The 127,317-nt window shown below is 47.6% G+C and overlaps 3 protein-coding genes across 4 annotated transcripts; 2 read left to right on the plus strand and 1 right to left on the minus strand.

Annotated features, from left to right (window-relative positions):
- The first annotated feature begins 2,558 nt into the window (after window positions 1-2,558).
- RASIP1 (Ras interacting protein 1) lies at window positions 2,559-29,088 on the plus strand. Of its 2 annotated transcripts, none has more exons than XM_084808473.1 (12): window positions 2,559-2,716; window positions 8,138-8,289; window positions 11,056-11,639; window positions 13,865-14,235; window positions 16,702-17,349; window positions 18,745-18,782; window positions 20,853-21,004; window positions 21,758-21,873; window positions 21,970-22,213; window positions 25,409-25,581; window positions 26,838-26,985; window positions 28,488-29,088. In XM_084808473.1, the coding sequence occupies exons 2-12, from the start codon at window positions 8,156-8,158 to the stop codon at window positions 28,685-28,687; spliced, it is 2,808 nt and encodes a 935-aa protein (XP_084664599.1). In that variant the 5' UTR covers window positions 2,559-2,716; window positions 8,138-8,155; the 3' UTR covers window positions 28,688-29,088. The 2 variants fall into 2 exon arrangements, with proteins under 2 accessions (XP_084664599.1, XP_084664600.1); XM_084808474.1 differs by having other exon boundaries at window positions 21,973-22,213.
- Window positions 29,089-33,995: 4,907 nt separating this feature from the next.
- On the plus strand, window positions 33,996-63,955 carry MAMSTR (MEF2 activating motif and SAP domain containing transcriptional regulator). The gene is made up of 14 exons (XM_084805663.1): window positions 33,996-34,420; window positions 35,364-35,449; window positions 42,574-42,639; window positions 44,754-44,812; window positions 46,455-46,530; window positions 47,272-47,421; window positions 48,176-48,312; window positions 52,240-52,362; window positions 53,378-53,649; window positions 55,068-55,212; window positions 55,791-56,189; window positions 58,895-59,032; window positions 60,286-60,340; window positions 60,711-63,955. Exons 2-14 carry the CDS (start codon window positions 35,395-35,397, stop codon window positions 61,154-61,156), a joined length of 2,121 nt encoding a protein of 706 aa, XP_084661789.1. The 5' UTR covers window positions 33,996-34,420; window positions 35,364-35,394; the 3' UTR covers window positions 61,157-63,955.
- Window positions 63,956-64,822: 867 nt separating this feature from the next.
- Window positions 64,823-83,712, minus strand: IZUMO1 (izumo sperm-oocyte fusion 1). Its single transcript, XM_084805665.1, has 9 exons — window positions 83,331-83,712; window positions 77,882-77,956; window positions 76,333-76,416; window positions 72,844-72,864; window positions 71,014-71,094; window positions 70,660-70,760; window positions 68,987-69,137; window positions 67,504-67,672; window positions 64,823-65,113 (listed from the first exon to the last, which is right to left on the minus strand). The coding sequence occupies exons 2-9, from the start codon at window positions 77,898-77,900 to the stop codon at window positions 65,014-65,016; spliced, it is 726 nt and encodes a 241-aa protein (XP_084661791.1). The 5' UTR covers window positions 77,901-77,956; window positions 83,331-83,712; the 3' UTR covers window positions 64,823-65,013.
- Window positions 83,713-127,317: the final 43,605 nt, after the last annotated feature.

The following is a 127,317-nucleotide window of genomic DNA, read 5'->3' on the forward strand; positions in this document are numbered from 1 at the left end:
TGGCCCCTGCAGTGCACCACTGTGCAGACTGCCACATATACCCACCCACCCAAATGCCAGCTCTGTACAAAGTGTACTGCTGAGCGAATGTATGCTGGGTTCTTTCCCTAGAGCAGCCTTCCCCAACCTGGTGCCCTCCAGGCGTGTTGCACTACAACTCCCAGCATGTCCCAGCCAGCATGTAAGCCAACACATCTGGGGGGCACCGGGTTGGTGAAGGCTGTCCTAGAGCTAGTGTGGCGTAGTGCTTAGGAGGCTGAGCTGTAAACAAGGAGGTCCCTGCTACAAATATAGCCTCTGCTGCAAACTCACTAGCCTCAGGCTAGTTACCTCTCTCAGCCCCCAACCCTAACCTACACTTTGTCTACAGTATGGGAATAACAATATAGGCCTACTTACAAGATTGTTGTGTAAGGGTTAGTAAGATCATGCAAAGTGCTTTGGTCATCCTAAGAGAGATCTGTGATGGGATGTCCCACTGTTTTTAAGAAATGTAATAGCTAGGGTCAGTGGGTGGGAACTGATTGGAACCACAGTGCTGGGGGAGGGGGTTTATTTCTCCCCTATGCTGTTTTCCTGATGAAAATCACACACACACACACACACCCAGCTGCTTTTTGTAGCACAGAATACACAGAGATGCTCTCCCCTATTGTTACAGTCCTTATGGGATTCAACACCAACTATCTTTTCTTTCTTTTCAAGTGCACATCTTAAACTTTTTTAAAACAGAGGGCACCTTAATTTTTTTTTACAACAGTGGGTAATCTAACCACAGATCTCTCAGTGACACCTCTCGTTACCCCCTCAAACTCTCTGTGCTAAACGAAAGTGTTATTATTCCATTTGGGATGGGTGGCAAGGGGGCCATGTTATTTCTTTGCTATCTGCCCTGCAGTGGGCTTCCCAGAAGTATCTGGCGGGCTGCTGAGGGAAACAGGATACTGGACTAGAAAGATCTTTGGTCTGATCAGCAAGGCTCTTCTAATGTTCTTATACTAAGGAGGTGCTTCCAGATGAGGCTTTTATGGTGCAATCATCCAGATCTTCCATTTGTAACCCTCCTGTATTTTCCCATTGCTTCTTCTGTCTTTTTCCTTACCAGAAAAAAATAATTATGGCGGGAAGGATGGAATAGCCATGCACCATGACCTGGTTCACATGTAACAACCCACTGATTTAAAAACCAAAGGGTTGTCATGCACAAGCCAGAGAGAGCAGGTATGCTGCTTGCAGAATGCCTGCCTCTTCTGCTTTTACTCATCAACCCACAATAGGCTCCTTCTGAATGTGATGTCCAAACCCAGACTGCTGGGTTGTTTAGAGGCTAAACAACTGAGTGGTTAACCCATGGTTTGCTGTTGGGTTAACTGCTGGGTTGTTTCACCCCTATATAGCCCAGTGGTCAAGGTTCGGATGTCACATTCAGGAGGAGCCAATCATGGGCTGCTGAGTAAAAGCAGAAGAGGTAGCCAGTATGTCCCACTCATCCTGGTTTTTGAACGGATGGATTGTCATTACATGTGAACAGCACCAATGCCTTTTGATTAGTAGTGCTAAGTGTCCTCTGTGGAAACATCCCTAGTTCTGATTTTTGATTTATTTCTTTTATTTTTACTTTGTGGCTATACCTTTCCAATGCTACTGTCCAACTCACTTGGTCTAGCCTGCTCTTGTGCCCTTAGCAGCAGTTTGCTGTGTGCTGAAATTAGTAGGTGAAGCTTTCAGCATGATCATATTGCCACATCCTAGCTGCTGCTGAAGGCACAGCTACAGTAGGATGGCCAGGTGTCCTACTTTACAGAGACAGTCCTCTATTTGAAGGCATCCTCTATCTGAAGCACTGTCCAGTCTAAGCCAGGCTCAAAGAACCATGAGAAACTATAAGAAGGGAGAGGAGGGACCTTGAAGTTGCGCATCAGCCGCCAGCACCTGGTCAGTGGACTGAGCAGGCCCACAGGTTGCCTGGTAAGCCTTTCTCCACTATGGTGAGATGTATTGCATTTCTATTTAAATTACAGTCATTATTTCTACATTTGCCTCTTTACGTTTAAAATTAGCATATGCAATTTTTGTGCAACCATGTGTCCCCTTTTGCCCTCTTTTTTTGCAACATGAACTGGCCACCCTAAGCTTCACTGGCTAGTAAAAATGTTGGCAACCTCTGTGACATGTCCAAAAGCTGAATCTTACGCCTGGCAGCCGTGTGATACAAGAAGCTATGGAGCCAATCCAGGGAGGCTTTCCCCATAGCTCCCCCAAGGCCGAATAGTCATGCCTGTAGGCTTCACTGTTTGGTGACTGCAGAGTTGAGTGTCAAAACCCCAAACTCTTGATTGTCTAAATTTGCCCCTCCCCACCTCCGTTTTACTGCCAGGGGTTTCCTGGCCTTGCTAGTTCAGATGTCTTTGCTTGCCTGTCCCACTCCCTGCTTCCCTGCCCTCCCCAGTAGTTCTTGGGAGAGGCCCTGCTTCCCAGCCAGTTTCCTGCCCCCCCATCTCCCTTTCCTGCCCCACCTCCTGTATGTGAATGACCAGAGGCACGGGAAATCCGTGCGCAGTCATCGCTGGACTTAAGTCACAGCACACACAGGAACACCGTCGCAGAGGGTTGGACACCATCTCTCAAAGCAGAAGATGGAGTCTGGCCTGGAGGATGCATGAGTGTGGGTGACGAACGGAGATCGCAGCACCCCCTGGGACACCCTCTGGAGCAGGTAATCATGCTAACCCTGTGGCTGTGTGTATGTGGCAAAGAAACCATCGATAATCTGTGGAATTCAAAACCATGGAAGGACAGTGAACAGGTGGCAAAATGGCGGCAGCTGGGGATGGGGGAGGTGTGTGAACACTTTTTTCTGCTCTGTCCCGCCAGATCCCATACAAAGAGACCCCAAGGGGGGCACACCTTCCTCTCTCCTCATCTTCTTCTCAGAAAATCCAGGAGTTGTGGCTTCTGGCTTCCCCTTGCACTGAACTATTTGTTAGATTCCATTCCAAATAATCCAGTGTTCATGCCTTTCTGCCTTCTCCCCCTTCACCATTTCTTGCTGTCTCCCCAAAGAACCATCTTCTAGAAACAGCCTGGAAGCCAAGAATGTGGAAAGAACAGGTGCTTAAAACACTTCAGTTCTCCAGGAAAAGTGTAGGTTTACTATCAGCTCTGTCCTACCGTTAGACAGAGTGAGCCATGCTTTGAACGGCAGATTTCGGGGGCACCATTACAAAGCAGTATGTTGTTGATTATTTGCTTTATTCTTACCACCAGATGGTTGGGGCTGTGGTTGAGCACCATTTGGATGTTCTGCCTCAGGTACCAACATATTTTGGGGCAATTTAAGTTACAGTAGGGGTGCTGGGAGCCAGAACTCCTGGGTTCTCTGCCAAAGGACTGCTGTGTTTTATGGAGGGATGCCAGGCATCTGAAATCTGGTGGGTTAAAGAAAGGGGGTTCAGTATTTTGAAAAGAGACCTAGTGGTTATGACAGAAGTGGAGCAAGGGAGTAGAGAGGGCCTTTGGGGTTTGAATTCCTATGTTTATTTCATATCATCTCCCCCATTGTGCCTGTCTCCTCAAAACCAAGCTGCTGAGGAGGTATCCTTGTGAGGTGAGGCTCCAGCTATCCTGACACTCGAGCTCCTTATCTTGTGTTTTCCTGTTGACGTAATGGTTTGACTCAGAGCCTCTGACTCACCCCTCAGGGTCAGAAAGTGGAAGCACAGGGCTTGGGGTCGCTGCCTCTCTGGTCTAGGTTTGAATTCCACCAGGCAGCTACATTCTTTAGGGCCCATGAAGGACAATGAGCAAAGATGTCTGGATTGTCTGGAGAAATTAATTGGCATCTGGAAGTTTAGGGAAGGAGAGAACCTGGGGTAAAATAGGAGTGTAAGGACAAACTACCAGGAGCTGAGAGCAAAGACTTTCAGAGTTTGGTCTGTGCATATAATTGATTGACTGATTGATTGGTTACATTGATATCCTGCCTCTCCTCCAAGGAGCCCAAGATGGCATACATCAGGGGTTGGCAATGTGGGGGCACCAATGCATCACAGACACCTGTCTTGGAGCCTACTGTGGTGCCTTACCCTCTAACTTTAAAAAAACACCACACACACAATTTTTCTTACCAGCAGCTTGGATTGCTGTGAAATAGGTTTCTGTTGGTGCTGAAAACTGGGTTCAAAGGAGTTGTTTAGTGTGCTGGGGCTCAGGTCCCACCTCAGTGTTTTGGGCAGGTTATTTATCCTTTGGCAGCCATTTTGTGGTGGTGCCCAGAACAGTTTCTCAAATTGCCAAAGATGCCCACGGACCCAAAAAGTTGCCTACCCTTGGTGTACATGAACTTCTTCCCCTGCCTTTATTCTCACAACAGTCCTGTGAAGTAGGTTAGGCTGAGAGTCAGTGACTGGCCCAAAGTCCCCCTATGAGCCACTACACCACACTGGTTTTTTCTTTCTCTCTCTCTGTCTCTCCCCTACCCACCCCACACACACACTGATTTTATTTATTTCACTGTATTTGTATCCCATGTTGTATTCAACATGGTGTACAGCACCATTAAAACAATGAAAAACAACATAAACATTAAAATAAAACAGAATCACAGAAAAACCGGGGATGTGTGAATCTTTCAGTTTTGCTTCCTACCACATTCAATTTTTAAAAAAATCTCAAGTCCGTTCTCTCCCGAATATGAACTTGGTGAATTTTGGTAAATTCTTATCAGAAAACGAACTGAAATGAAATTCCCATCCATCTGCACTGGCCAAATTCAGTAGGCACAGCTATTTCCTGCACATAGAGATCCATGATGTACCTGCCTACCATATAGCTGTTAAAGATAAGGAGCCTGTCAGAAAAAGGTGGTGGTAATCCTAATTAAGCACTAACATAGTTGAATACACAGAGATTCAAACGCAGACTTTTAAAAGCAAAGCACTCAAAGTCCTGGGCCTGGATGGACAAATCTGTCAGTTTCGGTTTCTCCCACATTTGACTACTTCAAATCTGAAGTTCTTTTTCTCCCAAATACAGTGAACTTTGTGAATTTTGGTAAATTCTTATAAAAACTGATCTGAACTGAAATTCTCACCCCTCTCTAAGTAAAACCATTGTGAACACAGTGCACAGACAGTGACACCAAATTAATGCAGCAGCCCTCAAGCTAAAAGTCGGCTGGAACAAAGAAATCCTTAACGGTCCATTTGTCAAAGCCCAAGCAGAAGAGGTGGGAGGATTTCTCCCAAGGGTGGTAGGGTATTTCTGCAATCTAGGCACCTCAACAGACCACAGATAAAGCCCTGCCTCTACACCCTGTTCTGCATGAAGACAAACATTCACTAACAGTACAGTCCTATCCATGCCTACTCAAAATTAAGCCCAGTTGGGCTTCTTGGGACTTACTCCCATGTAAACATGCGTAGGTTTCCGTGCTCAGAATCCTGGGCAGCATTAGCTGCCAAAGAGTAATGTCTAAGGTTACTGATAGTTAGTAAACACAACAGATAAGGCAATAGAAGCTATTTAAAAAAGAAAAATTGTTGTGTGTGTGTGGGAGGGGGATATGGCCGAGGAGGGGAGGCTGTGGGACAGATGGGGAGTTCCCATGGGCTGGATATGGCCAATGGGGTGCCAATTCCCTACCCCACGGTGTATAAGAGCCTTCCCCAATCTGGTGCACTCCAGATGCGTTGGACTACAACTCCCATAATCCCCACCCACAGTTGTCATAAGGCCATGGTGGCTGGCGATGATGGGAATTATAGGACTGCAGTTTAAATTATATCAATAAAGCGTATTCCGAGATATCTGCAAAGCTTTACGTAACACATTCTGCTTCTGCGGTTCAGACTTTCTAATCGTTTGGATTTGTTTTATCGTTGCCAAGGGTTGTGAGATACAGGAGGGAGTGGAAGAGCACGGGAGGATGTTGAAGCCTTTTCTGCTCAACCACAGGTCAGATCCTGGCTGCTCAGAAATCAGCAGGAGCGAGGTCAGGTGTGGAGCTGTAAGGGCCTGACCCACTCAGAGATATTACAGGCCCTTCCCACCCCTTTCAGCTTTCATTGAAAAAGCCAAACAGTTCTTCTCTGTTCCTTTCATTTGTGGCTGTTGTCTACCCAATTGCTCGCTCGGAAGTAAACTGTTCCCTCATTCCAGTGTTCTGTCCAGGGAGTGCACGGGCTCTGGGATAACTGACAAGCACCAGGCCAGCCTCCCCCAACTTGGTGCCATACAGATGTGTTGTACCACAACTCCCATAATCCCCTGGCAGAATTGTAGTCTAACACATCTGGGGGGCACCAGACTGGGGAAGGCTGCACTATGCGAGAGCCAGTGTAGTGTAGTGGTGAGAGTGCTGGACTGGGAGCCGGGAGATCCGGGTTCTAGTCCCCACTCGGCCATGGAAGCTCACTGGGTGACTTTGGGCCCGTCACAGACTCTCAGCCCAACCTACCTCACAGGGTTGTTGTTGTGAGGACACAACAGAGAGGAGGAGGATAATGTAAGCCGCCTTGGGTTCCTTGCAAGAGGAAAAAAGGCGGGATATAAATGCAATAATAATAATAATATGCCCATATTTTAAAATTTTTGTAGCATTACATTGTATTGTGTTTATATTTAATACAATCATCTAACTTTACATATATTAGGCTACCTGTATTTAGTTTCTGCCTGTTGTGCAATGTTCCTCTGCCCCTTTCAACTCCCACTCCACAGCATTTCTGGTTCCAGGCTGCCTGAGTGAGGTCCAAGGAGCAGGATGGCCACTTAAGTAGCACCCAAAAAGAGGAAATGCATCACCAAAAAGAGGACACTTATTTGCATATGCTAATGCATATGTACAGACGCACATTTAGAAATAAGTAATATAATTTTATAATAGAGGGGCCGCGGTGGCTTAGTGGTTAAGACGCTGAACTTCAGACTGGAAGGTCGGCAGTTCGAGACCCGAGTGCTGTGTGACGGAGTGAGCTCCCGTCTTCAGTCCCAGCTTCTGCCAACCTAGCAGTTCGAAAGCAAGAAATTGCAAGTAGATAAATAGGTACCGCCTCGGCGGGAAAGGTAACAGCGTTCCGTGCACCTCGGTGTTCAGTCATGCCGGCCACGTGACCACGGAAGCGTCTTCGGACAGCGCTGGCTCTTCGGCTTAGAAACGGGGATGAGCACCGCACCCTAGAGTCGGACACGACTGGTTGGGGACACCTTTACCTTTACCTTTAATATAATTTAAATAGAAATATAATAGATCTTACTGTAATGGGGGAAGGCTGTGACCAGGTGAACTTTGGGTCTGCTCAGTCTGCTCTCTGGAAGCCAACTGTGAATGGGAAACTCCAAAGCCCCCCAGCCTCTCCCACCTTCTTCTGGGTCTTTGTCTTTAAACCAGACTTGGACTGGACAACTCTTCAAATAGAGGACACCTTCATAGAGGACTGTCCCTTGTAAAGGAGGACACATGACCACCCTACCAGGAAGCAGGTCAAAGCAAGGCTGGGTGTGGCCAGATAGAAGGAAAGATGAGTCTGTGGTACAGGACAACAACACCAATTTAGAGCACAAGCCTATGCCTAATTAGGCAAAAAAAAATCCTACAACTCCCAGCATGCCCCAGCCAGCATGGCTTGCTGGGGCATGCTGGGAGTTGTAGGACTTTTTTTACTGTCTAAACAGGCATAGGATTGTCCCCTTATTGCTCAGACCAAACAGCCAACCTGACCTGGAAGCTTTTATAGGTGTTGCACCTTATCACAAGACCCACTCTAACCAACTGGAATTCATGATGGCATTTTGGGTTGGTTTGTTTTTAAATAAATAAGACAAATTAATGCTGAAATGCTCAGGAGGATGCTTGGTTGAAAACCAAGGTTTTAAGACCAAGGAGGTCGTGATCTAAACTCGGTGCCCTCCAAATGTCTTGGATGACAACTCCCATCAATGCGCATGCTGGCTGGGGATGATGGGACTTATAGTCTAGCACATTTGGAGGGTACCAGGTTGGCAAATACTGGCCTAAATGCTATGGAAGTCACCTTAGACAAGTCCGTAGAGGGACTGAGGGTGACAGTGCCTATGGAGAATTAGCCTTTCATGTTGTGCCTCTCTCCTTCCCCTCTCTGTATTTGTCTTTCAAAAGCTCTAGGTCCTTGTGACCATGTTCTCAGATGAGCGGAAAGACGGGAGTCCCCGGTTTGGGAAACTTCACTTTCCTGTTGGCCTTTGGATCAACTCCCCAAAGAAACATTTTGCCAAGCTGGGACGCAGGTGGCCAAGCGTGGGGTCTGTCAAGTAAGTGATTGTGTTACAACAACCCACCTGAGCCACTATCAGGCATTCTCCCTTGATTCAGCTTAATGGGCCCATCAACCCCAACATCACCTGTGGATTGCAGCTGACGGAGATCAGATTCATCTGTTATGGAATATCAGTTTCTTCCAGTTAGGCTGTTTTCTTTCCCAGATCGGTCCTTCCCTGTGATCTGAATTTGGTCAATAAGCCACTTTATGAATAGCCCCCACCAAAGGCCACCGAGTTGCATAAAATTTGCATATGCTAATTTATATGTTTAGATGCACATTTAGAAACAATGATCATAACTGAAATGGAAGTACAACACATCTCACCATAGTGTGGAAGACTGGGACCAGGTGAGCTCTCTGAAACAAAACATAGGAAGCTGCCTTATACGGAGTCAGACCCTTGGTCCATCTAGTCCAGTACTGTCGACACTGAGCGGCAGCAGCTCTCCAGGGTTTCAGGTAAGAGTGTTTCCAGCCCTACCTGGAGACACCGGGGATCAAACCTGGGACCTTCTGCATGCAAAGGAGGTGCTCCACCACTGAGCCACAGCCTCAGTCTACCATGCAGGTGCTGACTGTGGATGGTCCCCTCCGAGGCCCAGCTCTTCCTTCTGATGGTTCTTTATCTTTACACTGGACCTGGACTGGACAGCCCTTCAAACAGAGGACACCTTCAAAATAGAGGACTGTCCTCTGTAACAGAGGACACATGGCTACCCTACAATAAACCAATCAATTTAATATGCCCTTCCTATAGAACAAGTATAACCTGAAACAAAATGTTGCAGCATGGAGTGGTCTTGTTTAGAATTCTGACCAGCCAGCCATCCCTTCTTCTACAATACTTAATTTCATACACCATCCCTTGGTTTTCTGTCCCCACCCCAACAGTCACTCAGCATCCCATACCCACTGAGCGTGTTCACTCTTCAATGGGCTATTTTTTCACCACAATTAGGTTTATAAATAAATAAATAAATAAATAAATAAAGATTTTGTTGTACTTCTGCAAATCTTGGGATTCCCCCAAGCCTTCTGATATCTCCTTCTTGTGCCTGAATGGTGTTGTTTTAAGGACGGACACCCAGACAATGAGTTTGCTGTTAGTATATAGAATGTACTACGCTTGACTGTCTTCATCAGTCCAGGCAAAAGAAGTATTTTTGGGAAAGATTAACAGCCTTGGATTGGTCCAATATTCAGAAATCACCTCAGGAAAAACAGAGGGAGGAAAAATCCTACAGCAAGGTGGTCTGTCTTTGTAGGCTTCAGTGCCTTTGTGATGTCACACCAACTCAATCCTTCTTGTCACGCCTCTTTCCATAATTACAATTCCTAGCACTGATTGACAAGCAGCTGCTATGCATCCTCTGCTGTCAGTGTTTAACATCTCATTGGCCCTCATCTCAGACTATGCTACGCACAAGCTGCAGCCTTTGTCTGGTTCTACAGCACCTGGGGAACCATCATAAGCTCTGAACCACTGATATGGGGTTCCACAACATTACTAAAAAATAGTTAAGACAAAATCAATCTGCCCAGAAAACATAAAGGACATTTAGTAGGCAAAGCACCAGTGGAAGCTGGTGGCTCTGGTGTCAGTGGGGTGGTGATTCTGTGCCAGGTTTCAGTCGGAACCAGTCAATACTCTAAAGGAGCTATCCAAGTTACTTAGCTCCTTTAGAGTTTTGACTGCTTCTGACTGAAACCCAGAGCAGATCACTGACATCGGAGCCACCAGCCTCCACTGCCAAGCACAAAAGTGATACCCATACTATCTAAATTGGGATCGCAACATAATAAACGGAATTTGGTGCCACATCCTCCTGAGGCCCACTCCATGGTTGTTTGGTGCAGGGCATTTAAGTTGGTGGTACCCACTATGTGGAATAATCTTCCCCCTGAGATTTGACATGCTCCAACAATTCTTATTTTTAGGCCCATGTTGAAAACAACATCTGTTTTTGCAAGCCTTCCCAGTGTAGTTTAGCCCACCATCTCTGTTATTCTTATGGATATGTAGATAACATTATACTCTATGTACTGGTTTTATATTTTTGTGATGTTATGATTTGTGTACACCGCTTAGAAATCTGTGGATGTAAGCAGTTTATAAATTCTCCTAAATGAATAAATGACACATTCTCCATAGGTTTGGCTAAACAAGTAAAAGACAGACAAAAATGGTCTGACACCCATCTCTAGGTCATCTTTGAAGTAGGAGCTTCAGGGTGGGAAAAATGTTTCACAAAACTCCCCCCCTCATCTTTCTTTGCCACCAGCTGGTCCTGGAGGCAGCAGTGATCACAGCTGAGAGTCCCAGATCCTGATGGGTGCCATTTTTTTTGCACTGGGAGTGCAACTGGCAAATTTGCCCTATGCTTCGTCCCTGTGTGCACCCTGAAATGGCTAAAATGCCCCCGCCCAACTTTGAGCATACAAACAGGGTGGTGAAGTTGAGGGGCAGTGGCATTTTGGCTCAGTATTATTTATAGTGCTACTTGGGCAAGTTGCGATATAGTTTGCCTCCTTCTCTCCTTGCAACAGCTTCCCGGCCTCTTTGGCTCCCATTTCTGGGAATGGGAGAGAATTAGGTTAAGCTGAGAGGTGATGACTTGCCCAAACCCGCCCAATAAGCTTAGTGGCAGAGCAAGACTTTGACCATCTATCTCCCCTGTCCAAACCCAACTGTTGCTCTGCACCGCTTCTGATATCAGCCCTGCTGCCCCTTCCAGCCAGTTTCTGCTCTTTGCAGGTCTACATCCTCGGATACAGCCAGCCGTGGCAGTGAGCCGGTGGAGATGCGCCTGGCCACCAAAAACAAGGCCAGCCGACACAAGCGGCTTTCAATGCTCTTCCAGCGAAGTGGCGTGGGCGGGCCACCTAGCGGTGGTGGAGGCCGCTGGGCCAGTGAGAAGAAACTGGCTGATCTCATCGATCCCCTGCCCGAAGACCGGGTGGAGCCCCCATCGCAGGGGGAAGTGCCAGGGGTCCTGAAAATCTATGGTGGGGACATCTCGACAGGCGCCAATTACAAGAGCGTGCTGGCCACGGTGCGCTCCACTGCCCGGCAGCTGGTGCGTGAGGCACTTGAGCGCTACGGCATAGCGCAGCCCAATGCTGAGGAGGCCTACGTGCTGTGCGACGTTGTTGGCAGCGTCCACCATGGCACGGCCGGCTCCTGGCAGGCCCAGTACCTCCGGGCGGTGGGCGACTCCGAACGGCCCCTCGTGCTGCAGGACGTCTGGAAGCCCAAGACCGGTTGCACTCGCCGTTTTGAGATCCGCCGGCGATGTGATGTGGAGAGGATGGCGGAAGGCGAGGATGACGATGGGGCTGGTGAGTGAGACAATGGGTGTGAAGCAGTGGGTGGAGCTCTTCCTGGCGCCCTACAGTGCTGGGCCGAGCTTTCTGCCATAGCAGGGGTGTTGAACCTCTTTCAGCCCAAGGGCTGAATTCAGCTCTCGGGGGCCATGTTCTGGTGGTGGGCAGGACCAAGGAGTCAGCCAAAACGGTGAGTTCAGAGCTCTTCCTGGTGGTAATTAAGCCTTCGGAGAGGCATAGCAACCTTTTAGAATGGCGGTGGGGTGAGGGGACACTGCAAAAACCAGGAAACCACCAAACAATGAGGGAAATGGGGTGGGCCAGGGGAAGGAGACGTGGCCATCTGAGGAACCTCAGATGGCTGGATTGGGACTCCAGGAGGGCCAGATTTGGCCCCCAGGCCTGAGATCCAACACCCCTGCACCATGATGGGTCATGTGCTTTTCAAATACTTTGGAAGTATGGATTCCCTTTTTTTAAATGAGCCTTATGTTTGTGAGGAAGAGATGCTAAGATGTTAATGCCTGTCAAATGGAAGTACTTAATTGCCTGGTGCATAATTAACTTGTGGGATTCATGGCCACAAGACGTGGTGTGATGGCCTTTAGTATAAATGGCTTTCAAAAAGAATTAGTTCTAGGCATGGGAAGAGAGGCCAATCCATGATGATTTGCCCAAGAGAGCTGAAAATGGAACCTCTGTGTTCAGAGGCAGTATGGGGGGTGGGGGCAAAGATTAGGGGATAGCTCTGTCTAGCATGCCCTGCTTGTGGGCTTCCTAGGGAATCTGGCTTGCTACAGTTGAAGATAAAAAGACTGATCTTCAGGGCTGTCCAGAGAAATTTTGTTGCCTGAATCGAAGCACAAGAAGGTCCCCCCTCCCCTTTTCACCTACAGAAACGGACTGGACTGGCAAGTGAATCTTACTTTGACACTGCTGATGGGACAACATTCTCCTCGGCACAAGAGGGCAGCAGACCAGCTTGGGGATGCAGGGCAGGCTGCCTGGAACACACAGCTCTGTCCTACCGCAGAGACGAATGGCCAGTGGGCTGCTGCTGCTACCCCCACCACATCACCCAGCATGCCACCTGAGGCGATTGCCTTCCTCTGCCTCATGATAGGGCCGGCCCTGCAGATCTGTGGTCTAATATCTATGGTCAGATTTAGTGAGAGGAATCATACAAAAGTGTTCTGGAGCTGTTAAATAATAAGAAAGTATGCAGTTATACACCACAACTCCATAGGATGTAATGTTTTCCAGAATACTGGCTCTGCAGTCGTCTTTATTTTTGGAAATGTTAACATGGTAGCTGCTCCCAGTTATAAATGAATCTGCAGCCAGGTCAGCTCAGTCCAATATGCTATACAGCAGCGGTGGACAACCTGCAGCCCTCCACATTTTGGCCTACAACTCCCATCAGCCCTAGCCAATATAGCTATTGGTGAGCCATGATGGGAGCTGTAGGTCAAAAATTCAGAGGGCCACAAGTTGCCCTCTCCTGCTGTCTGGTGGGGCGACCAAATTCCAGGGACTCCAGGCTAATGTAGCCCCCTCTTTCCTTTCCTTTGCTCCATTCACTTGTATGGAAAAGATGGAGGAAAAGATTTACAATAAGGAAACTCCATGAACGGCAAACAAAATGCCCCTATATACAATAAGTTATGGAAGAGGAAGTGAGGTGAAATGAATATTTGCCTAAAGCAGCAAAACAGTTTGGATCAGCCTTCTTCAACCTGCTGCCTGCCAGATATTCTGGACTACAACTCTCATTAGCCCCACCTAGGATGCCCAATGCTCAGGGATGATGTATCCCAAAACATCTGGAGGGCACCAGGGTGGAGAAGGCTGGCTTCGGTACTTCCCATTATTCCTTCTCTTCCATGGCCTTTGCCATACCAAAATACTCTTCCTTAGTGGAAAACATTGTTATATAAATTAGTAGAGAGGTAGCTGTGTTAATCTGTTGCAGCGACGATTTATTCTGGCATAAGCTTTCGCAGACACTATCCACTTCATCAGATGCATCTAATGAAGTGGGCTACAGTCCACAAAAGCTCATGCCAGAATACATTGGTTAGTCTTTAAGGTGCCACAAGACTCTTGGTTATATAAATGAGGTAAGTCTATATGGTTTACCTTTGTTTTGCAAGGCATGGGATTTTTAGCACAAAACTTCCACACTTCCTTCCCTGGTTCGCTTTGTTTTTCAACTCTTCCTGTCTTTCTGTCATTGGCAGGGATCAACTCCCAGGCCCGTCGGCAGCAATCCCGCCGCTCCCGGGCTGCCTCAGGAGGCCACACAGCTCCCAAGGAGAGGGCGGACAACCTCTCGCTTCGTCGCAGCATCAGTGAGATGAATCTCAGCACAAAACGGCGCAGGGACCGCAAAGGTGTGCTCAGCATGGCAGCTGGAGAGCCGGCGGAAGGGGGTTCAGCTGAGGAGACACGACTCAAGGCAGGAGAGGGTGTGGAGGGTACATCGGCTCCTTCGGCCTCTGAAGAGGCAGCTGTGGACGTGGCCAATCTAGAGCAGCTCACGCAGTGCCTCATACAACCACCAACGGAGCACCCCTATTTCCTACAGTTGTTGGGCTACAATGAAAAGCAGGTGGGTCCACCTTTCCATTGGGAAGGTCTGGGTGGTTCACCAGTAGGGGGTGCAGTGTCATTTGGCTTTCACGTGACAACAAAACCATGGAGTTGGAATGGACTAGAACAGCCTTCTTCAACCAGGCGCCCTCCAGATGTGTCAGACTACAACTCCCATCTGGAGGGCACCCGGTTGGAGAAGGCTGGACTGCAAACTCCTGCTGAAGGAGGGCTGCTGCTCTGGCAGCCACTTTTGTCTTCCCTGTTAACCCACATCATCTGGCCGACACACAAAAAAGAGAGCAGAATTAAATCCAGAATGGGAAAGAGACACAAGCATGGGACCTGGGACCCATTCCATGGGGAAAGGCAAATGTGCACACATATACTTTGCCAGACAACTTTCCACCTGGTCTCCACCAGGCTAAAAAATGAGGTGGTAGAGATCTGAGATGGCAGGAACGAAAGAGCCACTAAGTTCAGACTGCTGCAAGGGTTTCAATTTTTTTAAAGATTTCCCTTATCTAAAATGCTGCCTGCAAATAGCAACTTATCTAGCACATCAAGGAGGCAGTTTTCATTATGCCTGTTTTCTCGATGTGCTATTTTTTTACTTGAATGTTTTTGTTCTTAATGTCAGGAAACATTCTTAAATGCTGTCCCTCCCCACTACCTCGAATCTGAAAGTCCTACAGTTCAGAATTCTATCACTTCAGATTACCACCTCATTCTGCTACAGGTGTTATGTAGGCCAGCCCCGAGTGAAGCAAAGATTATTGGTTGAGTTTCCTCAGTTCAGTCCATGCAACTGAGAGGGAGGGAAACACTCCCCCCACCTCCACCCCACGCATGCACGTGAATTTAGTTGAAGGTGAGGGACGCCTTCTTCATGCCAGTGGGCAGAGCGAGGCAGCCACTTCAAGAAGCTAAATTTGGGTGTCATGAAATGGTAGCAAATTGTTAGTTATATCTAATTTATTATTATTGTATTTCTACTCCCAGGGAGAGGCGCTTATGGGATTTTCTGCCTCAGAGGCCAAAATAACTTGGCCAGCCCTGGGTACTTTGCACCTTGACTTAGTGAGGAGGGAGCCATTTGTTATTCTGCCTCAGGCAGCAAAATGTCTTGGGCCTGTCCTGCATCACTATAAAACTGTTATAATGCCGTGAAGTTTTTGTTGTATCCGTCACACTCCAGCTGTAGCAGTTGGAGCATCTTCAATGAATGTCCATAGAATCTCTTATCTGCCCATCCCCGTCCAAAGCCACTTCCCATTTGACTCTCACGTCTTCTATCTCCATCACAGTCAGCATCCCTCCTCTTAACTTAGGGTGGTCTTGGTTTCCAGGATTTATGCTGCTTATGTGGTGGAGATAATGGGTGCTTCCAGACAAGGCTTTTATGGTACCATCACCCTGCTTCATTTATATATTTATTTGTTACATTTATTTCCCACCTTTCCTCCAAGGACCTCAAGGCAGTGTACACGATCCTCCTCCTCTCTCTTCTGTTCTCACAACAACCCTGTGAGGTAGGTTAGATTGAGAATCAGTGACAGGCCCAAAGTCACCCAGTGAGCTTCATGGCTGAACAGAAATGAACCCAGGCCTCCCAAGTTCCGGTCCAACACTCTAACCACTACACCACACTGGGAACTTTTCTACACGACACATTAATTGTGCGCTCATGTTTCTTTAATCATGGTTGTTTATGGGTTCTTTATACGTTGTGATCCTCCAGTTTCGCTTCTGTTTTTTTCAGAGCACTTTCCCGTTTTTTTTAGAATGGAGAAAATGGGGTATTATTTCAGAAAACACTGTTTCTCCTTATGTGTTTGCACTATTCGCTATAGCACAGCTCCACCTAGAGGTTATGTAGTGGAAAAGCAAGAAAGGAAAAGCTGTTCATGTAGATCTCAACTTTGCAACGAAATCAAAAGTAGATACAGCAATTAACAGCCTTGTGTAGAGAAGCTCTGGGTCATTCATGAATGTTTACAGAGGTCCAGACATCATCATCATCATCTTCTACTCACGACTCTCCCATGTTTTCTTACTTCTTCTTCCATTTCCTTAATTTGGAAAATCCATTAAGGAGAAAAAAGATGGGACAGTTGCATGATGCCTTTAAATTGCTAGGGCGAGGAGCCCTCTGCTTGGAAGCACCCATGGTCGCCATTGGCAATATGTGAAATGGGAGGGGGCACCATCTTATCTTTGGCTCCAGGCAGCAAAATGTCTTGGGCTGGCCTTGTCGGTTTGCTACCCTTCCTACTACATTGGCCAGCTGGCTGCTTACTGTTTTCCTCCCAGGACTTGGTAACATGGGCAGGTCTCAGGGTGCAGCAGAGACACGGTGTTATCACAGTCTGTGGCTGATGACACTGGAGCCAAGTGCCCGTGCGCACTCTGGGCCGCCCTTTGCTGGCACCTGGAGCACTTACCCTTTCTCTCTGCATTGCTCCACTCCCCGCGCCCTCCACAGGAGTTTGTGATTCACGTCATGACCCGTCGCCGGCACATTTTCGGCCGCCCCGAACGCCGCCCAGCTACAGACCAATCCAGCTATGTGGACACGTTCCTGAGCGCCCCAGACATCCTGCCACGCCACTGCTGCGTCGTGTCTTCGGTGCCCCCGGCAGATCCCAGCCAGCCCCGGGGCTCAGCCATGGTGCGGCCTTTCCGAGGAGCATCCATAACCCACAATGGCGCCCCACTCCATCGCCAGGTGGAGCTGGCCCCCGGAGACTTGCTGGGGATGGGGCAGCACTTCCTTTTCATGTACAAGGACCCACGGTCAGCAGCCGCCCCGCCGGCCTGGCTGCCCAAGGCGTGGGTGTCTCCGGGCTTGGTGGGGGCCTTGTCGTGCCAGGCATGCGGCCGGTCCCTGCAGGAGAGGCAAGAAGCCTTCCGGGCTTACCTCAAGAGCCGAGAACCTCAGCTGCGCTACCGGCCCCAGGACCAGGAGGCGCTCTTGGCAGAAATTGTGAGGCTGCAGGAAACGCCAGGTTGCCGGCTGGGCCCGGCCTTCCTCTTTGGGCTCTGTCTGGAGCACGCGGCCCGAGAGCTGGAGCCAGGACAACTGCCCAGGTTGATAGCCAGGATTGCTCAGCTGGTGAAGGAGGCTGTTTGGGTAAATGGCTCTCGTACGGTTTGGCTTGTGTGCTTTGACCCCAAATTGGAGCCCTTCCCTCGTCTTTGGACAGGGGTGTCGAAGCTCTTCCAGCTCAAGGGACAGCTTCAGTTTCAGAGAAGCTCTCAGGGGCTGCAGTCCAGTGGTGGGCAGGGCCCAAGGCCAAAGGGGGTGGGACCAAATTTACCAAAAAATACCAGCATATTATAGCTTAAAGCTCTTACTGCCAGGAACTAAGGCTTAGGGGAGACAATTCAACCTTTTAGAATGGGGAAAAAACCACGCAAAAGCCGGGAAACTACCAAACAATTGGCAGTCAGGGGAAAGGGGGTGGGGCCAGGGGCCATGGCCATCTGGGCAACCCTGGAGGGAGGGACTGGGACCCCAGGCAAGCCAGACTTGGCCTGCAGGAATGAGGTTTGACACCCCTGTCTTAGGAAAACTCTCCACTGTCTACATTCCCTTCTGATGCCCCTTATTCAGATCTGTGTGTATGTCTATAATATTGATTTGATATTCAACATGGAATGGAATTCAGCATTTTCGCTTTCATTAAAAAAGAAGACACAGCAGCAGTAGCAAGATGCTAGTCCTTATGGTTGTGGATAAAACATGGAAACTTCTCCATGCTGTTCTGCTTCCTCACTTGCTCTCTCTTACCTACTTCCTTAAAAAAAAATCAACAGAAGCATATTTTGCATATGGAGGAAAATATGCTTAATTTGTACCCCTTATTCTGATAAGACAATTTGGGCTTCCATTATACAAATTTTGAAACTGTATGTATGTGTATGGGAGGAATATATACAGCCCTGCCCTTAAATTCAACTTGTTCCAATCCATGTCTCGTTCATTTTATATTGATTTTTAAAATTATTTTCTGGTGTGCTGCCATGATAATTTTACTGCAGGTCAGCCTAAAATATAATTAAAATAAATAAGTATTTTTTAAAAGAAGCAAGAATCTAGTCCTTACGCCCTATCTGATGGCAACTGAACAAGCTCCACTTCCACAGCTAAGCAGAATTAAACCTGCCCAGTACCTGCGTGAGAGTACACATAGGATGCTTCCTATGTGTATCTGAGCTATTTAGAGAACGCTATAAACATGATGAAAGAAAATAAGATTTCCCCCTATCAGTTCCTCCAGTATGAATGGGCTTCTTCCCCTGTGGCAGCATTCCCCAACATCTGGTGCTCACCAGATGTGTTGGACTATGACTCCCATAATGATGGCTGGGGATTATGAAGAGTTGTAGTCCAACACTTTTGGAAGGCACCAGGTTAAGGAAGGCTTCCCTATGGCATCCAGGCATGGAAAGAGTTCAAGGCTACTTGGTGTTGGGTTCCAGTCCTCCCTAATTAATTTAATTTTCTTCATATCCTTCTTCCCAGGAGAAGATAAAAGAAATCAGAGATCGGCAGCCAGAAAAGTAAGTAAGAGCTGAAATTTGTCTTATATTTGTCCTCTGGAAGGCGCTGTTCTGCATAGCACAGGATCACTGGGAAGTGGCATACAGAGCCAGCTTGAGACGTTTTACTGCTTGAGGTGAAGGACAAGATTGCATCCCCTCCCATTCCATCTACAATGGGCGACTGCTTCACTATGCCTAATGGTAGGGCCGGCCCTGCTACCACATTATTAGAATCTGAGCTATATGGTACCTCCAGGATCTGTGGCAGCATGCTTCTGGATAGTAGTTGCTGGGGAACAACAGCAGGAGAGGACTATTGCCCTCATGCCTGGCTTGTGAGCTTCCCAGGGCCATCTAGCTGGCTAGTGTGGAAAATAGGAATTTGGTCTGATCCAGCAGGGTTCTTCTTACATTCTGAATAGACTTGTGTAATGGCTGGAGGGTGTGAGACAGCAATCCTTGGCATAAAACTGTCTTCCCCAACCTTGGGCCCTCCAGATGTGTTGGACTGTAACTCCCATAATGCCCAGCCAGCATGCATCTGGAAGGCACCAGTTTGGGGAAGGCTGGTATAAGAGAAGATGTGTTATGCAGTGTGTCCCTAGTAGGGCTGTTGGTTGCCAGGAAATCCGGCCCTTGGGGGCTCACTAGATTTCCACAGCACCCCTGGCTTGGCTTGCACTTCCAAGCCAAGCCACACATTTCTTCCCGAAATCTGGGAACTTTTTTTATTTTTAAGCATTGGCACAAATAGCAATTTGCACAAAGCCCAGCTGCAATTTGCATAATTTGCACAAATTAAGGCCAAAATGTATGCAAGTTATGTGCAATTTGCACAAATTTCTATTTACTTGAATTTTTAACCCCAACCCCCTCCCCCCATCACGAACTGGCCTGACTCAACGCAGACCAAGTCGGCCAGCTTGCAGGAAAAGGAGCCAAAGTCCAGGGGGCCGAACTGATGAAAGCTCAGCGAGCTCCACCCCCAGGATGGATACCTCCGACATCCCTAGTCCCTACTTCCACCAGTGAAGTAAGGGTGGCGATTACTGTCTTTAGTCAAAAGTATGTCGCCTTGCCCTTTTCTAGGGAACTACTTTGTAGAGTGCATAGTTAAACTATGGAATTTGCTGCTGCAAGATGTGATGACCGCTAGCAGAAATGGCGTTAGGAGGGAGTTATATACCAATTCATGTCAGACTATGAATGGCTACCAGTCATGATAGATGGCTATGTGCTACCTCCAGGATGTGAGGCAGCATGCCTCTAAATTACCAGTTGCTGTTTCAAAATCAGTAGCATGATATATCCAGGGCACACATCACGGATGCAGGAAGGAGGCAGACTTTTGTGGGAGAATAGCAGTATGTTGTACTTAAAACAAAACAGGGGACATCAGCCTCCCCACACCTGGTACCCTCCAGATGTGTTGGACTGTAACTCCCAATGGCCATGCTGGCTGGGAATGATGGGAGTTTCAGTCCAACACATCTGAAAGGTCCCAGGTTGGGGAAGTTTGGGGTATATGTATGCTCCTGGAGAGGGGGAAAACCACAGCAATTGGGAAAGAATAGACTTGTCTGTGGTTCAAAATATAGTTCAAGGGTGCTGTGAAAATGCAACCTCCCCACCACAGAAGTTCAGTTTTGTGGGACAGTCATTTGGGCTGGTTGCAGAGATGGGTAACGCAACAACTGCACATTGGCCGCGTTGAAAATCAGTTGTCCAGAAAGGCCCATCAAAATATTCCGAGGCAAACCATAGCTTGCCAAATCATGCGTTAGAACATCCTTAATACTCAGTACTAGCAATATTGCCCATGCGGAAAGCAAATTGCAAATGCAGAAGTAACAAAGCAGAGGAAGCCATTCGCCTATGTCCTTTGGAAGCAAAGTTCACAACCGTCAAGAAAAACGCTGAACTCGGTGTGAACTCTGAAAAAACGTGGAATGGCTTGAATTCAAACTATCCAGCCCAGCTGTTGTTTTAACGCCCCAGCCAAGAGTCAGCTGCCTCTTGGTGGCAGGTGAGAGCACCCCTCTGTCACTCAGCACTAATCTCCCTCACTCTGCCTGGCAATCCTTGCAGCCAGCAAGACAAAGGCGAATCAGGAAATCTCAGTGTGGAGGAAGTGGCAGCTGACTTGCGCCCCCTCATGCTCTGGATGGCCAACTCAATGGAGCTGCTCAACCTGGTGCAGAAGAGAGTCCTGGACATCGAGAAAGACCTGGACTTGGAGGGTGAGCCAAGAATCCTGTGGTCTCTAGGGGTCAGAGGAGGGTGGAAGAGCAGTGGCGGGCCTTCCAGGACCTCTGGGTTCCCTAAGAAGTGCACCAGAAGAGAAAGCCCAGAAGACAGGACTCTTTGGTTTTCTGAGACAGATCATGGCGGCTCACAAATGTTGTGGAGCTGGAAAGTGAGGATCCAGGACTCCTGGGTTCTTCATAAAGGGCAAGGGGTAAACAGCAAAGGGGTGTATGGCTTCTGCATAACAGAAGTATCATGGGACTTAAAGGACACTCGAGACCAGACTTCCCCAACTGGGTGCTCTCCAGATGTGTTGGAGTGCAACTCCCACCATTCCCAGCCTGCAGGGCCATTGGGAGTTGCGATCCAACACATCTGGAGGGTATCAGGTTGGGGGAAGGCTGCTCTAAGCCAGGGGTGGACAGAAGGTAGGTCTCCAGATGTTTGGGACTTCAACTCCCAGAAGCCCCTGTCAGCATGGCCAGTGATCAGGAATGCTGGGAGTTGAAGCCCCAAACATCTAGAGATCTACTTTCTGGGTCACCCACTGCTCTATACCATTACCAAGCTTTCCCCAAAGAAGCCTGGGAATTGTAGTTCGAGAGGGATTCTAAGAATGCTTCAAAAGAGGTGCTCTACAGAACTACAGTTCCCAGGGTTCCTATGAGAAACTGAACACTTGTGAAAGTTGTTGGTCTGCCCGTAGTGAGGTTATGCCTTCAGACTCTCTCTTCCATCCCCTGCAGGAGTTTCCCATAGTGCATTGCTCTCCAGCGACCTGGAGACATGTGATGAGGCCATGGCTGTCTTGGATGAAGTCATCATGTCCACGTTCCAGCAGTCCGTATACTACCTCACCAAGGTGAGTGAGCACCTTGAAAACAAAGCCTGGCCCCCCCTACCCCTCCTTCCCACCCACTTCCCTTCTCTTTGCGTTTCTAATCCTTTCCTTGACCAGCAGACTCTCTACTCGGCCCTTCCTGCCTTGCTCGACAGTAACCCGTTCACAGCCACGGCTGACCTGTCCCACGTGCCGGAGCTCAGCAGCATGCCTGAGGGAATCCGTGGGACCCTTGCCATCTACCAGGCGACGCTCGAGCTGACCCGCGACTGTGACTTGCATCCTGACCTTGTCTCACAGACCTTTGGATACCTCTTCTTCTTCTCCAATGCCTCGCTCTTTAACACCCTCATGGAGAGAGGTGGGCCTAGAATAGTCTCTGGACTTCCTAGGGTGGGAGAAAATTGGGGCGAGGGGACAAGGTTCTGTGCCCTGCAGCCTGCCCTGTAACCTCCTAAGCTAGCCTGCTGTCCTCAGGTAAGCGGTAGACACTGTCTTACCATCAAGTGTTTAAGTCAGATTGAACGGCTGGGGTGGTCAGCTCCTCTACATGGAATGGGAGGAGGGAAGCCATTTTGTCCTTTCCCGCAGGCAGCAAATTGCCTTGGACCAGAGAAACAGCAAAGGAAGTGTAGGGTGGCCACTTACGAATCACCAAAAAAAGAGGGCAAAAGAGGACACAGATCGGCATCAGTTTTGAATATGCCATTTTATATGTTTAGTTGCACATTTAGAAATAATTATTATAATTTAAATAGAAATGCAGTACTTTTCACAATAGTGTAGAAGACTGTGACCCGGTGACTGGTGCACCTGCCCATTCAGTCTGTTGTTCAGGCGCTGTGGATGGGCAACCGTTCTTATCGTTCTTTATCTTCAAACTGGAATTGAACAGGACAGCTCTTCAAATAGAGGACGTTCCTCTATAAAAGGGGACACATGCCCACCCCAAGGGATATAGAGGGAAGGGTAGACAGGGGAAGGACCTCTATTTATTCAGTTGCATAAGATTGTGCCCATAGTCTAAAATGTAAGTTTAGGCAGAAAAAAGGCCAACAACTCCCAGCCTTCCCTAGCCAGCATGGCTGGCTGGCAGATACTGGGAGTTGTAGGCCTTTTTTTCTGCATAAAACTGCATAGGATTGCACTCTTAGTTACAGTTGGGTGTGGGGATTAAGGAGTGGTGCCAAAGGCTTCACGCAAAAAGTGGATTTTGAAAGAGAAGTGGCATCACCCAGGTGTTTGGGGAGCAGGGTCAGCCCAGAACATTTTGCTGCCTCAGGCGAAGGACAAGATGGCGCCCCCTCCCCAGCCCACATACAGAAGCTGACTGGATTGGCAGTGAAGCTCACCTCAGCACTAACAATGGGGTAGATAGCATCCTCCACCACAACTGAGGCAGAAGGCTGGTTTAGGGGGCCCAAGACAGGTTGAGTTGCCTACACAGCTCTGTCCTTCAACAGATTGGAACAGCTGGACAGTTCATGAGGAACAGCCGGGAGACTGCCAGCATTGCCCCCAAGCACCTGCCACCCTGGGCAGCTGCCTCACTCTGCCTAATGGTTGGGCCAGGCTGGACCTGTCTGGGAGACAGTTTCACTTTCAGACCTAAGGGGCAGCAAAGTTGGAGTCACTTGAGGGGGCAGGAGACCCTTGGTTGGCTGAGAATGGTGGTGCTGGAGGAGTGAAGAAGTTACGGAAACCAGGATGCCTCTGGCATAGCTCTGGAGGGATTGATCAGGGGGCTTGGGGGAGCTAGTCTCCTGGGTTTTGTTGGAGGGGAAAGGAGACTAGTGATAGTGGGACAGAGCAGGGAGTTGTGAGGATCAGGACTCCTGGATTCTCTGGGGATTTCTACACCAGCCTAAAATCCTGCATTTAAAACGGGGCTTTCCACTTCTGTTTTAAATGCAGGATCACAGCTGATTCCCTTTACATATGCGTCCTTCTGTGTAGATGGCCATTCCCATAGTGTTATGTCTCTGTGAAGAGGCATTACACATGCTCCAGGTTCAGCGATACTTGCTCCTGGGTTCCTACCCCTTTCCCTCCCCTTGCACATTAGTGATGGGTGGGGACTGACACATGGACAGCCCCCCCCATCTCCGCAGGCCCCACCTCCCTCTTCCATGCTTTTGGCCAGTCCCTGCTGCTCAGCCCCTCTGCTGCTACTCCACTCTGCCCCCCCCCCCCCCCCGCGCTGCCGCTCTGCCACTCTGTTTTGAACAGGCAGGCTGAAAATGGTGAGGAGCCAAAATGGCGCAGGAGCGAGAAGGCTGAACGCCCATCAGACCTTCGTCACCACCTTCGACATCATGACCACACCCCCAACAACCACACTCGGCACTTCATTCACGCTAGGGGAGAAATACACAGGGAGGACGTGGTGCTCCATTTGCGCATATCTTGAAAAATACCCAACTTTTTCTGTTTGAGGAAAATACGGGATAGGTGGGAGGAAACAGTGGAATAATGACTGTACAACAACAATGTCATGTAATGGACCCACACAATTCAGTGAGTGAGCAACCATGGATGCACAATAAACTTGAGGTGTAGAGATCCCCTCTGAGAGGGGAGTGGATTATAATATGTACTCGAGCCCCCCTGGTCAGGCAAAACTGGAGAACATCCAAAATAACCTGGTAGAAAAAAGAGACAAAGTCTATATACAGTTTTATTATTTGAAATAGCCCAAGGCAGTTTGGCCCCATACCATTTATCTGGGCCTTCTTCAGGGGCCAAGATTTCTGAAAATTGCCTGCAGAGATTTCTCCAAGATGAATCCTGCGACTTTGTCTCTTGTTTCTACTGGGCTAGAGCCCCGTGGTCCAAATCCATCCCCCCACGCTTCCCCAGATAGCCACTCCCCCTTCACTTCGCCCCAAGCTGTTTCCTCCAACAGCAGAGCATTTTGTGGTTTCTCGGCTTTTTCACATCCCCCCCCCCCCCGCTTCTAAAACATTGAAATGCCTCTCCTAAGGCTTAGTTACTGGGACTAAGAGGTTTAAGCTAAACTGAGCTTCTCTGAAATGGAATCCAGCCCTCTGGCTGAAAGAGGTCCTGCATCCCTGTGCGTAGCTTTTGAGATACATTTTGATTGTTAGTGCAGAATAAAAAGCAGGAGGGAGGGGAGTTCATATACAGACAATACAGGCGTTCTCACATTCTCAATACAAACCAAGTGAAGCAAGAACCTCTTTTGGTTGGGCACACAAAAAGGGCCCAGGGGAAGAACTAGAACTCTCTCAGGTTCTGTTCTTCGCTCCTGAGCAGTGCAAAGAACAAACCCTGTCTCAACCCTCCCCTCCCCCACTCCGTTTCCTCCTATTTTCTCTCCTGGTCTGTGGGGGAAGCCAGCTGTTTCCTGCCTGCCCCAGAGTTCCAGAGTTCAGGGCTGCCCCAAGCAGGACAGGAAATAAGCCTGCTGGCCTGGGGCGGCTGCCTCCTTCAGCATTTGCAGAGTGGGTGGGGGACGCCAGGACCGAGCAATTGCCAGGGAGGGCTGGGCTGGAGGGGCATCACTGTTCTCAAATTTGTTTTCCCCTTTTCCCAGGAGGTTCCCAGTCCCTGTTCCAGTGGGCCAAGGTGGTGCAGATCCGAACCAACCTGGACCTGGTGCTGGACTGGCTGCAGGGCGTGGGCCTCGGGGACATCGCCACCGAATTCTTCTGCAAGCTCAGCACCACGGCCAACCTGCTGTGTGTGCCCAAAACCAGCTTGCTTCAGGTGAACCAGCAGGCCATTTTCCCCCCTCGTGGGGCCTGAGGAGGGTGGCAGCAACTCAGCTTTCAGGCTTCAGGAAACATTTTCCACATAGGAGATGTCAGCTTTGATCTGGGGACAGCTGGCTGGAGGGACTGAGGAGGGAGGCATCCTTCACTTCCCCTTTCCTCTCAAAGCACACAGCTCACGGCTGCCTTTCTGCCATCTGTTTCCTTTAGAGGAGAGTATGCTGGAGAATATTACATTAATACATTTTTTACCCCTCTTTATGTTTCGCTGTACAGGCCCCTGCTTTAATGGACACAGCTGTGTGTTTCTGTAATTCCACACAAGCACAGATTTTGCTGCTGGGCCCAGAATACAGCATCCTGAGAGAATCTCAGCTTTCCTTTAACCCCCCGCCCCTCAAGTTTCTAGCCCTTATGGCAATGGAGACAGACTCAAAAGGATGTGCACATAAAATCTCAGAAAAAGGGCACTTGTATGTATGTACATTTGTGTGTGTGTATTCATTGCCAGCGTATCTCCTTGTCCTTCCCCATCTCTAGCAGAAGTCGAATAAATTAAGCAAAATAAATTCATGCAAACCTACTAACTTGCATAAATGATATGGATGACAGGATTCCACTTCTCTTGGTGCAGAATAGTGTTTGTTTCTATGATCCATCTAAATTTATTTACTCTGGCAGCACCTTCCTCCACTGCATCTGCTTGTGGCATATTATGGTCTGGGACTGAGTAGGTTGATCAAGGTGTGGGTAGGCCTAGTTAGTGGGTGGTTGTGCCCCACAGCCAGGAGTGGTGTGGGTTAGGTGGCCTTTCTGTCCCTTTCCACTAAAATTGCAGTGTTTTGTGGATTATTCAGTTAGATCAATCAGTTAAAAAATCCCTCTTGATCAACAAAGAAAGTCTTACTGATGAATCAGGCAACACATTTCTTCTTTTTTAAATTGCTGCCTGCTATCATCAATACACAAAGGAAGTATACTCTTTTCCTTCAAAACTATTGTACTCATAACGATTTTAAAAATTTAGTTAATAAAATAAAATCATAGGATTTATCAATAGTGTTTTTTTAATTGGGTGACCACCCAATTTTCCAGCTCTACAAAAGCAGGTGCTGTGTTTGGAAGAGCAGTTAGTTATTGCCATGATGCTGAGAAGGAATGGGATGGGGGAGGCATTCTCTCCCAGGGGCTATTGCTAACCACTCTTGTGCTCTGCTCTGCTCTGCTCTGCTCTGCTCTCCCCACACACAGACATCCTGGTCCCGCCTGAGAGATGACTATCCGGCACTGTCACCAGTCCAGCTGCAGCATGTGCTCAGGAATTACCAGCTGGGACCAGGCCGTGTCCCCCCCGAGTGCTGGAACCCACCAGAAAAGGAAAGAGACGAGATTGCTCACAGTAAGTGGAGGGACCTTTTTGTTCCCAACCCACAGGACTCCTCTGCTGCTGCTTCTGGTTGCTAGTCACCTTCTGATACCTGGCAGGAATTCTGTTCACCAGCCACTTGGCAGGTAGAAATTCAACAGGCAAAGCTTTCCCCCTGCATATCTCCATGCTGGGTCCTACTCTGACCTGTGTCTTCTCCTCTCTCCCTAGGTTTGCCAAGCCTCTGCCTCAAAGGCGTTACTAGGTGAGGGCCCATAGGGTCTCAACCTGGAACATATATCCCAGGAACAATTAACTTTTTTTCCCCCTCAGCTTGTCATACAGGGGGCAAATTTCAAGGGAATTGCAGTGAGGAGGGATTGTTTAACTCACCCCTTCCCATATGCTGCAATGCCCCCACACCCAATCATCCTCTGCATGGGAATTAGCTTAGAAGAAAACGTGTTTCCATTGTTTTGGGTGCAAATTAATTGAAGAATGAATTTTGTTTGAGATGATTTGGATGGGAAATTAATTGGCTGGTTTTGCCTTCTGTGAAATTTAAATAAATCCTAGTAATTATTTCTAAATTTGCATATATGCACATAGATTAGCATATGCAGATTTATGTCCTTTAGGTCTGGGTCCCGAAACTCTCAAATGCCTACTAACACCCCTGCTCTGTTCCCAAAATTCATGAACTGGGACGTGAATGTATTTGGTATCTGTATTGCCCCAACTGTGGGCGCTGAACACTTAGCTTAGAGGTGCCAAGATAGTGATACATCAGATTCAAAGGTTACTTACAAGGAGTATTTTATTGGGTAACTTACAGCACACAGGCGTACCCAATGGTTGGATCAGACAGCTTCTCTGAACCATGAGCCATTGCGTCAAATGGGTTTTGTACCATACATGTCAGCAATGAGGCAGCACGACACTAGCAAGCACCCCTAGCATTCATTCCCAGCATAGGCTAGAAGTGCTGGTTCTCAGGCACAGCCACGTGTAAACAAACTTTGCTTCCCAGGCAGAGTGCTTGATAACACTCTCACTCATTAGTATGGAATGTGCTAGGCTGCGCTATCGGCCCTTTGAATCATCTTCACATGCTCAGAGGCTTACTAGCAAGGGAATTGCAACAATAATGAACTTAAGCAAGCATTATGGATCTCTAGGCCCCACTAACACTACAAATGACTTGGCTACACTCCTGGGGCCAATACAGTATCTTGTGCTAAGGGGGGGGGCGCTCCTACCTCCTCCTACACAGCCCCTCACTCTGAGGGTCTGACCAAGGCCCGAGCAAGGGTAGAGCTGCCCAGAGAGCAGCTAATGGTAGTGGGGAGGGGTGTGCAACATAAGCAGAGTGTTTTGTTTAAAAAACTGAGAGGGTAGGCTTCAGTTTTTAAAACATTTCCCTAGGGTGCGGAAACGTCCAACTAAGACTCTGGGTGCAGCCTCTAGCACAGCTTGAGCCGCTGGTGCAGCTGGAGCATCACCTCTCATTTTTTAAATGTCTAATTCCACCCCAGGTGACATATTTGAGAGTTTCACCGACCACCCGCCCCTGATTCTTCCATGTGATGGTTTCTGCTTGCGTCTCTCGGAGCCTGTGTCAGATGACGCCCTCCACCGCCAACTTGTACGCCTGCGCCGTTTTCTCTGGGAGCTGGAGCGTGAATCCCTCCCAGCCAACCAGAGGGCAGCATACGGGCTGGATCCCAGCCAATAAGAAGCGGACTACATGCCGATGTTCAAGATGGTTCCTGGTCCTCAGGAAGCTCTTGTAAGAACACTCCTCAGTGGATGGGCAGAGACCCTGAAATTGAGTTTGGCAGAAACCCATGATCCCCATTATTGCTTGTCTGAATACAGGATTGTCCTGAAAGGTCAAGGGTCATCATTCCATTCGAGGCCACAAAAGATAGCCCCTTGGCTGCTGTCACTGCCTCATACCCATGCCATCTGGTGGCAGACGCTGGTCATCTCAAGGACAAATCCGGAAATGTCTTCCAGAGAAATCACGACTTCTCCCTGACTCAAAACTTTGCTGTTCTTTTTGGCCTCAAATCGTACGGTTTGTAGAAAACTATGTATTCCTTTCTTCACTGCAATAAAATTATTAATTGTGACAAATAAAACTGGATATTTTGATGTGAAGGGGAACAAACCATGAGCAGACGGCGGCGATGCTGTAGGAAGCAGGGCGGGGGAAGGGTGAGAGAAAGAGTTCCGGCTACACCCATCTCATTTGGGTATATTGATCTATTTTTGAGTGTGTGTGCATGTATGAGAGAGAAAGGGAGACTGGGGTGCATAGAGTTTGGGAGAGCCAGGACTCTGGGGTTCTTTGGTGTCTTCAATACAGGCCTAGTTGTCTCTGGGACGTGCCTCTTTTCCATTGTCCTGGACAAGTGCTATCTTTGTCAAATAGCGTCAGGCCTACGGCTGCTCCTGGAATTAATCTCTGAAATCTGAGCCTGGGAAAGACCTATGAGCTCATCCCCCCACCCCCACACACACACCATATGGAGCTCCCTGCAAAAGGGACCGTACCAAGAGGCTAGTTTTGGAGCAGACCAAGGATATCACAGCCAAGGCATGAGAATCCAGAACAATTCACCTGAGACCCCACAGAGGGGGAGACAAGGGCAAGGAAAAGAGCAGAGTCAATTCAGCATGCATAAGCGGGGAGTTTGAAACATGAGGCCCCATTGCTATACTGTCCCTTTGCCAAACACAGCAGTGGGTCCTGCTGCACTTATCACCCCAATCCCTGGAGGGATTGGGGCATGTTACACAGTCTTCCCTGAGAATGTTACACGCATGCTCACGGAGAGGCCTTAATATGTTTGTTCTGCATCGCACACGCACCCCATTATGTTACACAGCCCTCTTCTCTCACATATAAGAAAGATGCCTTATCTTGAGTCAGGGCAACGGTGCTCTACCTCTGAGCTTTGGGCCCACTCCTATAAAGCCAGCAGCATTTCATGAGCTATCAGACACAGCATCTCACTCAAGAGCTCTTGCTTTCTCACACACAATCCATCAGCCACACAACTGATATGAATTCTGTGTGTGCTGGGTTATGCATAACCAGAGGACAAAATGCCTAGATATTGCGTCAGTGATGAAGGGGCACCTACATGTGTAAATCACCCACTTTTCTCTTGAACATACACACTGGCAGTGAGTAGGAAAAGACTGGGCTTCTGCCAGTGTCAGTTTTAAGGAGAAAAGCAGTGATTCATACAGGTGTGCAGTCTTTCTACCTGCATGTATTTTTTGCTCGGGTAAAATGCATTGTGAGATATGACCTTATGCCTCATAGAAAGCCAGTATTGCAAAGACACACAATCATCTCTCTCCTTTCTCTTGTACACATGCATGTTGTGTTATATGCTTGTTCTGCTTCTCTCACTTTGCCAGTCCCTCACACAAACTTGTGCAGCTGCATCTTTGTGAGGGGCACGTGTGTCATTTTCACATAAAACCGGGAGGGGTCAGTGTTGTTCATCCATTCACACCAATATGCTCACTCCACCGTGCACACACAAACTGACAGAGGTTTGGGCAGATATTTCTCTGTTGCGCGCAAGCGCACCCCCCCCCCCTTTTGCTGCAACTGTGAAGCCGGTTGGGCTCCAGAGGAAGGTGGGCCAAGGGTGGTGCCAAGGGGGCAGGGCCCAAAGTAGGGGGCAGGGCAGGGAGCATGTCTGACTTTAAATACCCTGGTCAGAACCTGATCCGCCACGTCAGTGAAATCCAGTGCGGGCCCTGGACGGCTGGCAACAGGTGACACCTGTTGTGTGAAGAAACACTCCCTGTGGCCCGACAGCAGCCGCTGGGAAAGGGCAAAGGGGACCCAGTAAGTGCCCACCTCAGTCAATCTGGGTCTTTGCAGTGTCTGGCATGGGGCGGCCCCTTATTTTGATCAGCAGTCTCTTCAGCAACATAGGGACTGCTCTGTTTGCATTTAGAGCTACCTGGAATAGTCCCCAGTGCCTTCCTGCAAGGAGAAAGATCCCTGTCTGATAAATGTAACCACAGACTTCTTTTCCTGCCCAGCCTGTGAAGTAACAGAGAGAGACAAGCAGAGCCTGAAACAAAACATTGCATTATTTCAGCCTTCTCCAACCTGGTGCTCTCCAGATGTGTTGGACTGGCTGGGGGATTATGGGAGTTGTAGTTGTGGAAGGCTGCATTATATCCTCAGAGTTCCAGCCCAGTGCCTTCCTCCGGAATACTATAAACTGTTAGGGCCTCAAGTGAGTCAATTCAGTACCCCCCCCCGCTTGCTTTTTTTGGGGGGGGGGTGTTCCCAACTGACACCGAATCTTCCATGGCTCACGGTAACTACTGAGCATGTTTTTGGCAGGGTTTGAGCAGGGTTTTTTTTTTTAGTTTTCTTCTTTGTAAGTTCTGCAAACAGGGTTCCCTCTAGCATGCCGATACCAACCTCTTCTATCTCAGCGGTCCTGTTTTGGCTCTGTTTCCATTGACACTTTGGCACTGAGTTCACTATTAGAAGGATTGATTGCCTTTGAGCGTGCGCAGAGAGTGCATGTCCCTCACCGGCTGCTGGCAGGTTATGCAGCCGTCCCTGAACTATCTGGATGACATTGCCTCAGGAACTGTTGGGAAATCGCTGCTTCCTAGCACGCATAAAGCTAGCCCAAGCTGTTTGCGAGTGACGGGTTTTGCCCCAGCAAGCACAAATATTGCAGGCAGTGCTTTCGTGCTGCTCTTATGCTAGCTATGCTTCTACCTCAAGAGTCCCTCTTCCCCTTACTCATGCCACATGGAATGCCCTATCCATTTAAACCTACTCTATTTCCCCCATTTTTCTTTCTCTCCCCCTGCCCACACTTCAGCTGCTGCACGCTCTCCACCTCCAGCGTTTGAGCACACGCCTGCTACAATTCAAAGGCCCAGCTACACACAGCCAAGCTATCCTTCGGCAACAAGACTATCCCTGCCCCTCTCTGTTGTGCTGGCGGGGGGGGGGGGGGGGGCGGGGCTATCGGGTGATAGCACCAGCCAAATAATTAAAGCAGAGGTTGGCAATTTGTGGCCCAATAGCCACAAATTGCCTGTGGCATAATTTCATGTGGCTGTCAACCTAATTTTATACAGTGCAGAAGAAGGAAGCGAGGAGAGAAAAAACAGGGAGGGGGGAGCCAAAATGGATGAAGCAATGGAAGGCCCTCTGCAAGTGATCAGCTCATACCTCTGGCAAGAGATGTGCCTCGCCCTCCATAATCTGCTGGGAAGACAGAGAGAAGAGAGAGAATGGGGAGAGGAAGGGACAAGAGAGAAAAGGGCCAGAGCTGTCTGCCTCAGGCAGTTGGTTTGGGGAGGGGCAGCAAATAGTTATTTTATTATTGTATTTTTACTGCCAGGAAGTGGAGAGATGCACTGGTGGGGCTTTTTGCCTCAGGTGCCAACTTCATTGGCCTCTGGTACTATGTACCTTGAACTTGGGGGCCATTTCCTTCTCCGCCTCAAGCCGCAGCACTTTGGGCTCAAGTCCTACCTTCCATTAGCATCTGGCCCCTGACAGATGATACCCCCCCCCCCCGCAAGGGAATGCAGTCCACAGTAGAAAAAAGGTTCCTCAAAGAAAGGGGTATTACCTTCACAGGAAGGAATCTTGGCCTGGACAGAGTCACAAGCCATCCATATTTCTCCAAGGGCAGGGTCTTTCAGACCGGAGACATATGCCTGATCTGCCTTTCTTTCTTTCTTTTCAAAAATTTGTAATAAACAATAAATAGGTAAATACATCAGACACCAATAATAAATATATTTAATTCAATTATTGGTTCTATACTGAATGATCCAATGGGGTGGGGGTGAGGATGTTGTCCAGGTCATGTTGTGTAATCTGTTCCAAACTATTTCAGCCTAAGAGGTCTCTCCAAAGTTGACCATGGAAACCCAGTGCCTTTGTAAAATCAGTCCCTTGAACAATAACCAGTACTTTCCCAAAATCTCTCAGGGTGCTTCCAGACAAGCCTTTGATTGTGCAATTGCCCTGCTTCATTCACAGAATTCTATGGAGGGTCCAGATATGGTCATCTTCCTCTTGCAACCTTCCTGTGTTTTCCCACCGCTTCTTCCATCTCTTTTCTTACCATACCAAAAGATCTGCTCAGGAAGAAGAAGACGGAATAGTTGCACAATGCCTTTCAACTGGTAGCACTGAGAGCCCTCTGAAGCATCCTAACTCAGATGACAAATAATGCAATTAAACTATAGTATGAGCTTCACTGTAATACCACATTAGCTCCTTGGTTATTGCTAAATTCCTACACAGAAGAGGCTTCCACAGAAGAATTTCTGATCACAGGAGGCAGGCCTTGCATGTATAGGGGCGCACATCCAACCTCACTTGAAACTACTTCAAGGGTGCCTTTGAAGATAGTCAGAACTCCTGGGTCCTCTAAAAGCACACTGGAGTACAAAAGGTGGACCTGGGCACTCTGGAAAGGTGTTCTGGGGAACTGGGAGCCATGCCTCCTTCCTGGGTCCCTTGAGAGAGGAGATAGATAGTAGGGTTAAAAACAAAAACCAAAAGCCTTGGCTCCCAGCTTCCTTTAAGGTCATCTCCTGGACTCTGCTCCCACCACCATCTCCCTGCTGGGAGAGGAGTTCAGTAGGTGACCCCAGGCTTTTGGTTCCCTGGGAAGGGAATGGGGGACAGGAATGCTAGGAGCCAGGACTCCTGGGTTCATTGGGAAAGAAGTAGGGGGGATGGAAGCCAGAAATCTTGGCTTTCTTAGAAAATAGGTTGGGGAAGGTTGGATGGAAGCTAGGGCTCCCGGGTTCCTTAGGCAAGAAGGAGCGGCTGGGTAATCTTAAGGGACGCTTGGAACCAGGACTCCTGGCTTCTTTGGGAAAGTTGTGGAATCCAGCTCCACAGTGGCTACGGGATGCTGGGAGGGAGCCAGGGCTCCTGAGCTCCCTCCGCCGGGAGCGGGGTCTCGTGGCGGGCCAGCCTGAGGAGGCGGGGCGACGGGATCATTGGCGAGGGCGAGGACGCTTGGGGGCGCGGGGGGGCTGCCCTGCTGAGCCAGCAGCGCGTTCCGGGTGTCGGGTGTCGCGGCAGGTGGCACCCGCGGGGAGGGGAGGGAGGACCATGGCCGAGGAGGCACAGGGACATCCCAGCTGCCCGGGGCTGGGGGGGGCACGGTGGCGTCGGACCCCCGGGCGGGGGGCAGAGCCCTCGGCCCAACCCTCCGCGGAGCTCCCTGCGCTTGGCTGTCCCGCCGCTGACATCCTCACCTGGGCAGCGCGGAAAAGGAGGGCCCCCCCGCCGCCACCCCCCTCCTCCCCCGGAGTGGCCGCCGGCAGACCCTCCCAGAGACTCCGTCGGGGGCGTACGACGCCCAGCGCCCCCCAAGCCAAGCGGCAACGGCAGCAGCAGCAAGAGGACAACGGCTCTCTCTCGTCCGTTCCGGTGAGCCAGTCCGGCCGCCTGGGCCCTTGCGGCAGGGGCAGCTTCGCGTAAATCAGCCCGGACTCCTGGGTTCTCTGAGGGGTCCTTGGGGTAGACTGGAGTGGCGTCCGGACTCGTGGGTTCTGCCGGAAGAGGGCACAGTGCAGCCTTCCCCAACCTGGCGCCCCCCAGACGTGCTAGACTACAGCACCCATCACCTACAGCCATGCTGTGGCTGATGGGAGATGTAGTCCAGCACGCCTGGAGGGCGCCAGGTTGGGGAAGGCCGACATAGTGGGTGCGTGCGGGCAGGCGATTAAAAAAAGCAGGGCTGCCACACACACATCCCTTCCGTGGGGCTGCTGTGTCTTGGAACTGGGCAAAAACTCCACAGGTGAATTACGCTCCTTCAGTTGAACTCGAAGCCAGGAATTGCTCCTTCACCTGCTGCATTTCTGCCAGCTGCAGAGTTGTTCAATTGTTACTTTGTCCGGCCCCTCCTGCAAGGAACCCAGGGTGATATGCATGGTCCGTTCCTCCCCACCCCCCACCTCGTGAGGTGTATTTCTGTATTTATCATTGCATTTTTAATCGTTCCTTTCTTCCTAGGAGCTCATGGCTCTTTCCCCTGTGGGGGCTAGTCGATGGATGGCTTAATCATATGCCTATACTGCCCTCCAGGTCAGGGCGGTTTACTGTAACAGGTGAGAGTGAGAGAAAGTGACAGGCCCAGGGTCACCCTAAGTCTTAGGGCCTAGCAACTTCCTGGCTGAGTAGGGATTTGAGCCCCATGGCCAGCAATCTAGCCACTACTCAATATTAACTGCCCAGGCCAATGAAAGGAAGAACTGCTAGAAAGAACTGCCTGGAGGATTCTAGTTTGAGATTCTTCTCCTTCCTCTACTTATGGTCATCTTCTCTTTGCCCCCTCCCCATTGCCGAATATCATTGGGGCCTACTTCAGATTAGGGTTTGTAGCTGCAAGGACCCCAAAGATGACACTCCTGGCTTCTGAACGATCCATGCTCATCCGAAGCAAGTTCCGCTCTGGTAAGTGGGATCTGAGAGTGGTTTTGCATTTTGTGTGTTTTCTCTTTTGCACCTACATGCATACATCTAATAAGGTTGTCTGCTTTTAGTACTGCTTAGAGTTTTTTTTTGTGAGGTAATTTGTTTAGACATTTGCAAGGGGGTGGGGGTGGGCAGTAATTGTGGCAAGTGAAGGTAGAGGAACCCAAATCCCTATTGCTTCACCTTCCTTTAAAAAAAAAACCCTTCCTGTCCTCAAGTTCTCCCACCACCCCAGGGGTCTCCTGGTGTGTAAGAGAACAACCTAGTCTAATAACCAAGGCTGCAATTTGGGGCGGGGCGGGGAGGGGGGGTTGTTGTTTTTTAATCTGCACCAATTAAGCAAGTATATGCTAATTCACAATTAGCATGTATAAATCATATCTGTTTATTTTACCCATTATTTTACTTGTTGATAGCTGTGTTTGCGGTTTATGCTGCGGTTTTCAAGGAGGTTTTAAATACTGTTTTATATATTATAATGTGAGCTGCCTTGAAAATTCTTAAGAATTGTAATGCAAGATATATTTTTAAAAATAAAGAAGCAAAACTAAATCAAATGAAGAAAATTGGGGGAAATAGACATATATTTACTTATTTTGAAGTATTTTCCTGGTGCCTGCTAGTTGTGGGGCAGGCTAAGCAGGGTGTGGGGAGGTCATGTTTCCTGACCTTCATGGGAGATTCTCCTAGTAGATTGTTCCTCAAGAGTCAAGATCTGACTTGACTCCTACTCTGTATTCTTTGACACAGGCCCGGTGGCACCAGGCAGCACCACTGGGCAGTTGCCAAGGGCCCAGTGCCACCTCCCTGCTGCTTCATCCTAGTAGGGTCACCTTTGCCTGGCATGGGAAAAACTTTACTGCATGTCAGACATTATGGTACATGTGAATTCTCTATACTCTGTGAAGCAACAGCACAGGCCCTGTTCCCCAACAATTAATCTGAGCCAGGTTTTCAATGCCAGGTCTTGCCCTTAGCATGTGAAGAAGAGTATCTCTAGGCATGTGTGGAGTGCTTTTCCCACAACACTTAGTAACCACAGTTAATCACCCCACTATTGGCCATGTGACTGGTTTAAGGGCAGGCCCTACAGGTTAGAGGGTGTGACTTCCCTGCAGACAAGCTGGAGCACATCTTTTTAATTAAAGAAATTAACCCCTTTAGTGCTCCATCACTGGGAATCTTAGTGGCCCAAGTCATGATATTGTAGAGTTGCTGTAAAACTGAATGCAGAGTAAAAATACTATGGAAATGTATTAAATGCTGATAAATATATTCTTGATACAAACCTAGTCCTTACACAGGTGCTGTGCACAATTATAGCCTTATACACTTTCATATCTGAATCAGAAAGTGAAAATGACATTACACACACACACACATACACACACACACCACCCTGCCCCCGTTCTTTATTTTTAAGACACGCAGAGCGTAAATTGCCAGGAAAGTAGCTACTGTCCTCTACAATATTGTGATGGTGGATACAGATATATGGGAGAGGCAGTGCAACAGGTAGCTCTCGAGTTTATTGCGGGGAGGGGATAAGGTCAGCGCAGATATATGTATGAAAACCCCTTCAGTCTTTGAATGCCTGGCTATATAAATTTGAGCTTTGGCTGCGGGATGGGATGGGGGAGAGACCTGAACATTAAAAATGGCATTACATCTCTGAACATGTGTAGAATTCAGTTCTGGCAATTGGCCCCAAAATGTGCCTTTTTCTGTAGATTGGAAAGCCTCAGGCAGTCCTGAAGAATAGGGAGCGGACCAGTCCTGTTTCCTGTGGTTCTTTAAATCTCAGGCAGGGCTGAATTAAGATATCCTGAGGCCCTAAGCCATGTAAAGATTCAGAGGCCCCATACCATAAAAATAAAGAGAACAAAGTGTATTTCCTTATAATAGGAAGCGTAAAGAAAGAGCACCCAGTGCTCGCCGTTAAATGGTGTTAGATAGCCTTTTCTGAAGTGTATAAAAGCACTAATAAAATAATTAAGTTGATTTGAACTTCTTTTAAACTGGCTCTAGGCTGTGCTTATTGCCTCCAATACTCAATGCTGTGTTGCCATGCTTTCTCTATATGAGGCAACTCTGCTGTAAGTCACACTAGACTTTCCAACATATTTAAGGCAAAGTAATTTCACTTATAATACGTCTTAGTTATTTCCAAGATATTTAGAGCCCCTCATAATATGAGGCCCTAAGCCAGGGCTTACTTGGCTTGTTCCTAAATCTGGCACTGAGGGTTGTCTTCAAATTGTGAGACTTCTTTTATTTTATTTTTAAGTGAATGTAAGGTTTCTTTCTGTGCCTCCTGCAGCAGCCCAGCTGAGCAGTTTGCCACTTTCCTACTTGTTTGGTCAACTTGGGCAAGAGAAACACAGAGTAGCTCTAAAGTGACTGCTCGTATGTTTTCTCTCTCTTTTTCATGTGGGTAAGAAGAACTGCTCAGGAGGGGTTGAGCAAATGCTGTCTCCAAAGTTAATAGCAAGACTGAAGCACCAGAAGATGCCTGCTTCAGTCTCCTTTAAGAACCAACTTCAGTTCAGTGGCCTTTCAATCAATTGCAAGAATCACTTTCCTCTCAGAAATAGCAGCCAGTTTTCTGGCTCAGCAGCACTTTATAACCTAACCCTGACATCCAGCAGCCATTTTGTTCAGGCCCAGCCTAATAAAGAGCCCATCTGCTCAAGGCATGACAGGTAATCCTCAATGGCTACCACAGTGCCATTCTAAGCCTCACATGCTTCTCTCCTGTGCGGAAACACCCCTCAGAATTTCTCCACAGATTTTTTCTTTAAAGTACTGATAGAATTTGTAAAAAAATTTTTGTGTGCATGTGTAAACCAGTATTGTTTTAATGTATTGGTTTATTGGCTGAAGCTTTAGAAGGGGCCATTTTTAATCAACAAGGGCCCATTTTGATCAGTTAGAGTAAGAATTAAGGGCACTTGTGTGTTTTGTGTGGCTATGTTGGTTCTAGCATGTTCCTATATTAGCAAGTGACAAAATTAAAAATGGCTTTTCCTTCTCATATACTGCAATCCTATGCCTGTTTGCTCAGAAGTAACTCCCACTGTGTTCAATGGGGCTTACTTCCACGTAAGTGCCTATAGGATTGCAGCCATAATGAATGATAGCTTTTAAAAAATGAAGTTGTAAGTGATCGCGCACCTTCCATTACATCAGAAAGGTACATGTAGTGTGGTCAATGCAAGAAGTTGTTTAAGTTCAGTCAGTTGATTGATCTGTTAAAAGGCAGGTTATTACTCTGGGAACCATTCTGAAAATGTAATGTATGAATGTGGCAAAGATGTGTGTTAACTTGCGTCAAGGAGCTGGAATTGGCTGCAATAATTCTTCAGAGTGGCAAAACGCTTGTGTGCCCCTGTGTGACGTGTGAGGGGGCACTCATGTTGCAGAGAAAGTGGGTTCCCCCTGAGCAGTCCTTGCAGCCTCTGGCCTGGGAGCTCAGGGGCATCTTGTATTTCCAGCCTTTTAAATTAATAGCTGGTGGCGTCACCCCAGCTGCTGCTGACAACGGGACAAATGCCCAGGCAGACAGGAGAGAAGGGGGCACAGGAATAGAAACGCTTGGAGCAGTCCCACCCTCCAAAGGTATGACGTGCCTGCTGTTTGATGGTGGGGTGAGGCGGGTGTGTGTGTGTTTCACCCACTCGATTGTACCCATTTGGTGCTCTTGCTTGGGCAAGGTTGTCCTTCCCAGCCATTGTCCCAGTGGAGCAGAATTAGGATTACTGTGCAGATATGAAGAGCCCTCGCACTGCTTTTGATTTCAAAGCAGGATAGCAAGACTAATTTAGCTTTCCAGTGCAGCTGGGCTGTAGCTGCCATGCCAACTCTTATCATCTTACTTTCCAGCAGTGCCTGTGTGCCAGAGATGTGGTCTGCGCGTGAAAGAGGCTGCTGGTGAATCAGGCCGATCAGTTCTCTGTTCCAGCTCTAGTGGAACTGATCCACTTTTCATTCCAGATTCAGTGGTCAGACTGGAGGAGCCACAGGAAAGCGGAGCTGGTTGTAGGGATCTCTGTAACAGAAACATAAATTAGTGCAACTGTAATGGCTTCCCCCTCCCCTTCTCAGGGAATTGTGGGAACTGTAGTTTTGTAAGCGTATTGAGAATTCTGCTAGAGAGGTTCCAACTTCCTGACCTCCCTAAAGAATGAAAATTCCAAGGATTCCGTGTGGAGGGAGGATTAGCAGTTGGATTAATTTAAGTTTGATGCATGGGATATCATTCCAGAAGATGTCGAGAAGACTCCCAACTCTGCCCATTTCCTTGTGATGCCAGGACCCTGTTACAGAGAATTCTGAGCATCCTTATGAAACTACAGTTTCCAGAATTCCTCTGAGAGAGGGAGGAAGAGAACGACAGCCAAACCAGTCGGTAGTGTGTATGTGCCTTAAAGGTTGCTCTGGGTGCCCTTTGACTCAATTTCTTGTAACTACAACTACTGCATACAGCATTAAGTTTCCAAACAATGGCCACAGTTTTTTAATAGAAGACTGCTATTAGAAGATGAGTCTAGAATGTTGTATGTGTGCTTGTGAAACTGGCATCATTGAGGATTTCCCCATTATTCATTTGAGTGCCTTTTGCATATGGACATTAGATTCAAATGGAGAGCCCAAGAAGTGGAGAACTTGAGCTTTCCTATAGTGAGGAGCAACAATCTACTCTTAATTGGGAGGCAAAGATGCAGAGTGAACCAAGAAAGTTTCAAACTTTGCTCTGGTTGCTGCCAAAATCAGAGCCATCTGTGTCACCTATATCCGACTCTTCTGCAACTTTTCCTCCATGAATGCAAGCCAGCGGCGCAACATTCCATTCTATCTCAGGCATGTTGTTTTCCATTGGGGACCAACGGGTTTCGTCATTGGATCAGCCCAGCACAGTTAGGTCTGCCAAAGGGATGCACTTGATACCTGGGAATCCAGTCTGTAAGGCAGGAAGTTCACCTGTTGTCTTGCTAGTGGAGCACAAGGCTAACTCATCTATGCTGGTATCATAGAGGCCTGTATCACAGCCGTTATGCCCATGCACTGCCATATTTCTTTAGTTGGTATGTGGTCACAAAGAAAGAATCTCTGCATATGTCGGTCCACAGCTATTTTTTCTTCATCTAATGTTGCCAACTTACACTCCACACCATAGTTTATTGCAAAATTCATTGCTGAATTGTAAAGTTCTCCTTTTGGCAGTTCATTGTCAAGTAAAAATGGTTTTATTCAATTAAAGCTGGCCTGTGTATTCACCTCCAAAAGGGTTGGTTTTAGTTACTGGTTGGCCAAAGTAGTTGCATTTTCCAATTTCTTCACTACTGATTTCAACAGAACCTTCTGGGCAAAACTCATTGTTGAGTTTTAATTTAATTATTGATTCATTTCCCGTGCAATTTGGTGCGATTTTTGCTCCAGCTTGTCGAATTTGCTTCTTGGATTCCATTGTATCATTAGCAAATATTGTATAGTCATTGGCGAAAGCTGCATGCATTTGTTGTTCACAACTGATGTTGATTCTATATTCCCAGTTTATTTTTATTGAACAGCAGTTTCAGAACCGCAGAGAATCGTTTCAGAGAAATTATGTTGCCTTGTCTCACAGTGCTGCAAGAATGATGCAGCCTGGATCACTGAATAGCTTGTTCTCTGTAGTACAGTTTCTCTTGATTTCTTCAAGCTGGGTGTTTCCAGATGGAGGGCTCCTAGCGCCCGCAGTCAGAAAGCATTGTGTGGCTGTTCCATTTTTTTCTCCTTAATGTACTCTCCGCATTAAGGAAAACGACAGAAGAAACTGTAACACAGAAGAAACACAGGAGGATGTTGAGTAGAAGACATTGTCATCTGCTATAAACTTCTGTGAATGAGGCAGAGTGACGGCACTATAAAAGCATCATGGAAGCATCTGCTATTTCTTCAAGCAAGATATCTAGTCCGTTCTATTCAGAACCATTCAGTGCACTGCAGATAGCATTGAGTTTAATGGCTTTAATAATTAGATTGAGTTCAAATGTGGTGTCACCTCTCGCACTTCCTTCAGACCCCTCCTCAAAACGCCCCTTTGGCTTATTTCCTTAGCCCCAACTGTAAGCAAGCCCACATCTTGCATTGTCCCCCCCTTTCCTCCTACTCTTGTCTCTCCCTCCTTCCTTCTCTCCCATTGTCTATTTTAGATTGTAAGCTCCTTGGGGTCAATTATCTGTTCTTGCCTGTGTGACTCTGTAGGGCACCATGTGTATACCATAACGCAGTATGTATAGATACATAAAAGTTGACACTGGTGAAGCAAAGCAGGATTCATTATTTCAGTTAGTTGCTGGACTGAGTGTGGTCAACAGATGAGAATCTTGAACAAGAGACTATCTTCTTCCTTGCTGGCTTGCAGTTTGAAATGAAATTAGGAAAGTGAGGGCAGCTTTACTAAGGTTTTAGCCTGATGGATCTTGTTTCCTTGGAATCCTCCCCCTCCCCCACTTGCCACTTGCCACTGAAACAAATGGGGGGAAATGAGTGAAATCAACTCTAGGCTGGTGTAGCTGAGGAGGCTGAAGAAAGGAAGGGCTTTTGGATCCACTAGATCCAGATCTGTCCCTGTACTGACACTGGAACACCATGTTTGAGGGCCTACTGTCATCGGGAACACTGCCAGCAGCAGATTTCTGCTGGCAGAGCTTCTGTGTGCATAACTGTGGCCTCTGGGAATGAGCAGCCCCCCGGCTGGCAGAGGAGTGCCTCCACAGTACCCTAATCCCCCTATGGCAGCTGTCCAAGGGGGTTAGGATCACTGTCTTAGTTAACATGTTTGTATTAGCTTGCTTTTATTTGTCAGTTTAATGTTTGCCTTTAATGAGCTGGACAGGTTTGTAATTCCAAACCAAGTAATTACAAACCCCATCAACATCGCTAAAGTCAAATTATTTATCAATCCCTCTACTCTTTATATTGTTTTTGGGCTTTTCTATAAATGGCTTTTCTGATTATGGTTTCGAAATTTAGATATTTGCACCTTTTTTTTCCTTATGTCAATTGGCCGATTCAAATTAACCCATTACCGTTACGCATACCTTGTCACCTCCCTACAGTACTGCAGCTGCGAATGCAGCACCGGCGGTCCCAAGAGCAGCTCTCTGAACGCCACTTAATTCCAGGTGAGTCCAAAAAATGTAAAGGGAATCACATGGCAAAGAGAAAGTCAGCACGGAGGCAGGAGAGTGGTGGAGGCCAGAGGAAAGCATCTGGTCTCCTTACCAGGAGGTAAAGTCACCACCTTTTTAAAAATGGCCCATCAATAATAGAAAAAGAGGCCCAAAATCAGCAGTGAAAGCTTTTCCTGCCATGGAGGTGAAGCGATGGAGAAAGTGAGCTGTTGAATTTTTCCACGCCACACAACTGTGGCAGGCACAGGGGTTTAAAACGGAAAAAGGTTGCAATCCAGCGGAGGGCCCTTGGGCAGGACACCCTCAGTGGCCCCCTCCCTCAGCAAGTCTGCCTTCTCACTGCCATCATCACCAGCTGCTGTTGCTCCTCATCCTCTCTCTTACCATTGCTGCCAGCGAGAGCAAGCAGGAAGTGGCACCTGATGCTGCTCCACTGGTCTACTGTTGCCTGGGCCAGAGCAAGAGGCAGGTGGGCAAGGAGGTTGCAGTGGTGGAGGAGCAACTCCAGGGGGCTCTGGTCAGTGGGCCCCTGGCAGGATGGGAGCCTTTGGCAGGGGCCCGACTATGCCCTCCCTTGACGCCAGCCCTGCCTGGGGTGTGAGTGCCTTCGTGTGAAATGGAGGTCCTAATACGATAAGGCAAATGTTTAGACAGCCTTTCCGAACCTGGTTCCCTCCAGATGTGCTGGACTACAACTCCCAGATGTATTGGATGATAGCTCCTACACATCTGGAGGGCACCGGGTTGGGGAAGGCCAGATTAGTCAGTGCATGTTTAAATGAAAAGCTGTTACTTCAGTGTTTGCTTTTGTTTGCGTAACAATAAAAATACGAGGAGCTGCTTTCGTCTCTTTGTGCTTCCCACACGGTGCTACCTAGGCCAGTGGTGGCTCTCCCGAGTCTTGGGCAGAAGTCTTTAGCAACTTCTTGCCACTCAGGTTCCTTTAAGTAGAGATGCCAGGGACGGAACTTGGGGGCATGTATAAGCAAAGTTTATAAAGTTTATTATATTGTTCCCCAGCTCCACCCAGTAATACATGTGCAGGGCAGATGGTGAACTACAGACAGGGTGTGGAGATGAGAATTAAGCTGGGCTGTAGGGACAATGACTTAAAGGTGCAGATCTCCAAGATCTCTATTCCACCTTCTTCTATAACACTAGAAGTCACCTACTACCCTACTGATAGGGCAGGAGATTGAGGACAGATGAAAGAAAATATTTTCTCCAAGCAACACATCATTAGCTTATGAGAAATTGCAGGTGCAGGATGTGATGATGGCCACTGGCTTAGGGAGGCATTAAAAGGGGATTAGACCATTTCATGGAGGCTTGGCGTATTGGTGGCAATTAGTGACGGTGGACAAATGGAACCTCTATGATAAGAGGCAGAGTATCTCTGAATACCGGTTGCTGTGGGGGCAACAGAGGTGAAGGGCCTTTGCCTTCATGCTCTGCTTGCACGTTCCCTGGAAACATCTGGTGGGCCACTGTGGGAACCAGGATGCTAGAGCAGGACCTTTGGTTTGATTCAGCAGCAGGGCTCTTTTTATGCTTTTAATCTGGGTGGGACAAGGATCTCTGTAGGTCAGCAAAGTGTCGTCCCCACCAGGAATTTCTATTCAACCCACCAGCCCTCTGTTCCAGAGATTTTGCCGCATGTTTTTTTTTTAAAAATCCTCCACCATCATGAAGGCTAGAGACTTGGATTTTTTTTTAATGAGCTGAGAACTCCAAAGTGGCAAATTCTGTGCTACATACCAAATGATGTGCACACATGTGGCCATGCAGAATGTAGGTAGCCTTGAATAATATTACCCCCATTTAATAGCACAGGAAACTGAGAGGGTCAGTGACATGCTGAAACTATTGGTTGATCCAGGAGTCACCTGGAATTCTAACCCAAATCTCCTCATCCCTGTGGGGTGATAAAATCCTGTTTGATTTGGCGGAAAGCCACCTCTTTGTGAAAATGGCAGCTGGTTCCTTCACTGGAAGTCTTGGGTTATCTTAAAGATGTTCCCAAAGGAGAAAAGGACCTATGAACAGAAAACGGAAAATTCCCTCTGGTGGCCATGCTAACATATCTCCCTTTATTGGTCCTCCAGTGCTCAACAACCCCCTTGCAACTTTCTCGCAGCCCAACGGGACACAGGGCCAGAACCGGGTGAGTGTAAATGGGATCTGGGGAATCCAGTTACATGTGAGAAGCTGCTGGAGCTGGGCTTGTCCTAACATGCCATTAGACAGGCTGCTTTCAAGGGTTCAGGCAGTTGGCCACTGTGAGGGGCTTCTTGACCAAACTCTGTCTTCCACACCAGCTGCCACCTCTGACTGCTGGCTCACCAGGTATGCATATAAGCTCCTCCAGCCCCGCCCCTCTCCCACCATCCAACAGTGTTGATAGGTGCAGTGGGATGAGCCTCCCCGGATCTCAACACTGGGGGGGCTCATATGGGAGAAGGCAACCTGTCAGTCCTGCTCCTATATTGATACTCTGACTAGCTCTGGTTCTCTAAAGTCTAAGGTAGGGAAAGGTCTCTCTCTCTCTCTCTCTCTCTCTCTCTCTCTGCTACCTGTGACCCAGGGTCACCTGCATGCAAAGCTTGTGCTTTACCACTGAGTCCCATGTTGCTAGTCTGATAGCTGTCATTTTAGACTTCATACTTGGAGGCTGTCTTGGCTTAGTTAGCTGAGTGATGAATGAGCTTTTTGCCTGTGCACAAAGCCCCTTCAGTTCTCACTTTGTCATGGGAGCAAGCAAACCAGAAAGTTTTCCATGAACGGTGTAGTGGTAAATTTTGAAGTGCAGGCACTCATTACAATAGTTCCCACAGCCATGCCCCAAGGAGAGTGCAATGCAGGCAACTGAGTTGATCCATATCAACAAACCAGTTTTCATCTCTTCCAGGAGCAAGTCTTTTGTAAAACTAATGGGGCTTAATTCTCCATTCAAAATCAAGCCATCCCAAAATGCTTTGCATTACAACATTACAAAATGCTTTGCATTACAAATGCTTTGTGTTCATTTCTCCTAGCTACTGTGAGGATTGCAGCTAAACTCAGAAAGAACAGAGAAGTCTGGGGGGCAGATGATATCAGCATTCCTACTAATAAAAAAGTGCCAGAGGTGTGTCCCTGTGAGCCTTGGTTCCACTGCACCAGTATCCTGTCTCGTCCATACAGGGAAGCTATGGGTAACAGCTTCAGAACAAGCCAAAATATTAAGCCAACTTCAAATCATGGCTTAATATTCTGAGTTGTGCTGAAGCTGTTAATCATAATTTTCCAGTTTGGATAAAAATGGAAAACGATAGTTAATGGAAGACTTGCTGGTTTGTTCACTCACTCATGTGAAAGGCCTGCGTGCACAGTCAGAAATCTCATTTGTATCTGAGCTTATTAAGCCAAAATACAGTTGCCTGGATGTGGCCACTGCTACACTGAGCAGAACATAGATTTGATTTTTAAATGGGCCCCTCTTGCTTACTGTAGCATAGCATTGCAGTGGCACATTCCAGGCTACGAAGTTCTCTCACCCTCGCTTGTGGAAACTGGATAATGGCCCATCTAGACTGCAGCTGCCCAAACTCAGTGGTTGGGTGTTTTAGCGGGGCGGCTGGGCAGAGGCAGGGGCTCTGGAGAGAGAGGGGAGAGGCAGATATGGTGGCAGTTCTGGCTTTTAGCTATCTGAAGATCTTTGTTCAAGGCTTAGGTGCACTGGCCGTGGTTGTTATAATCCAGGAATCCAGGGGGAGTGGGTGGCTGGGCATGTTGCTAATGATGTACTTCTCCCTGCTTCTCTGCAGGCCAATGAGATTGCAAAGCCAAAAGTTTTGCCCCGGCCCCATAAGACTGGGCCTGCTAAGGGTCAGCTACCAGAAGGTAGGGAGTAACTTCTGCCTGCGTCCTATTTATCTTTGCCAATCCTATATCACCTACTTGAAGGAAGACATGGGTTCTACAATACTGATATAAAATCCAGGACTCCTAGTTATTGGAGTCCCCTGTTTAACCTCACTTCATCTGTTCATCATTTGGAGAACCCAGGAGTCCAGACTGTCAGACCCCACCTTTCTTCTTTAGCCTTTTAATCTACACTTCCTTTCCTCTAAACCCAGATATCCTGGGCCACTGCATCTAGGTCTGCCCCAAACGTTCTGGATGGAACTTTTTTTGCAGAATCAGAGGGATGGGGTGAAGATAAAATGTGGGGTGAGAGGAAAAGAAGCCCGCAATATTCAGGAGAGTTGGTGAAGCTTCCAAAACTTTGAGCAGTGGAGGGCTTATTTTCACAAACGTTAGTAACAGAAGTGTCCCTCTTAAAAAAAAAAAAGAAAGAAAAAAAGTTCCTGGCAGGAAGAACTTCACGCTACAATATGCCTGATATTTTTGCTCCTGCTCTCTTTTGCCTTTGACTCCACCCCTTTTGCCTTTGACTCCACCCACCTCTGGCATGTGGCCCCTGAGAGCTCCTCTGAAATGGACTTTGGTTGTTGGGCTGGAAGAGGTTCAACACCCATGTAGTGATTAGATAGACCTCCAGTCTCATCCAGCAAGGTTGTTCTTATGTTCTTTCTTCTACTTCCCATGAACACTCAGTCATCCTCTGTTCCACCACTCCAGTATCTCCAGGGGACCCTTCTGAGCTGCAGGACAAAAAGGCTCGCCTGGCTGAAGACCTGAGTGAGAAGATCCTACACCGCCCTGGGCCGCTTGAGCTGGTGAAGAAAAATATCCTTCCCTTGGATCCGGGCATCAAGGATGAAGTGGCGGGTAATGGCTTAGGGAGGATGTTTTGAGTTCTCCCTAAAAGGAAAGGCTACCTCATGGGATGGAAAGAGCGATCCAGGGACCACATAAAGAGCTTTTCTACTTGAGGCATTTATTGTGCACTTGTCATTCTGTACTCACAGTTCTTTATGGGTTCTTTAGATGTCAACTTGACTCTCCAGCTTCACTTCTGTTTTTAAGCAGCACTTTTGGCGAGTTCATTTCGAGCAGGGAAAATGTGGTACTATTTAAAGAAAGCGAAAGAAAACACTGTTTCCCCTTGTGTAATTGCACTATTCTGCTACACCACAGGGCCACCTAGAGGTTATGTAGTGGACAACCAGGAAAGGAAACACTCTTTGTTCAGTGCTCAGATCTCAATTCTGCAATGAAACCGAAAGTAGATGCAGCGGATTAACAGCCTCATGTAGAAAAGCTCATGGAGGGGCAAGTCCTAATGGGACCATGGGGAAAGTACGTAAGCTCTGGCATTCTCTGGCAGGAGGTATCATAGCAGGACAGAGCAAGGTGACATGGGGACTAGAGAATTGGACTGGGAGAAGTGGGTTTGAAAACAGTTGTTATTTGGTGGATTAAAAATTGAATGAATGAATGAATGAATGACTGAAAGCCAGCTCTGCCATGGGCTCGCCAGCTTCATAACTAAAGAAAAAGTGCAACGGGAAGGAGTTAGCATTGCCCTTTCCCACTCTGCTGTAATAATACCAAACTCTCACTCTCTCAACACCATCTCCAGAGGCAACTCCCGCTGCTTCTGATTCCTTCAACTTCGAGGAAGATCTCTGTAGCTCATCGTCCTCCTCATCCCCATGCTTTGCACTGTCTCCTGGTAGCGCTCATGGGAATCCTTCTGCCTCAGGAGCAGCCTTTCAAGTAAGCAACTGGCTGCACATCATGTGTTTGTGTGCGTGTATTGATGAAGTAGGACTAAGTAAAAAGGGGAAATGCGGAAGGAACAATGCTGTCTCCAGGATTTGGTGTGGGGGGGCTTACGTTGAAAGAAGTGAGATGGGCACACAACTGAACTCTCTCACGTTGCCCTCTGACCTTTTGGGGAGTTCCTTGCAAAGTGAGATGGTGGCATTGCTCAGGCGGGGGGCTTTTTGACCATTGGGGGGGCAGCTAATGTGTGCCCTCACACACTATATAGGCCATGAGTGGCGGGGAACCTGGGAGCCAGAAATTATTTCTGAGGTGAAGGGTTTACTACCTACTCAGCAATTGGGTAGCTGTCCGTGCACTTTTCCTTCTATCTTACATATTTAAAACAAAAGCCCCCACAGGCCTCTCACTCCTGTAGCTATTGCCCTGGTCAGCAAAGAAATACAGCAAACAAACGGAGTTGTCAAAAATGCCTTCTGCATTTGCAAGAGGAGAACTTGAGTATTTTTTGAGTCCAAGTTATATTTATCAGTTTAAGATTAAGTGCATGCACTTCAAAGTATGTAGCACTGTAAATACTGGGGATGGGATGGGAATTGAACTTAGGCCTTGGTGTCTCTGCATGTGCTGGGAAATCTGGTTCTTTTTGGCTTGACAGAGATCTATGGCATGTATGACTTGATTTGCGTCTGTGAGCCAAGCTGCATGCTTTTGCCCAAAATCCGGGAACTTTTTTACGCATTTTCTTTGGGAAGGTTCCACAATTTGCACAAATTACAGTAATTTGCGAAAATTGCTCAGAAGTTTGCACAAATGGCAGAACACCCCCCCCCCCGCACAAAATTCCTGGAAAATCCTCAAACTGGCCAGACTTGCTGCAGATTGAGTTGGGTGCTGCAGCGGGAACTGAAATGAAGTCCATGGGGCTGAGCCTAAGAAAACCCATCCAACTCCACCCCCCAAATGGATTTCTCCAACATCCCTGGTGTGCCTGTGTGTAAAATAAAAGTATATGGTTTTGCTGCCCTCCACAGGGTGCTTCAGAACATCGCAAGGCCTAGGAATAATAACAACCACTGAGGTTAGGGCGGGGGGCAGGCTGCTCTCTCTTCTTCCAGGCCTCAGTAAGGCTTCCCTTCAGTGTTCTACTCAACAAATCCCACCAGTAGATAAGTAACTAGGCCTCATCTACTATTCTTGGGATGGGAGTCTCAGGTTAGAGTTGCCACATTCAGTCCCATGACTGCCACTCCTGCAGTCTCCTGTGTGAACCAATCCAAGGTTAAACTTTGGTAGAACCAGAGGGTTAAGATGAAATGACAGAACTGTGCTCCTCAGGAGCCGTTTCCAATTCACCCATGAGCCAGAACCCCTCGCCCCACTTTTGCCTTTCCCCAGCTTCATATGGTGCAAACTCCCAAAGGGTGACAAAGTTGGGCAGTTGCGAAGGTCTCTGAAGCAATTGGGGGCCTCGCAGAGGAGGTCAGAGGAAGCCAGACAAAACCTAGGGCAGTGGCAGGGGGGAGGGCTTGTTCCTGAGCAGTACTGCTGTGCAAAATAATGAAGCTGCCCTTTAGTTGTAATGATAATAATAATGATTATGATAATTAATAATATTCAGCATATGGATTAGCTTACTACATGAGTTATCTGAACAGATTACTCTGAGGTGCTCTCTGGGCACTCAGCCCCCTCCATCCTTTGTGGGTTAAGGGGCCCATTGGTGATCTCTTGCCTAGAGGCCCCCAAATCCTGAAGCCTGCCCTGACCCAATGCTATGCCCCCTTCCCTCCAAGCTTTTGTTCATAACTACAGTCATGGTGTGGGTTTGTGACTGAAGCTGTTTCATACAGCTACACATGAAAGAGTATCCATTCTTCAGTACAGTATTTGGGGTTTTCCTTTGTTCCTTCCTTTCTCTCATACAAGTCTGGAAATGGGGCAGCCCTACCGTATGTCCCCCTATCCTGGCTTTGCAGCTCTGGGCCAGCTGTTGACACAGCCCAATCTACTCTTCCCCCGGCAACACCACTTCCTGCTGCTCCCGTTCAGGCCCACTGCTTCAGGTCTTCCTCATTCTCAACCACCTCTTGACTGAAACTATACTTACTTGTTAGTTTGTTACATTTCTATCCTGCCTTTCCTCTGAGGTTACCAAGGCATGATGCTCCTCCTCTCCATTTTATCCTCACAACAACCCTGTGAGGTAGGTTAGGCTGAGAATCACTGACTGGCCCAGAGTCACCCAGTGAACTTCATGGCACAGCAGTGCAGGCTGGTGGCTCCGATGTTAGTGGGGCAGGGAATCCACTACAGTTTTCAGTCAGAACTCTAAAGCTCCTTTAGGGTTCTGATTGGTTCTGACTGAAGCCCCGAGTGGATTAACCACCCCACTGAGATTAGAGCCACCAGCCTCCACTCTGGCACTGTAGTAGTCCAACATTCTAACCGCTACACCACACTGACTGGGCCATATTTATTTATTTATTAAATTTATTAATCGCCCATCTGACTGGTCACCCAGCCACTCTGGGCGATGTACAACCCACCATAAAACAATTTAAAACAATAAAATTTTACCATAAACATTTTTTTTTAAATACCCTAACCCACCCCAAATGCCTGCCTGAACAACCACGTTTTTAATGCACGACGGAAGCTCATTAAAGAGGGGGCATGACGGAGTTCCCTAGGGAGGGAGTTCCACAGAGTGGGGGCCACCACAGAAAAGGCCCTCTCCCTCGTCCCCACCAGTCTAGCTGTCCTGGCTGATGGGACAGAGAGAAGGCCATCCTAGGCTGATCTTGTTAAGCGGCCTGTCTGGTGTTGCTGGAGGTGCTCCTTTAAGATAGGCTGGGCCGGAACCATGTAGGGTTTTAAAGGTCAAAACCAACACCTTGAATTTGGCCCGGAAAACAACTGGTAAACAGTGCAACTCCTTCAGCACTGGAGTGATGTGATCTCGCCGGCAGCTGCCTTTAATCAGGCGAGCTGCCGCGTTCTGTACCAGCTGCAGCTTCCGAACCGTCTTCAAGGGTAACCCCACGTAGAGCGCATTACAGTAGTCTAAACGAGAGGAGACCAGGGCATGTACTACCAATGGGAGCAGATGGTCGGGAAGGAAGGGGCGCAGCCACCGTATCAGATGGAGTTGATACAGCGCTGTCTGGCTCACAGCTGACACCTGAGCCTCCATGGACAGCTGGGAGTCCAAAATGACCCCAGGCTGCGGACCTGGTCTTTCAAGGGTAGCCGTACCCCATTCAACACCAGGTCAACATCCCCCAGCCTCCTCTTGTCTCCCACCAAAAGTACCTCGGTCTTGTCAGGGTTGAGCTTCAGCTTATTCCTCCCATCCAGCCACTCACCGTCTCCAGACATTTGGACAGGGATTCTACGGCCAACCTTGGTGAAGATTTGAATGAGAGGTAGAGCTGCGTGTCATCCGCATATTGATGACACTGCACCCCAAACCTCCTGATGATAGCCCCCAGTGGCTTCACATAGATGTTAAATAGCATCGGGGAGAGGATGGAACCCTGTGGCACCCCACAAGTAAGTGGCCACGGGTCCGAAACCTCCTCTCCCAGTGCTACCCTCTGGTACCTGCCGGAGAGGAAGGACCGGAACCACCGCAATACAGTGTCTCCAATGCCCAACCCCTCCAGGTGGTCCAGGAGGATACCGTGGTCAACGGTATCAAAAGCCGCTGAGAGGTCGAGGAGAACAAGGAAGGAGCATTCACCCCTATCCAGAGCCCTCCTCATATCATCCACCAAGGCGACCAAGGCCATATATATGGGAAACATGGCGTATGCCTGCTGATTAGGCACCTAAGCAGCCTGAACGTCTGAAGGGTGCTGGAGGAGGCCAGAGGCAGGCTGCTTGGATTCTCTTTTCTCCCTCTTCTCCCTGCAGCTGGACCTACCCCCGATCCTGTCAGATCCACAGCCCCCTGTGTCGTCATCCTCCACCTCTGAGGCAGAGTTCCCTCTCCAAGGGGGGAGCCCCCTCGCCAAGCCCTCCATTTCACTCCTCAAGGTAGAGATGGACCGTTGGCCGAGCTGGGCCCAGTGGGAAGAGGCAACGGTTGGGTGGAAGCACTCCACTGTTCTCATCAGAGAAAAGTACGGGCCACAGGTTGGCGGTGTAATCCAGGGAGGCACTCTGGTCGCCTGCTGCTGCTTCTGAACTGGGACAAAAGTTTGGGGGCCCAGGCTTATTAGCGGCAGCAACAACATTTAGCAGGCACTGTTTCCAGCCCCCCACCTTCAAAGCCCCCTTGTTTCTCACACTGTGGGGCTGTTCACACAACACACTAACTCACACTCAGTGGTTGAGTGTGGGTTACTGCTGAACCGTGGGTTAGCGTGTTCTCTGAACCCAGGACATTTTCGGCAGGGTGGCTTGTTAACCACCCTGAACAACCCAACAACATACCCACGCTTAACCACTGAGTGTGGGTTAGCGTGTTGTGCAAACCCAGTCTGTGTCAGCATTCCCTAGCCTGATTCCATCTGGATGTGTTGGACTACAACTCCCAGCATATTAGGAGGGAAAAGGCTTTTTTAGTGGTGGTGTTGGTGTCAGCCTTGTTATGGAATTCCTTCTCCAGGGAAGGTTTGCCTCCTGTCATCTTTGCTGTCATTTAGTTCCCTGGCTAAGTCTGTCCCGTTTATCTTGGTCAGTTTAATGAGGCTGATTTTACTGACTGAAATCGTTTTCTTGGCAGTTGTGCTGCTGGTTTTCCATGAAATCTGTTCTAAGGACCGTTGACTGTTATTCTTCATCGCCGTCTTTTATAGTGCAGAACTTGTGAACTGCCTGGAAGGCTCTTTTAGTGGGAAGGCTAATAAGTAAACAAATAAATAACCTAGTGGGAAAACTGGGCAGCTGGTTGTGGCCCTGCCAAGAAGAAAAAGGTGGCAACCTGGCCTAGCTCTCAACTCCCCCTGCTCTAGCCACTATGCTCCACTGCTTTCTGGGCATCGCAGCTTGTTCCTTGCTGCTTCCATTCCTGTACTTAGATTCACCTCTCCCCGTTTCTTCTCACCAGGCCCCACCCAAGGTTTCTGAGGCCAGGAAACCTCCTCGCCCAAAGAAGGTGAAGGAGCCACGGCCCAAAGTGAAGAAGCTCAAGTACCACCAGTACATGCCGCCGGACCAGAAGGGGGAACAGGCGCCAGTGCCCATGGATGCCGCCTACGCCCGCCTCCTGCAGCAGCAGCAGGTCTTTCTGCAGCTCCAGATCTTGAACCAGCAGCAGCAGCCCACGCCAGCGCCGCCGGCCACCTTCTGTGTTCAAGCCCTGCACGCCGTCCCAGCCAGGTAGTGCTTTCTGTTGGGACTTCCACAAGTACAGCTTGGGGAGCAGTCGCTCTGGTGGTTGACCAGTGGAACTACTGCTGGGCCTGCCTCAGCCACTGCCTGGTTCACGTTTAGTCTGTTCAGATTCAGCGTTAGGGCTGTGTGGTTGTTTCCCTCATACTGTGTCACACAAGGTGGTCAGGCTCCGTTACAGGGAGCCAGTGTGTATTTGTTCATTTCTTTATCATTAACTTATTTATATGTTGCCCTTCCTCCAAGGAGCTTGGGGAAGCATGTGTGGTTCCCTCCCCAATTTTATCTTCACAACAACCCTGCGAGGTAGGTTAGATGAGAGGTGCGACAGGCCTGCTATATCAGGGGTTGGCAACCTGGTGTCCTCCAGATGTTTTGGTCTACAGCTCCCATGAGCCCAGCCAGTGTGGCCAAGGGTCATGGATGATGGGAGTAGTAGTCCAAAACATATGGAGGGCACTAGGTTGCTTACCCCTGCACTTCATCATGCCAATTCTCAAGTGGTTATAACAGGAATGGAGAACCTTTTTCCTCTTGAGGTCCATCTTACCTCAGCTGAAAGCTGTAGGAATCTGCATTTCAGCAGTGGGTGTGGCCAGAGCCAGAAGTGGGAGGAGCCAAAATGGGTGGGGTTTAAAACTAGGCCAGGATCCACATCTGGTCCTCAGGCTGTAGGTTCCTCACCCCTGGGTAAAAGCATCAGATGAGAACCAGTGAGACCCAGCTTCGAATCCCCACAAGGTTCACAGACATAATCATTCTGCCTAACCTACCTCACAGGGTTGTTGCGAGGATAGGATGGCAGACATAAGGAGAACCGTGCATGTTGCCCTGAGCTCCCTGGAGGAAGGGTGGGGTAAAGATGTAGTGAATGGGATATAAATGGAAAAAGGCAGGGTATAAATGTAATAAATGCACGAATGAATATATTGAACGTTATTTTTTAATAGCATTATTATTAATAACCGCTCTTTGAAAATCCCAGGCCAGCATATATTCTTCCCCCTCCCCCTTACAGCAACCTTGTGTGGTAAATTAGAGAGAACCGGAGTGGTGTAGTGGTTACAGTGTTGGAGGGGGACTGGGTAGACCTGGGTTTTAGTCCTCACTTGGCCATGAAGCTCACTGGGTGACCGTGGGCTGGTCATTCTCTCTCAGCCTGGCCTACCTCACAGACGTGTTGTAAGAACTGAAGGGGCAAGGGGTCCATGGGTGTCTCTGGAGGAAAGGCAGAATACCAATGCAATACAATAAATAAATAGCAAGCCACAAGCAAGGAGGTTCCCCACATTGGCTGACACTGTCTCTTGATTCTTTTCCCAGACAAAACTCAAGACGAGGTCAGGTTGGCCTGGGAGCAACCCAAAGGTTATTTCTTTCTCTCTCTTGTTCCTTTGCATAAGCAGTGCTCCAGAGCAGGTCCTGAGCTTCCCTGGGACACCCGCCCCACCAAGTGGGCCTCCTCCGCTCCCTGTTCCCTCTCCCGCCACGCCAACCTCCCCTTCGCCGCCCAGACCGGAACTCTTACCTGCCAACTTGGAAGAGCTGACGGTAAGCTGGGGCAGACGAGTCCCTAGCCCCTGCCCCACACGCGCCACATTCTGCATGCGCTGGCTATTCTGCGATTAGAGCAGCCTTCCCCAGCCTGGTGCCCTCGAGATGTGTCGGGCTGCATCATTCCCAGCCAGCATGCAGTGCAACATGTCTGGAGGGCCCCCAGCTGGGGAACGTTGCATTGGAGCCTGCAAATCAAGTACATTTGCAAATAGCTGCTTCGTCTGCATGAGCGGTTTTGTTACTAGGCCAAACTAGAAATGGCCTTTCTCATGTCGCATGGGGTTGCACATCTGTTTTTTCTTTAGCTAGTAGCCAGAACAAGAAACCCCTGAGCTGGACTGGAACCTTGGTGTGGTGGTAGGGGGCTTTAATCTCCCCCCCCCCCTTTATGGCCTCAACAAGTCAGATCAAATTGCTCTTTGCACTGGGGTTAGGGAACAGGAAAAACATTCCTGTTCTCTCCAATGGCTATGATGGCTCGGGGATAATGTAGTCTGACATATCTGGAAGGCAGCGGTGTCGGGATGGCCGTTTCATAGCATCTTTTGCCACCTAATTGCTTTGACTCCCAGGTCTCCGAACTCCGCCAGCAGCTCCGGAAGCGGGGGCTCCCCGTTTCGGGCACCAAGCCGGCCCTGCTGGAGCGCCTCAAGCCTTACCAGGTGGCCCGGGCCAAGCCCCCGCCGGTGCCGCTCTCCAGCACCCGCTTGTCCCCATCCGACCTTGATGAGGACGCCCAGGCCCTGCGGGAGAAGCAGCGGGTGGCTGAGAACCTGGCGCTGAAGCTCCACCAGGAGCAGAAGCACCACTGCAACGATGACCTCCATGTGGAACTGGAGATGCACAAGCGGATCAAGAACCGCCGCAAGGGAGCAGCGCTGCCACCCCCCGGCCAGCAGGGGGCTCCTCCGCCGTACATCCCCAAGAGGGAGTGCACCGAGGAGGGCGGAGGCAGGGAGGACGGCTTCATGGTGAGCAAGCCAACATGCCCGGGCTAATCTCCGAGGGCTCGAGGGGCTGGCGCAGCGGAGCGAGGGGAGCAAGCCTGGGTTGTCTGCACAAGGGAAGGTAGGGGAATCCGGATGGATTAGAGGGGGTGTCAGGAGGCAGACTGGGTTGCGCAGTCATCTGCAATAAAAAAAGAGGATGTGTGTCTGTCTGTTAGCACCGAGATCGTGAAGCCGAGGCACCTGAAACTTGGCATGCATACTAAGGGGACCCCAAGAGTGTGCACCTCAGTGTTATTTTGTTTTCAAAACACATTAATTTTAATTGATTTAAATGTGTCTAGGTGGTTTAAACCTGCAGTAACATCTTCGGCCACTAGAGCAGGGCCGGCCCTATCATTACGCGGGGTCATGCGCCCCCATCAGGTGGTGGAGCAGGAAAGAGAGGCGAATCCCGCTGCTCTCCCTGCCCTGCCATGAGGGCCCACCATTTCTTCCTACCACAGGCAGCTTTGACTTCAGCCACTGCCCACCCGCCCAGTCTGCCTGCTTGGCCAGCCCCTCTTTTGCCTGGGCAGCCGGCTGGCCACTTGCTCCTACCTGCCCAGTTACTCCTGCCTTGTGCTCTAGCCGCCATTGGGGCTCCTATGAGCTATCACGAGAGGATGGCCCTGGCTGACCTCTCGGCGGGGTCCTCTGGATGTCTTGTGACAGTTGGGGACAAGGCAGGAGCAGTGGCCAGGCTGGCAGGAGTGAGCAACCTGCTGAGCTAGGGAGTGGGAGGCCAGCCAGTGGGCTGGCCAGACAAGCGTGGAGGGGGTGGGAGGAGTGGGGTGGCGGCAGCAGCACAAACAGCAGGTCGACTGGCCGCACTTGAGATGGCGAGATACCTTGGGCTGGGCCTGCACTGGAGGCAGACTTGCCTAACCAGCACATACTCTGCCATCCAAGGAGTTTGAAACCAGGGGAGATTAGCAGATGGAGGGACAACTTTATATACTTACCTTCTACCCCCTGCTGTGGAGCAGACCCCCCCCCCCAGGGGAATGGAGTGGAGAGACCCATTGCTCAGGGGGCTATAAGGGTGACCCAAGGCAGGGACCATGCCTGGGGCTGCCAGCCAGTGTGGCTTCACTGGGGCTGGGGGGAGGCACACTGTGTCCAACTCTGACCCCGTGTAACTTTTCTTCAAAGCTTTGCTGTATCAAACTAAGGGCTATTCTAACCCACACAAAGCCAGGTCAGAAGAAGAGTCCTGCTGGATCAGGAAAACATTCCACCTAGTGTAGCATCCTGCTTCCCATGGTAGCCAAGCAGATGCTTCTGGGAAATGGAGCCCGAAGGCAACAGCCCTCTCTTACTGCCCCCCCCACCCCACCCCCACCTGGTATCCAATAGCATTCTCTGCCTAAACGTGGAAGTTCCAGGCAGCCACTGTGTCCGAGTCGTGGAAAGACCATGAATTTATCTAAAGCCCTTCTAAAGTCTTTAAAGCCCACGGCCATTGCACCGCCACATCTTGTGGCAGGGAATCCCAAAAGCACATTATGGGTTGTGTGAAGAGGGAGGCCCTTTCATCAGTACCAAATCTACTGATGCTGGCTGGGGATGATGGGAGTCCTAGCCCAACACCGATTGGGCTGCATTTAACCTTTCTTGATAGAGAAGATGTTCTGACCCTTGGATCAGTGATGATTGCTCTGCCCCGACAAACTGCATTCTCCTGTAATGTTTGTTTTTTCTGGGCCATGGATGAACGAGTGGGGCTCTGTCCTTGCCTGCCAGGGAGCTGTGGAAACCTGATTGCATTCGCCTATTTCCACATCTTATCTGATGTTCAGATCATGGAGGCTCAGACTGACCTCCTGGTGAGGGGCCACAAACCCTGTCTCTTCCCTCCTGCCTCAGATGATTTCAAAATTTATGGGACAGTGGTCAGCAGCTGGTGGTCCTTGGGCCAAAACCCCCCACACCCTGGCCACCACAGCGTCGTTGGAAAGTGGGGCAAGAAGCTGTTTGCATGTGCCTGTCATGTGGCAGAGCACAATTTGGGGTAGGTGCTACACGTGACCAATGTAGCTGTTTACCAACGTGCCTGGGACCTGCTAGGGACGGGGGGCAGAAGCTCTTTCAGCCAGAGGGCCAGATTCCATGCTGGAGAGTGAATTGATTTTTCACTGCAGCCACACACTGGGTCAACATCTTCATTGAGCTGTCCACCACAACCCCAAGCTCCCTTTCTTAGTCAGTCACTGCTAGCTCAGATCCCACCAGCTTATACTTGAAGTTGTGATTTTTTGCCTAAACCTGTATCACTTTACATTTGCCATTTTGATGCCCATTCTCCCAGTTTGGAGAGGTCCTCTTGGGGCCACATTCCAGCATATTTTAGCTTGAACCTCTTATTGCCAGTAACTAAGGCTTTGGAGACGTATTTCAGGCTTTTGACAATGCGTGGGGGTGGGGAGGAGGGCAGAAGCTGGGAAACTACCAAATAATAGGGGGTAGAGCCTGAGGAAGGGGTGTGGCCTTCTGGGGACCCCTGGAGGGCCAAGTTGGGACTCCTGGGAGGCTGGATTTGCTCCCCTGGAAGGGTCAGTTTTAGCCCTGAAGGTGTAACATCAGCGTGGCTGTTAGAAATAACTGCTAGACACTCAGAAAAGGGGTTTTGCCTGGGGCTGAAGAAGCTAGACTGACCACCCCCTACATTTTTTCCATTTTTCCACTAGGTTTTGTGCCCTCCATCCTGTGAGCCCATTCATTCTGATATGGAGCTGCCCCTTGAAATCACAGCCAGCCCCCCTGACCCAGCTCCAGGCACCCGTTCCCTTGAGGAGGAACTCCAAGAGGCCATCCAAAAGGCTCAGGTACTGTGGGGCAGGGGGGTACCGACCTCAACCCACCTCTGACACCTTCGTGGGGCTGTCCACTTCCTACCACTTTTGCTTTGTTTGTAAAACAAAGGCTGTATGCATGAGAACCATTACTTTGGCTGATCAAACTTCTCCGTGCTCTTTTGTCTCTTGTTCCCACTGAGCGAGGAGCAAAATCCTGGTGGTCTCCAGTTTCAAAGAAGGATCAGGTTGCAGGCAATGGGGGAAGACCTTCCTCTGCCTCGAGGCTGGAGAGCTGCCATCAGTCAGAGCAGACAGTACTGGCCTAGATGGACCAAGGACCTGACACAGGATAAGACCGCTTTGTATGTTCACATGACATCCCACCCCCTCGATATCAGTTCCCTCGACATGTTCCTCTTTGTAGGTGATCTTCTTTTGTACTGACAGCCTGTACAAAGAGGTAGCCAAGGTACATGTCCTCCCCTCGTTCCCCACAGGAGTACCAGGTGTTGTTTGCATATATTTTAGGACTTGTCGGGGAAGTGTCATCTCAATCATCTGCTCAGCACACCCCTCTAGCACTTGTGGCCCTCCCAATGTTTTGGCCTTCAAGTCCCATAAGCCTAGCCAGCATAGCCAATGGTGAGGGATGATGGGAGTTGTAGGCCAACACATCTGGAAGGCCACACGTTGCCCACCCCTGCTTTAGCAGGGTTAGGGGGGGGTTACATGATAAGACAGAAATTTAACTGGTCAGGCCTCCCCATCACACCTCGATGGTGGAGAAAACTGCACCTGTTGAGTGCAGTTGCACAAATGTTGAAGGTACAGGAGAGCTGCCAGAAAAACCAACCAAAGAAAACAGTGTCTAGTATTATCCAAATGTTACAGTTTCACAGTGGGTACCTTCTTAAAACAGCAGAAAAGCTGGAGCACACAGCAGCCTGGAATTCACGGCCTGTGTGACCTGGAAGCCTGCCTCAGTGCCTCCTAGTCTCAGATCTGTGGAGATCAGGCTATGATGACTCAGAGGTGAGAGAAATGCACTCTGCACAAGTGCAGGGGCACATTATCATCATCCTCATCAAGAACAACAACACATATTCCAGGGCTAAAGCCTTGCCTTGAAAACAAATTCTGAGGACAAGTGCCTGGGCCATATTACAACTTGCCTCTGCCTCAAACATAGCTGAAACTTAGCACAATAGAAAAAAGAGCCCTGCCCCAGAGCTGGGTGAGACAGCCCTTTACAACTGCTCTTCTCTTTCCTTCCCTTTGTGCAGCTGGTGCCAAGCCAATCTATTGAAGATATCTTAGAGGAACCGCTGATGTGTACAGGTGAGAAAATGGCTCCAGTGTTTGGGCTTGCTACCAGGGCATAGCCTTCAAACAGCTGGAGGAGAAGCTTAGGAGCAAACATACAAGCTACCAGGAACAAAGATGGGGTAACTGGGTCTCCAGCCTCAGAATCGTGTTTTCTGTCCTGGAAACACAGCCCCTAAACCCAGGTAAGTGGGACGTGGTTATTGGTTGCTCAGTAGCGAGAGGCATGCGGCCACATGCTCAGATTCCGGTGAGAAGTCTTGGCTTAGAAACAGGTTATGCAGATCAGCCTTTGCGAGCCTCAACTCAGAGGTCTGGGTTAGGAAAGCTCAGTAGTGTGCTGCTGTGCCCAAGCTTATCCTCTCTTCTCCTGATGTTCTTTTAGGCAACCTTCTTCAAGCACCTGCCTTGACTCCAGAAGTCCCCGATCGAGTTGCCCCATCCCCGCTGGCCCACCAAGAAGCATCACCACCCAAGAAGCCCCGGCCCAGCAGCGAACTTCCTTTGGTGACCTCTGCCATCTTTGATTTCCCCGGCCCCTACGATTTCCTCTTGACGGCCTCCTCCTCCTCAGCATCGTTGGACTCGCTGTCCTCTGTTTTCTCCCCTGACTCTCTGGAGATGCCCCCGTCTCCCCCAAATGCCTGGCGAGGGAGTGGGACCCGTGCCGGATTTGACCCCGTTGATTGGCTGGAGGCCTTGACCTCAGGCTCTGCATCAGGTCTCGGCTCCACCAGCCCTGTCGGCGGCAGCATCTTCTGCACTGACTTTTTTGATTCTCCTGATCTTGGTGTCAACCACATGATAGACCTAATGGTGGAGCAGTGGTAGATGGGGCACTAGTAGCCTGTCTGGGTCCCCAAGGCCTGAAGGAAAAGGGGGAGAATTCTCCTTTATGAACTGGAAGGTCATAGCAGCACTGGGTACCAGCTTGAATGGGCAAGAATGACGGTGTTTGAATTGTCAACATCTAGCTTCATTGCAGATGGTCTTGTTTCTGTCAGTGCCAAGTCCACTTGCTCCCTTGGAAGAATTAAGTCACCAATGTTTGGGTTGTGTCAAGGCCATACCTCATCATGAATGGCTAACCAAACCCATGAACTCGTGTTGTTTCCAATCAGGTGTCCATCTCGAGACCGATGAAGCCAATGATCCAGCTACACCAGATGGATCAGGGCATCGCTGACCTTAACAAGCCACCATAGATTAATCAAACGTGGGTTTTTCCATGACATCAACTTCTTGTGTCATCACGAAGCACTTACACTGAGGTTTGGAATGGCACCGGTTTTGGATGCTTCCATCTTGGCTGGAAGCAACTAGTGTACATCTGGATCTTTAACAACTTCGGAAGCCACCTTGGATTAAAATTTTGGCAGACGGGTCTTCCTCGTTCTACCTGCCATGACTACATCATGTCAACACAGAAGGATGAGAAATGCTGCAGTCCAAGAAAATGGCGTGTTCAAGAGACCAGGCTGGTTTGCTTGAACCATGAGGACAATGCCAGCTCTGCACACATCTGGACTGTCCCACTGGTTTAGATGCACTGTGGTTGAGGATGGGAAGCACAGATCTTACCTTGGTTGTGGCATACCATCTTGTTTTATTGAACCAAGCATAGGAAGGAAAGTGCCAACTTTGAAAACCATTTGGATTGTGCCATCTCAAGCCTCTGCGGCAATGGAGGAGAAGCTATAATTCCCAGGAGCCACCCTGAATGGACTGCACCAGAGCAGCGGCAACCTCATGTTTTTTTTTTTTTAAAGGGGTTGTGGGGAGAGAAGAACACCTTCTGTGTTGGGGACCGTGCCGTATTTTTATAGCTGGTCAAAAAAGAGATGTGATTGAAAGAGGAGGTGCCACCTTCAATGGATCATGCCATTCTAACTCTTAAATTCTTACTGTCATTTTATGTGGTGTTACAAAGTGGAGGGAATGTATGCATACATAGGGCTCAAAACCATTCTTTGGCCTGGGGAGGGGGTGTCTGGACACTTCCCTAAGGGAGCTGCATATGAAGGTGTCCAGGGAGGTAGTGGTGGTGGGTTCTGTCTCAGTAACCAAAGGTTGCTGTGAAATTTAGACCAATTGGGTTATGGAAGGATCGGCACAGCTGGGGTAACTGCTCATGCTATGTGAAAACTTAGGGCACATCTAACTTCAGATGAAACCTGGTTTAAAATGGGTCATTCCATCTCCACTGGAATTCCTGGGAATTGTAGTTCTGTGAGAGGGTCTAGGGCACCTTAATAGAGGATTCCCATCACCCTCACCAAACTACATTTCCCAGAATGACTTGCTGGGTGTGGGGTTAGGAGGCATGGCAGTTAACACTGATAAAAGTTTGAAACACAGGCATGCTTTTAGGGCAGCCTGGCTGGGTATGATTGGAGTTGTAGTCCAACACATCTGGAGAGCACCAGGTTGGGGGAGGCTGTCTTAGGGTGTGCTTGTGCCTAGGCTGTCTAACTAAGAGACAGTCTTGATCAGGAGTGGGGAACTTGTGGCCCTCCAGATGCTGGAATGGAATTCCCATCAGCCCAGTCACTATAGCCAGTGATAAGGAATGATGTACATAACAACAGGAGCCACTCTGCTGTAGAGAACACTCTCTCAGCCCATGGTTGTCTCACACATACCATCTTCTCTTGAGGACTAAGCTCAGGCAAACCAAGTTTAGATGGCCATCTGTGACATCATGAACTATCACCTTTGCCCACTGCTCCCCAGAATGGTTTTTCAGTTCAGGACAAAGAATTATGGTTTGTTTTTGTTTTTTTAAATTAAAATAACCATCTGCTATCTGATTGTACAACAGGGGCTTTAAGAAACAGAAAAATCAGACAGCCCACCAGAAACATGGAGGGTTGGGCCAAAGCTGGCACGAAAACTCTTTCCCCATGGGGGCAGTATGCATGTCTTCTGAAGAGGGAGGGTGGAGGAAAACCAAATCCACCTCGCAGGGGCAAAAGAGCATGTGGGCTCCTGTTTCTTTGTACAGCCATCCTTACCCTTAAGGTACTTTAGTCCAGCAGTTGCTTCAGCTGCAAAGTACTTTGCTTCCTCCACGCTGGTTTACACGCTATCGAATTGTCAGGGTGGACAGTACAAATGTGAAGTTGTTTGAGAGTGTGCTCTCCATATGCGTTGGACTACAAATCCCATTAACATGTAGTTACCAGTTATAGCTGGCTGGGAGTTAATGGGATTTGTAATCCAACTTGGCTGGAGAGCACCAAGTTGGAGAACACTGGGGTAAACACACCACTCACAGTGCATACCCCCTGCTGCCTGAGGGCCAGCAGCGCACACAAGATCTCCGCTTGTGACTTTCTCTCCATCTGGGGTGACTCCCTGATTTTGGTGAAGCAGGCACAAGGTTGAGGGGCTGTGGCCCCTAAAATACACAGAACTGCAGGACTGTGCTCCTTTCACACAGGTCCTCTGGCTCATTCAACGTCATTCTCCGCAAACAGGGAGCCGCCATGGAAAGACTCGACAAGGTGGGGTTCATGAGGAGGGCGATCGTGCACCCCTGGGCTTCCGACACACAGACCACAGAGTTGTCCCCATCACCACCTATCTCTTGCGCACTCTTCCAATAAACACCATTTCTCCCTGCCTCAGATATGGGTGGATATTTGTTTGTTTTTTCCCTGCCCGCCAGGGTGAAATTGACTTAGGCCGGTTTGAGGCATGTCAGGCAGGCCTTCATGGAGTAGAAATGCAGTCAGCCTGGAGAAATTTGCAGAGCCTGAGGAGTCAACCATGACACCCAGGAGGCCTAGTGTGGGTAGGAAAATGGATCCTCCCAGTGTTGTAATAGCACCCCTGGTGGTGAGTACTTGGGGCTGTAGACTGGAGAGGCAGTAGGGTCCCAATATGGCCCCACCCCTCAGGTAGACTATCTGTTCCTCTCAGTACGGCCTGACTCTAACTGCTTTCAGGTTAGGCCTGGGTAACAGGTTGTGTCCTGTTCATACGGCTCCCCCATTTTGCTCCAAGGGCCTGTTCGTCCTCTCTCGCCCTGCCCCACCCTGACTGCATGCATCCTTGGCTGCTTTTTGCAGGGGTGGGGTGGGGGAGCTTTGGAGAGGGACCCATTTTGAGCAGAGAAGCAGTGGATGGGGACCAGCTGTTTTACTTTCTCACCAGCTGCTTTTCTATGTGAAATCATCTCTCCAAACTCTGGCAAATCACACACACGCACGCACACGCTTTTCCTGCTGCAGTGTTCTGAGCATACTTGTGGGTAGATGCTTGGAATGGAGAAATGGCCAGTGGGGAAAGGGTTGAGCACTCATTCCACAGCTGCTGCTTCTCCACTCCAGCTGGATCCCTTCTCCTTGAAGCTGCTTGACTTCAGAAATAGTGACATTGCATGTATCTGTATGACTCTCAACGTACAGCCTGCCCCTCGGGTATCCTGTCTCCCCAACTTCTCCATCGCCACCTCTTTAATTCTCCCCAATAAATACATCAGGAGCCCTGACAGCAATCGATTCAGCCTTAATTCTCTCCTACAGAACCTGAGGAGTTATCTAGTAAAGTATATGTCTACTGTCTTTATCCATTCTTATAAAATAAATAAAAATAAGTGCGTTAGACTAGCAAGTACTATAGAAGAAGGTTTTGGGGCAGGCACAGGCACATGAGGAATCCAAACAGGGGAGAGGATGGAGACTTCACATTTCCACCAGCTCCGACGACTCGCTCTCGTCATCTTCCTCCTCATTGTCATCTTCCTCTTCCTCGTTATCGTTCTTATGACGATAGTAACATAAGCTATAAGAGGAAGCAGGTTATAAATCAGAGGAGGAAGCAAGCATTGTCAAGAACAGTAGGTCTCAGGCCTTTTGGCTTTAGAGAACACTTCCCGCATTGCCTTGTCTGCTAACATCTGCCATGGAGGCCCCAGTGTTTTGCAGAGAATCCTGGGAAGTGTTCTAGGGGGCGATGTGATTCACACAAGGCATGGGGCACACCTGCTGGACCTTACCACTGCTTTGCAAGCACAGAGCATATCCTCACATGTTAATTTTGGATGGGTTAGAAGGGACCGGAACTGGGGTGCACTCCAACCTAAAAGGCACCAGAAGGACAAGCAAAATTTGTCTTCTAAAAACTATTTTACAGATGTTTGGCCACTATTACTGATCTTTTCATATCTCACCAGGTGTGGTCCACTCACACCTTATTTACACAGGTATAAAGACTTCTTTTAGAGTGCTAATGACAAATTTCAGCACTTACCCAGTATAATCACCAAAGCCTGATGTATAAAAAACCCTTATAGCAGTCCGCTCCATGTGTCCATCTTTCAACCCTCTGCTCAACAGTGCAGACTTTACAAGTGATGGTCGTGCAATATCATTTTTGGTAGGCAAGTCAAAAGTCCATCTGCCTAGTTGCTACGGCAGGGAGGGGGAATGTGGAGCCCCCTGATGATGTTGGACTGCAGCTCCCATTGTCCCTCAGCACTGGCTGTGCTGGCTAAGGCTGATGGGAGCTGCAGTCCAGCAACATCTGGAGGCACATTCCCCATCCCTTGACTAGGGCCTGGCCCACATCTGTACCAGAATAAGGTGGTAAGATGAGGTTGTCTTACCTCAGACTGCAGGGGGGAATAGCACATTTTTGAGCATTCCATTATGTAAAAACAAAAGGCTCCAAGTGGAAAACTGGTGCAGCAGGGAGAGAGCTGGCTGAGAACGTTTCCCCCTGCTGTGCTGCTTTCCTACTAGCAGGGAGTACATGGGGAAGCATTCAGAGAAAGCATTTCTGTCATGCAGCCTGAAGTTGTACAGCCCAGAGAACCACCTCATTCTGCTGCACGTGTAAACCAAACCAATAACTTGTTTCACGTGACATGTTGTGGTTTATTTAAGCCATAACAAGCCACAGCACCCACGGGAGCCAACCTGACTATTCAGTTCCTGACCATGGGTTCTTGTGTCGTGTGAACTCGGCTGGTGGGGGTTATGGTGGCCAGGTTCGTACAGCATGCCAACCCTCCTATAACCCATCGCCTGTTTGAGTTTAACCCTCGCATAAGCCCAGCTGGCCTGGTTCACATGACACAACAACCCACAATCGGGTTGAATATTCAGGATGGTTCCTGCGGGCGTCGTGGCTCATGGTGGCTTAAATAAGCCACCACAAGCCGCAGCGTGTTGTGTGAACAGCCCCAATGACTCCAACCAATGAGAGAAAGGCCGAGAAGGGCCTAGGCAAGTCCACACATGCAGGAGAATGAGATGGTAGAATTCTGGACTGTACCATTTCAAACAGCAGCTGAGAGATACCATTTTGTAATGCCTCCTCATGTAAACTAACAAAAATTCCCAGCAATTAAATAAATAAAAACAACACATCGGGAGAGAGATTCTAACCCAGCCATCCCATGATGTGCTAGTTTTTATTTTTGCTTGCAGGGAGCTTTTTACATACTCGAATATATGATTGCCCCACCATCGGTCTGAAGTAGTATAGTTCAGGGCCATTAGGCAGAATCAGGGCAGCAGATGCTGAGAAGTGTGGGGAGACAGCGGTAGCAGAACCTCCAGCCACCACTCCTGAGCCCCCTGGCTCCTGGAAGACAGAGCTGTGTCTGCCACACAGCCTGTCCAACCCCCCTTAAGCTAGCCTGCTGCCTTCTGGCACTGTCCCATTGCCATAATTTAAGTATGATCCGTCTGCCTGTGAAGTTGGCTTCTTTATGTGGAATGGGGAGGGGGGGAACCACCTCTGGACTTTCCCCACCTCGTTGCATTGCATATGCAGACCAAGTCAGAGGCTTAGCAATGGGGGGGGGGGCAGCCGGCAGCTCCCCAAGGCACCAGAGTTAGTGTGGGCCTACAGGTGGTGGGCCTGCTGCCTTAGGGCAGCCTCCCCCAACCCGGCACTCTCTGGATGGGCTGGACTACAATGTCCATCATCCCCCACCATTGGTCATGCTGACTGGGGATGATGGAACGTCGATCCAACACCGAGGGCTCCAGGTTGGGAAGGCTGCCTTAGGGCCGTGTGTTATTTTCAAACTTAACATGACAATTGGGGGAGGAGGCTCTGGAAATGGAGGTTTGTGGGTCGGTGGGTGGGTCGGGACCTCTTTCCAGTCACCCTCAGGGAAGCGAAATGAGGGGCCACATGTGTGGGGAAATGCCGAGACTCACAATGTAACGACGATGATGAAAAGCAGCCCTCCTGTGCTCCCGATCACTATCCAAACTGTCCAGTCCTCTTCAGGAGGGGGTGCCCGGGAAGAGACACCTAAGGTGAGGGGGCCTTCCATCGTAGTCTGTGGCCGGGGAAACCACGTGGTCCTTCCAGCTGAGGGCAGCACTGATGGAGGAAGAGGAGAGGGGTGGGTAAGAGAAGTTTGGGTGGGAAATAGGATAACAATATTGATTTTAATTATTACTATTTAGGCTACTAACAGGCCACACAAGTGACTAACATGGACAATGTAGGATAACAAATTTGTTTCCGAGCTCCCTCTGCTGGCTCCTTGTCAGTACTACAGCTTCCCAGAATAAAAACACATCTGGTGGTCTCAAAAACAAATTTAGGGCAGCCTCTCCCAACCCCGCACCTTCTCAATGTGTTGGACTACAACCCCGATCATCCCCAGCCAGCATGGCCTCTGACTTTGGAGAGCCACTGCCAGTTAGTTGAGACCAGCCTTCCCCAGAGAGGTACCCTCAGATGTTGTTGGACTGTATAGCTCCCATCTGCCCCATCCAGCATAGCCAATAGCCAAGGATGATGGGAGTTGTAGGTCAAAACATCTGGAGGGATGCAGCTTGGGGAAAGGCTGGAGTAAACAGTACTGGGCTAAGTGGCGCAAGGGACGGACTCAGCAGGGGCTTTCAGAAGACACTCCTCCCCACACATTCAAGGAGGGGTCACGTGGCCATGCAGGGCAGCCCTGCTTCAGAGGCACCCAGCAGCCACACACATGCCCTGCCGTCCCGGGGATGAGAAGGTGCTGCACACGCATAGGGATGGATGTGGCTGAGCTCCTCCGCGCAACAGGTGCTCAGTGCCAGCCCCAAGGTTCAGAGGGCCCTTGGGCAAGATACCCGCAACAGGCCCCCTCCCTCCGTGAGCCTGCCTTCCCACCGCCATTGTCACCAGCTGCTCTTGCACCTCCTCCTCTTGCTCCTCGTTGCCACCACTTGCTAGCATGACAGGCAGAGAGCCAGGGAGCGTGGCCAGCGGCGTCTGCTGCTCACCACCACCACCGGTCTCTGGGCCAGAGCAAAAGGAGGTGAACAAGCAGGCTGCAATGGTGAAGAGGAGGAATAAATCCAGGGGGCTCTTGTCAGTGGGCCCTGCTGGATTGTGAGCCCTCGGCAGGTGCCCAACCTTGCCACTGGCCCTGAAGAAACACCTTGTTGGGGCAGGATTCCCCCTGGTATGGACAAGCTATATATGCGTACACCAGGATGCCTGTAAAGCTCCTTCCCACATGCATCAAATGTACTGCTAGCGAGGACGCATGGCTGCCAGGTGCTTTGGCAGCATGGGGCGTGGCGAGACCAGGCAGCCCCACAACCTTGAACGCGGGGGGGGGGGGGGGCTCAGTCATCCAAACTCCACCAAGGTGGAGCATCTTGAGGTGTTTCCCTTGAGGCCCACATTCGCTTCACTCACCTACTACCTGGAAGTTGAGCTGGCTGGCGGGATAGCCCTCCGGATCAAGCATTTCACACTGGTATCTGCCCGTGTCATTAACTCTGGCCTCCTTCTTGACCAGAAAGGGATCTGGACCATTGGCCATCAGTTGCTGTTTGCCATTCACCAACTGAGGAGGAGGAGGAGGAGGGGGAGAAGGACAAGCCCGGATTTGACTGGAGGCTCCTGGGGAGAACCAGTTCTGTGTGCATCATGGTGAGCGTAGTGCAGGCGTGGGGAAAATGTTTCAGCCTAAGGCGACGTTAGGGGCCACATGCTAGCGGGGCGGAGGAGAAGCCAAAGTGGTCAGGGTCACCTCTCTGGGGTGGTTCACACAACGTGCTAACCCACACTCAGTGGTTGAATGTGGGTTACTTTGAACTGTGGGTTGTTTGTTGAACCGTGGGTTGACGTGTCATCTGAACACAGCCAGGGTGGCTTGTTAACCATGCAGTGTGGCTTATTTTCTCGAACTAACCACCTTGAGAAGCCATGGTTTGTTGTTGGGTTGTTCAGGGTGATTAGCAAGCCACACTGCATAGTTAACAGGCCACCTGGGTGCATTCAGACAACATGCTAACCCACCCTGCAGAAAATGTGCTGAGTTCATACAACACACTAACCCACAGTTCAACAAACAACCCACGGTTCAAAACAAGCCACACTCAACCACTGAGTGTGCGTTAGCATGTCGTATGAACAGCCCCTCTCTTGCTCCCCCTCTCCCTCACACACAGTATTGTCACTTTTCATACACTTTTCATACACTCGCATAGACTTTTGGCGACTGCTGCTGCTTCAGTGGCAAGGAGAGAGCTGCCCCTGCAGGAACTACTGCTTCAAGGTGCGCCTGCTGCATTACTGCAGTGATGCCTGACTGAGCTGGTTTCCATCTCCCCTCGCCCTTCTCCAGGGGTGGGGGCAGCACTTCAGGGTGGAAGGAACGGCCTTGGTGGACAGGATGGGAAGACCTGCCAGGCCAGGCCTAGGACCCAAGAAGACCTGGATTCAAATCCGCATATGAAGCTCACTGGGTGATCTTGGGCCAAACTCCGGGCTTTTCTAAAAGAGGCTTTTAACCCACATCTTTACCGAGGGTTCTGCTTCCAGATTATTTGCCGGATTAAGATCAGCTCCTTTACATGCGTTTTTTTTCCGGGATTCCCCCCCCCCTTTCTCCCTTTCTATATGTTCCATTACACAAGCACTCAGTGTCACTGTGGTATAGCAGAATTGTGCAATGACACTAGGTTTCTATAATGCCATTCATGAAAAATACTAGACTTTCCTTGTTAGAAACGCCTCCCACCCAGGATAATGATTGCAAAGTACAGGAGAGGCCCTGGAGGATGATGCCATCATGTAAAGGACCCGCAAACTACCATGAGTGCAGAATCATGAGTGCACAATAAAAGCCTCATGTAAAAAGGCTCTCTCTCTCTCTCTCAGCCTGAGGGCAGAAATGGGGGACAGACAATGTATTCCACTCTGAGCTCTGCAGAGGAAGGATGGGATAAAAATGTAATGAATCACTAAGCTCGCTCTTGCCAGAATGCTACAAATCCACAATGTTCAGAGGTGATGGCAGGAGCTCTGGGGGAGGCAAATGGGCTGGTATCAGAGAAGGCTGCTCATTAGGGGGCGCTGCCTACCCGGTAGAAGTTGTATCTCTTCACACCGTGGCTTAACTTGTGCCACATCAGAGCACAGTCCAGAATCAGATCTTCGTCCATCTCCACTCGTATCCTCCTTTCTGCAAAATTCACCAAAATCTATTCCACTGCCTGGCCTCATTGGCGGCTACCTTACATCAGATCTGCAGCCCCGCCCGGCCTGGCACCAGGCCTCACTTCCTGGCCACCCTGGCTGAGAGAATCATGGCTCCTCCATGCAGCCTGGGGCCTGGGGCCTGATCCCGCAGGTCTCGATCCCACCAGGCCTCGTTTCTTATCGCCCCAGCTCATATCCGTGCCCCCGTCTCCGGCCTGGTCTCCGGTCTCTCTCACCTCCACAGCGGATGTTCTTGTAGCATGAGTAATAATTTGTCTCGCATGAATAGCAGTTGATGAGCAAGTAAAGCATCCGGCCTGTGGAGCAGGAGTCTGATCAGAGGAGGACCAGGAAAGGGGTGGGTGAGGTTCAGTTTGGAGGAACAGAAGCTCTCTGGGTGCAGAGGGGAAGAAAGAGGCCTGGAGACGAGACGGCAGGCTGAGTGCGGCCTGCTGCACAGCAGTGAAAGGTGGCTGCCTCAGGAGGCAAATCCTAGGCAGCGGAGTGGGTGATATATTACAGCTAACCCAGGCGTGGGGAGCTTGTGGCCTCCAGACTCCAATGCCCATCATCCCTCCTCCTCATTAGTTATGCTGGCTAAGGCTGATGGGAATTGTAGGCCAAAACATCTGAACGGCTGCATGTTGCCCACCCCTACGCTAACATATCACGATTTCTCAGTAGAAGTGTAAGGTGTGCCCCCTGATCCAGATTGAGACCAATGTGGGGAAGGAGGGTTAAAGCCCCCTTCCCAACCCCCTGTGCTTACTCTAGAGTAAAACGGGGAGGCAGGGAGAGACGTAACTGCTTCTGTCTTTAAAGTCATGTCTGCTTTAGGTCACACAGAATGGATTGGTGAGGCGCAAGCCAACAGGAGATTGTCCTGTGCAAACCTCTTTGCATTTCAAAAAGTCTGGCACACCAAGATTGCCAACTGATTCTCTCCCCCCACCCCCGCAAATGCCCTGCCCTGCTCCTGTGCCTTTAAAAGCATGTTGGTGTGCCAAAACTGGTGCATGAAGCTTTTTATGCCATGAAGATTTAGACCAGCCTTCCTCAAGCTGGTGCCCTCCAGACGTATTGGACTGCAATTTCCATCACCCCAGCCATCTGGAGGGCACCAGCTTGGGGGAGGCTGATATAGCTATTGTCACCTCCTGGTTTTGGCACCACATCCTGCTGTTAAAAGGCAGAGCTACAAGGAGCCAGCTGAAAACCTACCATCCCTAATGGTGTGGGAGAACTCCTCCAAATTCTGGAGGAAGAAAAGCAGAACACTTCTTGCTAAATCACTTGACAGATAAGGAAGTCTCCAGCAAGCGATGGAGACAGGAGCTGTCTTTTCCCCACCCCACTTATAAAGGGGCATCATTCCTGCTTATTTCACAGGTGTGGGTAAGAAACAGAAGTCCTCCCCCCACCATCCAGTCTGTGGTGTGGTTTGGCAATAAATGGAGTCTGGACTTAATGGTCTTTTAGGGCCCCTCTTTAGATGGTCCTGTGTCCTTACTTCGCTTACTTCAAAATGTGGTAAACCAACCTTGCTGTGCTTGGGGGCCTCCCTGCTCATTCTACGGAGCGGGGACCCGGACCTCTGCCCCAGAGTCCCGACTGCACCATTGCCTCCAGCTTCCTGGCTCATCACAAGACTTCCTCCTGTACCAGGACCAGCCCAACATATTTTGTTGCTTGAGGCAAAGAACAAGATGAAGCCCTCTCCCGTCCCGTGGACAAAAGCCAGCTGGACTGTTTCTTCAACAATGACAATGGAACAGCATCCTCCGTTGCACCTGGAGGGAGCAGGTTAGCTTAGGGGGCACAGAGCACGTTGCTTGCCATTTAGCTCTCTCCTCCAGCACCTTGCTGCTGCCTCCCAGCATCTGCCAGCTGAGGTGACCACCTCACTCTGCCTAATGGTAGGGCCAGCCCTATCCTGTATTGCCATTGGCCAGGTGGGAGGACATTGATAAGTGGGCTGGATTTGGCCTGCAGGCCTGAGGTTCCACATGTTTGCCCTAAGTAGACCCTTCTCTCCCCACCCATCCTTTCCCCAAACTGACACTCACCACATTCATTGCTGCAATAAACTGCAAAAAGAGAGAAGAAAGAAAGAAGGAAGTTAGAAATTGGGGGGTTCCCCCTCCATTGCCAAGTACCCAGTTAGATTCGCCAATACCAAATTTTAAACTGGCCTCTGCAGCAATCCTTTTAACAGTGATCTGATGTGGCCACCACCCATTTAGCTTCAGATGATGGGGAGCAACCTGAGAACGGTCTCCAAGTATGATCTCTATATATGGGCAGGTTTGTGCGGTCCTTCATACAGATGCTATAGATCATAGATGAATTAGCTTAAATTAGACCAGGCTTCCCCAACCTGGTGTCCTGCAATGTGTTGGACTACACCTCCCATAAACACCAGCCAGCATGGCCAATGGCCATGCATGTTGGCTGGGATAATGGTAGCTACACACCAACACACTGGAGGGCATCAGTTTGGAGAAGGCTGGATAGATTGTAGGATTACCAGATTTTAGGCTTTGATCAGGTACTCATTCTGGGAATTCACTCTCAAGTATGGGTAGGTGAGTATTTTGTTTGGTTTGCCTTTTTGATAAGAACTTAGGAAAATTTGCATTTTTTTTCTACAAACAGGATGGAAGGAACCTGGGATTTAAAAAATTCAAATGTGTGGGAAAGAGAAACTGACACAGATTCGTCCATCCCAGCCGAGGGCTTTGAGTGCTTAGCTCTTCAAAGTCTGGCTCTGAATCCTTGTGCCTTCAGCCATGTTTGTGGTGCTGAATTAAGGTGGCCACCTCCTTTTTTCTGGCAGTCTCCTCATCTTTAACAGTTACATGGCAGGCAGGTACAACATGGTCCTCGCCATGCTAGGAATAGCTGTACCTGCTGAATTTTGACAGCGCAGATGGGTGAGAATTTCATTCGGTTTGTTGTTTGATAAGAACTTACCAAAATCCACAAATATCTTCATAAACAGGACAAAAAAAAACTGAGATGAAGAAGCAAATGAATGCAGAAGAAAGCGAAACTGGTAGATTCTTCTAACCCTATCGAGGCCTTGGGGCAGCAAATTAAAACTGAGGGCAGTCCAAGCACCCCTGTGCATTTGATAGCTCCTTCTAAGTGCATAGGTGTGCTAGGTTGGCTGATATGCGTATGCCTGCCTGTGGTAATAACTGCATATGGAACTTAAGAACATAAGAAGAGCCCTGCTGGATCAGACCAAGGGTCTATCTAGCCCAGCATTCTGTCCACACAGCAGCCAAACAGCTGCCCATGGGAAACCCACAAGCAGGACATGAATGCAACAGCACCCTCCTGCCCAGTTCCCCAGCAACTGGCGTACATAGGCATACGGCGTCTGATACTGGCGGTAGCATATAGCCATCAGGACTAGTAGCCATTGATAGACTTCTCCTCCATAGTTTAATTATCCGCTGTGTGAAGGAGTCCTTCCTTCTATCTGTCCTGAATCTCCCACCAATCAGCTTCATGGGATGACCCCGGGTTCTAGTGTTATGAGAGAGGGTGAAAAATGTCTTCCTATCCACTTCTTCCACACCATGCACAGTTGCGTACAACTCTATCATGTCTACCCACACTCGCCGTTTTTCCAAGCTAAGCAAGCCCAGCTGTTGTAATGTTCCCTCATAGGGGAGGTGCTCCCGCCTTTTGATCCTTTTAGTTGCCCTTTTCTGCACTTTTTCCAGCTCTACAATAAAGGTGTGGCCTTTTTAAAACCTACCATAAGAGGACCAACCATTATATAAATAAGCTGTGTAAAGGAGTAGTGGATTGCCCTGGCCATGTTTTTGCTAATTTGCTGGGCAGAGAAGCACGTGAAGATGGGAAAGTTGCTTTAAAAAGCAGGGCCCGCCCAAGACATTTTGCTCCAAGGACAAATTCCTCCCACTCCTCCATTCCATTTCCACATACAAAAGCAAACTGGACTGGCAGTTGAATGACAGTGTCTTTTACAGCAGGGGTGGGCAGAAAGTAGATCTCCAGATGTTTTGGACTTCAAGTCACAGCATTGCTGACCATTGGTCATGCTGGCAGGGGCTTCTGGGAGTTGAAGTCAAAAGCACCTGGAGACCTCTTCTGCCTACCCCTGTTCTACAGCAGCAGGCAAGCCATTATGGGCCACACAGCCCTATCCTCCAATACCTCCCTGCCGCCACCCAGCAACTGCTGCCTGAGACAGCTATCTCACTCTACCTCATGATAGGGCCAGCCCTGTTAAAAGGTATCTCACTGATCACTGATAAAAGGTTTTGAAATTTCTCCAAGAAACCCCCAAACCCAGTCCCCTCAAGCCATATTTCCCTTTATTCCCCCCTCCCATAATTCTCTAGTTTTATTCTCCCAGTATTTTAGCATTTTAGCTTCTTAGTCTTTTATATTTGGTGTTTTAAATCTATATTTTAAATATCTGCATTGCTGCTATGTTTTATTCTGGTTGTACTGTTATATTGTGGTTTTAAGCTTTTGTATTTTATATTGTTTTATGCTGTGCTTTGTGGTTTTAATTTTTTGTGAACCGCCCAGAGAGCTTCGGCTATTGGGTGGTATAGAAATAAATAAAATAGTTCTACCCCTTTACTGCTGGACCATGCACTCAGGTCCAACCTAGTTTTTTGACTTTCAAGAGTTGGCAACCCTGTGATGTCACCAGGCCACAACTCATGACATCATCAAGCCCCATCTCTTGAGTCTCACAGACATTAGGATGATGGAGACCCAGCAACCCAACAGACAGATAGGGGTCAGAGTAAGGGTCTGGTCCTGGTGACCCTGAGTGAAAACCACTCCTTAGCTTCAATGTTTAATCTGGGCTAGTGCTCATCACTGCTCAACCCCAGAAGCCAGGTCTCAGCCCCGGAATATGCACCGTAATAATAAAAAAGAATGCCTCTGAGCATTTAATGAACATAAGAATATAAGAAGAGCCCTACTGGAGCAGACCAAGGGTTCATGTAGTCCAGCATTCTGTTCACACAGTAGCCAACCAGTTGCTCACAGGAAACCCACAAGCAGGACACAAGTGCTATGGCACCCTCCTGCCCATGTTCCCCAGCAACTGGTGCACACAAGCATATTGGCCCTGATACTGGAGGTAGCACATGGCCATCAGCACTAGCAGCCATTGATAGACTTCTCCTCCAGGAATATGTCTGACCCCCTTTTAAAGCCATCCAAATTGGTGGCCATCACTACATCTGGTGCTAGTGAATTCCATAGTTGAACTAGGAGCTGTGTGAAGAAGTCCTTCCTTATATCTGCCCTAAATCTCCCACCAATCAGCTTCCTGGGATGACCCTGGGTTCTAGTATCATGAGAAAGGGAGAAAAATGTTTCCCTATCTGCATTCTCCACACCACACATAATTTTGTACACCTGAGCACCTCACCATAGCCAGCCCTCACAGATTTAATAGGATTAAGGAGGAGAGCTCCCAGAACAGAACCCTGAACCCTGGAGCCTTTTCTTGTTTTTCTTGTTTTTTGTTTTAGAAATTTAGCACAGCTTACCCTTCACAAATTTTGGCATTATCTCCTCAAAAGTACTTAAGAGGTTCTGAGTGCTCCACATTACTTCATTATAAAGTTGTCCATCTGCAAAGGAAAAGCAGGAGGTAAGGGGTGAGGAATGTGGATGATGAGGCATACGGTTGAAAGAGTCCTCTTTTGCTGGTACTGGGCCCTGGAGAGGGCCCTAAAATAGACCCAGGATGGACTAGGGATGCTTGACTTTGAGAATTCCAGTATGAACTGACCTGTTCTGCACTTCCCACCCAGACTAACATGCAGATCAGAACTTAGCTGTCCACTGGCTTTCTTTTACACTTCCCAAACATTCCCGGTTCCTGCACAGTTCTTGTCTCAAAAAACAAATCACGGTGCGTTTTAAAAAAATAAAAATGCTTGCTTTGAGAGAAAATTAAGTAAGGGTGCAATCCTATCTAGATAGGCAGCCGCCTCTGAACTCAGAGGCGACCACCTGTCCAAAGCAGGGCAGGAGAAGCACAGAGGGGATCATTCTCTCCGTGCTCCTCCAGCCCTGCTTTTTCGGCTAGACAGCCAATTGCGGCTGTCTAGCCGCAGGAGGACGGAGTGGGGAAGGACGCTGCTGTATGACACATTGGATGTGTCGTACAGGCAGCTACGGTCTCCCTGCCCCGGAACGCCCCCAGCCACGCCCCTTTCCGGCCCCTCCGTGCTCCTCTTGTGAGCATGGAGGACAGGGGCAGCGTGGAAGCGCAGGGAGGTCGGTTTTCCGGGAACTGACCTTGGAGCGCGGGCTCTGAGTTTGGTTCCCAGGAAACCGCATGTCCTATGGCCGTCTAGCCACTGTCCAGCAGCCATAGGATTGCTCCCTAAAACGTCTGTGTTTGGGAAGAAAATACATTCAGAAATATTATTTTAAAATTGCTAAATCCTCAATCAGGCTGCAAAGGTCTTTATTAAGAGCAACCCAAAATGTGCAGACTTGTGAGCAAGCTCTCAAGATCTCCAAATCAGGCTTGTTATGTTGCACAAAATAATGTGTGCAGGGAGTGGGGGAGTTGGCTTGCTACTGTAGGCATAAAGTCTGCATGTCAGTGTCTCAAGAAGATGGAGTGTCTTATGTATATTTTAAAATGCAAATTTTCATGTGCATTTTTTTTAACGTGTAGATTCATGCGGAAGTTATGAGTGAGGACATGAAAAAGTGAAACAGAACACAAATAGATTGATTTGTCCATTCTTAAGAGGAGTAAATAGGGGTGCACTATTTCAGAAGACCACCAGGTGGCACTGCCCAGTTGATTGCAAGACATAAGGCTTGGGATACATGATTATGACAGGTTTAAAATAGGCAGGCCAGATGGATGGATGGATGGATGGATGGATGGATGAACTGGGCAGCCAAGGCAAAGCCATGCCTTGAACACACATGTCTTGGAAGGCCATACACAGACTCACCCTTTGTTTAATACATTCCAGTCTATATAAATTCAGTATATTCTTAATGGGGAGGAATCAATCTTGTTTATTTCTTATGGGCCATTTGGCATCATTTATTTTCGCACGTTTCTACCTTCAAAGTTGCTTTCCATGATCCGGTTTACAGAGCGTTTGAAGTTGGTAGCGAGTTTTCCTAGGGTGATTTCATCTGAATGGAAAAGAGGAAAAATTATAGGAAGGAGAAAGAAGCTAGCTTCCTTCTTTCCTGCTCTGGCAGACAGGCATCTCTCTCTCTCTCTCTCTCTCTCTCTCGCTCTCTCTCTCATCTTTTTATCTGAAATATGTCTAGGCTGCCTTTGAGGACCGGAGCCCTCCTAAGGTGACTTACAGCAATAACATTTAAATAATAAAAACTGCTACAGTAATAAAAATAGCAAACATTCAAAAAACAACAAACTCCAGCATAAGCCAAAACTTACAACACAACAGCAGCTACAACCCTGAACAGTCTGATAAAACATAATCAGGGGAAGACAAGTAAGGGCACAATCCTATGCATGTTTGGACAGAAAAAAAGTCCTACAAGTCCCAGCATTCCCCATCCAGCAGCTGTCTGGGGAATGCTGGGAGTTGTAGGACTTCCTTCTGTATAAACATACATACGATTGCACCCTAACAGGTTTAGTCTGGCATAAGCTTTCACAGACACTGTCCACTTCATCAGATGCAGTGAAGTGTCCACAAAAGCTAACAGAATAAACCTGTTAGTCTTTAAGATGCCACAAGACGCTGTTGTTTTTGTTGCAACAGGCTAACATGGCTACCCTGCCGGAAACTGATTCGACAAAGCCTATTTCTGAGTAAACATACATAGGGCACTGCTGGAAAAGATTTATGTCCCTTGCTTCTTCTTTTTTAAGAATTAAAACAAATATACAATATAAGGCAGGAAAAAGAAAATGTAACCCATGACACCCCCTGCCCCTCCACACACACAGCAGCATGAAATATATAATAAAAGAAACGGTCATAATGCTCACCAGTCCGCAAACTGTCAGTTCCCCAAAGACCTTGGGCAGGGCTGGCCCAAGACATTTTGCTTGAGGCGAAGGACAAAATGGCACCCCCCTCCATGCCCTGTACAGAAGCTGACCAGACTGCTCATTGAATTCTGCTTCAATCCCGGTGGCAGGACAGAGTCTGCCACTGTACCTGACGGCACTGGCCTAGTTTAGGGGGTGCAAGACAGGCTGGGTCGCATACACAGCTCTGTCCTCCAACATCACTGCTGCTCACAAGCCACCATCAGCTACCTGAGGTAGCCGACTCACTCTACCTAATGGTAGGGTTCGCCCTGGCTTTGGCCAAGAGCCCTGTTTTCACTAAACCATATAAAACCCCGAAATTGTTAGAATTGTTTTAGATATATGTGTGCGTCTGTGTGTGCTGTCTGTTTATATGTTTGCATGTAACTGGTTTTTGGAATGTATTTTTAAGGTTTTAATCTTTGTAAACCACCCAAACAGATTTGGTTCTTGGGCAGTATACAAACGTAATAAATGAAATGAAATAAAAAAAGAAGCCAGGCGGGTCTGCCTTGGGACATTATTCCATTACAATGGTGTCACAACTAATTCTAGGGTGGCTACTTTACAGAGGACAGTTCTCTATTTGAAGGTGTCCTCTATCTGAAGCACCATCCAGTCTAAGTCAGGCTTGAAGATAAAGAACTGTAAGAAACTATACGAAAGGAAAGGAGGGACTTTGAAGTTGCCCATGAACAGTAAGCACCTGGGCAGCACACTAAGCAGGCACATAAGTTGCCGGGTCGCAGGCTTCCCCGCTATGGTGAGATGTATTTCTATTTAAATTATAGTATATATTTCTAAATGTACATCTACACATATAAATTAACACATAACACATTTTTGTGCAACCATGTGTCCTCTTTTGTCCTCTTTTTTGGGGCCACCCTATCTCTCTTACCCACCCATCAAACTTTAGTCAATGGACAGGTTCAGGACTGCAGGGCTGGCCCTACCATTAGGCAGAGCGAAGCAGTTGCCTCAGGCGGCAGATGCTGGGAGATGGCAGCAAGGTGTTGGATGAGAGAGCTGTGGGTCATGTGGCCTGCCCTGTGCCCCCTAAGCTAGCCGGCTGCCTTCAGGTGGGGTGAAGGATGCTCTCCCATTGCCGGTGCTGAAGAAAGATTCAACCACCAGTCCAGTCAGCATTTGTACATGGAATGGAAGGGGTGCCATCTTGTCTTTTGCCTCAGGAAGCAAAATACCTTGGGCCGGCCCTGCAGGCCTATCAACTCATCCTCATAAATTAAGACTCTTCTTAATCTTCCTCACATGCTATATTTTTTTTAACTTCGATGTTTAAATTATCTTAAATTATCTTATCTTAAAGATGCTTAAATTAACTGATCTGATTCAGATCCTTTTCTCTAGTGGTCAATCTGTGGGGTTGTATGTAGTGGGTGATATGAGGGGGACGTTTTTGAGGCTTTCCTAGGCAAGAAATTAACAGTGGTAGTCTGGATGCTGAAGCCAATGCTTGGCTGGGTGCCCATGCCAAACCTCCTCCTGAGCTCTCTGCTTTATTTAGTGCAGGGCCAAAAATATCAGCATATTTTAATTTAAACCTCTTCCTGCAAGTAACTACGCCTTAGGAGAGGCATTTCAACTTTTTAGAATGGGGAAAAAACTGTACAAAAGCTGAGAAACCACCAAACGATTGGTGGTTAGAGGAATGGGGTGAGGACAGCGATGGGAGGCATTGCCATTTGGGGAACCCCAGAAGACCTGATTGAGATCCCAGGCCTGAGGTTCCACACCCCTGATTTAGTGGCATCTAAGATACATAGACTATTAGATTTTTATTTTTAAACTGGGCCTCTAAAAGCTTATCTACACAAGGCTGTTAATTGGCTGTTAATCCACTGTATCTGCTTTTCATTGCAGAATTGAGGTCAGACCACTACATGAAGAGCATTTCCCTTCCTGCTCCTCTGCTACATAACCACTAGATGGCGCTGTGGTATACCGGAATGGCAGAACTACACAAGAGGAAATGGTGCTTTCCTTTCGCTTTCACAATTAAATGCCACATTTCCCTGCTCTGAAAAAACTCGCCAAAAGTGAGTGGCTGGGTGACCAGCCAGATGGGCGATTAATAAATTTAATAATAATTTAAAAAGTGCTGTTTAAAAACAGAAGCGAAACTGGAGGATCATGACATCATCTAAGGAACCCCTAAAAAACAACCATGAGGAGGGAATGTCAAGTGCACAAAAAATAGAAAAGCCCTAAAATGTTAATCTTAAGAGCATTGTAATCATTACATTTTAGTAATATGATCCCCCCATCCCAACTTGTGTTACACAATTAAAACTCCAGTGCTTAAAAACACGTGCAGATCCTATCAGTGGGTGTGGAGGTCAGGGTTTGGTCCTAATGCCCCAAGAATTTTTCTCAGGGAGGGAGGCCAGAATGGGTACAGCCATACCAATGGTACCCATGAATTTTTTCGGATCTCGGGGCCGAAGCGACAGCTCCTCTATGGCATGGTCCAGGAGCCTCCGCAATTTTGTTCTAAGTTCAGGGTCCCTGTGGAGTTTTGTCTCCAAGTAGCGATCTTTGAATTCCCTCAGCACCGCCATGGCATCCTGGCTGCACTTGAGGCAGCTGTGAGATCCTGTGATGGCCAGAGATATTAGCCAGAACACTAGCCAGGACATCGCACCTTGCTGTAGCTGCTGTCGGACAGCCTGGAGGTGCCAGCATAGCTATGACATCACAAAGCCTGCATGCTCACAACCAAGTGGAAGCACAAGGTGTGTCTTCCGCTTCACAGACATGGCTATGATGCGTCAAGAAGGCGATAGGTATTTCAGGGAGCGGTTAGCTATCCCTTTGCAGTGGCCAAGCAGAGGTAATTTGGGGCTTCCAGCAGAATCCCTCAAATGGAGGTAATTTGGCTTTTGTCCCGATTGGTATTCCTTCAGTGCAATCCTTACAGTTTTCTTATCTTTCTGTGCCTTGTTCTTTCATTTCTCAACATATGCTGAAAGGTTTGTAGCCCAGTGGTAGAGCACCTGCTTTGTGTGCAAGAGGCCCCAAGTTCAATCGCTGGCACCTCCAGGTAGGGCTAGGAAATAATCCTGTCTGAAACCCTGGAGAGCTACTGCCAGTCAGTGAAGGGTAGACTGGTAGTCCTATGACCCAGGGCCAGGCCTACCATGAGTCAGCATGAGGTAGTCAGCTCAGACAGCAAATTGTGGTGCTATGAAAGGGTGGCGAATCACTCGTTATTTACCTTGTTGGTATTGTATTTCTACTGCCATATGGGGGGAGAGGTGCTTATGGCATGTTCTGCCACATGTACCAAAATAATTCAGCTAACATTGGGTACTATGCACCTTGACTTGTTTAGGTGGGGAGCACCATTTGCTGCTCTGCCTCAGGTGGCAAAATGTCTTGGGCCGGCCTTGCTATGACCTCTGCTTTCTTTGCATGGGAAGGGGAGTTCAACTGTTAAAATTGCAGCCAGGTCCACTTACACGTGCGTATGTGGGTGAGTTTGTGTGTGGGTGCATGATAAATATTTTTGCAACAAGGAGGTGCATATCTCTGAGATTAGGAAATATCAGGAGGTGCAAAATCAGTTTTAAAAGGCAGTAATGTTAAATGAGCCACAATGTGAACAATGATGAATAGACAGATATGCACAATTGCCTTTCTTTTTTTTAATCTAAAAGTTGTTTTAAAATTTGATAGACATGGAGGAGTGGAACAAGCCTGGTAGGAGTTATAAGAGATAAACGGTGGCAAATTTGGTAACTGTTCTGTGAGAGATCAATTTTTGTATTAAATTAACAATAATCCCCCCGCCCCCGAAGTAGCATGCAAACCGGCATTGGATACAGCATTAGGTGTGGGCTTTGCAAACCTTTAGCATCATATATTAGCATTATCTGTATGAAACTTGGACATTGCAGACCTAAATTTAGCGAAAAGCTGTGATTTTTCTTCAGTCCCTCTCTATTCCCATGTGTCCAAACTGATGCAATCCCAACACAGTCCTATTTTAAAACTGAACTGGGGTTCCACTCTTAAATTCCATTTGTTTTAAAATATTTGTATACCACAGACCAGCAAAGTAGCTCACAGGTAAAAGCAAAATAATAACCTCCAAAATGAAAACCAACAACCCAACAACAGTGAAATCAACTCAGAAAATTAAAAACAATCAAACAAACAATAAAAGAGCAGTAAAACCAAAAGGAGTACAATTAAACAAAATAACCAGCGATACATTAAAGCAGAGGTAAGCAACCTTTTGGAACCGTGGACACATTTGGCCATTTGAGAAAGTGTCCTGGGCACCACCACAAAATGGCTGCCATGGGAGGCGTGGCAAAGTACAAGTAACCTGCCTGAAACACTGAATACAGAATAAACAATTCCTCTGAGCCCATAGTTTTCAGCAACAACAGAAACCTATTTCACAGCAATCCCTGCTGCCTGTAAGAAAATGTATGGATTAAAAGAAGTGAGGGTACCTTGGTTGCTTACCTCTGGCTTAAAGGGATAGCAGTAGCTGGCTAACAGATCTTTCAGGCAATCTGAAAATATGTTTATAGTCTTCTCAAAAGAGAACAGGTAGGAGGCTGTGCATAGCTCTCTCAAAGAGAGTTTCTGGGCTGCTACAGGCAAGGCCCTGCTCCTAGCGGAGGCCAGTGTAGCCTCCACATAAGATAGGACTCAGAGCAGGGCCTCATCATAACATCCCAAATTGGATGCAGGGTTTATACAAGCGTAGAAACTCCCTGATATGCTCAGGGGCCGCATATATGGCTTGAACTGGGCCTGGGAAGGAATTGACAGTTAGTGTAGAAGCTTCAGAATAGTAAAGCATAAGAATCTCAGTCTAAGACTCTTAATAGGCAGGCCAGTGCATTCTGAACTAGCCGAAGCAGGGCTTCAAACACAGAGACGGCAGGTCTAGACTCAGCGGCTCTGCTTCCAGAGGGGATCATGGCCCATGGTGGATTTCCAATTGATTGTTGTGCTCTGTCTCTTTAAGAGGGAAGCTGGAAGCCCCTGTACCAGGAGGACTTGTGAGTGTTCTGGGAGGATTAGTTTCACTTTTGCAGCAGACGCCTGCGTGGGTGGTGGGGCCTGGAAGGTCTCCTCAGGGGCCAGAGCAATCCTAGGCGGATCTGTAACCTGGGGCAATTCTCAGTTAAGTTGCATGTGCTCCCCCCCCCCCCTTCCAATGCAAGGGTTTTTTTTTTCCGCCCTGGGTTCTCCCAGTGAATTGCAATCATAAATAGGTAACTTCTTGGAAGCAGGCTTAAATGGAGTTTCAGGGTGTGTGTGATTTTGTATTTTTCTGCCTCATTCATGGAATTTTACAGGGGTCGGACGTCATCATCCTCCATTTGTAACCCTCCCATGTTTTCCTACAGCTTCTTCTATCTTTTTTCTTACCACAAAAAAAGTGTTAAGGCGGGGAAAATGGAATAGCTGCTCAATGCCTTTTGATTGGTAGCACTAGGAGCCCTGCATGGTTTGGACTTTGGGCTCACATGCTCTCCCCTCTCTTTACACACTTCTATTGTTGTTTCTTACATTTATATCCTACCGTTCCTCCAAAGGCTCAAGGCTACCTGGATACATGGCTCTCCCAGCCCATTTTGTCCTCATAGCAAACTTGTGAGGTAGGTTAATAGGCAGAAAGAGCAGGACCATCTCAGTGAATGAGTGTCATTTTGGGCAGAAAGGTGGAGCATATAATTAATTAATTAGGAAACCCAGTGACTTTATAGTGTCTGAGTGGGGATTTGAACCTGAGTCTCTTCAGTCCAAGCCTCCCACACTAATCAGTACACCACTCTGGCCCAGTTTGTATGTCATGATGACCCATATTTTTTTAAAAATGGGGTTGTCATGAATGAAGCAAAATGCTTTCAGGGTGCTCTCACCACAGAGATGTTTGTTTCTCTGGCTTGTCAAACACAAACACAAGCCAGAGGTCCGGTTGAGACACACTGCTAAATGAAGCGTCCCTGGGTGGTTTAGCCGTTCCTGCTTGCAGTGCACCAACAGACTGTCTTGTTCATGAGAAGCCACAATTTAAAACAATTGTGAGTTGTCATGATGTGCAAACCGGGGCTACTGGCACCCTCACTTCCTGGTTCAGTACATCCAAACGTGCAAACTATGGTTTGCGCTTCTCAGGTTTGTTTGCAGGGGACGTGACAAAGCTGTCAGCTGGTTCAGACCTAATGCCAAACGATGGTTTGTTGCAAAGCAGGGAAGTAGGAAGGGCCCCACAACCCATGAGGGGAGGAAGGAGGAGCAAGTCTGCCTGAGGCTCATTCCAATAGTGCCAAACCATGGTTTGGCATTTAATGTGGCTCCTTTCAGACATGAGTCTGACTTTCCCTTATTATAATGCTTCTCCCTCATCCTCCATCTCTCCCCACAGCTGACCCTGTGGAGGTCAGTTCCCCAAAGGCTGCCTCTCCCCCGCCCCACTTTGCCCTCCCCACTCGCCATGCCTCATAATCTTGCAAATTCCTGGGCTGTGTCACCCTTTCATCGCATCTTGTATATCGGGGCTCAGGGACCACCTGGCCCTGTGGGGTCAGAATAACTGTGGTCACGGTCTGCTCTGCATTAATTAACCTTTGATCCTTAACGGGCACCCCCGGGGAGGAGAGGAGAGGCGAGGGAGCCTCGTAAAAAAACAACAGGGAGATTGATACCAAGCAAGCAATTTCACTTTCAAGACTTTTGGACAGCTGGGGGGAAAGGAACCCATCAGACAGGGAGTGGGTGGAAAGGGGACAGAAATTTGGAAGCTGCAGGGGGTGGGGGAGAGCTGGAATTGCCAAATAACTCTGAGTAGGGTTGTCAATTTATGAAGTGGGGCGGAACCAACCTGGTCTGCTTTTGTGCTTTTAATAGCAGTTTGATCTTCAGAATTAAGCAGGGAACGTTTTTCACAGCATTGAGATCAACTTTACTGCTTGCTAAGATCTGCATTTCAGGCACAGCAGCAGAGGTTGGTTGGAAAGTTGGCAACCCCAGCTGTGAAGCCAGATTACAATATCTGAGTATGCAGGACAGTTTAGAAATTGACCTTAAATTGTGATGGGAATGCCACAGTCTTCAAAATGTTTGAAGATTATCTTTTATTCAAGGAGAGGAAAACTGGTGCCCTCCAGATGTTAGGACTAGGATCTCCCATAATCCCTGACTACTGGCCATGCTGGCTGGACTGATGGGGAATTGTAGTCCAAAGCATCTGGGGGACTCCAAATTACTTACCCCTGAATTTATTCACATCTACTGAACTCATGTAATTAAAATCTGAATTACTATTAGATTTATATGTATAACATCTAAAATACACCTTCTTGCACCAAAAAGGAATTAGGAAACATTTGTATCCTGTTGATGGATTTCCCAGATAATTGCAAGCCTTTGCAACCCCCCTGCCCCGCTTTAGTTCAGTGTTAATTGATTGGATAACTGTTTATTTGATAGTATATTGCAGCACAATCCTCTGCATGTTTATTTAGAAATGCTCTCTTGCTGTCGGTGTGGTTTACTCTCTTGTAAGTGTGTTTTGGATTACAGCCTTGCATGTCATCGTATACATGTCTACTCAGAAGTAACTCCCACTATGTCCAATGGGACTCATCTTCCAGGTAAGTGTGAATAGGATTGCAGCTGGAATCTTGTATTGGTATTAAACATTTTTGAATGCCTGCTTTTTATTCTGGTTGCACATTAACTTTCTGCTACATGAAGTACTGTCTTGTGCTAACTGCTTAGAAATATTTATCTGATTACTTAACTTTAATCAATCACTTGAATGGAACCAGATTATTAAACTTGCATATTAAGGAAACGTCAATATAGTTCCTTTTTGAGGATATTAAAAGAAGGGTTTAGTAAGTTTAACAAGCAAGTGTAACAAGCGGTTTAATAAGCAAAAGCTAAACTTAGTGGAAGGAAATTTCAGTTCTGGAGTCTTTAAAATATTCCATATCACAGTAACATACCAGAGCTAAAATGGTTTTGTAATGAACAGATTCAAACCCCTTCATCTATCTGTCTGTCTGTCTTAAGATAATTTTTATCCTGCCTTTCTGCTAAAAATATCACCGTCAAGGCAGCTAATAATAAATTCATAAAAGAAAATGTAAAAAATATCATAAAACAACAACAGCAGCATATTTTCATGGAAGAGCAAGATTCTAAAAGGCGTGCTGGCACTGATTTCAGCTCAGCGTTGTCCGCTTCACTTGCCCAAGGCTGTTGATTCTAGAAGAAGAATTGAAGTGATTTCATTCTGAAACGGCAAGTATCTGATTTGGATACAAAGTGGAAGGCAAACCGCTCTAAGGCTGAAATCGTATACATCCTTATTTGGGAGTAAGTTGAGTCTCACCAAAGACAGTGAACCTTACTTTAGAGTAACGTGCATAGGACTGCAGGTTTCTTTTTCAGCATATTTAGCTTAACAGGGGAGGGCAGGTGATGTGTCTGTATGGATTACTGCAGTGTAGCTTTAAAGACATTGTTTTCTGAGTTGTGATCAGTGCCAGACAAGGGGGCTTTTCCCCAGACCAGTCTACACATGACCAATGGGAACTGGTTCACTCTGCAGACCAACTAATGTGTAGATGAGCTCTTAGAACCAGCCTCTTTGGTCCAAAACAGACATTACTTTAAATGTGTGTCTAGCAGCTATGCCTTTTTAATTTTTTTTACTCTAGAATAGATGCAGGGCCCCTGATCTGAATCAGGACTGTAGTGTGGTGGGTAGGGAGGGCGGGATCTGTGCCTACTCCAGATTAAAAATGAAAAGAAGACATAGCTGGTAGATACATTTAAATAATGTCTGTTTTGGCCCCTAAGTCTTTGAGCTTTTCTACATAAGGCTGTTAATCAGAGAGCCTCATGTGGCGCAGAGTGGTAGGTGGCAGTATTGCAACCAAAACTCTCCCCAAGCCTTGAGTTCGATCCCAGCAGAAGCCGGGTGTCAGGTAGCTGGCTCAGGTTGACTCAGCCCTCCATCCTTCCGAGGTTGGTAAAATGAGTACGCAGCTTGCTGGGGGAAAGGTAGTCACAACTGGGGAAGGCAATGGCAAACCACCCCACTATAGTCTGCCATGAAAACGCCAGCAAAAGCAGCGTCCCTCTAGGGGTCAGTAATGACCCGGTGCTTGCACAGGAGGAACCTATCCTTTTCTGTTAATCAGCTGTTAATCTGCTGTATCTACTTTTGCTTTCATCGCAGAATTGAGATCCCAACACTACACAAGGAGCATTTCCTTTCCTGCTTTTCCATTAGATAACCTCTAGGTGGCACTGTGGAATAGTGAAATAGTGCAAATACACAAGAGGAAATTGTGCTTTCTTTTGCTTTCACAATTTAATGCTGCATTTTCCTTGCTCTAAAAAATCTCATCAGAAGTGCTGGTTAGACACAGAGGTGAAACTGGAGGGTCACAACGTCATCTAAAGAACCTGTAAAGAAGGTGAGTAGGGAATGACAATCGCACAATAAATGCCTCGTGTAGAAAAAGCTCCTTAACTGAAATACAGGTTTATGCTTGTACAAATGAGCCTTACAGCACTGACCGATCCTTAAGTCAGCCGAAAAAGTCACTTCTCATAGCAAACAACTTTGTACATAGTCCTTAAACAGAGATGTAGTCCTTATAACCCGCTGCCACCACCACCAGGCCTTCCTTGTGGACTTCTGCCTGGCAGACCGCCAGTCACTGCAGGACCAGGCCCCCACGTACCGAGCCAGCTGTGCTGCTCCACCTGCCCCTCCCTGGAGGGGCTACATAAGCTGGCTGGCTGAGGTGGCCTGGGAGAGCCAGGGCCTGCAGGAGAAGCCATCACCACCACCACCACCGGGGAAGAGGCGTGCTTGCCGCTGCTGGGCCTGCTGCCGCCGCCGCTGCTACCACCGCCACCAGGCCTTCCCTGTGGACTCCTGCCTGGCATTTTTAAGGGGATTTTAATTGTTTTGTTTGTTTGTTTTATTTTGTTGTGGGGGATTTTGTTGTGTTTTTAGGGGTGGGTAGCCTGCCTGATAGGCGGGAGCGAGGGGGCATGTGTCCACCTGATGGAGGCAGTGGGGGGAGTGTTGGGGGCCAGAACATACCGAGGCTGGGCAGCAGGCGCTGGCGGAGCGCTAGGGGCAGGCCATGCCAGGTAAGGGGAACAAGGGAGAGATGTGTAGTATCTGTCCCCTGCTCCGGGCCTGTCCAGAGCCAAAGGATGGCTGGGGGAGGCGTGACCCCATCTTCTGGCCTTCGTTTGCTGCTCTGCAATGCCAGGTCTGTTACCCAGAAAACCTCCCTCATCCATGACATGATCCTGGATGAGGGTGCAGACCTGGCATGTATTACGGATACCTGGCTGTCCAAGGCTGCTGCTCCAACCCTTGCAGCCATGTGTCCAGCTGGATTTTCGTATGCGCAGCAGCCGAGGGCTGGGGATCGGGGAGGGGGAGTGGCTGTTATCTACCGAGAGTCCTTGGTCTTCACCAGACCCCCTCTCCGGGAGACCAAGGTTGTTGAGTGCATGTACTGGAGGTTGGGCCCGAAGGGCAGTCTGGGGATTCTGCTCGTGTACCGTCCACCCCGCTGCACGACTGACTCCCTGGCCGAGGTGCTTGAGGTGGTCTCTGATGTGCGTGTACAGTCCCCTAACTTACTGGTGTTGGGGGACTTCAACGTACATTCGGAGGCCATCCTCACAGGAGCACCTCGGGACTTCATGGAGACCATGGCCTCCTGGGAGCTGCACCATATTCTAACTGGGCCCACCCATGTAGCCGGTCATGCACTAGACCTTGTGTTTGTTTCTGGAGAAGCGGGGAGTGATCTGGAAGTCGGGGGTATATCCACCACCCCCTTGTCATGGTCAGATCACTATCTGGTGATGTTGGACTTCTCGGTTCCACAACCCCTCCGCAGGGGTGGAGGACCCATTAAAATGGTCCGCCCCAGGCGTCTTATGGATCCAAATGGATTCCTGAACGCGCTTGGGGATTCTCTGGGGCATGCCAACGGCCACTCGGTCAAGACCCTGGTGGGTGGCTGGAATGCCGCAATTACTGGGGCATTAGATCGGGTGGCTCCGAAACGCCCTCTCCCCCTGAACAGGGCTCGGACTGCACCATGGTTCAATCCGCGGTTACGAGCTCTGAAACAGGAGGTGAGACGGCTAGAGCGCCGGTGGCGGAAGTCTCGCTCCAAAGACGATCAGACACGGGCTAGAGCTGTATCTTCAGCCTATCACGTGGCGGTGAAGGCAGCAAAAAAGGAATATTATGCTGCCTCCATCGCGTCTGCAGAGTGCTGCCCCAGGAGGCTGTTCCAAGTGGTCCGGAGCCTGGTTGGTCCTGTGGCTCCGGAACCACTGGAGCATTCTAAGGCCTCCTGTGAGGCTTTGGCAAGGCACTTTGCAGATAAAATTGATCAGATTAGGTGTGTTACTCTGCACACTGTGGATACAGTTAGTGAGCAAGAGGCGGCCTGTGGCAAACCGGTTTTGTGGGATCGGTTCCAGCTTCTTCCTCCTGATGAAGTGGACAAGGTGCTTTCATCTGTAAGGCCGACCACCTGCTTACTTGATCCTTGCCCATCTTGGCTCATTATGAGCTGCAGAGAGAGACTGGGTGAGGGGATCAAGGCGGTGGTGAATGCCTCCCTTGAGGAGGGAGTGATGCCCTCAGCCCTCAAGGAGGCAGTGATAAGACCGCTCTTAAAGAAGCCCTCCTTGGATCCTCAAGTTCTGAACAACTTTCGACCAGTCTCAAATCTGCCATTTTTGGGCAAGGTGATTGAGCGGGTGGTGGCGGTGCAGTTGAAGGCACACTTGGAAGAAACTGATTATCTAGACCCATTTCAGTCGGGCTTCAGGCCTGGGCATGGGACAGAAACGGCCTTGGTCGCCTTGGTGGATGATATGAGGAGGGCTCTGGATAGGGGTGAATGCTCCTTCCTTGTTCTCCTCGACCTCTCAGCGGCTTTTGATACCGTTGACCACGGTATCCTCCTGGACCGCCTGGAGGGGTTGGGCATTGGAGACACTGTATTGCGGTGGTTCTGGTCCTTCCTCTCCAGCAGGTACTAGAGGGTAGCACTGGGAGAGGAGGTTTCGGACCCGTGGCCACTTACTTGTGGGGTGCCACAGGGTTCCATCCTCTCCCCGATGCTATTTAACATCTATGTGAAGCCACTGGGGGCTATCATCAGGAGGTTTGGGGTGCAGTGTCATCAATATGCGGATGACACGCAGCTCTACCTCTCATTCAAATCTTCACCAAGGTTGGCCGTAGAATCCCTGTCCAAATGTCTGGAGACGGTGAGTGGCTGGATGGGGAGGAATAAGCTGAAGCTGAACCCTGACAAGACCGAGGTACTTTTGGTGGGAGACAAGAGGAGGCTGGGGGATGTTGACCTGGTGTTGAATGGGGTACGGCTACCCTTGAAAGACCAGGTCCGCAGCCTGGGGGTCATTTTGGACTGCCAGCTGTCCATGGAGGCTCAGGTGTCAGCTGTGAGCCGGACAGCGCTGTATCAACTCCATCTGATACGGCGGCTGCGCCCCTTCCTTCCCGACCATCTGCTCCCATTGGTAGTACATGCCCTGGTCTCCTCTCGTTTGGACTACTGTAATGCGCTCTACGTGGGGTTACCCTTGAAGACGGTTCGGAAACTGCAGCTGGTACAGAACGCGGCGGCTCGCCTGATTAAAGGCAGCCGCCGGCGAGATCACATCACTCCAGTGCTGAAGGAGTTGCACTGTTTACCAGTTGTTTTCCGGGCCAAATTCAAGGTGTTGGTTTTGACCTTTAAAACCCTATATGGTTCCGGCCCAGCCTACCTTAAGGAGCGCCTCCAGCAACACCAGACAGGCCGCTTAACAAGATCAGCCTTGGATGGCCTTCTCTCTGTCCCATCAGCCAGGACAGCTAGACTGGTGGGGACGAGGGAGAGGGCCTTCTCTGTAGTGGCCCCCACTCTGTGGAACTCCCTCCCTAGGGAACTCCGTCATGCCCCCTCTTTAATGAGCTTCCGTCGTGCATTAAAAACGTGGTTGTTCAGACAGGCATTTGGGGTGGGCTAGGGTATTTTAAAAAAAAAAATTATGGTAAAATTTTATTGTTTTAAATTGTTTTATGGTGGGTTGTGCATCACCCAGAGTGGCTGGGTGACCAGTCAGATGGGCGATTAATAAATGTAATAAATAAATAAATAAATAAATATAACAGAGACCCAAAAAGCAGGTCTGGCAAGCTGGATAGAGACAAGTATGCATTGTGGCCTCTTCAGTATCAGACAACCCTCTTGTTTCAGCTGTCCCAAGAAGGCAATAGAAGTGGAACGTTACCAAGCCCCTGGTTGGTTGCCTACCTTCAGCCTGGTGGCTCACAAGTTGTACTCGCCTGGCTATAAAAAAAATTACAATTTCTGAGGGAGAATAATTCCTATAAAGGTGACTTTTCCTCTCGGTATAGTTGGGGCACAATCTGTCTATCTGTTCTAATATATTTACATCCCATGCTGTCAACCACTGGGCTTTCTGGTGCAGCAAACAAGGAGATGAGTTTCTTATAAACCACGGTGACACCCCTTCCCCATCTCCTGAGTCTATGTTAGTGCTGCACTAGAGGGCAAAGCTGAGAGAGAGAGAGAGAGAGAGAGAGAGAATGAGAAACTCCCCCCAACTTGCTCTCCCAGGTCTTGGTGATACCAGCCAGGTTGCTTTTTCATCCAAATTGTGGATAACAACTGCTTTATTATGCACCAACCTGGCATTAAATAGAAGCTTCTCAAGTCCTGAGGGAAGCATTATTCAGATTATTGTGGCCAGAGGACAAACCAGAAGGTGGAACAGCCTTTAAATATAGAACTCCTCTTCCCCTTAGCTGGCCTGTCTCCACCACATCTCCCTCTACCACATCTGCCTCTGAGCATGATCATTAGTTTGATGGTCAGTGATCACAAGAAAATATTTGAATGAAAGCCAATTTCATTCCTTTTAATCTCTTCTTCTTCAGATTCCTCTCAAGGGTAAACAAATAAACAAACACCCCCCACCCCCCCACAGCCCTGAATCCAAATACACACAGGTCTGCCATTTACCCAAGGGCACGTAAAACTTTCCCAACTTCCTTGTAGGAGGCTTCCAGATGGAGGACTCCTAGTGCTGCAGCTCAGAAGGCACCCTGCAGCAATTCTGCCTTTTTCTCCTTAATGGATTTCCATGGTAAGAAAAAAGACAGAAGCAGCAGTGAGAAAACACGAGAGGGCTACAAGTGGAAGACGTCGACGTCTAGACTCCTGTAAAATTCTGTGAATGAGACAGGCCGATGGCACGATAAAAGCCTTGTCTGGAAGCACCCATGAACTCTAATGAAAACCATCCCTAAAAAGAAAACAATTGCAGCCGCGTATAAGGAAAAGCGAGACACAAGGGGAGTCACTTTCTCTCACACGCTATTCAGATTATTATGTGTGTGAGAAAGTGTGTGCATGTATGAGAGAGGGGGAGACACAGAGAGAGAGAAAGCGATTTCCTTTGTGTCTCACTTTTTGTTATACATGAGTACAACCGTGGTGTCCTCAATTTGTATTTGTTTCTTGGTGTGTGCATGTATCCATTTTTGTTTTCCCTCTCTCTCCCTTTCCCACTTGCCCACCTGTCTGCATGTGTTTGGGCATCTGTCTTGTCAGTACGTTTGCCCCCTCTCTTTGACACGCTGTTCATCACTGTCAGAAGCCCACTCGCTCAGGCCAGTGCCATCAGGGAATGTAGCAACCCCAGATCAAAGCCCCAGAGTTCTGGAAAGCTCTTTCACCACCAATGGCTCATGGTTCCAGGACGGGGTGAGAAACCTGACTATCAAAACTTGCATAGCTCATTAATGTTTCAGCAGATCCTTGGAAGCTCTATTTCCCCTTCCCCATCAGTGGATCCAATCTAACTCAATGACCGCCTGCCATTTACCCAAGGGCTTGTAAAAGTCGCCAAACTTCCTCATAAACTCCCAGCATTTTACAGAAACTCCAGCCTGGCTGATATCGGATTCCAGAAACCTCAGTGGAGAGAGCGGTGGACACGGTCTCCAGACGTGGCCGTCAAGGGGGTTGAAAAAAAGGTTGGTTTGCTATCATCACCGTATTGTGTCACTATGTTATTGTATCACATCGTTTTTCTGCATTCTTTTCCCTAATGCATGATAAATTCTAGCTCAGCCTGCTTATGCAGCCAAAGCCGAAAAATGTGATCAGAGAAATATTTGAGATGGCAAAGCCTGCAGTATTCATGCAGATACGTTATATGCATGATATCGGCCGTACCGGCGTTTTGTGGTATAACGGGAGGTAGATAATACCCTGGCTAGCAAACGCAACAGAACGTGGACACAGTTATTCGAGAGCAAGGCGGGTGGCACCAGAAACCTGCAATATTTATACTGCAGCATTATCCAAACGAGGTCATAATATCTCAGCTGACGCAGGCAAGAAAAATTCGATAGAGATTAGCCAAGAGATCGAGACTGTTAATGTGATGGTGCTTATATTGCTAAATATATCCATATTTACAGGAGACATTTGGTAATAAAATGTGTTGTAGAGGCAAGGAAATGAGAGCGGTTTTGTAGCTAACGGCTCATTCGTTGTTGATATTTTGGGGTTCAGTGGCAATTTTGTGGAGGTCCCGAACAGCTTTTCAAGGTTTGCTAAAATATATCAGGGCAAAAAAGTTTCCCCAAGCATTTGAGTCTCAAAACCTGCAAATCCCCCATCTCCCATCCCTCTGTCTGCCCGAAATTATGGGAAAATTGAACTGTCCCAAGTGACATGTTAAAATGATTGCGACCTTCTGTATAACATTTTCTTAGATTACCACAGCTCACAAAATGGACAGGAGCTGGCCGGAGAATTCTGTAAACATGAGCGATAACTAAAGCTATGGCAGTTTTATGTTGATATTAGCTAGGTGATTTCGGTGGTAATGGGTTCTACATTGCTTCAACAGACACAAAAAATATGTGTCCTTTCACATGCAGGGGTTGCAATTTAAATATGTAGTAGCTTCTACTACTGTATAGGTATACTTTGGAGAAATATTTTTTTAAATACTTGTGAGTTTGGAGGAGAAGGATCACATCTTGCATATCTATATTCAGATGGTTCATGTACTGATGAAAATTTAGGTGAAAACTGATTAATGAGCAATAATTCCCTCAAGTTTGGAGAAGGCAGAAAATCCAAAATCTTCTGTCAGATGTGTTGTCACTGAAGTTGGATGCTCTCTGATGTGCAGTTTGCTAAAAACTCAATAAAGGGAAAAAAGGTCTCAAAACTGAGATCACATCTCCTCCAGATAAAATTTTTAAAAAGTTTTTCCTCCATCATTGCTACTTGTAGACAAGCTATTAATGTGGAAAATTTCTTCTTTATAGCTTATATGATTAGAATTTGGATAGAGCATCTTCCTCCGCTGCCACCATAAGCAGCTACTTACATGATATACAATAGCAGGTGCTATTTATTATTTTTTTTAACAGTACATCATAGTCCTATGCCTGTTTACTCAGAAGTAGGCATCACTCAGTTCAAAGGCACTTGCTCCCAAATAAATGTTTGTAGGACTGCAGCCTAAATGCTACAGTTCTTTACATCAAACACAGCTAAAATTGACATTTACTTCACACACACAAACCCCAAAAAATTAAGGAAGAGTTAAGAAGATGGATACTGAATTCAACGATTCTTGGGGTGAACGTCAAAATTTAGCTCATCATCTCTATTCAACATTATGTTTGCTTATTTTATGTTGGGTGAAAGAGTGTGTCTTCCTAGCAGGGCTGAAAATGAGAAGCAAAGTGACGCCAGTTCCATAAGGTCTGGTAGTTGGCATGCCCCACTAAGTCCTTTTGGAAACCTTCAGACTCTGCATTGTCCTACGGCTTAGAAATACACAATTTTGTACATGTGAGACCTGTACACTTTTTTTCCTGAGGGTCCTAAATCTATCTTGCAAACACTACAATCCCCCCCCCCACTGAATTTTGAGGCTTAGTAAATACTAGCAAAGTTTTTATTCTTAGATTTGGTATCAAAGCTAATATCTGAAGAATATGCCCAAGTATTAGATACAAATTTGGTACATCCCCCCACAACCAGCAGGCAAACTGAGGAAATAAATAGGTACTTGTACCTATTAATTTGGCACAGCAGGAGAGAAAACACTAACAAGAAAGGATTACAAAGGGAAATTGTATGTATATAATCTCACTAGCTGTACATTCATGTATTTGGATTCTTGGATGATAGCTGACAATTTTTAAAGTCATCATGGGTTGCTTTGCAGAGATTAAATAATCGTGAATTGACATTCCAAGGGCAATGAGATATGGGCCCCGGAGCTAATCCTGCCCCCTCAAATAGTTTTGTTTTATTCAATGGCATCTGGAGCACTAGATTGCATGTGGGGGGTGGGGGTGATGATTACTGGGCATTATTTATTATTAACCATTTATTCAGTACATTGCAAGTGCTCTTTCCCTATGCATGACATCACCTGCCTTGTCAAATATGTCTTTCTATTCCCATTTCACAAAGAGCAGCTGAAATTAAGTGACTTGACCAAGGCTGACACAGTTACTTTGTGGCAGAGGAAGTGTTTGAATCCACCTCTGTCACTTCCTCTATCTTAGCTCTCATGGGTGCCCCTCAGGTTCCTTCAAAGCTTATTAGAAGATTCTCTATGAGATCAGTAATGGTAAACAAACTTCCCTGAGTGATTGTTTTCCCTTCCCACCAGGGCCAGCCTTCCTTTGTAAAAGTGGAGAGTGTTGTATGTGTTCTAGGATGGAGCCCAACTTCACATGGCGCAACAGTGAGGCTTAACAGGCCCTGCCAAACCCCCTCGCATGAACTGATTGGACACCCTAGCTAGAATGTATCCCAGAATCCTTTGCAGGACACAAACATTCCTCATCAAAGAAATGTGTGTGTGAAGGATTCCCTCCAAGGTGAAAAGTTCGAAAAGTGATGCCTCAGTCCACCAGCCGAGCACATTTAGTTCGTCTTCTTTGCAGTATAATAATTGCAGTTAAAAATTAAAGGATATACTCTTCCCCTCCGCCCTTCAATTGCAGTTACATTATTCATGCTAGGGTGCTTTCAAGACAAAGGATTAGATCCAGACTAACAGCGCAATCTGATAAATGTCCACTCAGAAGTAAGTCCCATTGAGTTCAATGGAGGCATACTTCCAAGTAAGTGCATATAGGATTGTGGCCTTAAAAGCTAAGGCATGTATTAGAAAACATAACAGGCTGACAATATCTTATGAACAGTTCGAAATGTACCTCAGCTGCTGCAGTGTATGTGAAACAGCAGGCTGTGCAGTGCACAGCCATTCTGGGAGGGAACAACCCCTGAGGAATGACAATTCTAGTAACTCACTAAGAAAATTTTAATAAGGCATCCCCCCAAAATGAAAAATCTTTTGAAAGATTTTTGAAAAATCAAAAGAGGACAATGCTTTACCAGGGACAAGTATGAGAAAATGGAGGCTGTCCCTGGTAAATTAGACCATAGTGCCCCCAAAATTGTAACTCTGTATATGTATTCCATTAAAGTTATGTAGAACGTGAACAATCAGGCATGTATTGCCCTTGTAACATCAGTCAAAGAGCGTGGGTGCGTGTGAATGTGTGATTATCATATTTAAGGTAACTGAGATGTAATGATGGTAGTAATTTTCAGAATTTATTTTGGTTTCCCCTTTAACATGGAACAAAGCAAGGTGTGCCATTCAGACTAAAATTATGTTCAAAATACAGAGAAGCTATTGTGAGAACTCATATTCACATGATACGTGTTTGCCCAAATGCTGAAAGGAAATCAAGCCTTAAGTCCAATGTCTGTCATCTGTTTTTAAGTATATATCCAGTAAGTGTTCTTATTTCCAGTTCTAAACATACTTACCCTGAAAAGTCCCATAAATTTCTGTGGGGTTTGTTTCCCAGTATGTATACTTTGGATTACAATCTTCAGCTATTTTTTTCTGTGTTTTACCTAGCAATCCTACAATAAAAGTGGTTGTATGTTTTCACCATTTACCAGCAACCTATATCAGAAAGCTGTACATTTTGAGATGAATTCTCTGGATTGGATCCAGATTTAGTCAGAGTAGACCCATTGAAACAAATGGAATTTAGGTGTGAAGGCCTGGGGGGAAAAACAGAAATTTCAAGAGGGGAGAACAGTTTCCCCCCAGATTTTCCAAAATGCTTTGGAATTCTCTTTTTGCTTTTTTCTAATTCTTTTGTTTCTGCCCCCCCGCCCCCGGCCACCATTTTTCAAGGTTTTTTTTTCTGGACCTTCACATCTCTAGCCATGACTAACAAGTTCCATTGATCAGTCATGAGTAAATCTGGATCCAATCCTATATGTTTTTCTTTTAAAATCCCTTTTTAAAAAGAAGCCTTATAAAATTTTGACAGGGTCAGCAACAAGTGCATAATCTGTCATGGATTTAAAATCTCGAATTACTTTAGCCCATGCTACCCATTTCAGATGGGTAAGAGGGATCTCCATCTATATATAGTTTAAAAAACAACAGGTTTTTTTTTATCATTACTCATCTCCAGCATATCACTGATCCCATTTTGTATATTTTATACTCTGCTTGACACCATAATTTTTTGTAGAATTTGGAAGGGGGGGGAATCCAACCTGTCCTTTAAAAAAAAAGAGGAGCACCCAAAGGAAACCACTGATGGAAATTCTGGGCACAGTCTAGACAAAATTAAGCATTTTAAAGAGCAATTGATTTTAATGGGAGAGATCGAGAGTGCAATCCTATACCCACTGAAATGGAAGTAAGACCCACTGAACTCAGTGGAACTTTCTTTTGAATAGACATGTATAGGACTGCGCTTTTAAACACAGGGTGCTTCACTCTGGCTGGATCATGGCCCTCTGGCTACGCGAGAAAAGCTTCAGTTAGTGTCTCCAATATGTGACCCACTCCCAAGAAGGAAGGAATAGAAAATATTTGTCAGTGATGTTATTTCTTTGTTAATTATTATCAACTTTATTAATAATACAAACCGTTAAAAACTTGTTAATGATAATAAGTCAACATATTGCTAAATTTCTGTATTGTGCGGCACTTTACAAAGAGCTTTATTATGACATAAGCTTTAGTGGGTTAGAGTCTGCTTCTTTAGATGCATGAAAAGTTATCCTCATGTGTTAACAAAATGTTAACAAAATTAATTTATTAGTCTTAAAGTGCCCCGAGATTTTTTGTTGTTTTTCTTGCAACATAAACTAACATGGCTCCCTGTTGGAAGTTAGTATATTGTGAAATACCGCTACTGCCACCACCGCTAATACAAGTAATAGTATGCACAACTGGAAATGCAGGGGAAACCCAACTCTTAAAAAATGAGATTCCATCCATGCACACCGTCCGAGGCCTGGACAGTTCTAAGAATGGACTTTTTCTTAGATTTAGTCACAGGTGAAAGACTTAACTAGAATATGCCTTAAATTCTCCAGAGATCAATTATATGCATGCAGTAATAGCAAAGGCTGAAGAGCTACAAAACCCGAAACCTAACTAGAGTGGCAACAGTAAAGCATTTGACATAATTCTTTCTGCCACAGGACTCTTTCAGTTATATGTATTATAATGGAAATGTAACCCTGAAAATAACTGCATAATAGCAACAGCACCCCAAATCCCTGAATCAAAATACGTATTGTTTAATGGGTGGTGGTGGTGTGCCATGCTGTGCTTTAGGAGACCAGGGCTGCAGTCTTCAAAGCACTTACTAGAGAGTAAGTCCCTTTGAACTGGGTGTGGTTTACTTCCAGTAAACATCTATTCTATAGAATTGCACTGTGCGGCTACAATCCTATGTATGTGTACCTGGGAGTAAGGCCGGTAGAACACTTATATCTGAGCAAAGATGATTTGGACTGGGTTGTCCGTCGTCCTGATTAGCTTCCCCCAAATTTTCCATTCTCTGCTAGCTAGCGTCTGAAGGCTGGAGATCAATAGATGAGTTAACAAAACAAACTTCAGATTGGCAAATGTTTTTGAATAGTTGATAAGCCTGGAATGCTAGCAGAAGAAGGGGTTTGGGTGGCAATTAAGTAGGCAAGAGAAAGTTCAGCATTTCAGAAAAATAGAAGAGTTAGAAGCAAATTCTGAGAACAGGGAGAGTGGCGGGGCACAGAGGAGTGGGGGTTGAAGGAAAGGAAGCAACCAAGCAAAATGAAGACTTTTTGAAGGTTCAGAGAAAAAGAAGGGTAACAAATTGCCACAGAGACAGGTTGATTCACTATGTATCAGTGTTTCCTAAACTTTTGATAGCTGAGGGACTTGCTACCCCCCGCCCCCAAATTACAACTGGCATGCTTCACTTACACCTAAAATGCTTCACTTTTAGAATAGAGTAAACAGCCTGGATTCAAATGTCTCTGGACATCAGGAAGCACTGGGTTGCAGCAGCTTGCACTTTGAATTGAAGCTGCAGTATAAACCAATGTTTGTTTGTTTGAAAGAGCTGCACTCTGGGCTGAGAGCGGGTACTCTCGTACCATGGGTAGTAGGTGTGGGGAAGAGGTGAGAGCTTGAAACATAAGAGAGAAGTGAGCTGGGGCTGGGAGAGATGAGGGCTAAATGAAGCTTCCAGGATCAGAGGCAGTATACCTCTGAATACCAAATGCCAGGTAGAAGAGATGGGTATCATCTTCCTATTCCAGTGCCACTTTTATTTTTTATTATGTAGCCATTAGTCATCACAAATCCTCGCAACAATCTAAAAACCGAATAGAACAATGATGAGAGTAAGAATGATCTGGCCTTGGAAGAGGCCCTCACTGTGTTTCTGCTGAGTCATCATTCTGAGCGTGCCTCCTGGCTGGAATGAGGAAATCCCAGAGCAAGAACTCATGCAGAGGTGTGACAGGAAGCCTCCCTTGAAGGAAGATAAATGCTGTTGAGTCGCTGCATTGGGAGTGATTGTTGAATGATCATCACAATCATCACACCCAGAGTAAAGATGTAATATCCCACTCCCACCTCAAGGCAACACTTGACCAGTGACTCATTCAGAGATATGGTGTGGGCACCCTTCTCTGTGGATGAGTTATTTGGGATCACACAGCAGCCTTTCATGTACTTCTTTGGAACCCAGTTGGGGGACTGCTGCCCACATTGGTTTGGATCCAGAATTAGTTACACTTAGAGTAGACTCATTGAAATCAATAGGGCAAGGTAGTCTCACTTAAGTCTCATTGATTTCAATGGCTCTACTCTAAATATGACTAAGTCTGGATCCATGCAATGAGTGAATCTTGCTGCTAAAAGAGATTTCAGTGCAAGACAAGCTATCATTCCTTCTATTTCTGATGTTCAGGTGGTGAGTGCCACTGCTCATGTAGCCAAAATGGCACAGCCCACACAAGAGTGAGGTATCAGCAGGCTTGGGGGAATGCCAAGCCTTGGAGAATTACCAAAGGGGGGGTAACACCCCCCCCCAAGAGTGCAATCAGGACTGAGTGTGCTCAGTCACCACAGGGTGGGGACGACGACAGAAAACTGGGGTATGTTTAAGGAATGTCTGGAATCCTGAACTACAGCATTCCACACTGCAACATTTTGTTGCAGGGCCTCACTCATACAGTGTAAATCAACACAGCAGAATTGATTGCCAACTGATGGTAAAAACTAGATTGACTGTACCTGGGCGGATGTCGATGGAGTAGCTCTTCCTCCAGGAAGCTGTGCGGTCAAAATCATGCTGTGCAGATCACTCCCACACTTTAAAACTCCCTCTTGTACACTTGTGTTGGGACAGTGGAAATTCTCTGGATTTCTCCGTGCATGTTCACGTCTGGAATATTCACACAATTGGATCGCGAGCAAAGAAGCCACAAGGGTGCTGTAATTTCAGATGTATTCATTCAAGGCAAAGGGATGTGCTTTGGGGCATCTGTTCTCGTGGTTCTGATTTTTTTTTTCTCTACCTTCCAACTGTTGGCTCTGTGGATTTTTGGGAAACCACAAAGCAGGAGGACATGTTCATGATTCTGAAATGCTGGGCCACACATCAGCAAAGGCCATGCGTTGATGCAGCAGATGTATTTCTGTGGCAGATATATTTCAGAGAGAGGGTAGGGTGAAAAGTTTTGGTGAGTGTAACATCTCCTGAATAATTCACTTGTTGTTGTTGTGGGTCCAAGACTGAAGACTGGGAGAAGGTTTACTAGCCATGAAATGAAGATGTTGCGGGTTTTTTGGGTGGTGGTGGGGGGAGCCTTCTTTCATCTGACAGTATTTCAGTAAGGTCAGTGCTGACCTAGGGTGCAATCCTATGCATGTTTAGACAGAAAGTCCTACAGCTTCCAGCATTCCCCGGCCAACATGGCTAGCTGGGGAAAGCTGGGAGTTGTAGGACTTTTTTCTGTCTAAACATGCATAGGATTGCACTGTTAGGCTGCAACCTGGTACCTACTTACTTGGGAGTAAGTCCCGTTTGAACACAATGGAACTTATTTCTTAGTAGACATGTACAGGACTGCAATGTAAAATGTGGATTCCAAAAGTCTATACATGTTGCTGTGGATTAAATTACCACAGAAGAAGAAAAAGAGGGGGGAAAGCAGCAATTGATCTTTTTGTATTTGTATTCATTAAGAAGAGATTGGATTTCCACATGCCCCTGTCCCCAAACATGGATTAAAACTGCAGGATGATACATATTTTCCATAAATGTAACCAATGGCTTGTGAGATTCCCTTTCAGTTAGTGATTTCAAGGCTCAGCCTGGACTTTCTTTACTCCTAAGAAGCCCAATCAAAATCAAAAGGGACTTTGCAAATTTTGAAATTAGAAAAACCTATTTACTAGGTGTTATTAGCTATTCCAAATAGTTAAGAATACTGTTTGAAAAGACCTGGCAGAGTTCATTTCCCGAAAACAGACTATGGAAAAAAACAACGTTCACATCCACAAAAGGACACATGCTCCAAAATATCAACAGGTTGGATCCAGAGGAAATTAGTCATGCTTTAGTCCCACTGAAATCAATGGGTCAGTTATGACTCACTTGTCCGGTTGATTTCAGTGGGGCTAAAGTATGGCTTGTTTATTTATGCATTTGAAGTGTTTTTATCCTGCTCCTCAGCCAAAAAGGCTCCCAGAGGGGTTTACATGCCAGCAGTAAAATAAGAGAGTCCCCACCCGCACGTTTATAGTCTAAAAAGAGACAACACACAAGGAAAAAAGAATGGAAAGGGAAGAGGAAGAAAAAACTTCCTGGACTGACTAATTTTCTCTGGAATTCACCCTTATGACCTGGTTCACAGGACACAAAAAGCCACGGTGGTTTGTCACCATGGGTTGTTTCAAGTAGCTTGTCATGGCATCCAAATCCAGAGCCTTTTTCCCATCATGGGCTATTCCACAAACAAGCCATCCTGAGAACCCATCCTGATGTTTGAACCTAGCAGGGCGACTTCATTGTGGGTTTTTGGGAACAGCTAGAGAGCCACCCAGCAATATTGGCGAAAAAGCCTGCCATTCCTCACGATCTCACTAGTGCTGCTGCCATCCTCCCTCATCCTTTGTCAGTGCCTTCCACCCTGTGCTCCTAAAAACTAAGAAGAAAAGACACTGGAGCATGTCCTGAATGCCTTCACAACTTTTTTTCCAGTCCTGCACAAGTGCACATACTCGAAAGTCTGCTGCTATGAAAGTTGTATACATTTCCCCTCTGCTTTACTGTTCTGCTGTGACATTTGCATATATTTACCAATCCCACTCACTGGTCTGCCTTGAAATTTGCATATATTGACCAACCCCCCTCACTTGTCTGCCTTGAAATGTGCATATCTTTACCGATTCCCATCATTGCTCTGCCTTGAAATTTTTGTATCTTTACTGATCCCCTAATGCGAAGGGAAAACTCCCTGGAAAAGACCCTGATGCTAGGAAAGATTGAAGGCAAAAGGAGAAGGGGATGACAGAGGATGAGATGGCTAGAGAGCATCACCGATGCAATGAATATGGACTTGAGCACACTCCGGGAGAGAGTGCAGGACAGGAAGGCCTGGCATGCTATGGTCCATGGGGTCACGAAGAGTCGGACACGACTGAACGACTGAACAACAACAACAACAACAACTGATCCCCATCACTGCTCTGTAACCCATATGTGTATCTGACAGCTAATAATGGAGACCAGTGGAGGGAATCGACAAGCATGGGAGGGGTGGGGGGAGCTGAAAGCAGCTGGCAGCTGCAGGAGAAGAAGCTTTTCCTGTAGGTGTAATTACTTCAGTACTAGTAAAGCAACCTTTAAGCAAGACAAGCCCTGAAGTGGAGGATGAAATTGACAAGTACATTGACAAGAGGGGTATATTGGTGTGCTGGGCTAAAAAGCAGACAGGCAGTCTTGTGCTCCTGTGCACTTGCACAAGACCCTGAATAAAATTTGTTTTAAAAAAGTTTGCAAATGCATGCATCACTGCATTCATAAGGGCTCAGAAAATTGGCGATCTGATGTGAGGTTGGTGGGTTTCCTTTGTGAGCCAGCAGCCCTAGCAAACCAGTTGCAGAAAGGGTGCTGACGTAGGGAATGAAAATTTCTGCTGCAAAGGCATCTAGGATATGTGCCAGGTGCTGGCAGGAGGATTAAGGGGGAAACAACCCACTGCAAGCCATAGTGTGCCATATTGTCTGTCAGGAGTAACATGGGTTATTGAGTGAACACGGTGGCTTATCTTTAGGGTGGCTTAGCATGTCATGCAAACTCACCCTATGTATTTATAATTTTGCCACCATTTAAACTAGAAAATTATGGACAGTTCAGCCCTTCACGGCATCACTGAAATAATAAAACAAGAGGGGTGTCAAGGGGCTTATGGTACCTGGCCTTTTTCTTAAAGTCGGGGCACTGCTTAAGGACTCCTGGGAAGACCCAAATCAAAATTCCCTACAGTTCTTGGTTATTTTGTAGAACATTTACCTTTCTGCTCTTTGTAGAAATGGTTTTCTTACACCAGACGAAAATGCTATTGGTCTGGTCTTGAAATGATGTGCAGCCAATGGTGACATAGATTGCACTATATTGGCAGAAGACATGTTGTTTCATTAAATCTGTCAAAGTGACAAATACTTCAGCTGTAATTTGTCTTCTTTCATGTGAAACTAATTGTGAAAATACAGATAAATTTTGCCCATAACAAGTTTTCTGTTCATTAGGGCTGCAGCGTTTAATTGATTAAAGTGTTAGCTTATTCCATTTAAAAATGTTTAATTGACTAAAATGTATCTTCGATTAATCAGGCAGCCGATCTTTTAAAAATATATTATTTTTAATCCAATTAAGCTCCAATCCCAGGGAGGGTCTCAGGGGACATCACATTTTTCAGATTTCCCCTTCCAAGGACAGGGAGAGAGGTCCACTCTTGGAGGAGGAGATCCAACCTCGGATACCCCCTCCCAACACCCACAGATACCTCTACAGCCCTTAGCTCTCCAATCTTCAGAGCTCCAACATCGGGAAAGAGTTGTGCCAGTGGGAGAGCTGGAAGAGATTGTGGTTCTGCTGGATCCAAACTGGCTGGATCCCAAACTGACTGCTGATTTATACCAGTCCTAGAGCTTCTCCACGCCGGGCTTTGTATCCCACAGCTTTACTGAGGCTTCTGCTTCCAAATTCTTTGCGGGATTAAGATCCGCTCCTTCATACTCACTTCCTCTTTTTTCTGGTGGCTACAAGTTCTATATGTTTCATTATACAGCCACTAGATGGCACTGCTGTTGGAGCACAACTCCCTCTTTACATGGACAAATTCAAACTGCTTTTTATTACCTGATTATCTACATTTCAAATAAAGCTGCAGAAATGGTCAGAAAACAAGGGAAAGGCACTGGAGGTAGATGATGTCATGTAAAGCACCTGCAAATCTCTGTGAGTAACCAATCTCAATAGCAGGATAAAAGCCCCATGTGGAGAAGCCTCTAGAGCCACCAGCCCTAGAGCTGGCAGAGATCATTTCCCTCCCATAGATTTCAGTGGAAGGCAATTTTTTATTTTTAAAAAACCTAACAGCCTGGGAAGAGGTGAGAAGCAGAACTGCTGCTGCTCCCTGCCTTTTGCCCTGCCAGGCTTGTGCCATCAGGGCTTTGGATTCCTTGGAGGCTCTGATGTTGGAGCTCCCCATGATGAATGATAGAATTGCTGTGCCCCTTATCAAAACAAGAGCTGTGTGCAAATGGCAGAGAAAATCTGGGTGGCCATTTAATTGAATTTCTCCAAGGGGAGAACAAGAAATTCTCCAAGAGTTTCTTGAGGGCTACAGTTCACCATTAGCAGCGGCAGTATGACAGCTTCTTTTCTCTTTCCCTAAGGATTTTTTTTGTTGCTGCTTCCGCAGCTGGTTGTTGTTGTTACAAAGATGCTTTATGGATTTAAAAGTAAAAATGGAGATTGGTGACACTTTGAAAGATTCACAAGGACACCGTAGCTAGCGATGCCGGAGAAGTCCGCAAAGGAACCAAATGAGTTCAGATTTGTATGAATCCAACCCGTGGATTCCACAGCAGACTGGCTTTCCCCCTGTGGGGTGGATTCTGCGGACTTGCAGATTGTTTGCTAACCTTCGGAAATTTTGCGCAAATTTTATTGTAGAAAAATATGCATTTTTTAAAAAAAAACACAGCTGGAAGTGAGCATTTCCCCCATAGGCTAAAGCATGAAAATGCACATGGGGGGATTTGCACATTTTGAAAGAATTTGCGTGTTTTTGCATGTATGAATTTGTGCAAATTCAGAAACTAAGATAAAATCCCATTCCACCGATGGGCGGACAATGGAGCAAAAGGCACCTGACAACCCATGAAACAGATGGAACGGATTTTACACAATCCCTAATTGTAGCCAAACAGTAAGGGGCAGAGTGAAATGGATTGAAATGGATTTTGTAATTATTCTTGGGGCAGAATGACAGCATTTGAACTATTAAAGGCCAATTTATACATATATCCGGCTGAGAATCACTGCTCTGTAGTAAAAAGAAATGGGGTTGGACTCCATGGTCTTATAGGCCCCTTCAACCCTACTATTCTATGATTCTTCCCCACTGTGCATACAGGGATCTGTGTGAACCAGATGCTCCATGTGTAGGATTCACACATGTCCCTTCCCTTTCATTAAGGGTGAGGGGAGGTCACACAAATACACTTGCCCGCAGGTGGTACCAAGCCCACAGAATGGCCCACAAGCCACCTGGCTGCCATTTTGAATCCTCCACAATGCCCTGAATCTAGCGTCATTCTGGAACATCATATGTCGGTGGGGGGGATGGTGGCTGCCCCCCTCCAATTGTGGAGAATATCAGGAGACAACTCTACAATGGCTTTTCCTAGGGGTGGGTATGGGAAAATGAAAAATTCCTCATTTTCTCAGAAAAAATGTCCTCTGAGAAACTCTGGCTCAACTCTAAAAACAAAAAACAAAACGGAGATGGATGGCAAGCACCAGGTGCAGATGGCAAACATTCTCCCTTGTCTTTTACACTGGAGGAACTCCTGACATGATAACTCTTAGATATATATACAAGCATCATCTGAAATCAAAATGTGCTATTGTTTCTATGCAACATTTATGCAAATCGAATAGATCCATTTTAAATGTAAATAGACTAGAACCCATATGATTAATAGACTAAGAAATCGATGGGTTTAATTAAGCACCCTTCACTGTGTTGGATTGTGTCCACCATCAAAGTCTGTAACATGCTTCACAGTAGATTTTCCAGAATCCATATTTTCCAGTGTTTTGCAGATAAGATCAGGGTTCTTTCTTCTCCTGTGTTCTTGTAACACTCTTGCTGCCTAATCCTGTGCATATTTAACTGAGAGAAGAAAATCCCACTTAGTTCAGTGGAATTTACTTTTCAGTAAGTGTGCCGATCATTGCGATTCTGGGGACAAACTCTGCACGTAATGCTGAAGTCACATGCAGTTTGGCCCTGACTTTAATTTTTTCTTTTATAAAACACAGCTGTGAAAGTTGCAGTTTGCAGGGTGAAAGGTTGTATTGAGGTTTTCCCACTAAAAAACCCTCCCTCCCTCGCCAAAGCTGCTTTTCATTCCACAGGGAAAAATATGCAGGGTGCCGTACCTTTTTCCCGGCAGAGCAAATTCCAGGGTTTGGGTGGGGAGGATTTTTTATTCAGAAAATCTCCCCACCCCCGCTGTCACCCTCACCCCGTTGAAAGAATCTGTAAATTCTGGTTTCTCTCAGTTTCTCATTTTTTTCAATCTTAAGTTCTGTATGTCCAGAACTTTGAGATTTTTTTTTAATTTAAGCTTTTAAAAGTTTACATAAAAATTTGTACACATTTTTGTGCGCATTTCTCCTAATACATGCATTTTGTATGTAATTTTGTCTAATATACACATTTTTTTTGGAAGCAGTTTTCCTAATAGAATGCACTTCGAATGTTATTTTCACTAACACTTTCCCCTGAATTAGGCATGCATTTCTTGACTGGGGAACTGCAAATTTTGAAGGGTAACCATTTTGGTTTGCATATTGGTTCAAACGCACAAACTTTGGTAAGGTAAAAGCAAAACAAACAACAAATATCTCCTCCATCTCTACCCTCTACACGCATGCCAGACATCTTGCTGCAGTTTTGCAGCCTCTGTGGCTGCCTTTTGTAAAAGAAGAAAACATTGGGGACAAAATACAGATGACAGCATCACGTATGATTTGACTCCGAGGGCATTCCCTGAGTCTGGCACTCCATTCCTTACCTTTCACTACCAGACATGTCTGAAGCTCTTCTCTGCCTGCTGTATCTGTTTACTCTTCAATAGCCCTGTCCAGCACTTTCACAGCCACGGGCCATGCTGGCTGGGTAGTCCAGCACATTTGGAGGACACCAGGTTGGGAAGACTGCTATAGATCATAACTGCATTTCCAAATGTTTTAAAGGGCCACCCTAGCTATTCATAAATATCAACGTGTTTCCATGTTTAATATTTTTGGGAAGCTCCCACTGGGACTAGCCACAATCCTCTTTAATAAACAGTTCATCAACCTATGGTAGAAATTGTAAGATGATCTGAACGTAATAGAAATACAAAACTTCTGCTGTAATAAATTGTGCAGGAAGAACTGGCATGTTCTATGAGCGGTTGAGAAATGTTTTGTGATTCAGGGAAGTCAGGTAAAATTGCAGATGATGTGAAGGCATGCTGTAATTCAGGAAACTGGAATAGCTACAGACTCTGGTTTGATATCTGTGCTGTTTGAAGTATCAGATAGGCTGGAAACAGACTCTAATGATGCTGTCGATGACTTAAGCACTATCTTCTTAAAGGGAGCAATTTGTCCTTGTCTGAGGCTGGTGGTTCTAATTTGGATTGGGCAAAGAAATTATGTAGAGGAATCGAACATTTGACTATTCTGAATAGCCCCAGTCCCAAATCTGTTCCACAGAACAATGTTCAAGAGGACTGCAGGTGGGGAGGGAAGAGTTAACGTACTCTTCCTCTGCGTGGCAATTAAGCTTAAAGAGGAAATCACCCTGTTTTCCATTGGTTTGGGATGATTTGGGGCAGGATGCAAATTAACTAAATAATTTATTTAAACTGGCAATGATCTGGATGAGAAATCAATTGGCTGGCATTACCACCTGTGAAATTTAAACACATCCTCGTAATTTCCAAATTTTGATACGTACACATAAGTTAGCATGTGCGGATTTCATACAGATTTGTGTCCAGTGGGGCTGGGCCTCAAATCTTTCAAGTGCCTAGCAACACCTCTGTATGCCAGCATGGCAGATAGGAGGGAAGGTGGCTAAAGCAGAGTCAAGGACCCAGCCTGTGGTCAGTTAGTTCCAGGTCAGGAGCTGGATATCCAATGGCTGGAAAATTGCCATTATCCTCGTTGAGGTATTATTTGACCCTGTCAAGAGCAGGGCTTGTTTCCGGCAACACTCGGCCCCTCCTGGGTTTAATTTGGTGTAGCAGCAAAAGGAGATGAAACGGAGATGCGCCACTGAGAGCCAAGAGCCATATATCCTCAGAAGAGAGGAGTTTACGCCAAAAAAATTGACGTCATGGAAAGGCTGTCACGCGTGCCAGAGGCTTGAGAGAAAGAGGGAGAGGAAAAGAGACGGGTCTTTCGGCCAACAGGAAGCCCTGCTGCTTGCAGTTTGTTTAAGCAAAGACACATGACAGACTAATGTATCCGTCTAATCCTGAAACCACAAGCCCTTTTATTTTGCTCCGATCACCTCCGCTGGGAGGAGGTGGGGCAAATTGGTAGCGTGGAAGCATAAAGGAGATGGGAGTGGAATCCAAGAATGAGTGAATCTTCCTATCTTTCAACTGGAAAAACAACAACTCCAAAGTAATAGGCAAGTGGCTGTGAATGCTCACTGAGAACTAGTGTCATACAATGGACAATGTGTTGAATTTGGACCCCGGCGACTTGCTGAACAGCGTTTGGCAAATCACTGTCTGCTCCCACCTTATCCCCTTTCTCTGGAGTTGCAATCCGCCATTCACTCCTGTTTTACAGAACATCCAGATGATGACGTTGCCAGCCTGTTGCATTCCAAGCATTTTCTGTATTTTGTCCCATTTTTTCATGGTGGTAATTTTTTATTGTTGCAATTAAACACAATTCCAGCACCAGCCTGTCTGGTGTGAACAAGCAAAGCACCATTGGGGTTTTTAAGGACTCCTTTGCCTTTAATTAAATACTCCCTGTTTGCAGCTTCAGTCTGTTTTACTGCTTTGGCAAGATGCAGTAAAAGAGGCTGAACCTACATAGAGGAAACTTTTAATTAACTTTGCTGAGAATCTTTGCTGGGAACATTACCAGAGGATCCTGGTCATGGGGACAGCCATTTCTGGATAATGCAGCACCATACTGAGTTTATGCGGAATCTCCATTCTAATTCTACCTCCAGGAGATTGCAGAAAAGTAATGCCAGAGTAAAGGGCTCTAGCCAAAGCAATAATAGCGGAAAGAGCAGTAACCTGGCTCACAGAGATGCTTTCAGGCTGCTTACTCAAGACTTTTTTTCCAGGAAACAGATTAAATAAATACTTATCTCTGAAGGAGGAATGCAAGCTTATTTTTATTTAATAGTAGCAGTTTTAAAGGATCTTTAAAAGGGAGGCAAAGAGATTGGCACAGGAGATCCACAGACTACCTTGGATATGTCGCAAAAGAAAATCCTGTGTATTTTAAAAACATATATTGGGCTTACTTGCTTATTGTTCCTTCTATTTTCGATGTTTGGGCTGTGAGTGACTTTGCTTATGGAACCAAAATTGCAACGCCCATGCAGAAGATGGAGGTGTCAGCAGGCTTGGGGGAACCAGAGGGGATACTGGGAATTGTAGTTCAACACATCTGAAGGGCACCTGGTTGGAGAAAGCTGTATTTACACATGCCTTTCCACTCTCTTCTGCATGCTGTAGTTCTTTTCTCTGCCAGCACCAGTCTCCCCCTGATTTAAAAGCCCGCATGGTGTTTGTTCTTTGCTGTTGTTGTTAAAGGTATATGAGTGAGGGAGGGGGAATGACCCATAATTGTTCCACAGTAGCTTTTCAGCAGTTCAAAATATACCTCAGCAGCTGCGCCTGGTGAAATGACTTCCAGAGGTTCTAGGGACAGAACTGAACCCTGAATAGCAACTCTATGAGCAGCTCACACTTTAAAAAAGAAGTTAACATCCCCCAAAAGAGGGGCAGTGATTTACCAGGGACAGGAGATACCAGGAAAATAGGGATTGTCAGAAGCAAATGAGAATAGTTAGAGAATATGCATACGGTCCTGGTATGAAGGTGCCAAGGGAAGTGAGTGGATGCAGCAAAGCACCTAAGGGGTGCGTTCCAGAATCCCTTGCAAATAAAGGGTGTGATCCACAACAAAAAGGCCCTGCTTGAAGGTCAGTAGCTGCTGCGGCCCATGGCTTATTCACTTCATATTTAGATTACTGTAATAACATGCTCTCCGTGGGGCTGGCTTTTTAAAATGCTCGGAACTACATCTGGTGGAAAACCACATAATACCAGTCTTGTGCAAAATAGTGAGTGCAAAATGTAACAGCTAAACTTTTGCCTGGTGTGCGTTTTATAGACCATGTACTGCCAGTCACATATTTTATTTGTTTTGTTTGAGTTTTTGTTGGGACTGTTGCATGCTATTGTTTTTATGATTTTCTTGCAAATGGCCTTGAATACTCTTTGAGCGGAGGGGAAATTCAGAAACTTATTCAATAAATAAAACACCATGGGTTGGATCCAGATTTGGGCGTGTGCAACTGGGCAGGTGGAAGTGGACTTCCCTCCTCTCCACTGAAGCCCCATCCTGCTGAAAAAGCTACACAGAAGGTTTGGGGATTCTACTGAATGTTTTGAGCTGTGGTGCAGAGGGGGAGAGGGGATCCCCCAAAATCAGGCAGAGGTACTGTCCGTTCATGGAAAGCAGATCCCAGATCCAACCCTATAGATTGAAGGAACCTTAAGCAAAGCCTCCCCCCACCCCTGATAACACACCCACTTACAACAGTCACTCAGTCAATATACAGGAGTTGCCCAGAGATAGCAGCCTAGGAAAGTGCCTTGCTGTGACTGGGTTCCCACAACATGCTAACCCACACTCAGTGGTTGAGTGTGGGTTGTTGAACTGTGGGTGGTTTGTTGAACCGTGGGTTAGCGTGTTGTCTGAACCCAGGACATTTTCTGCAAGGTGGCTTGTTAACCATGCAGCGTGACTTATTTTTCTCAAACAAGCCACCTTGAGAACCCATGGTTTGTTGGGTTGTTCAGGGTGGTTAACAAGCCACACTGCAGGGTTAACAAGCCACATTGTGGAAAATGTCCTGGGTTCGGACAACATCCTAACCCACGGCTCAACAAATAACCCACGGTTCAACAACAACCCACACTCAACCACTCAACTGAGTGAGGGTTAGTGTGTTGTGTAAACAGCCCCATTACGTCTGTTTGCTCAGTATTAACTTCCCTGAATGGTAGCAGCTCTTCAGGGTTTCAAACAGGTCTTTCTCAGCACTACCTGGACATGCTGGGACCACCCTCGGGATTTCCTCCATGAAAAGCAGGTGCTCTGCTACTGAGCTAAGGCCCTTGCCCGTTATTTCTCTGTTCCTGAGAAATAATCCCATGCAATCTGAAATGCAAGGAAAGGTTTGGGAGAGCTCCCCCACCCTGCCGCCCATCCTCTAAGTGGCGTCTCTGCTACTCAGAGTCTATTTCTGAGTTGAAGCACTGAGCCATCACACCCTGTGTGCTTGCAGAAGGTGATATAACATATGTGTAACGAATTAATACAGAGCTGGGCCTGAGTGCAAGAACTGATGGAGGAGGAGAGGGGTGTCATGTGGTGGGGAGGGAGAAGCTGTTTTTAACCATGATTTATGCTTCCCGTACCCCCTCCTTGAGCGGCTGTGTCTCCAACCACCTGCCCTGCAAAAGAAGTGTCAAAGTGTAAAATCTAGCAAACATGCGAGGGCTGAGTCAGCTGCCACCTGCCCCTGCCGACGTGAACCTTATAGAGGCGGGGGGGGGGGGATTTCTTCTTTTTTTAAAAAATTGAAAAATAAGAACTCCTGGCTTTACTTCAGTTTATTTTAAGCTCTGTGTCGCTGACGGCTTCAGTGCCTAGGGCTAATGCAGGATGAATCCCCAAACATCCCTAATGGAGTCCTACTCTGAGGGATCTCTTTCCAAGAGAAGAAATTTTGGAATTATGGGGTTGGGGGCAGGGAGGAGTGAAGCGAAGAAGACGAGGAGGCCTGCAGTCCTACTTACCTGTTTACCTGGGACTTAACTCCTGAGTAGGAAGTTGTGCTGGAAATCTCCACGGGGAGCCAGGCAGCTTTCCTGTATACAGTACTCACTTGGCAAAAGCCAGGGCAAATATCTTCATGCCTGTCTTTCACTCCCCTTCATTCCTCATCCCATTTTTCTCAGCAGTTAGAAGTTCCAAGGGAGCACAGCTTAGCCAAGTTTGGTTCCCTTCGGAAGGCAGTCATGCATATTGGTGTTTCGTAATATTTCTGCTTATTTACAAATACAGGTTATGCATAGTGGTGGCCAAGGGTAGGGTTGGCATCAAGTATAGACATAATTGGGCACCTGCCAAGGGCCCACACCCCAGCCGGGGCCCACTGACAAGAGTCATTGGACTTGCTCCTCTTCACTATTAGGGATGTACGAAAGTCATGTACCTTTTCGAAGGGTGACATTCACGGTGGGGGGGAGGTGCTCTGTCCCTCCCCCCGAAATTCTCCCCGGCCAGCTCCGCTCCACAGCGACTCCACGGAGCCACCAGCTGGGGCTGCCCGCAGCTGGACATCCAGCCGCTGGGCTGCACAGGGACGCAAATGGCGGCCGCCATAGCCTCCGCCATTTGCGTCCCTGTATTTTGCCATGATAGGCTATGTATATATTTACATAGACTTTCACGGAAAAAAAAAAAAGGGAACGTAAATATTTACATAGCCTATTACAGCAAAAGACAGGGGTGCAAATGGTGGCCACTACGCCATTTGCGCCCCTGCCTTTTGCCATGATAGGCTATGTAAATATTTACGTAGCCTATCGCAGCAAAAAAAGGGAACGCAAATGGTGGCCGCTACAGCGGCCGCCATTTGCGTTCCCTTTTTTTTGCTGCGATAGGCTACGTAAATATTTACGTAGCCTATCATGGCCTCCGCAGGGAAGCAAATGGCATCCCTGCGTTAGCCGTGATAGGCTACGTAATTATTTAAGTAGCCTATCACGGCTATAATGAAGAAGCAAATGGCGGCCGCAGATGCAGCCGCCATTCGCAAAGCAGTGCGAATGGCAGCAGGTAAGTGCTCCGTTTAGCGCGCCTTTTGCAGGGCGGGGGGCTTCGTTCCGCCACGGATTTCGTGGGACTGAATGCACTGGCATTCGGCCTCACCGAGATCCGTGGCGGAATTCTCTGACATCCCTATTCACCATTGCAACCTGCTTGTTCACCTGCCTCCTACTCTGGCCCAGACAACGGTGGTGCTGACAAGGAGGAACAGTAGATGCCGCTGGCTACCTGCTCACTGCCTGTCAAGCAAGCAAGTGGTAGCAGTGATGAGAAAAAGGATGAGGAGCGATAGCCACAGGTGACAAGGGTGGTTGAGAAGTTCGACTCGCTGAGGGAAGGGGCCCATGGAGGGTGTTTTGCCCAAGGGCTCCCAAAACCTGGAGCCGGCGCTGGTCCAGGGCACAGCTTAAACACTCCAAAAGACAGCCAAAGTTCACTGCTCCCACATCAGATCTCTAAGGAGGAAGCTACAAGCCCCCCAACTAGAACATGCATGGGAGAATGAAACTAATAGTATCAGCTTTTAGTTTGCTCCCACGGTTAGTGCTGGTAACCACAGTTGGCTTAAGGTTGCCAGTAGACCTGGCCATTTCTCTTACTTTCTGACTAGTTGCAAGTTCTTTTAGCTGTTTTGGATTGCCTATTGCAGACACACACACACACACACACACACACACACACACCGCCCTAACCAGAAGGTCTAATGTTTACATCCAAGGCCAGCTCAATGCAACAGGAGCATCAGAATTCAAGAGGTGCCCAGCTACTCTGGACACCCCTCAAGTGGGGAGGAGATGAAACAATTACACCCCACACTCCCAGCCCAAAACTTTGAGATGGCAGTCTGGGAAAGAGACCATGTGTCTCCACACTTCCCCAGTGTGACCAGTTGCAGACCCCTTCCCCTCTCAGAAAAAAGTCCTGCAACACCCAGCCTGCCCCAGCCAGCCATACATGCTAGGAGTCGTAGGACTTCTTTTCTTTCTAAACACGCATAGAATTGTGCCCTTAAGGAAAGGAGATATGTAATCCCCCACATAAACAGCAGGCACCACATTCAGAATATGGGAGGTGAGAGCAGCAGCAAAACAAATGTTAATTTAGGGCGGAGATGTAACTTGAGCCAGCCCTTACATCTTCCCAAAATCATGTGGGAGGGGACAATTTCTCCATCTCTGTAGAAGGAAGAGGTTCCTATAGCATACAGGGTCTCCCGCCTTTTTCAAAGTCAAAACTTGAAAGGAAATTCGTTCATTCCCAAGAAGGGGAAAAAGAAACGACACTGTGAGATAAGTGAACATGAAATAAAGCAGGTTCAAAAGCACCACAATCCCTCAAGTTGATGCTACCAACAAACATGAAAATCCGCTCTCAAATAAATGATAACTGTAAACGTTCTGTCCTAGAAATCATGCTCTCTCCCCTAGCTATTTCAGGTTTGCAGGAAGAGTGTGTTTACAGAGTGGTGAGCAAATAGCAATCCATACATGCTCAGAGGTCCTCTCATCATTATTACATCATATGTTCTGGGATCGAGCTTCCATATGAGAAGTTTATGTTCGGAGCCCTGCTCTTGAAAACAGGTACTGGAGCCCTTGGGAACTCTGGCTTGAACCCTGCAGCAAAGGCTGACTGCCTGCTGCCTCTTGAGTTATGTTAAATTTCAAAAGGTTCTCAAAATGCCTTTAAAAAAATCATTGGTAAAAGAGTGTGTTATCGAGAGTATAATTTAATGAGTCTGTATGATCACATTGTTACATGCTCCCCATTTCCCTGAGCAATTCAGGAGTTTCAAGGGCTCTGCTTCTGTGTTTAGAGCAGTTCTGAGAGAGCAGCAGAGACTTATGGTGTCTTTGTAATATTTATTTTGCAAATATACAAGCAGGGCCAGCCCTACCATTAGGCAGAATGAAGCAGTCACCTAAAGTGGCAGTTGCTGGGAGGCGGTAGCCAGGTGTTAGAGGACAGCTGTGTACCAGGTAGCCTGCCCTGCACCTCCTAAGCTATCCTGCTGCCTTCAGGTGTGATGGAGAATGATGCACCATTGCCGGTCCAGTCGGCTTTTGTGCATGGAATGGGAAAGGGCGCCATCAGGCAGCAAAATGTCTTGGGCCAGCTCTGTATACAAGCAAGAATATAAGTGGAGGCAAAGAGTCACTCTTACTCCAGGTGGAAGAACCCTCTACCCCACATGAGATCTCTAGAAAGAGGCCCTGCCCTGTACCAGAAATGTGCCTTCAGCCCAACAAACATCTCTCTCTCTCCGCTCTCCCAACTATAAAAACTGCTGCTTCTCTCACACAACCTGTCAAACACATAGTCCCTGACCCCATCTTGCAGATAAATTGCTCATTCCACAGCTATGAAGACACATAAACTTCAGCACTACTATTATTATTGCCATTGTCATTAAAACATTTTTACCTCACACTTCAGCAGAAAAAGGCTCCCAGAGCGGCTTACAAAGATCAGTAGTGAGACAGTTCCTGCCATCAGGCTTCCAATCTAAAAGACACGACACAAAAAGAAAAGGGATTGGGAGGGAGGAGGAAAAAACCAAACTCAGCAGCTAGATCTTAGTTACAAAGCTTTCGGAGGCGTTTTTTCTGGCCAGTAAGGACAAAGCAAGCTCCCTGCAGCTGCTCCTTCTCTGGCCAATGGATGGGGCCAGATTGGGCTCCCTCATGTTGTGATGTTGTTCCTGAGAGGCAGGGGGAGCAGGCTACTTGGAGCAGAGGCCAGAGTATGCTGTCCATCCTACAGCTTCGTATGTCCAGTGACAGGCTCTAATCAGGCAACATTTTAAGACAAAACTAGTGATGGACCCATCTGCAGTAATCAGTCAGAAAAAACATGACTATACCTTTGGAATAATTTGTGCTCTGCAGCTCTTTACTTTCAAGCAAAACCTCACCATAGATGCTGACCACACGAGCATTTCTTTAAGTAAGCCAAAGCACAAAATCATAACCAGAATTGCCAATCAGGTTGTCAATCAACTTTTTAGCTGCTCTGTTAAGAAAAGCTGATTAGAGCTAAAGCAGTCTTCAGAATCAGAGCTGCACTAGCAATGTTCCCTTTCCAGACAGCCCTCGGGCAGCTACTGCATAAAGTCAACCCTGAAATGTTTCACTTCAGTGGAGTTCTCAAATAGGTAAGTATATAAGTTTGCATTTTCCCAGGAACAACATATTGAGGATATATATGACAACAACAACATACACGATAACAATTAACAACGTATCACACATACATATCAATTTCCATGAAATCTTAATTATAATTACACAGCCCCAATGTAACATTGCATCAAAGCGACCCAATTACAATGAGAGAGATTAGCAGTTCTGCTCCAGGGTCTAAATATAATCCATATTACCCACATATCTAATCCTATCCTATCTAAAATTTATAGCATGGGTCAGTTCCAAGCACAAAGATCAACACATGACCTCCCAATACACTATTGATGTTCTCAGATTTTTTTCCACTATTGGGGCTATCAATATTGCAGCCAGTCACAGATGGCAAATTTAGTTCCACTTCTCACTTTGGTCCCAACTCTTGGAAATAACCCAGCAACACAATCATGGGATCTGGCGGGATTACTCCTGCAATTTCCCTAATCGTTATCTGATTCCAAAAGAAAGTCTGAATCCATGGGCATTCCCACCAAATCTACATCAAGTCCACCATCAGATAACTACAACACCAACAATGTGAAGATACAGCCAATCAAATTTGCTGAAATTTCCATGGTGACAAATGTCACCGAACATCTTTAATAATGGTTCTGTTAAACTAATATAAGGTGTTAACCTCATACTCTTCTTCCAAAGGTACATCCATACACAGTCTGTCCATTTTGGATGACAAGCAGAATATTGAAGTTTATGTGCAGAGAAAAATGCAATTTCCTCGCAATCTTTGGGAAAGATTCCTGGATGCACCTCAGTAGCCCAGGGACAATGCATATTTATAAAACAATTCTCTAGAAAGCCCCAATAAAGAAGGGAAGTAAGGAGATGTGGCTACTATTTGCAAAGAGCTTTACTACAGGAGGCTATTAATCAGGCATTAATCCACTGTAGTTACTTTCAGTTTTGTTGCAGAATTGAGATCCAAGCACTACAAGAAGAACATTTCCTTTCCCGTTTTCCCACTACATAACCTCTAGGTATCACAGTGGTATAGCAGAATAGTGCAAATACACAAGTGAAAAAGTGGTTTATTTCACTTTTACAATTAAATGCCACATTTTCCCTGCTCTAAAGAAACTTACTGAAAGTTCTCATTAGACACAGAAGCAAAACTGGAGGGTCATGACATCGTCTAAAGAACCTGTAAACAACCATGAGTAAGGAATGATGAGCGTGCAATAAATGCCTCGTGTAGGAAAGCCCAAAGAAGCACAGCTTATATCTTTGGCATTGGTGTCCTATTATTCCCCATCTCTTTTTCCGTCTTCAGTCTCCACCAATCCAGAGCTTTGAAAAAAATAGGCCATGTAACCTCATTTGCGACTGGAATAAATATTGGGTAAATACAACGGCCACATCCACACCGCGCAGATCTGCCTTTTTTCTGATTTGCTCACCAAACAAGCCACTTCAGATGGTTTCCTGGAGGCATAATAAATGTGGCCTCGGTTGTATGGTGAAACCTAGGTAGGCTCCACCCATTTTAGGAAGTGTGAACTGGGTTGTGTGAATCGGCCTGAACAGATAAGCAAATCATTCCTGGTTTTCTAACATCGATGCTCTCCCCGCCCCCTCCCCTCTCCTCTCCTCCCGGCACCAGAATTTGAGTATGCAGAAACTTGGCAGGGATTCGCATCCCAGAGTCTTCATCACCCCATACACACCTCCCTTCCTAAAAGAAAGGCTTTTGTTTTATGTTTGACAAGTGATTTATTGAAATTCCAGATGGTTTCAGAAACCCTTCTCCAATTTGTCAAGATAGTTTTTGCTACTGGAAAAAAAGGGAAAAAAGAAGGGGGAGCTTTTTTCAGCTTAAAAAAAAACTGAGAAAGAGGAAATTGGTTTTCTCTCCCCTGGCCCCTCCTTCTCTTAAGTGACAGTGTCAATTTTTCAACAGTAACAAGAGAGCCACCAACAACCCCACCCCCTAGGTCAACTTTTAAGTTTTTTCTCCCCCCCCTTCACGGCAGGTGCTAAGGCAGAAGGGTTGTCAGTGGGGATGTTTAGAATTTCACAGAAGGGCGTAAAATTGAATTTTTTCACTCTTTACAGTGGAAAGGAAGGGGGAGTGTATTTGAGCATTTGAAGAAGGGAAAAAAAGAACATAAAGACAGTTGTACACTGGTTGAGGCTAATGGAAAAGCCAGCCCTTACCTGTGACTCGTGGCTTTAAAAAGAGAGGGGGGACAACAACACACTCTACTGCCTGAAAACCATGTCCCATAATCACAGGTGTGGAGGGCGCAGGTTGTGTTTCCTGCATGGTGGGGGAAATGCACTCTGCATATGCTCAGAGACATTTCCCCATTATTTCCTGCTATCTCTTGGGGGCAAGGGTTGCGTCTCCTTCTGCTTCCCCACCCTCAGTTATCTTCCTTCTGTCCAAATTTAGATTGGAGGCACCTTGAGGCAATGGCCTATCTCTTGAGGCAATGGCCTATCTCTTGAGGCAATGGCCTATCTCTTGTTGTACATTGATGATGATGCTTCATCATCATCCTTTATATTCCCAATTTTTAAAAAGTTATTCCTTATTTTTTTATACAATATCTATCTCCCTGTCCAGTTCTTTCTATCCCTCCTTTCAGTCCCATATGGAGTGGGGTGGGGAGGCAAGATAGTTCACACAAACACCACTTAAGTTAAATTGTGATATAATCAAATCTAACTAATACATTTATTTATTTGTTTGTTTGTTTAATTTTCATACCACCCAATAGCCAAAGCTCTCTGGGCAGTTCACAAAAATTAAAACCACAAAGCACAGTATAAAACAATATAAAATATGAAAGCTTAAAATCACCATATAACAGTACAACCAGAATAAAACCTAGCAGCAATGCAGACATTTAAAATACAGATTTAAAACACCAAAGCTAAAAGACTAGGAAGCTAAAATGCTAAAATACTGGGAGAATAAAAAGGTCTTCACCTGAGACCAGAAGGAATACAATGCAGGTGCCAGGCAAATCTCTCCAGGGAGCTCATTCCACAGCCGGGGTGCCACAGCAGAAAAGGCCCTCTTCCTGGAAGCCACCTGCCTCACTTCCTTTGAAAAGCATCTATTTCTGCATCATTGACTACACTAAAGCCTTTGATTGTGTGGATCACAACAAACTGTGGCAAATTCTTAAAGAGATGGGAGTACCAGACCACCTTACCTGTCTCCTGAGAAACATATACGAGGGTGAAGAAGGAACAGTAAGAACCAGACATGGAACAACCGATTGGTTCAAAATTGGGAAAGGAGTACGACAAGGCTGCATATTGCTGCCCTGTTTATTTAACTTATATGCAGAGTACATCATGAGAAACGCCAGGTTGGATGAATCACAGGTCGGAATTAAGATTGCCGGGAGAATTATCAACGATCTCAGATACGCAGACGATACCACCCTAATGGCAGAAAGCAAAGAGGATCTAAAGAGCCTCTTGTTGAAGGTGAAAGTGGAGCGTGCAAAAGCTGGTTTGAAACTCAACATTAAAAAAACTAAGATCATGGCATCTGGCCCCATCACTTCCTGGCATATAGAAGGGGAAGAAATGGAAGCAGTGACAGATTTTATTTTCTTGGGCTCCAAGATCACTGCAGACGGTGACTGTAGCCATGAAATTAAAAGACGCTTGCTCCTGGGGAGGAAAGCTACGGCAAACCTAGACAGCATAGTAAGAAGCAGAGACATCACCTTGCTGACAAAGGTCCATATAATCAAAGCTATGGTTTTCCCAGTAGTAATGTGTAGCTGTGAGAGCTGGACTATAAGGAAGGCTGAACGCCAAAGAATTGATGCTTTTGAACTGTGGTGCTGGAGAAGACTCTTAGGAGTCCCCTGGACTGCAAGGAGGTCAGATCAGTCCATCCTAAAGGAAATCAACCCTGACTGCTCATTGGAAGGACAGATACTGAAACTGAAGCTCAAATATTTTGGCCACCTAATGCGAAGAGAAAACTCACTGGAAAAGACCCTGATGCTGGGAAAGATTGAAGGCAAAAGGAGAAGAGGACGGTAGAGGATGAGATGGCTAGATAGCATCACCGATGCAATGAATATGAACTTGAGCACACTCTGGGAGAGAGCAGAGGACAGGACCAGATAGCATCTCGTGTGCTATGGTCCATGGGGTCACAAAGAGTCGGATACGACTTAACGACTGAACAACAACAACAGCTACAAAATGTCAGAACTGACTAAAACAGACCTCAGACCTCACAACAACAGCTGAAGACATTTTTATTTAAACAAGACTATTACAGAGTTGGCCTCTGTACACCACCACATTGAAGTTGAAAGGAAACATACCCAGGTGGGAGCAAAGTCAGGACTTTCAGCTGTAATTCAAGGGGTTTGACAAAAGTAGGGCACTAACTATTCAGGAAGGACAGCCAGTGGCATATACACACCCACATCGTTGGGGGTTCATAAGTAATGGAACGAATGGCTGACAAGCAGGTGCATGGCCAGGTGTGGCCTGTTTCCTGGGTGCCCCATGACCGATCAAGCAGATGAAAGGCCTGGAGGTGGTTCTGAGTGTTACATTTAGGGATGGGTGAAAGTCCCTTACCTGTTCTCGAAGCTTGCTTCGCAGTGGGGGGGAGGCACTTTGGTGCTCCCCCCGAAGTTCAGGCGAGGGGGGGGAGGCGCCCCGCCTTGCCCGGCCGAAATTCAGGCCGGGGGGGAGGCGCCCCATCCCTCACCAGCGAAATTCAGGCCAGGTAGAAGCGCCCCGTCTACACGGCCACGAAAAAAAAAGTAAAACACACACACACACACACACTCCCGTGATAGGCTACATAACGATTTACGTAGCCTATCACGGCTAGATTTCCAAAGTCAGCCGTGATAGGCTATGTAAATCGTCATGTAGCCTATCACGGGTGACTTTGAAAAAAAAAGCGCGTACGCAAATGGCGGCTCCCATGGGGGCCGCCATTTGCGTTCTTTATTTTGGCACGTCTAGTCTACGTAAAGATTTACGTAGACTACGGCGAAAATAAGGCAACGCAAATAGCATTCCCTTATTTTTGCCGTAGTCTACGTAAATGTTTACGTAGACAAGACGTGCCAAAATAAGGAACGCAAATGGCGGCGCCCATGGGCCGCTGCCATTTGCGTACGCGCTTTCCCCCCCCAAAGTCAGCCGTGATAGGCTACGTGACGATTTACATAGCCTATCATGGCTGACTTTGGAGATCTAGCCGTGATAGGCTACGTAAATCGTTACGTAGCCTATCACCGGTGTTGTTGTTTTTTTACCGCACTTTTTTTTTTTGCAATGGCGGCAGCGGCAGCCGGTCGGGAGACCGGCCGCCGCCCCCGCCCCCGCCGAAACGCCACCGAAACGCCGCTGGGACCCGTCGCCGAGAGGGACATTCACCGAAGGTAAGTCCCATCCCGAGAGGGGGCGAGGGGCCGGAGGAGAATTTCCCCAACACTTTCGGGGGGCCAAATGCCTCGGCGCTCGGCCTCCCGAAGATTCGGGGAGAAATTCTCCGCCAACTTACATTTGCATTTGGTGGCTGTTCACTGGAACTCCCAACATGAGGTCCAAAGAGGGGTCCATGCAAGTGAAGGAGGCCATCATTAGGCTGAGGAAACAAAATAAACCCATCAGAGAGATAGCAAAAACAGTGGGAGTGGCCAACACAACAGTTTGGAACATCCTGAAAAAGAAGGAATTAACTGGCAAGCTCAGCAGCAGCAAAAGGCCTTGAAGACCACAGACGACAACTAAAGTGGATGACCGCAGAATTCTGCTCATGGTGAAGGGGAACCCTTTCACAACATCTAGCCAGGTCAAGAATGCTCTTGCGGAGATAGGCATGTCGTTGTCAACATCTACAGTCAAGAGACAGCTTTATGAATGTAAATACAGAGGCTTCACAACAAGGTGCAAACCACTGGTAACGCTCAGGAACAGACAGGCCAGATTAGCCTTTGCCAGCAAACACCTAAAAAAGCCTGCCCAGTTCTGGAATAAGATTCTTTGGACTGATGAAACCAAGATTAACTTGTACCAGAAAGATGGGAAGAGAAAAGTATCGAGAAGGAAAGGAATAGCTCATGATCCAAAGCATACCACATCATCTGTCAAACATGGTGGAGGCAGTGTTATGGCATGGGCATGTATGGCTGCCAATGGAACCGGGTCACTGGTGTTTATTGATGACCTGACTGCTGATAAAAGCAGCAGGATGAATTCTGAAGTGTATAGTGCTATTCTTTCTGCTCAGATTCAGCCGAATGCTGCCAAACTGTTAGGATTCCACTTCATATTGCAGGTGGATAATGACTCAAAACATACAGTTAAAGCTACCCAAGAGTTTCTGAAGGCAAAGAAGTGGGATGTTCTTCAATGGCCAAGTCGGTCGCCTGATCTCAACCCAATAGAGCATGCTTTTCACTTACTGAAGACAAGACTGAAGGCGGAAAGACCCACAAACAAGCAGCAGCTGAAGGCAGCTGCAGTAAAGGCCTGGCAAAGCATCTTGAGGGAGGAAACTCAGCATTTGGTCATGTCCATGGGTTCCAGACTGCAGGCAGTCATTGACTGCAAAGGATTCTCATCCAGGTATTAAAGGTGATCCTTAAGTTTGAAATGATGTTGGTTTGTTCCATTACTTATGAGCCACCAATGATGGGGGTGTGTGTATGCCACTGGCTGTCCTTCCTGAATGGTTAGTGCCCCACTTGTGTCACACACCTTGAATTACAGCTGAAAGTCCTGACTTTGCTCCCATCTGGGTGTTTCCTTTCAACTTCAATGTGGTGGTGCACAGAGGCCAACTGCCAAAACAGTTATCCTTGTTCCAATATTTCTGGCCCTGACTGTATGTCTCAGTTTGAGTAGGTTTTGGTAAAGTAGGGATGTCAGAAAATTCCGCCACGGATCTCGGTGAGGCCGAATGCCAGTGCATTCAGCCCCCCAAAATCCGTGGTGGAACGAAGCCCCCCTCCCCCCACCCCTCGAAAGGAGTGCGAAACGGTGCACTCACCTGCTGCCATTCGCACTGCTTTGCGAATGGCAGCCGCGTCTGCAGCCGCCATTCGCTTCTTCATTATAGCCGTGATAAGCTACATAAATAATTACGTAGCCTATCACGGCTAACACAGGGATGCCATTTGCGTCCCTGCGGAGGCCCTGATAGGCTATGTAAATATTTACGTAGCCTATCATGGTAAAAAAAGGGAACGCAGATGGCAGCCACTGTAGCCACCGCCATTTGCGTTCCCTTTTTTTGCCGCGATAGGTTACGTAAATATTTTCGTAGCCTATCACAGCAAAAGACAGGGGCGCAAATGGCGGCGGCTACAGCGGCCGCCATTTGCGTCCCTGTGCAGCCCAGCGGCCGGATGTCCGGCTGCGGGCGGCCCCAGACGGCGGCTCTGCGGAGTCGCTGCAGAGTGGAGCCGGACACGGAGATTTTTGAGGGGAGGGACGAAGCGCCTCCCCCCCACTGCGAATGTCACCCTTCAAAAAGGTAAGTGACTTTCGTACATCCCTATGGTAAAGGCAGTCCAGGTGTCCCTGCTGTATTGGTGACTGGGCCAGCCCTACCATTAGGCAGAGCTAAGCAGACACTGCAGGTGACAGATTTGGGGGGCGGCAGGGCAGTGACAGTCGTTCCCCCCCCCCCGTTGTCCCATCGTCCTGAGCTGGTGCCTGTCCTGGTGGTGGCAATGCTGGCTTGTTGCTGGGCTGGGCTGGCTAGCTGTCTCAGTCTAGTTGCCTTCTCCCAACGTGTCACAAAAAGCACCATTGGGGATGGCCCCTGGCCAAACAAAGAGGCAGCCCAGGGCACGCACCCAGCAGGCCTAGCGCCTGCACCTACATTGCTCTGCTCACGTGATGCCACGCTGGCACTGGTGTAGTGCAGCAGTGGTTTGAATAGGCACCAAGCAGGGACTCAGTGGAGCGATGGGCAAGTGGCAGCAGCAGCGAGATGTTACAGGACAGAGCCACACAGCCGGCCTTGTGCCACCTCAGCTAGTCTCAAGTGCACTGGAGGATGCTCTCCTGTCAGCAGTGTTGAGGCAAGATTCAGTGTTGAGGTCAGCTTCTGTGTGTAGAGCAGGGGAGGGCGCCATCCATTTTGTGTGAGGATAGAGAGGACAGATCTGTCCTTTAATAAACTCGGTGGGAATTTGCCCTGCCAGTGTTGCAGGCAGAGGTGTAGCAGAGTCAGGGCTCACAGGGTTAAAGCTCCCGGACTTTTTTATTATCAGAGATGGTGACATCATCTGCTGCCCCCTCAGGCTTTCCTGTTCCCTCTGAACTTGTTGGCCACAATCCTCACAGTAACTGTGGGTGGCAGAGACAGAGAGGGGTTTCCCCAGCAACAATGCATTCTTGCCAGTTATCCCTGTTGTGATGAAGAGTAATTTGGGGTGGCTTGTTTTTGAATGGGCAATTAAGGCTCATTCACTTTCCTAAAGAGCTGCTCCTGGTGGAGATGAAAACAGCTAGCACTGTTTGTTGATACGGATCAACCCAGTTGTCTGCGTTTTTGGACTCTCCTTGAAGATATGGCTATGGGGACAGTTATGATGAACGCCTGTGCTACAAAATTTACCACTACAGCCCTTCTCACTTTTGCTGTCAAAAAGGCATGGAGGTTATATTTTTGTCATCCAGGGAAAAGGTCCCACACAGCAGGGATGTAGCTCATCATCACCCAACTGTACCATCCACAAAATGAAAGGATTTTCTTCCTGGTACTAAGCTGACAGCCCAGAGAAGGGCTATGATTGGGCATTCCCACATTACATGAATGGGGAGGGGGTAGGTGGGCATGTAGGTGGGCATATCCACAACTCCAGAAATTTGGAGAAGGAATCATATGTGTTTGATGAAGTTTTGTAAGTGTCCAGGAAGTTCTGAGCATCCACTTTTTTTCCATTAGGCACAGTTTTAAATCTGCTGCTGAGAGCTTAATGGGAGTTAAGTGCTGCCTTCCACCAAATTGGTTCCCCATATTCCAAAGTTGAACATTTGCAGTCTTCAGAACAGGTTCTGCGGCTGAAACCTGACGAATCCTAGCTGAAACTGAGCCCTGAGGAAACTTCTCTGATGTTCTCACTTTGGGGAGCTCCATGGAGACATAGACATATAGGAAAATGGTTATGTTATTTGAAAACTGGTCATTCATGAGGCTGTAGTCACAGAGGGAACTGGGATGCGTGTGCCCCCCTCAGGATACTGCAGGCTTTCATTACCCAGGGTGGGGTCTGAACGACACAACAAATTTGCCAAAGCTAAGCAGATCTGGGACTGGCCAGTGCCTGGGTGGGAACCCTTATGTAAGGTACCCCCACCTTGATTTCCCTCATAGAATAAAAGCAGGCAGGATATCAACATAATAGACAGT

Source organism: Heloderma suspectum, chromosome 6, assembly GCF_057233095.1.
Source record: "Heloderma suspectum isolate Gila_16-S chromosome 6, 16-S_ref, whole genome shotgun sequence".
Classification (NCBI taxonomy): Eukaryota; Metazoa; Chordata; class Lepidosauria; order Squamata; family Helodermatidae; genus Heloderma; species Heloderma suspectum.

Bases quoted from the DNA above. Each gene is read 5' to 3' on its own strand.
- MAMSTR (XM_084805663.1), top strand. From the start codon at position 35,395: ATGACACTCCTGGCTTCTGAACGATCCATGCTCATCCGAAGCAAGTTC. The intron at 35,450-42,573 runs GTAAGTGGGATC...ACCTCCCTACAG, and splicing joins CCGAAGCAAGTTCCGCTCTG to TACTGCAGCTGCGAATGCAG. The intron at 55,213-55,790 runs GTAAGCTGGGGC...TTTGACTCCCAG, and splicing joins CCAACTTGGAAGAGCTGACG to GTCTCCGAACTCCGCCAGCA.
- IZUMO1 (XM_084805665.1), bottom strand. The intron at 71,095-72,843 runs GTGAGTGTCAGT...CCTGCTCCACAG, and splicing joins TTATTGCAGCAATGAATGTG to GCCGGATGCTTTACTTGCTC. The intron at 65,114-67,503 runs GTGAGTCTCGGC...TTCCTCTTATAG, and splicing joins TTCATCATCGTCGTTACATT to CTTATGTTACTATCGTCATA.
- RASIP1 (XM_084808473.1), top strand. From the start codon at position 8,156: ATGTTCTCAGATGAGCGGAAAGACGGGAGTCCCCGGTTTGGGAAACTT. The intron at 22,214-25,408 runs GTGGGCCTAGAA...CCCTTTTCCCAG, and splicing joins TAACACCCTCATGGAGAGAG to GAGGTTCCCAGTCCCTGTTC. The intron at 26,986-28,487 runs GTAAGTGGAGGG...ATTCCACCCCAG, and splicing joins AAGAGACGAGATTGCTCACA to GTGACATATTTGAGAGTTTC.